This window comes from Manihot esculenta, chromosome 2, assembly GCF_001659605.2.
Source record: "Manihot esculenta cultivar AM560-2 chromosome 2, M.esculenta_v8, whole genome shotgun sequence".
Classification (NCBI taxonomy): domain Eukaryota; kingdom Viridiplantae; phylum Streptophyta; class Magnoliopsida; order Malpighiales; family Euphorbiaceae; genus Manihot; species Manihot esculenta.
The window spans coordinates 4209602-4325152 of record NC_035162.2 but is presented as its reverse complement, the minus strand read 5'-3'; the positions used below and the strand labels follow the sequence as shown (position 1 = coordinate 4325152).

Here is a 115551-nt window from a genome sequence, read left to right as displayed (position 1 = left end):
GCTCTATTTAATCGCTTTAAATCAATATTTTTATAAGGGTTGTTTAATGAAAAATATAAAAAAAAGTATTTTGTGAATTTTTTTATTTCTAATTTATTTTAAAGCTATGATTTAATTTTGTGTTATAATAGTATTTTGTAATATGAGTTTATTATTAATTTGGAGTCAAGCTATTTAATTTTGATTATTTGTGAATAACAAAATTGAAACCGTACAGAAAAACTGATTTTATATATATGTTTTTTAAATAATTTTAGTAATATTATAATTATATTATGTAATTTAAGTAATATATTTTATATTTTATATATTTTTAATATGATCTTATAATTTTTATTATTAAAATTATAATATAGAATAAAAAATTATAAATAAGTAAAGATATAAATAAAATAGTTATTTGAGTGTTATTTTAAATTTAATAAAAGTTTAGTAGATATATTTTTTATTATTTTTATATTTAATAATCTAATTATTTTATAAATTAAAATATTTATATAATTTAAATATTATTTAAATATATATATATATATATATTATTTCAACTATAAATATATTAATTATTTTATAGTTTTTAATTATATTATATGAGTGAATCACATATTAGTAATATAATATATTTTTATATATTAATTATACATGTATTTTTTATTAAAAAATATATAAAATATATATTAATATTGGTATTATTATTTAAATATTAATATATTAATTACTTATTATTTTAAAATAAATATAATAATATTATTAAAATTAAAACTGAATGCATGTAAGCACTCCAGAGTCCAGAGGATGCAATAAACGGTGAAACTTTAATTATTTTAATTTATATTTGGTTGGTTTAGAAAGATAAGACAATTGAAGTGACGTAAAAAATCCAAAATACATATTTATAATATCTTCATGGTAATAAACTACACTGCCAATGATTCAAACAATAAGAACAAAACTATGAATTTATATATATTCAAAATGTGTTCTTATCTTACCACAATCTTAAATTAAATAAATAGGAGGAACACTGGATTCCAATTTTAAGATCCCATTCGGCGTCCCACAAGAAGACAATTTCTCAACTGTTGTCCATTTCCTTCCACCCTCCTTAATTATAGTGTAAGAAGAAGTTCAAGTTCAAAAACTATATGAGAATACCACAAACCCTCGGACTACAGCACCAGGCGAGTAAGCAGAATGCGCAGTCCACGCATCCTAGTAGTGCCTTATCCAGTACAAGGCCATGTGATTCCTCTTATGGAGCTCTCTAAATGCTTAGCCAAGCATGGCCTCAGAATCACATTTGTGAACACAGAATATAATCATCAGCTGATCAAGAATGCCTCAGAGGGCAATAATATAGGGGATGATATTCATGTAGTTTCAGTCTCAGATGGAATCCATTTTTCAGAGGATAAGAATAAGCCTGGGAAGTCATCTGAAGCAATCTTGAGGGTTATGCCTGGCAAAGTAGAGGAGCTCATTGAAGAAATTAATGCATCAGGCAGTGATAAGATCGGCTGTATCCTCGCTGATCAGAGTTTCGGATGGGCCTTGGAAATTGCAGAAAAGAAGGGAATTCGGCGAGCTGCCTTTTGTCCTGCAGCAGCTGCTCAATTGGTCCTGGGATTCAGCATTCCAAAGCTGATAGAAGATGGAATCATAGATGACCATGGTGGGCTGTTCTAGTATTGATAACTTTCTTATAAGTCGAATTTCTCCTTTAATATTTGTCTTTCGAAGTTATTAAGAAGTAATTGAGATTTTATTTCTAATTACAGGGACCCCAACAAAACAGCAGATAATTCAGATTTCACCAACGATGCCAGCCGTTAACACTGCCAACTTTGTGTGGGCCTGCCTTGGCAACAAGGAAGCACAGAAGAATATTTTTGGATTGATGGTTAGGAACAACAAATCAGTAAAGTTGACAGACTGGCTGCTCTGCAACTCAACTTATGACCTTGAGCCTGGAGCTTTTAACTTGGCTCCGCAGTTACTTCCTATAGGCCCACTTTTAGCAAGCAACAGACAGGCAGATTCAGTAGGAAATTTCTGGCCAGAGGACACAACTTGTCTTGCATGGCTTGATCAGCAGCCACCGGAATCTGTCATCTATGTTGCATTTGGAAGTTTGGCCGTTCTTCATCAAACCCAGTTTCAAGAATTGGCTTTAGGATTGGAACTTTGCAACAGACCATTTCTGTGGGTGATAAGGTCAGATATAAGGAAGGGGACAACCGATGCCTTCCTCAAAGAATTTCAAGACAGAGTAGGCACAAGGGGCAAGGTGGTTGATTGGGCACCTCAACAGAAAGTTCTGGCTCATCCATCTGTTGCTTGTTTTGTGAGTCACTGTGGCTGGAACTCTACCATAGAAGGTGTGAGCAATGGGATCCTTTTCTTGTGTTGGCCTTGCTTTGCTGACCAGTTCTTAAACCAGAGCTACATTTGTGATATTTGGAAGATTGGATTAGGATTTGAGAGAGATGAAAATGGGAGGATTATGCGAGGAGAATTCAAGAATAAGGTGGAGCAACTACTGAGTAATGGGGAATTTAAAGCAAGAGCTTTGGAACTCAAGGAAATGGTCATTAACAGTGCCAAAGAAACTGGTAGCTCTTACCAAAATTTCAAGAAATTTGTTGAATGGCTGAAAGAGTAGCTAGTTTCTCCAGCCATCCCTCAGATACATTGCCTTTTTTCCTGTGCTCATATCATTATTCTGCATAAATAAAGAATTGGTATTGAGATTGAGAAAAAGAGCAAAATTTCCACTTTGTTATATTTTTCAATAAGTATCAAAATTTATCATACCAATTAAGAAATTCTAATTGATGTCATCATTATATTTTATACTTTATAATTTCTCTCGTTTTCTCTCGATTTTCTTAGCACTACTCGATTGGGCAAACCCAACCTTTGTTAGATTTATAATATTGGATAAATATGTTATGATTATAAATAATTATAATTTATTTATAAAAATATTTTTGTAGTTGAGATTGGCTTTCAGATACCCTTCAACGTTAAAAGACAGCTTTCTAGGGAGTAGGGGAGCCAAAAGAAATGTCCTATTAATTAATCCTACAATTTTGCAGCTAATGAAATCACATGCAATGGAGGTACTGGTGTCACACTCACACATGCAGGTGGAGGCCAGGAGGTGGCTTCAAATACAAGCCTAAACATGTGTATCAAATCACAAAATCCAATTACATGATTAGTTTAATATGATTAAGTGAAGGAGAGAGAGTGAGAGAGAGGTTGCTGCCAATTGATCAGTTGCATGCAGGGAATGTGCAGAACATGCTGTACATTTGATGCTGCTTCACTGTCTCACCCTTTCTCACATGTACACTCTTCTCTCCTTCCTTTCTTATCCTTCCTCTTCCATTCAGTTTCTTTCTTCAATCCAAACGCCTCTTTCTCTCTCCATGTGCCACCCATGTGATCTCTTTCCCCTCTCTTTCTTCCAATTGAGGCTTTGCTGGCCCATATCATCTTCACATGCACCCTTTGAGGAAGCCACCCCCCCTCAAATCCAACTTGCTCACTTCCCTTTTCTCATCTTCACTTTACCCATTTGCCCTCCAATATTTGGGATTTATCTAAATTGCCCTTTTGGTTTAATTAAAATCTAACTCAATTTCAAATTCGTTAATTTTAATTTAGAAATACAGCTTCAATATCAGTTAATAAAAATTTATAATCAAGCAAATATTTTCTAATGTAAATATATAATTAAAAACAAATAATTTATGTGGTAATAAATATTTATAAATAATTATTTGAGGGGTAGTGGTGAGAAAGAAGAAATTGAAACTCTCAAGTGTGGAGCTTGGCCATGTGCCGTTCCAGATAGGCAGGCTTTTGCTGCCAATAGAGTCCTCTCCTTCAGTCCTTATGGCTCGCAAGTTGTGCCCTCTTCCCGCTTCAAACCTTTCAAGTGAAACGCGAAATCGGTGTCGTTTTCCTTGAGAAATTCCATTAGCAAGCTTCGCTTCATATAAAAATATCTGCATCAGTAGGACCTGATCGGATGATCCCACTAAATCAGGACCCCACTTTTTAATATCATATGGCCCATCAAACGACAACTTTGTATTAAATGATCTGGGCCATTGAATCTATCCATCTTGCAGATTTCTTGGCTCCTCTGTCTGCTTCCTCACCTTCCCACGCTCTTTAGTCTTTGTATATATAAATCACTAAATTATGTAATTTGATTCATTTAATTCACAATAATACACATATATAATTTAATTAATAATAAAATGATATCTCAACATAGGATTTTACATCATTTTTAGCAAAAAAATTTAAAATTTGAACTCTAATAAATCATTTGAAAAAAGTTAATCTGTAGTTGAATAAATGGATGAAATGTACAACTTTGTGTCTCTTTTTCTCTTTGAAAAATTTTGTGCGTAAAAATATTAAACGAGAAAAAGTTTGCTTTACCTATTATTATTGGAATGTGCAAAAAGTTTTTTGACTTTGTTTTTATTTTTATTGAATAATAAATAAAATTGTCTTTTTTTAAAAAAAACTAAGACAAATTATGAAATCATACTATCAATTATTATAACATTTATGACAAAAATGTGAAAAATATTAAAAGATAGTCATTAGTTTAAGTGATTGTTTAATATTTTTCTAAAAATTATAATTTTAATAAACCTAATTTAATTTTAATTATAGATTCAAATTTATATTCAATTTTAATTCAAAATACAATTAAAATTTTAAACTTCATAATTTTAGAAATCACTCCGATCTACATCTTTTAAATCTAAATTATTAGTATTATAATTACATTGAAATTTATGAATTTATTTTAAAAATAATTATTTTTAAAAAGTAATTTTCATAAAAAAATAAGCACCAAATAAAAAGGCCGCAGTGGCAATTTCGAAGTAATAATAGAAACCCAGGGGCAAAATCCAAACCCCTCATTACTTAAACGATGACTCCTTCTTCCTTAGCCTATAACGGACTCCGCATTTCTTCTCTTTCTGAGTGTCTCAAACGCTTACTCATACAATGAGCTTAGTCTCAAAGAATTCCAAGATTTCACTCAAAAAGACACCAAGAAGAAGTCTAAGGAGAACTTCAATCTCTCGGAGAAGAAGACTATATGCACGCCGTCCCTGCAAACCAAAAAGAAGCTGGCGCACCACCACCACCACCACCACCAAGGTCTCAGCCAAGCTGGAGACTCTCAAGAATCTCATCCCTGCCCACAATGGAGAGATTATAAAGGCTGAGCACTTGTTCCAAGAAACTGCTGATTACATTGTCCTCTTGAAGACCCAAGTCTTCGTTTTGCAGAGATTGGTTGAGTTCTATGGATCTACTACTACTGAAGCAGAAACTAATGCTGTATCATAGTATCTTGCTGCTAGTTTTATTAATGAAAGAAAGAGTGCTAGAGCATCTCTTCTGGTCTTTTACATTTTCACCACATGAATTTTGTTTGGTTGAGGAGAAAATGGAGGGAAATGTGGATGAAAGTTTTTTGGAACTTATTATATATCATGCATACATGATTAGGACTGGCATGTGTTTGTGGGTTTTCCCAGATTTGCCTTCACTTTCTCTTGATGTTATTGGCATCCAAAATACATACATATATATATATAACTATGTTCTTTAATTATCTGGTGTGTTATTTTCTATAGTTAGCATTTCTCAATTTGTTGCTGTGACAGAGAAGAATCCCAGTTTCTATGGCATTGGGATTTCAAACTTTACAATTTTGGACTTTGATAACAATGAAATTGTTAATTTAAAGTAAAAGAAAGAGAAAGAAGGCTGGAAGTAGTTTGTTGTATATGATTTGTTTTTGTCCTAAAATGGGTTGAAGAGAAATGAGGTAAGGGCTGGCAGACATAATAGCAGGAAAATTGCAGAATGTATGAGCATGGGAGAGGTAAGCAATTAAGCATGGTGACAGTCACTGCACAAATTCACAGTTTACACTGCAAAGGAGTGGGTGCATTCTGATACATTGGCATAATATCTCAGTGAAATTGACAGCTTTGCCCTTGTCTCTCATGCCATACTGTGATTGTGATGATAGTGACTGCAGGTTACTCTGCTGCCAAAGAAAACCCATGTGCTAAAGCCAAATTTTAAGGGCCTTTTTTTTTGGATTGTTGATTCAGATTTCAGACCTCAGATTGCAAGGCTGCCTCTGTGGATTACTGTAATTAATCATCTCCTAATAATAATAAGGAATAACCACAATTAATGTAATTAGTTCTTTAACCAATTACAACTAACATGTATATATATATAAAGAGACTAGATACATGGAATAAAGCTGCATTTCCAAGCACCATGCCCTAATTAGATCTCCCACTCACCCAAAAGTGATGACCTATAATATCAATAGGAAATTGCTTTGCATTGCACAATGATGAGTGAAAAAAATATATATATTATATGGTCTCAGTTGCATCTATTTCTGCAAACTAAGAAGTAGTGTAAATTTGGCTATAATGATAATATAATGTATCTTTTATTTCTTAAAGTTGAATGCTAATTGATTTCTCCCTTTTCCTTTAATTAATTTAATAGATTAACTTTTCTTTTCCAATAAATAATTAATATTAGCTTTTTGAAATTGTGCATGAAAGCTACCATATACAGTTTAGAGATTTCTAGGAGGGTTGAATATAAGAAAAATCCAAACTTAACCAAAGATTAAATCTGTTTGTTTTAGAGCAGATATTTTCCATATTTTTTGAAATTTGAAATAATAAAAAAATAGATAAATTATTTTTTATACTTGAAAATTTTCATTAATATAATTATATATAAAGTTATTAATATCATTTATTTTTAATTATAATTAAATTGAAACGGACTTTTAGACTTATTTTCCATTTAGTCCAAAATGATTAATCCAAATGGTAGCTATTATATACAATTATGATTTTTTGTATTTCGTCAATATGAGACGAGCAGCTCTAAATTTACGATATTCTCGTCGCAACTGAATCAGATATAATTATTAAATTAGGACCGAACTCTCGAATATTGTGGTTCGTTAATATTTTAGACGGCTTTATCTCATTTCACACGGGTAACCCTTTTCTCGCAGACCCACTAACTCTACATAATTTTTCTGATCCGGACTCTTATATTCCGACCCAATCTAACTCAAATAATTTTGGACGCACTTTCTACTTGATCAAAAATATTAACTCAAGTTATTTAATAAATTCGTATTACTTATTATATACAATTTTGATTTTCTATATTTTACCGATTGAGACGATGATCTAAATATTACATAAATAATAAGAAATAAATAATTTTATTAGAAAATACTTTTACACTTTTTCTTGATATTAAAGAATGTAATGTAACGGTATAAACTTTTAATTACCCTCATTGAATTTCCATTAATTTAAGTTTTTAGGATAAAATGAAAGCAACTTTTCTTTTTAACGTTTCGTATATTCACTCCTTTGATTACTTTAACTTTAGAAAAAAAGAAAAAAAAAAGCATATGAAGATGCAGCTAGTTGAATAAAAGCTGAAATTTCAACTTTGAACATTTCAAATTCATATCTTTTTAAGATATAACGCCCTCTATTATGGTAAACTTTAATAAAAGTTTTATATTTTATTAGTAATTTCTCCCTAAACTATCCATAACTCCCACTTAATTAATTAATATATATGTTATGACAAATGTGATACTTCTGAATATGATCCTCAATCTTCAAAAGTTTTTTTTTTTTTTTCAATGAAAATCTAATGAATAATGTGGTAATTTACCCTTTTTCTTTTATTTTTTTTCAAAGGAAAAGAGAGAGAGATTAAATGGCACATTACAAAGCTAAACTGGCTTTAAAAAGCCAATGATCAAGGAAATGTGCTTTTTTATTTTACGTGTCTCGTTCATTTCTAATCGATCATTAATTGTTTTCTTTTTTAATCATGAGATTACATTAAACAAGTTCTGAATCCAATTCCCAAGGACTGCTAATGTTGTTAGGAACTTCAACTGATTTTGTGTTTGGCATGAAAACTTTTTGTCGCTAAAACAAATCAGTAAAAATTTCACCCGCCGGATCAGCAGATCGTTAAGCACCGCATCGCAAAATATTTTCGTGACGAAATGTTTTTGTAGCTAAAATATTTTTATTGAAAGAAAATAAATTGTCACAAGAAAATTAAAGCAAGGCCGAGGATTCTTTTGTCTCACCCCCAACTGCGTAACTTGTCTGTTCGTCCATATTTTGACTGAAAAGAAATTTGTCCCCTCTTTAGTAGCAGTGGTGAAGCACATATTTGTCATATTTTAATAGAAAGACATCAAAGAATAAAAAAAAGATCATACAGTTAAGGCATGAAGCTTAACATCTGTCTTAGACAGTTTCAGCTTTTGAAGTTTTTAGCAAAATGGGTGCCTGGATTCTGGAAGATTAAGAGAGATTCTGGCTTAGACAATTCCAGCTTTGTTCTGCATTCATTTCAATCTTATAATTAGGTTCATCCTATTGTCTTTCTTCCTTTGCTTATTAAACATGTTTGTTCTTTTTTCCTCTGAATTGACTAGGTTTGGTTTGTACATTAGCTTCTATACATACTTTCTTCATCTCGTTGTCTTTTGTATTTGTTCAACGCTTATTGTCCCTAACAACCATTCTTTTCATTTATAACAAAAGACGCACTCTTGTAGTTTATGAAGAGATGCAAGGCACCTTTCAGCTTAAATGACACAACAAATAATCATTAAAACCTCTAGGAAGGATTCCTTTGTCATTTATAAAAACTAATCATTTTGGTTGCAATTTGGCACATGGATAGTTTATCTATTCTCAGTTTGTTACTACAAATCTAAATGTGGAAATACTTATTCCGTTTCTCTTTCATTTGGACTTCATTTTCATTTACGAATTTCACCAGGTTACAAACCACACAGAGACGAAAAGAGAAATTTAAATTCAAACAAGCCATGAACTATATGCTTAAGCCTTCATCCATCCAATCAAGTCATTGAAATTCTTCCTGGAATAACCTCCTTCTCCAACACTTATCATGGCTCTTTCCTTGAATTCTGCAGCCCTTGCTGTTATATTTTCATCACTCAGAACTTGCTCCACCTTGTTCTTAATTTCTTCCCGTGTGATGATCCCACTTTCATTGCGTTTAAACTTCAATCCCACCTTCCAAACATCAGCAATGTAATTTTGATTAAGGAATTGGTCAGCAAAGTATGGCCAGCATAAGAAAGGGACTCCATTGGCGACACCTTCCATGGTGGAGTTCCAACCACAATGGCTCAAGAAGCAGGCTATAGAAGGATGACTAAGAACCTTCTGCTGAGGTGCCCATCCAACCATCTGCCCACGGGTGGCTACTCTCTCTTGAAATCCTTCTGGGTAGGCGTTTGTATCGCTGGTAATATCTGGCCTCACAACCCACAAGAACGGCCTACGGGAAATTTCAAGTCCGAGTGCTAATTCTTGGAATTGGCTTTTGTCAAAAATAGTGAAGCTGCCAAATGCAACATATATCACTGACTTGAGAGGTTGTTGATCCAGCCATTTCAAACAATTTGAGTCTTCTGGCCAGAAGTATCCAACTGAATCGCCTTCTCTACTGTCTGCCAGAAGTGGTCCTATAGGTAGAATATTTGGCGTCAAAGTAAATGCTCCAGGCTCAAAATCATATGCTGAATTACAAATTATGGAGTCTGCCAGTTTCACAGCCTTGTTGTTTTTAACTGAGACATCAAAAATAATTTTCTGCGTGGTCGAGTCACCAATGCAAGCCCATACCAAATTTGCAGCGTGCACCTCTGGCATTGCTGGAGCCAACTGAATCGTCTGGTTCTTCAGTGGAGTTCCTTAAATGAATTAAAATTTAAAATGAAAACACGATACTTCAAACCTTTAGCAATATTATGCAGAATCCAGATTATTCAGTATTAAATATTAATCTAAACAGCTTCATGGAGGTACTCACCGTTGCTGTCGATGATCCCATCATCAATTAGTTTCGGAATAGTAAATGACAAGGTCAGTAGAGCTGCTGATGCAGGCCAAAAGGCAACCCGGCGGATTTTCATCTTCTCTGCCACTTCAAGAGCCCAACCCATACTCTCATCAGCAATTATACAGGTAATTTTTTCATCTTCTGATGCATTGATCCTGTCAATGAGATCCTCCAGCTTCCCTGGCATTACACTGAAAATTGCTTTAGTTAACTTCCCCAGTTCATTCCTATCTCCCCATGGTTCCATCCCATCTGGAAGTGAAACAAGACTGATTTGATCCCCAAAATAATTCTTCTCTGCCAATGCATTCACAACCCTCTTGTGATTGTACTCTGTGTTCACAAATGTGACTTTGAGTCCATGTCTAACTAAGCATTGTGAGAGTTCCATTAAAGGAATCACATGACCTTGTGCTGGATAAGGTATGGCTAGAATATGTGGTTTGCCCATATCTTTCTTCAGTTTTTTTAAAGGTTTCAGATGCTATATTCCACGGATGAGTTCTTACTGCTTTATATAAGCATAGAAGAGGTGAGTCAGAATCCATGAGCCAATCCTCATGCCATTGTCTTCATGCATCAAATGCTTGTTTGAATCTTGAAGTTGGGAATCTTCCATCCTAGTTTTACTTTTTCTAAATTATGTTCTTGTACTATTGGATTAAATGCGTTTATTTGGTTCATTTATTTGTTTCTTTACTTATTCTGAAGTTTTATCCTGTTGTCTTTTGTGTCCATTCCATGCCTCGTGTCCCTGTCAGTAATACTTGTAGAGGATATCGATCACAACGATACATCGGAGAACTTGCAGATGTCCACCAAGTGAACTTTAGTTGTAAAAACTAGCAAGGACTTTGTCATAAACGTCCTTCTAAAAAATTACATGCATTAAGCTAAGCAAAAAAAGCCAGCAATTCATGATCATCCATTAATATGTATGCATTGAATGACCAGATGATGTTAGGCTGACTAATTGATGCCAAAATGATATTTAGCCCATCAATCCATTGTCCAAGCCCAAATGTTATCAAGTCCAAATTAACTAAGAAAAAAATTATTACAGGGGCAAAAGTGAAAAAAATGAAACTTGAGGGGGTTTTATTGTATAAAGGAAAAGTTTAAGCGGGCAAAAGAAAAAAAAAGGAAGAAAAAGTAAAAGAAGGCAGAATCTAATAAATTCATCCCTTCTTTCGACTAATCAAATCGTAGAACAGAAGGCCCTAATGACGGGTGCACGATAATAATCCTGACTTTTCCCTTTTCAGATATCTCTCTCCCCCCTCCCCTTCGACCCAAAGCGAAGGCCGCTCTCTGGCTTCAACAATCCGAAGGGCTTGCCATTTCCACAAGAAATTCAGATACTGTTTTTAATATTTTTTTCGATCTCCATTTCACCTCCCCCGTCTTCTCCTCTTATCGTCTCGATCGTCGGTTTGCCCCCTCTCCCTGATCTGATGTTATGCTTGTTGTTGATTTATGAAATGGGAATTTATGGGTTACTATTATCCTTGAATTTGATTGATTCGATTATATTTTTCTTGTTAAGTCTATCACGTGTCTGCACTATTTCAGTGGATGATTAATCGCTTTTTTCTTTTAACGTTTTTAGTGCTAATTTTTTGAGGATTAGGCATGTTTAAAGTTCCATAATTGGTGTTCGATTTTCTTTTTTGGATAATGATTTCATTTGGTTTCTGTTATGGATTTACATTTCATATGATGAATGGGTCAACATCCTTATAGGCTTTTGGGGTGTTTGTAGTTACGAACTGGAGCAAATGGTTGTTTGTTTATACATGATAAATGGGTTCAGCTTATTGATTTGTGCTTGTTGAACCTGTTTCATTTTATGATTCAAGAATGTTCCTTTTTACCTTTTAATTAGCGTACATAGATTCAGTTTACTTTATACTTTGAAATTACTTTCCGAACATTGGTGGAATATAGACATGTGTGATTTCGCAGTGCAAGTTATGAGTTATAATTACGTGCAGTATCAGTTTGTTGTATTACAATCCAACTGATTATTCTGGTTCTTCAGCTATGGAAATAGAAACTGTGAACTTAAACTGCTAATGGATTGATGTTGAATGTTTGTTGTGGACGTGAAATATTAGTACTAGATACTTTGTATACGCTCATTTTTTTCCCTCAAGGATAAATCAAGTACTAGGTCACAGTACAGTTGCGTACAAAGATAGTGCAAAATATAGTCATTTACATGTAGCCCACCTAATCAGGTTGCTGATTGTTTTAATGCAAAAGAGTTACCTATAATTTTTTAGGAGTAGATTTTTTTTTTCTTTTCTTGGCTTTTTTGGAACATTACATGCACAGTAAAGAATGAATTACTAAAGCTTATTTTATGAGTCCATACCATATGGATATAACTCTTGATTCATGAAAGAAGTTGAAATACCCGTTTTGATCATTCCAGTTATTGTGAACTGGTGAAAAACTGTTTCTAGTACCTAGATTGTGTATTTTGCATAACTTGATTCTCTAATTTCTTCATGTTGATGAAATGCATAGATTTTAACTGAAATGCTTTTACCAAAGTTGCTTTTGAATCTAAACTGTGTCTCACTTCTTTCACAGGGACATGATAAGATTAGACTGCATTTAGGTGCTTTAATGCTTGCCGCATCACATCTGCTTCCAATTGTTGTTCGCTAGCTGAAAATGTCATGTGATGAGGTGCTGAAGGCTGTTTTTCCTTTGCTGGATGGTGTAGACCTTGCTTCTTGTATGGCAGTTTGCAAACAATGGAGAGATATTGCCCGAGATGATTATTTTTGGAAATGCCTGTGTGCCAAGAGATGGCCTTCAATTTGCAAGCGGCCTAACCCTCCAACTGTGACCTACTACAAGCTTTACCAAACATTTTATAAGCGACAGCATCGCCAAACCCTGCTTCCTCCAAGAATTTCTCTTGATGATTTAGAGTTTTTCATCGATATTTGGGCTGAAGAAAAATTGATCTTCTCAGAAGTAGTTCCAGGCCCTGTTTTACTGACTGGGATCAGAGTCCCACCGCCTGGAATTTGTGACATACTTAGATTTCACCTTGACGGTCCTGATTATAAGATGATTCTACCTGTTGAGCCAACGGTCAAAATTCCTTTGAGCCAGACAGTTAGTGTGTCTGTACTTGCAGGGCGCAAAGATTCCAACAAAGTTGCTCGTGTCATTAATAGGTCTATGTTTGATTATATAGATCGGACAGCCTTTAGAGCTATGGCGTTTGAGTACCTTGATTTCTCCCCAGCTCACCCATTTATTCCTGGTATCCGAGCATGGATATCTTTGCTCTTCATGGATGATGGAAATGAGGGTGTCATTGATGTTTTTGGGATTGAAATGGATTTCCGTGATGCTGCAAATTCCAGGGAGGAGGTTTTGTGGCTATTAGACATGCTTGATTGGAAGTGAAAGTGGGGAACTGTGACAACAAAGCTAAGAAGTGAGGAGCTGAGCTCAATCAGTAGTGTCCATGGAGAATAGTTCAAAGGCCTTCATCATCAATGGCATTCTGGTCGTGTTATATCATTTGGTTGCATGTTTAAAGTTTGTATATATCGCCAATTTAAATGGACATCTTTTTTTTTTTTTGGTTTAAGTTCCCATGACGTCTCCCATTTGGTATGGGATCGTGGCCATTCGCATATGGTTAGGTTGACTTGGTTCAAACACTGTGATGATATGTTTGCGTAATTCAGCGATGATTATTAAAGTACAGTTCATGGTATTTCTAGGTTAATGGCAATATTGAAGGATTTATATCAAATATATGGTTAATTATATTTTGCTTGTGTTGCTTGTAGATATGTGATTTACATATCCAACATCTGCATAAGAGGGTGGTTGATAATTTTTTAAATTGAAGCAGAGCCTAGTATATCCTTTAGAAAAATTGCAGTTCTTTTAGTCAGTTCAGACGAAGGATTATACCTGATATTTAGTTGGATGTCTTGTGCCTTTCTCATTTGCAACATGAAAAATAACATAAACAAAAAAGTTTTTAATAAAAACTTGTATTTTTTAAAACTGTCGATAATCAAACACAGACCGGGTGTCGTAAATCTTGAAAAGGAGATATTAGATACTGGAGTGGATTGGGAAACATCAGCAGTAATACTTGAATGTAGAAGCCATGAGCTGCCAATAGAGAAGTCAGAAGCAGACAGAAATTTTTCTTTCCTTCTGGTGTATCAATAGCAAGATTAACCGAGGGTGAACCCCAGTCTGATCAATGTAAAACAGATTTTTGGAACGGGGAGAGAGAGGAGAGAGAAAGAAGACAAAGAACGGAGAGAGATGAATGGAAAGCGAGAAGGTTGATGAAACTTCACAGGCATGGTATTAAAGACATGTTGATGAAAATTAATTAAAGAAGACAAATAGGAGAGAGAAAGAGAGCAACTGTGAGAAAGTGAGACGGTTGAACGAGCATGTTTTGATGATGATGAGAAATCCAATGCTTCACATTAATCAATGACTACACTTGGATATTTGTTCTTGCATCCAAACTATTTTCTTTTAGTAAATTTCTCGTCAAATAAATAGTATTACAAATACAGTAGTTAAGCTTTGCCTATGAAATATATTACCATCTGATTGGTAGCAGTATTAATTATCATATTTATATTTTTTGTTGTAATGAAACTTTGCTGCCGGTTGCCGCCATGAAATGCAAATGTTGATTTGTAGAAAAAAAAACAATGAGGGCAATAGCAATTCTGCACATCCCAGCGCTATTTGCACAACCATTTTCCTTCTCAGTTTACTGTACAACCAGACGTGAACTTAAAGTTTGGCGCGCATAATTATTTAAATAATATATATACACTAATGAGTATGAAATATGCGTTTTTCAATGCTCATTCTTTTAAGTAGGGAGGCTAAAATTTTAGTGATAAATATACCCTCTTCGTATGCATTTAGTATTAAAATTACAGCAATATCTTTAAACAGTTGTGACCAAAATTGATGTATATTGATGAATGTAGCTTTCTTTGTGAAGCTGGGCTGGCGCATCCTTACTAATGAGACAACATTGTGGGTTAAAGTTTTGCTAAATAAGTATGCAGAGAGCCTGGTGTAACTTGAAAAGTTTTGTCGCCAAAGCTAAATTCTCTATTGTGTGGAGAGATATTGTTAAGCATTTGCCCTTGCTTCTCAAAACTTTATATAAAGCCATTTATGATGGAGTCTTTATGTCTTTTTGGTTGGATGTTTGGCTTGTTGATACACCGTTGGTGAATGTAGCCAATGGAGAGATCCATGCTACAGTTCTTCATTGCTCGATTGCTCAAGTGTGGGCTGGGAACTCATGGAGACACACGTCAACGGATTTATTCTCGATGAAATAGCATATAATTTGGCCCTGCCATCTTCAACTATTCAGATTCATGGATTTGGAGACATATTTGGACGCTGAAAGGGGGTGTTTCATGGTCGTTTGATGACAAATTTAAAAAGGTATCGGAGGGGCTTTACATCGTATAAGGGTTGCTCAGTTTGTGGTGCATTTGAGGAATCCGTGTTGCATATTCTACGGCACAGGTTTGGGCATGTATCTGGAACAATGATGTTGCTTTTTATGCTTTTATTTTCCTGGAAATTGCTGTATAACTGCATAATAACAATATTGCATTTAGCTCACTCAATTACTCTGAATGTCAGTCAACACTGATGGGGCATGTAAGGGGAACCCACTATGGTGGCGGTGGTAATATTCTTCAGGATGTATTTGAGAATGTAGGTTTCGTACTAAAATTTAAAAATAAGGCTCAGTAAAAAAAAAATAAAACTAAAAAACAGAGCTCTTATCCGGCGGGAATGGGAGGTTAAGGTCGTGCAAATATATAGGAAATCTAATATAGTAGCGGATTATCTTGCGAATAGTGCGCATGGTGGAGTTTTTGGTATGAGTCTTATTGATTTGCCTTCATTTAGTATTAAGCTACTCTTGGATGCTAACTGTATGAATATTTTTCATGATCGTATAATAAATTAAAGGGCTCTATCCCTCCTTTTCAAAAAAAAATAAATAAATATCAACAGCCTGTTTTCCCTCTCTCTGTATATATATATCCTTTTAGTCTTCTACCAAGTTTTTCAAGAGACATTACAATTTTTAATTACAAATTACATAGTCATAATATATATAATTTTAATAGTTAATTATATATGTTTTAATTAAAAGCTATATATTAAGAAATATATGGAAAAAATTCATTATCATATTCTTATTATTAACTATATACAATATAATTTTTTATTATTATATTGAAATAAAAAATTTTAAATTGCTTTTAACATTTTAATGTTGTCACGATAATGTTTGTAATGTCAAGTGTAACTAATATTTGAAATTAATTAAAATCATAATTATCAATATTAAATTAGAATAGTTACAATTTTTTTTTAAATTCAAACTAAATCTAAGCCGAAGTTTTGATACAAATCTAATTTTTTTAAAATTAAAAAACCAAAAGTTTAATGATGAGTTCAATTTTTCTGTAAAATCACTAGAAACACACACTGTGAGAAACAACTTAAGAGTAGTTAACTCTAGTTGCTGCCAAACACAATCATGAATGGAAAAAAATAATAATTATATATTTTTACGAAACATATATTAAAATTACAACTAAATCAAAAAAATTTTCTCTAAGCATGAAAATAAAAATTATTTATTTTCTTTTACTCTCAATACTGTTGAGGAGGGAACAGTATATATTAAAAATATCTCTAATTTTTTAACAAGATATATATTAAAAATATCTCTAAATCAAAAAATTTTATCTAAACATCAAAATAAGATTTTTTTTTTGTTTAAATTTTGAGGAAGGAAAAAAGTCAAATTAAATTCCCACTATCTTTGGATAGTGATAATGTGTTGCTTGCAATTTTTCTGTTTGAATTAATTTTTTTAAATAAGAAATATATGAAAAAATTCATTATTATATTGTTATTAATATTATACTATTTTGATTCTAGTATTAATATTATTTTTATTTTTATTTTTATTTTGAGGTTAAAGAATTAAATTGCTTTACTATTTTAATGTTGTCGCAATAGTGTTTGTAATTTTAAGTTTAAAAATTAATATTTGAAATTATATTAAAATCAAAATTCAACAATGCTAAATTGTAACCGTTACAAATTTTTTAAAAATCAAACTAAATCTCAACCGAAATTTTGATACAAATCTAATTTTTAAAAAATTAAAAAACCAAAATTTTTCCATAAAATCACCCGACACACCATGATAAGCAACTTAAGAGTTAACTTTCGTCCCTGCCAAACACAATCATGCATGAAAAAGAAATAAAAAATAATAATTTTTTTAACAAATATACCGAATTTAGAAATTAAATAAATAGATAAATATAATCTAAATAACTAACTGTATTTTTTTAAAATAAAATAACGACTTTGGGCTGCTACAAGCCTTATACTCAATAATTTTTCCGAATGGACTGACTGCCTTCTGCCACCACCCGTATATAATTCCTTCCCATTCTCCCTCTCCATGTAATTCTCGCTATATATATATATATATATTGCCAAACAGATTTTGCTCGTCTCAGTTCGAAATTTGAATTTGTTAATTTGGCTCCGAGGAGAGTTTACATAGAAATAATCAGGAGAATGTATAGTTCTGAAAAAGAAGGGCGTGTTATTCCATGTGGGTTTAGGTTTAGCCCTACAAATATTGAGCTGGTACAGTTTTATTTGAAGAACAAGATATTGGGTTGGGAATTTCCTTTTGATTTAATCCCAATCGTTGATGTTTTTGCTTCCAGCCCTGATAATCTTCCTCTAAGTATGTTGTTTTTCTCATCTTTCTTCTTTCTAATTTAATCGTTTTCGTTACGTTATCAGCAATAATCAATGGCAATAGCATTCATGTTTCTTAAATCTGAATTCTGTTTGTTTAATGGCGACTTTTGAGTTTCCTTAAACAATGTACAGCGTTAAGCTATTCTACTTGAGTAATCAGTTTGTTTTGCTTTGTTGATAGATTTATGATTCTTTCTTTCTCATTAATGCTTATCCATGGAATTACAATCACGCTGAAATTACAATATCCTGATTCGATATCAAATCAATTTGAAATGTTAGTTTATGGTTTTTATCCTTTCTGTGTGCTTGCGATCAATTTCAAATATGATTAGTAATCCAATTTACTTCAAAAATCAAATTCATTCTGGAAATGTAAAACTTTGTGCAGATGAATTCAACTGTGGACAGCCAAATGGATATTGGTACTTCTATTCCAATAGAAGAAAAGGCAAGATTTTAACGGACGATGGTTATTATGCACTCTCTTCACATAGGACCATCATTGACGGGAAGAAACTCATTGGGTTTGTAAGGACATTGGACTTCTACAATGGAAAGCCACCTAGAGGAACCAAATCTCAATGGACTATACATGAGTATAGAGTCAATGCTGATACGATCAAAGTTAATGAAGATGACATCATTATGAAAGAGAAGGTAATTTAAATAACTCCCTGTGGTTTTAGTTCAGAGTTTACTGTTCTTGACCTTCACTTGTAGGTTTGAATTTTTAGATTTAGTGATTCCATAAAATGGTATTACAGGTTTTCCAACAATGTATAGTATGAATTTGACACTTTGGGAATTTGGGTGTGAAAGATCTACTAGATTGTTTGGATAGGTGGTACAGGGGAAAGAAAATATTTGGGTTAACAAGCTTATTGTGACTTATTTTATTTGGATAGTAGAGGAATAATAATAGAGCATGGTAAAATAAACTTCATTTTCCTTTTGTTATTCTACATGTTCAAGAATAATTGAAAATTCATGACGATTTATTAATTTAGACATATAAACTAAACATGATTAAGTTGTTATTTTCCTTACGATTTTTTTTTTTAAAATTTTCAGATCTCGAATTTTGTTGTCTGTAAACTTGTTAAAAAGGGAATTTATAAGCCGGAATCCTCAGAGGAAGAGAATATTTTCAGCGGCAAGGATAGTCTCAGTGATAAGAATCAGCATAATCAGAGTGGCAGAGAAAGTGAAGGGTCTAATTTCTCAATGAAAGATAATAAGCAGAATTCAAAAGGCAATAACAGTCTCAGTGATGAGGATAAGTATAGTCAGAGCAATACCATATTATCACAGGAGAAAGTTGAGAAGTTAAAGTACTCAAGAGATGACAAGGAGAATTCAGAGGATGACCGAGAAAAGAATGATATCATTATATCACAAGCCAATGATGCAGCACCCAAGTCCTAGGGTGCAGGAGATGACGGGGAAAGAAATTGAGATGGAAATTTTTCATTTCTAGAAAGCTCTATAATTAAGTTTCCCACTAGATAGAATTTTGCAAAGTATATGTTCATTAGTATCACTTTACATTTGATTTGTTAGTATAACGACTGAAGGGATTTACCAAATGGACTGCCATATCTTCCATCGTACTAATGTTGCTTATTACAATGATAGTTATGTAGCTCGCTTAGTAATTAGTATTCTATTATAGTCACAATCATTTAGATTCTCTAGGACCCGTAAGCATAACTAAACCTTCTAGGAAAACCAGCAACATCAGGCGAGTGACCTCAGCAAAGAGATACAAACTCTTCCTTAAATCACCCAAAGGCAACAACAGAGGAAGCTTAGACCCTTATCATGATTGCAAGCTCTCCTTTCAAACAATAGAATCAAATTAGCTCTGGTAGGGTGACGAGTAAGGCTCACCGACCATACTTTTACAGCATGAGGAAAGACAGACGCGAGATGAACTGTCTAACTACTCTGAAACTATTGCCTGCCACCGCGTGCATGCTAGGAACTCCCACCTAGTAAAAGAGTCAAGGCCCAAACTCAAAGATGGCCTGAGCCACAGCTCAATCTAAAGAGCCCTCTTATCCATACATGGACTAATCTACCAACTGAAAGTTCAATAAAGAAAAATGAAACCTCCATCCGATCAATGAAGAGGAAAACAAAATCTGGGGCAAATAACAACAAAATGAGCCTTCTTTAGCGGAAACATATAGACGCTCAGTTAGGTCCGAGAGAAGAAGGCGACGCCAATGGAGAGAAAATAATCTCTCTTTATAAACTAGAGAGAGAGAGAGAGTCATAAGCATGTAATATAGACGCGTTAAGTGTAATTAATTCAATAATTATTATGAGAAATATAAATTTTTCATCATTTTATTTTTATTTGAATTTAAAATTTGCAATTTTATATGATCTAAAAATATTTAAGATTCACTAAGTAAAAAAGACAATTTCTTATATTTTATTTACATTTTAATGACAAAAAGCATATACTGACAAGTTTACTATTCTTATTAATTATTGTTATTATTATTTTATAAGAGGGGTTAAGAACATCGACGGACGAAGGGAGCAATGGGCTCTTAGCTTTTCAAAAGTTTTATAAAGGTATTTATATAATTTTTATTAATTCTAAATAAATAAATAAAAAATTATCATTCAGTTCTTAAATATTTAAAAAAATTTTGAAAATTATTTAATTAAAATATTTTTATATTTTATAAAATAAATTTTTTAATTTTTATAAATTTATTAATATATCTTAAATATTTATATCATTTAATTTATATAATTTTAATTATATATATCATTTAATTCTAATACATTTAAATATTTTTACTATTTATTTTTATTAACTAAAAATAAAATAAATTGATTAACGGTTATTGTCACAAATCGATTAAACAATTTGAATTTATAAAATAAATCAACGTTTAATTCAATAATTTTGATAAAAATATAAATTAATAAAATTTTTAAAAATTTAAAAATTTAATAATAATTCTCTTATAAATAAAGTTTCAACATCAATACCATTTTTACGGTAGCTATTCTAATTTATATGTCCATTTTTTTTCTCTATTTTTTATTTAAAAAATTTATGTTTAATTTTTAATATTTATTTAATTTTTTTATTTTCAAAATATTTATAAGGTAAGTTATTCATTAATTATTTAGTTTATTAACTTAATATATAGATTAGATCCCGTAAAAATTAAAATTAATTCTGAATACTTTTTTTTTGAAATGGATTAATTCTGAATACTTGAAATTATAAAGATTATAATAATTAAATATAAATTAATCATTATTAGAAAAAATAAAAAATATTAAATTGATCAAATATACTATTAATCAATTGTCCTCCAAATTTATTGATTGTGTTTTAAAATTTTATAAATTAATAAAATTAGATGATAATAATTTCATCGTTTTATAAAAAATTTATAGTACAACCGATCCTATTACTTGATATAAATGTATATTTAATCTAAAAATAAAAGTTATTTTTATTTACCTTTATTTATGTGATTGAAATTATATATTAAACTATTTAAATTTGAAAAATAAATTTTAAATTTGTAGAAATAATAGTTTTAAGATTAATAATTAGATTGTTTAATGGAGTATTTAAATTTAAAAAAATAAACAAAAATATTAGTTTAATAGTTAATAGCTATATTTAAAATTTAAAAAATTTTAAATATCGATGAAAACATTAAAATCACTGTCGTTGGTAATAGTTTAGACAACTCATTAAAAAATTTTTAAAAACTCATATATTTGATATGAGTAAATTAATTTTATTTATAAAATTTTATGCATATGAAATTTTTTGTTACTCTACTTAAAATTGAATTTTAACTTGAAAATTTTATACATATAGATAAAATATTTATGCATTAAGTGAAATTAGAGTCTTCATTACAAAAAACCTTACTTAAATTTCTATATCTATCGCGGGTTAGGAACAATGAAAACTCAATGTTGAACCAAATGTCTTAGCTAGAGGACTAAGGAAGTTTTATTTGATAAGCTTTAAAAAATAAAATTGAATCTCCTTTCTATCTATCTCATTTGGAATGAATGATTTTGTAAGAAAAGAATTCAAATGAATTCTTATTAAATCATTTATATTTTATTTTTATATATGATGAAAAATTTTTAAATTAAAAAATTTTAAAATTCAAAATAAAAATTTTGTAAGAATAGAATTTAATTGAATTAAATTTTTATAAAATGCTTGATTTCAAAAGGGGTCAAAAGATTTGTTTGGGATTTCATTTTAATACTTGCTATGCTGCCATTTACGTCTCCTGATGAACCCCTTGATTTGATATACGTTAGAAATCAGATAATACAGGTTAGAGCTGGAGCACTTGAAGCATATATGAGGGGCTTAATTTTACATTTATCCCAAAGTAATTCCCAAAAATTGCCCCATGAAAATGGGGTAATTCAGCAAGAGCCCGCTCAACCTGTTCTCCATTATATGGCTGCAACGGATTTGAATGGGATAATGCAACAAGAGTCAGTTGTGCAGCCTGATTTGACTCCTTTGATGTCATTTAATTTGAATGGAACAGTTCAGGAAGAGCTTCATTTGGTCTTTGAAGAGAACTCTATTCTATTACTTCAAGAGAACCGAATATGGATAAGCTGAGCTCAACTGCTGCTTTCAGCATCTCGAAGGATGATGGTTTCCCCCTAGCCCTGCCCATGGTTTTTGTAAGGAAGGAAAAGATACTTATATTACTCTCTTTTTATTTCTTTCAAGGCCTTTAGTTGCAATTTTTGTTGTGTTTTGGGTTTTTCATTAGCACATTGTGTTTTATTGTTGTCGCCTCAGTGGCCTTTTTTGGAGAAACAATTGCATGATGGAAACTGGGAAGAAATCCCAATGTACCCCGTTTATTGCTCACTCCTTCATCTGTGGAGCTTCAGGTTGATTGTCTTTGGGCAATTGCTTTGCAGCTTCTTTTGAAGCTCAAAAGGGATTTAAAAGTTGTGTATAGCCTTAATGATGCTCGATGCCAGGTTAATGCCCGTAGAAATTGGGCTTCTGCCATTACTTCCCAATCCGTTTATATTTTGTAATTGGCTCAATATATTTTTACTACATTCTTTTCTGTCAATGAAATCCAAGTTTCTTGCATCAGTTACCAGCAGCAAGGCTTGCATACTTTCCCATTCGTTTGAAATTGTAAAAAACGTCTCAAATCTTTCCTTGGCACAACATGAGATGACTAGCTTTTTTTGTTTTTCCTCCACCTTATTCTATTCGCCTGCCCTAAAGACTTGGACAGAATTGTATTGTTGCTCTTCTAGTTTTGTTTATAACCTGCAAACTTCTTAATCTCCAATGTACTAGGCATTTTTTTTGGTACATATGTAACTTTTTTCTTGCTGTAGACATTTCAGTTTTATAGAAAAGGCAGGCATATTTTATTTTGAGTAATCAATAAAAAAAAATGTGCGATCATAGTCTCTCCGTTTGGCGACCCACTATCCACGTCCTAATTATTTGCCCAAAGACGAGAAAATATTGATATATTCCGTATTTTTCAGCGAATGTTTAAATGCATGAGCTTGAAACTGAATGCTCGTCATAGTTGTTTCCATTACGTTGGAGAGAGACTTCAGAATTCACTCCCAAAATGTCTTTACATTTTTAAAAACTATATTCTACATATCAAACACAGTTATGAGGTATAAATAAAGCATCCCTAGACCAAGAGCACAATTATTCGTTTAAAAATATTACACAAATATATAATTGACTACATATTACAACTTTATGTTATTCCTCTGCAAATACAGTCTGCTGCCAAGTATAATAGATCCCTGGAAGTGATTCAAGGTGCAATGACAAGTAGAGGCTGCATAGAGAGGACAGAAGGGCTTTAGAATATGAGATAAGGGCGCAAAGATTATGAATAGGAGGAGCGAAGAAAGAAAGGATACCGTGTCCACACTAACTGGTTTCCCATCTTCAACCAGAATCTCAGCTATGGTTCCAGACTGATCAGCCTTATAAAACATGAAATAATCGATCATACAAGAGTCAAAATAACATATATTCATGAATACAAGTCGTTCCAATTCATGTAGTTGAATGCACCATAATTTTTTGAGAGAAATAATAGCATTAACATACCTCAATTTCGTTCATTAGTTTCATGGCCTCAATAATGCAAACCACCTGACCTTTCTGCACTTTGTCCCCTACCTGTAAAGGAAACAAAATATATGAAGGAAATATTGTGACTTCGGCATCTTCATTGGGAATCCAGGCATTGAGTATGGCACCAACTTTTAAATGGAAGACACTGATGTGAGCGCTTACCTTCACAAATGCAGGTTCACCGGGTGCTGGAGACCGATAAAATGTTCCTGCCATAGGACATTTGAGTGGTGGATGAGATGAAGTGCTTGTCTTTGCAGGGGAAGGTAAGGCAGGTGCAGGAGCTGGAGGAAGGGAGCTTGGAGGTGCAAATGCAGGAGCTGCTGGTGTTGGAGATGCAAGTGTGGCATGTTGGCCATGAGGTAGCGTTGCAATGACAGGAGCCGTTGGTGGTGGTTGCTGCAAAGCCTCCTTTTTCCTTATTATGAGCTCACAATCTAATTGCTTCAGTTGGAGCTCTGTGATATCTCTTGAATCTACAAGCCTGGTCATGAATTCATATGAAAATATCGCAAACTAGTCAATGAAATTGATGCATGTGTACGACGAGCAATCTACAATGGCATTGAACAAATAGGTTGTTTGCGCTTACTTGACAAGGTCCGACACTTGTGCCATGAATGTGCTTATTGATGATGCACCTAGAATGCTTTCTGCAGGTTCATCTTTTTTCTCAGATGATGGGATTGGCGCGGAATTTGAAGGCTTCGTGGCAACAACCTTAGTTTTAAAGACTAAAAGAGTCAACCATGCTAATCACAAATTAACTTGAACATATAATCTTTCTTAAACTATTATAAATGGGTAACCCATTACCTCATTTAGCTGTGCCTGCACCTTTGTAACAGGAGATTGCTTCCTGTCAGGCCACTGCAAAAGAGAACCACATCATCCAATAATCAAGACCAATAGTATTCCCTGTCCTGATATTAATGCCTTACAAATTGAACATCAACCATTCGTTGTTAGGCTTTTCAATAATGATCTCAAACATAAGTTCAAATTCCTTTACAAGCTGAAAACAGCTGACTAGATGAAGTTTCAACCCAGAAGAGAATGAAAAGTTGAAGTCAAGGGTAATTCAACTATATATTCTTAGTGGCAGGTCGCCGGTGATAATGCACAAGGACAAAAACTAGGCAGAAACAGGTTCGGACATTAACGATTAACAATTCCATATGCATTGATCCCTGAAGCAAAGTAGCCACTAGAAAGAGATCAACATAAGTTTAGCATCATAAATGTCACAGTAAATAAATCAAATGATGCTTAAAGAGAAGCAGAGTTGAAAAATAAAACAAGCGCATATAAATATAAAACAAAAACAATAAACAACTAAAAATCACACTTTAGAAGAACTAACCTGAAATCCAACAAGCGTGGGAGAATGAGGAGGAAAACAAATAGTGGAGTTGGGACGTAGGTTTTGGGAATTGGATCCAACGCATGCAGCCAAAGAGGTCTTTGGGCATGGTACTGACAAGGAAGTCATTGACATTGTTGATTGATTTGTCATAAAACCAAGATATAAAAAGCAGGAAACGGAAAAGAGAAAACGAAGGAGACAGAGGGAAAGGGCGGAGATTGGTAGGAGAAATGGCGACGATGGGATCGAAGAAAGTTGATAGTGAATCAAGAAACGAAATACAAAAGCCAACGAAGCCAATGGCAAATGGAGATGGGTTTCGACGTTTACAATGAAGGAAACGCAAATTTTTTATTAACAAACCAAATCACAACCAATTCTGCGTTTAGGTTAGAAGAGAGGGAAGAAGAGGAACGTTACATTTCCCACCTCCAACGACTTGTGCGAGCAGTAATTGCGGTGTGGGGCCTACTCTTCAAGGCTGATATTGATTTTGATTGTGAAAATTTGTCTCCCCATCGCCGATGAGTATGTTAATTTTGAAAATTAATCAATAAGCAATTTTCAAGAAATTAACGAGGGCAACTATTTATATAACCAATAATAATCAACTTCTATCATTTCATCCTAAATATCTCCATGGAATAACGTCCAAGATATAGTACAATTTCTCTTCCTCGTAGCTCCACACTTGAAAAGCAGAAATACACGCGATCTTAGCAAGTTTATTTTCTACAAAGTAAATTTAAGAACAAAGTACAGTCACGAGTAATGAAAAACCAAGTAAACATCGAATTTTGAAAAATTAGGAGTACAACTTACAAATTATATAAAGCAAATATATAGTATTCTATTTATTTATTAAAAAAAAAGGTTAACGGGATTCAAAGCATATAATGGATTGGCTCAACCAGAGCCCTTAGGAACACAATGGGGGAGGTGGGGGAGCTAGCAGTTGAATTAATAACAAAAGCCTGAACATCAACGCTGTGCGATGAGGAGAATTTCAGTTGATAAATATCGACAAGAATGGCCATGGTGCTTTGATTGAAAGAACCAAAGTTCTGAACACTGCATTCTTTATTCTTCAACAATACTAGCATTGCTGAGAGAAACCTAACCCCACCAAAAAATGAAATTGCCAGACTTTGGGAGCTACCCCCAAAAGAGATGTTCGTAAATGCAGCGATTCGTTTGAAACCGCAACATATCCGCCCAGTAAATAATGTATCAACGCAGACGCAGTAATAAATCAAAAGGGTGAAAGTCTAGTAGCGATTCAAGTAGGTCCTGCGTCTGAACCAGTTGTAGTCAGGCAACCCCTGAATGGGACCAGTGGCAGCAATTGCAATGTCCTATCAAAAAAGAAAACCACCCATTAACAAGACTATTTCATTCTAGTTTCGTTCTCAAAATTAGGATATTCACCAGCAATAACCCTTGGTTGGTTGACATTACTTCCTACCTTGTCATGAATAAATCTGTTAGCAACACGTTTAATAGTACTTGCATCAACAGCATCAATCCTAGCAAACAATTCGGCAAATGGAATTCTCCGCCCATATGTAAGTAGCTGCAACCATTAAAAAAAAACTGATAATAATTAAATTCAATATTTAGCAGCATTAATTCTCGGTCAAATCCCAGTCTCACACACTCCATACAACTATGATCGCCATCCATAGCTTTGAAATAATGATCCTTCCATGATATAACAAATTGTCACTTGAGATATAAAACGAATGGTCAACCATTTATTTCCAGGGCAATATGTTCAGAAGCCAGCATCATCTCATTTAAATATTTCATATAATCTCTGTTGTGCTAGATTAATCTACTGCAATTTGGTTTCATACAAATTATGCAATCAGTAGATCTAATCATTCACATCGAACTCAATTCTCCCTGACATTTTTATTTCGTGACAGAGAGCTTGATACGGAAGAGGAGTTATACCTGGCGTCCAATATCTTCAGCTACAGGACTGGTTCCATCTATGTGAAGTAGCAGTGATGATTTCAACTGCAATCAGATACAGCAGTAAGTGGATAGTATCCAAGAACAGAAGATAGGCAACAAGAAATTTCATGGTTCCACACTACTTGCCTTACTAATAATATATACATATACTATTATGCATACTCATTTGATATTAATATATAGATTTATTATTATATATACTCAGGCTATTCTTTTAATAGCAGGAGGCAGAGTAATAGTAAGAGGCGTGGAGGTACCATTCATTTCTTTTCTGCGTCTTGCCATACAGGGCTTGATGTATAATATGTAAGTATGTAGATTCTATATTTTTAAAGTCATATAGCAAGTTACATGGGAGAACATGAACATTAATGGCTACCTGATTTCGAGCACGTGTGACATCAGCTTCAGAAACTCGATAACTCAACTTGGTCGTCTCATACATAATTGCCCAGGCTAAATCATCCAAGCAATCTGCCTGCAAGTAGAATATAGAACTTTTTCATCAAGAAGTGCAAGGATTACATTATCAAAGAGAGTCCAAATTATAAAAAAATGAAAAATGACTCAAACACATCCAATATATTTGAGTAGAAAAAGCATCCAACATGAATTAACAACAATATCCAGGAAGCACATATGTATCCAAAACAAGTCTTCATAGCATTATGGCAGGCTATGTGATTCCAATATTCATCCCAATGCTGCTTGGACCAGTCTCGTAGTTCAATCAACTATCCGATAATTATATATTTTCATAATCTTGCTCCATAGTGAAATTATTGTTCCTTGCTAATATCTTTCAACAGCCTAAAGAATAAAAAGAATTTTTTCCCACCAGAGAATCACATGTCTTAAACACTAGACTTGGTCTACCACCACTCTCTTCTTTCCTCTTCATTGCAACATTGAATCTCTAGCATTTTCAATCATAGACTAAAAGATGCTGCACTTTATATTTTTATTATGGAAAGGATAAGTTTGTCAAGAATAACAAAGATATTGAACTGGATGGCGGCCTCACCTTAGCAACTGCATAAACACCAAACAGGCCGGTGTCTTTGTAGTTGGTGTTAAAAGCCATCATGCTTTCTGCTATTTCATTAATGCCAACCCTTTGTGCAAGCTCAGAACTGTTTATGAATTGCAAATTGAATTAATGCACATGCTAAAATGAAGAGTCTTATGAGGGAACTTGCTACTTTTAAGTTCAAAAGGTTTTATGTTTCCAACAAAAAAAGTTATAAATCATTGAAACTGAATCATAAATTTGGGGTCAATTTCACAGTTTCATTTGGCTGGAACAGGCTTGCTTCCCAAATATGCAGATTGGGGCTTACCTGATTAAGAGCTCTCTCTCTCTCACTCTCTCTGTCTGTCTCAAAAGTCCTCTTTTAGTAGAGATGTTAAGATTAGAAGCTAACAGAGCAGTGCTTACCCTATGTGCTTTCCACCTCCAGCACTTTTATTCCATGAACCCAGCATAGCCTGCATAACCATTAGAGCAATAGAATCTGGATCTGTCCAGGATGCTCCTTCAAAAGCAACCGCAAATTGTGCCAAAGGAATATCATCATCAATTATCCTAACCTGACTTCCATAGCAATAATTGAAACAATAGTTTAGAAAAAAGAACCAGAGTCGCATCAAAAGACACTACTAACACTACTATGGGCATTCAAATAAAATTCTCCCACCTCAGATCCAGTAAAAAAGGCTGGTTCTTTTGCAACCAGCTGAGAAGCAGTGGTTGGATCAGCTGATAACTTAGTAAACAACTTCTTTACTTGCTCAACAACTTCCTCATGCTTAACTGCTCCAGAAGCAACAATGACCTAAAATATCCATGATGAGTTTCAAAATTAAATATTTATAACTAACACATTAATCATTGTAGATGGGAAGGAAACACAGACGTTAGCAGTTATACAGAGTCCACCACATAAAAAAGGAAATTATCATCAGGTTTCAGTTTCAGTACCATCCGGGGAGCAGTGTAATGCGTCTGTATATAGCCCTGAAGATGATCTCTGGTAATTGACCTGATATTTTTAGCTGGTCCAAGAATAGTTCTACCCAAAGGAGTGTACTGGAATGCAGTTGCATGCAAATGGTCAAAGATAACTTCCTCTGTCTGCCCCTCAACCTACAAAAATTACATAAGACAAGTTTGATGGCCAGAAAATAGGTAAAGACAAAAAAGGTACAAGTCAATCAGGCAAAAACACAGTATGTTGCGCGTCACATCCTCCTCCCCTAACCCCCACCTCCACCCCACAAAAGAGAGAGGACAAACATCGTATGAGGTTTCCAATTTCTTTCTGAAAGCACACTTCAAATCAACCTGAAACCTTATTTTGTTTTCAGTTCCAACACCCAATATCAAACACCATAAGAACAAACCTTACCGGGGAAAAACTCATTATATTTCTAAATCAATCAACAAATACCAAGTGTAACGAAAACTAACCAAACAAACAATTTCAATCACTACACCAAGAAACTAGCAGTTGCAGAGTAGAAATAATAAAATACTAACATAATTATCCAAGACTCAAGCTACAAAAAGGACAAATAATACCCGCATAATTAGTTAAAAAAAAAACTATCCATTGAAAATTCTGGACCTAGAAAGAACACAATTTTTTATCGCTTTAAACCCAAAGCACACAAATTTCAGCATCAGCAATCAACAATTAACCAGAAAAACCAAAGCACATAAAGGGAAAATAGCTCAATTACCTCTTCCATTTCCCTTAAAATCACATCCCTCTCGCGACTAATACGGTTCTCATCGAATTTCGAGTTCTGCAGTATATCAGCCAAAATATCCAATGCCTTGTTGACATCCTTGTCCATAACTTTGGCATAGTAAGTAGTCTGTTCCCTACTAGTGTAGGCATTCAAATGGCCGCCCATGTTCTCAATCTCCTCCTCAAGGTCCCTCGCAGACCTCCTCTCTGTCCCTTTGAAAATCATGTGCTCTAGAAAATGCGCCGTTCCATTAGTATCGTCAGTCTCGAATCGAGACCCAGCGTCGATCCAGACCCCCACTGTTGCTGTTTTTGAAGCAAGAGTGGATTCCGTCGCGACACGGAGGCCATTGGGGAGCGTAGTGATGCGGGTTTCCGGAGCGGAGAGAATATGGGTATGGGTCGTGAGAGTCGGGTGAGGGGACCCGTATTTGAGGAACCTTGGGTCAGGGTTCTCGAGCTGTTTGAGCTTGGATTTGACTGATTCGGCGAGACGGTCATAGATCATGGCGTTTGGAGGAGGAGGAGAGGGAGGAGTAGATGGCGAGGAAGAGGCGACGGCGGTGGACGAGGATCGGACAGCGGAAAGAGCAGAGGGTGGAGGTCTGTGAGACCGGCGGGCGAGAGCTAGGAGATGCTTCAACGCCATGGTTCAGTTGGACGTAGGTTTTGAGGCTAGGGTTTGATGAAGGGGTGCCTGAAATCGAGAAAAGTAGAATCAGCTCTTAGTAGAAGAACATGAAGATATAGCTATGAGATGAGAGTTAGGGGGAGGAGATTTGACTGCGATGCAGTTAGTGCCCTGTGAGGAGAAACGGCATCGTACAGGGATGATGAGGAATTATTTTCTATCACGGTTCACGATGAAGTGTTTTTTTTTTTTTTTTTGTTAGTTAAAAAGTTTGCTTTAAAATAAAACAGGTCTCAGGTCCCACAACAAAGCCCAAAAAACAATCTAAATGCATCATGGCCAATTGAAGATCCAGTTACAATAATCAGACCCCAGCCTAAGCCCATGAACAATCCTAGCTGATCTATATCAATGGGAGAGAGAGATTGTCACCACCGCTGATATCCAGTCCTCCGTTAACCATAACTGGCATGCGATGAGGACAGGCTAGTCCAAAACAACAATTATAAAGATCCAAAACCATAAAAAGCACAAATGTCTCAAGTGAAAAGCATCTCAAAGGACTTCACAACATGCACATAGGTTAATATTAATGTGGTTGTTTCGCATCTCACTTGCACTTTAAATTTTTTAAATTTCATGAAACATTATCAATTAAATCCCGTGACCCATCATCAATTAACCAAGGTTGGTGATGATTAAGGATAAAATTAATTTTCAGGAGCTAAAGATCTTATGAGAAAAAAAATAATAAACAATACAAATATAATCAAATATGTAATTAAGAATTGAAAAATATATTTATATTTTATAAGTATAAACTCCATAAAAAAAAAGGGAGATTTATAATTTAGTCCATGGATATTACTATTATTAACAAGTCGGTCCCTGTATTTTTAGAAACCTATTAAAACGTTCTTATATTTTCTTTCCGTCAACGAAATAGTTCTTCCATCTATTTTTACCATTAAAAATATAATAAAAGACTAAATTACCCCATTATTTTCCTACTCCTCCTCCATTTTCTTCTTCATCAATTCTTCCTCCTTCCTCCTTCCGCTTCTTCTTCTGCTTCTTCTTCTTTTGCTTCTTTTTTCTTCTTTTTCTTCTTTTTCTTCTTTCTCTTCTTCTTCTTCTCCTTCTTCTCCTCCTTCTTCTTCTTCTTCTTTTTCTTCTTTTTCTTTTTTTTTTCTTCTTTTTCTTCTTTTTCTTCTTCTTTTTCTTCTTTTTTTCTTCTTTTTCTTTATTCCCTTCTTCTTTTTCTCGTTCTTCTTCTTCTTCTTCTTCTTTTTCTCTTTCTTCCTTTGAGGAGGAGGAGGAGGAAAGAAAAGACATGGACTATTTCGTTGACAAAAAGAAACAATAAGGACGTTTTAATATATTTCTAAAAATATATGGAGGGACGATTTCGTTGACAGAAAGAAACAATGAGGAAAGACTATTTTGTTGACGGAAAGAAATGATAAGAACGTTGTAATAGATATGAGAAAAGATAGGGACTATTTTATTGATCGAAAAAAAACGATAAGGACGTTTTAATAGATATGAAAAAAGATAAAAACGTTTTAATAGATTTTTAAAAATGTAAGGACTAACTTGTTAATAATAGCAATATTCAAGGACTAAATAAATAGTTTTATTTGAGGATAAAATTAGATTTTAAAATTTTTCTCTCTCCTCCTTTATTTAATTTTAACGAAAAAGAGAACGAAAGGACTATTTCGTTGACAGAAAGAAAACATAAGGACGTTTTAATAGGTTTCTAAAAATACAGGGACTGACTTGTTAATAATGGCAATACCTAGGGACTAAATTATAAATCTCCTAAAAAAAATTATCACTCAACTTCAACAGATTAAGAAAGTGCACTCAAAAGTAACCTTCATATGCAAGCCGCTTAGGGTTGTCACTTCTTAACTACACGCTCAAGAAATACACACCCTTAGATATACAAGGAACTTCTCAAACCATTAAGCGCGGAATTTGTTAATAAAAAAAGAAAATTTCATATATAATATTTCGAAAAGGAGGAGAAGAAAATCCAAATGAAGAGAGAGAAAAGGCAAATTCAAATCAAGAGAGAGGGAAAAGGCCCTCCCCTATCTGAAAACAACAAAAAATAGTTATACTTTTAGCAACGAAAGAGCCTTTACTCTAGGGGTTAAAAGCAGGAAAAAAAAAAATAGAAAGAAAGTTTCTCACTCAAAAGAATTAGAGAGATTATGAGCAGTAAACAACTAGTTAAAATGGTAAAGTTTTTCAAATGTTCAGAGTCCCAACCGCCTACATCCTAGATTCAATGATGCCTGTGGTCTTTTTGTTCATGGTTCATAGATTATTCCTCCTTGATTTGGAATGTTATGGGTTTTCGGTTATATTGATTCTTTTTTTGTGCTTCAGTATGCTTTTTTATGTTGTTGCAGGAGAAATTTAGCTGTCTTTGCTCTATGACTCTCTCAGCGTTAAGTCTTTCCAATGGCTTAGGAGATATAATCAGATCATGTTTTTAGTTCTTCGGGTCAAATTCATACCAAGTCTTTGAAACTCCAGGATCCCAATGGGCTGTTCTTTTTTAGCACCACTAATGAAAACCTATCATATTTCGACGCACTAATAAACGATTTACTTGATTGGATGCTTGGACGCAAGTGTGTAGCTTGTTAATTGCAGAGAAATCTGCAGGTCAGGTAGTCTTTAGATTGGATGCTTGGAAGGGCAATGAATCTGATACTCTAGAATATTGAAGGAGAAAAGCACCGAAGGAAATATGCAGAACTTGTCGTGCACCATAGCTACTTATCCAAGGGAGAATGGTTTAATCTTATTTTATGGTTTTTCTGGGAAACTGGCAAAACAAAAAAGAAAGTAAATTTTTAATAGTAAACTAATGCGCCACGCCACAAGGGACCGGACCAGCGCCTCAAGGCACGGTTGTGTTCTTCAATTATGATCTAATTACTGTCTTACTGATGTTAGTGATGAAAACATAACCTAATAGAAACAACTTCTTCCATAAAATCAACATTCTGAACGCAACTATTTTGTAGTTCCTTCTCGTAGCAATAAATACGGGACAATGGGATAACAAAACAATTAAATGAAAAATGTCATAAATAAAAAGCAAACAAGAGGATCCATGTTTAACTCACAAACAGACAGTTGAAACCCAAAAAATTTGTATCACGTTGTATCTTGATTATGCAGTAACATGATAACACTCCTCAGTAGGCTAAAACAGAAAGCTAAAACTACCAAAAAAGCTGCTATTCTGGAGCACAGCACCAAATTTGATTGATCAAGGGGCAACCACAATTCGACCAGCCACTTGGTCAAGATCCCGTTGACCGCTTGAAGTTATTCTCCTCCCCCTACCACAACAGCAAAAGTTATGCACATTAGCAAATATGAACACTTATCAAGAGCATCTCACCCAGAAAAATACAATTCCTCGGCAGGTTTGATGGTAAAACCAAGGATGTGGAGAGGTAATTGATATTGAATGAGATTAATACAAGGCAACATTCACCCTCAATAAAAAAATAGATATTTGAGCAAAATCTGAGGCCTTTCAATTTGATGACAAGGTAAAATAAGCCTAAAGGCATCCAGATCTCACCCCTTTGGGTCAAGGTCAACAATGTTCATATTTTGCAATTGCTGAAGGATGTGACGAGCAATAGCACCACTACTCTTGCCGAAATGGGGTGGTCGACTTCCATTTCTCTTGCTACCACCATAAATCCTACGGAAGGCACCCACACCAAGGCCTCCCCTCAAGTAAATCTTCCTAGCCATGGAGGCTGCAAACAATACAAAACATCAAAAATATAACAAAGGTCACAGCAGTTCATCACCAACTTCATAAGCATACGTCCAGAGTAGGTGAATGTGAAGAATGAGATGGCCTACCAGCTCGAACATAGTACCAGTCTGGGTCATAAGGTGCAAGCTCCTTGAGCGTACCAGTCTTCACAATATCAGTCCAGGGTGGCAACTCAATCTGTAATCCAATTAAAAAAAGGAATAGAGATTAAAACATACCATACAGTATCAATAAAGGTCAACAAAACAATTCCATACCTAGTATCACTAGTCATAGCAAGTCCACAGACAATTATACAAATATAGGCAGTTCTCATTTGTCATTAACTCAAAAAAGATGTTATGCCTCCAAGAACAATCCACTAAAGCTACAAATGTCAGAAACATAATATCCTAGAGAATGCTATAGAATCTTCCAAGCCTTCAAGAATTAGAAACAATTATGTTACATTTCCTTAAAGACTGAAGGAACCTCATTGTTTACCATTTACATGAATAACCTTTGTCTCATACCGCCTCATGTGGGGGCAGCTCAGACCCATCTACAATATGATTTTTTTTATAACAAAATTTACCTAAATGATCCCAAGTACAATAAAGTTATTTCCCCAAAAATTTGTGGGATGGGCCCAATTTCTCACAAGGTGAGAAATTTCAAATGTGAAGCCCTCAAAAACATAGTTACAAAATAAAAAAAATGAAGTTCCCACGTTTTGAGACATAGTTAAAGCTCAAGCAACATTTCCACCTCATCGACACAGTTAACTCACAGATACATGATGTCTTCTTCAATCAAACCAGACGCCATTAACTGGCAATCAGCTCCAGTCTCACAGCATAGTTCATGAACTCAAAGGTATCACAGCATAATGCATCCTACTAATGGACAAAATGACTTAGTATCTATCAATCGAATAGCATTTAGTGATCAGCAATCAGCAAAACACAAATAAAAACGCAGTACTCGAAACACAGCAGTTCCAAAATAAGATCTATATCAGTACAAACCCCAAAAACCTATAGATTACTGTTAGATGAACTGAGAGGAACTACAGAAACTGCAATACCTTGCCAGATCGTTTGAGGTGGGCAGCATATGCCTTGACGAATTCGTGGGGAGACACGTCCTTGACAGTTCTAGCGGTCGCCATCTTTCGGTCACAGCAAGAGGCCTCCTAGTTCAAGCAGAAGGCGATAATCGCGAAGCTGTGGTTTAATAGGCTCTGTCGCTCACCAGAGTTTCTGGCTCTGAGTTATCGGTATTTATATAATGCAGCAAGGATTAGGTTAGGGTTTCGACTCGGAGGGTGAGGGTTTTCTTCGAGCCGACCCAGTGACCTTTTCAAGGGTCGGGTGTTTGGAGCCCATCCTTTAAAAAAACTTGGGCTTTCATTAATTGAGCGGAGAAATACCTTGGGTCAAGGTTCAGACAAAAAATTTCTAAGAAAGAAGAAACTTCAAATGAGAAAAATGTTAATGTACATATTAGTAAATTTCAAATTTTTATTTTAGATTTTCATTTCTTAAAGATTTTATAACTTTTAGGCTCCATTTATTCACATAAAAATATTTTTGTATTAACAAAATATTTTGATGCTCAATCGTTTCGCAATGTTAAACATGAAAAGATTAGTAATATTAATAAAATTTTTAAAATTTAGAAAATAACTTTTTTCTAGAGAATAAGTTATTTTTTATTTTTTATCAAAAGATTAATTTTTTAAATGCCAAATAATCATACAAATCTAGCAAATATTTTTTAAAACATTTTTCTTGAAACTATGACTTGGTAGACCATCAATTATGTTTATTACTATTTATAAAAATATATATTACTTAGGGTACATTTGATATGAGGTTATTATAGGGTAAAAAATAATTAATGATGTAACAATTATTGGTATGCAGTAAAAAGATTAATATGAAAACTTAAATAAATAAGCTATATAAATATATACTTTTCTACAAATGATAAATTTATTATTTATTTATAAATAAAATAACTTTAAAAAATATAATCAACATAATTTTTATTATTAATCAGAATTTTTTACATTTTGATATGTGCAAATTAAAAAAAAAAATTATAAATATGTAAAATATAACTTCATATGACATATTATTTGAAATATTAAAGATATAAATAAATAATATCAATAAAAAATAAAAGATTTACATTATAATTTGTTAAGTTTTGTTAATCTAGTCCCCAAAATTAGTATTTACCCTTAAAAAAGGATAAATGTTAAGAAAATTAAAAATTAATTTATATCCTTTTTATTTTGGCAAGGAAAAAGTTTAGGTGTGTGCGCATTTATCTATTTTTGAGGGAAAAAGGGGAAAATATTCAAGCAAGGGAGACTGCTCCAATCCAAACACTGGCAAGCTATACACTAAACTTTTAGGGGCTAAAATTAAAATATTATCTAATGACATAACTGTGAATTTATCCTATTTTAATAAATGTAGACTGATATTTGTCTATAGTAATGCAACACTGGCCAGTGGAAGCTGGAATATGAAATGGAAAACGAAAATGAAGAGATGAATCTCAACTGAGAAATACCCCAGCAGCAGGACTTGCATTATTTCACTGTAAAACAAACCAAAGGTTTGAATCTCAACTAAATTTATTGCTTTATGTACAGAAGATATTGAAAAGAATATTGAATGAGGCAAAGGGGGAAAAAGAATCATGGCAAGGAATGATAAATCGGTTGCTTCTGTTGCTTCACTGTTGGTAAGTAAATGTGCTGAGGTCGTTCCATGATAAACAGCATTTAATCTTCTTATGTTGGGGTATGTGAAACTTTGGCTCCTTCGGAACTGTTGGATGCTTCGTTGACCTTCAGAAAAATCAAGCACAAAACATAAATTTGTTAGGCCGTGTTCATCGAAAACGCTCCGCTAAAAATTTAACAGAGAGAGTTCACTCAGCAAAGGAAAGCTGCATGTGGCACAAGCAGGTTATAAATGAACCAAACTGAAGATTTGTTATTGAAGGGTTCTGCAGCCCGCAGCTTCAATGCAGAGGCTTGTTATTGAAGTGATGGCAACAACAAATAAAAAAAACGTACCATAATGTGAGGTCATAACAAAATGCAAAGAGTTTGACTAAACATGTTATTGAATCATACTGGCAACCAAGAATCTTAAATTTGTTATCAAACAATATGACCTTGCCCTGTAGTACATAGTAACAGTTAAAACAGTTGCTGACTACAATTCATCCTAAGCTACTGAGTGAAACCTTACCTTCTGGGAATGAAGGGTCGGTCAAAATAAGGCATGGGCTGTGCTTTTGGAACAAGCTCCTTCCTCAATCTGCTTATTTCTTCCTCTTGTGCAATCTACCGGAGAAAGAAGACAAGTGTAAACACATCAATAAGGAAACTCCAGTAACTCAAAACCATGCTTTTTAATTTTTTATTTACCTTTTGCTGCCTCTCTCTTTCCATCTTGTATTGTTCAATGAGGCTTAATTTCTCAGCTACCTGATAATACACAATTGTTAGCTTTCAAGGATTGATGCATTTCAACTAGCAAGATTATTCTATTAAACATTCTTTAACACTGACAATTAACACAAAGACAGAGCAAAGCATGTATTGAAATCAGCACAAGCTATTCCTTTGCAAGATTTTAGAATTGTTAAAAGAATTACCTGCTGGTCAAACTCAGCTCTCTCCACTGCCCGAGTATCACTATGGAGCATAAGGTCAATGGGCCTTGTGTTCTCTTTTACTCGAGGTTTGATTAGACACTGAAATGACATAGACCAAGTTCAAGGAAGGTTTTAAGTGCATGTTTACTTGTAACTATGGATGCATAAGATTATAAAAATAAGCCCTTAGCAATTGACAAACTCACCTCTGGTTCATCTGTTGTCCAAGGAAGACCTTGTGCAATAGGAATCCGCTGCTTCTCCTCCTCACTCATAATTTTCTGCAACTTTTTCATGAATTCCTCCTCCTTCTTTATTCCTCTTTGCTACAGTGAGAAGCAATCACCAAAGTTTAAAATATAACTTATCAAAAAGAAACGGCTAACATTCCTGGATGACTTCCCATTATAGAGAAAGAAAAATCTACCTCTGTTCTTAGCTTGAATGGCTTTTGACATGTAATTTTCAGTTGCTTCTTCTTCCATCTGCTTCCCCCCATTGTTTCGCATGACTCAGAGCTCTAAAATGCAAACAACGTAACACAAATTCAACATCTGAAATACCATAGACGCAAACCCTCCAATATTATTTAGATGGGGGAAAAATCTTACATTTCTTCTGCTTGTCCGACCTCCATTTGAAGTCCTGCTATAAATACTGAAATATGGGGAGAGGCCAAGATGAAGTAAGTGCACAGTCAAAATCAAAGTATTCAAACAGACAAATAAATAATGGAATTTAGCAACCATCACTAACCTGCCGTGACTGCTGTCCCATGATGATGAAACAGAAAGCCTTGGATCCAAACCCAGATTCTCAGAAGTCAGAAACAAATCTGATGGGCATAATGAAGAAGGAGAAACCTGTGTTTCGGGCACCTTACATGTCTGAAATTCAGGAATTGAAAATGAAGAATTAATCTGAATCTCAGGCATTTTAGGATTTTGCAATCCAGGCAGTTCCCATAGCATTGCCTTCTTTTTCTCCTCCTTAGTATTCTCCTCTTCGTTCTTGCCAGATCCCTTGGAATCTGGTACCGTCCGTAGCTGCTCAAAAGCCTTAACCAGATGCATCACTATCCCGGATTCAGGTACACTTTTTCTTGCTTGTTCAAGCTGCCTGTCTCTCCTCCTTTTAATTGTAGAAATACCAACTTCACCTGATTGCTCACTCTCACCCAAACTTTGGTTATCCGAACCATACCCACTTTCAGCCTCCTCCATTTGAGCCATAAATCCCTTTTCTATCTCCTTCTCTTCAACTTCACTCTCAGATTTATAATCACTGGCCTTTTCTTTGTCCATTTCGCCTTTCTCCCCTATGCTATCTCGTTTCTTGAAAAACTCCTCCTGTGAAGCTCTTAATGTCTCATAGGCCACACACACACACTTTTTTACATTACCTCCAAATCTCTCTTTGCACTTGCAGCCCACCGTTGAAGTTGAATCGACATTTTCCTTCTTTGAATTCTTCTTTGCCACCACAAACTTCCTTTCCCTGATCTTGTTTCTAGGGGAGTAAGGGACTGCATTATGACTGACGAATAGATTTTTTGACGCTGATTTTTGGGATTTTGCAGATTTGAATATGGGGGAATTTGTGTGTTTTGCACCCGGGCTTGAATAGGAAACGTTGGGATTTGAATTCTCAGAGATTTTGGATATTTCTTGAACCTTTGATTTAAATCCATGAGGATCTTTCAAAGGAGTAACTGATTTTGAATTCTTGTTGCTCAAATCCATGGTTACAAAAACGTTTGAAAACACAAATGAATCAGCAGAGAAAAGAAAATAAGAAGGGGATCTTGCTTGTTTGATGAGAATTTCGGGGCAGAAAGAGAGAGACTGGGAGAGAATTGGGTTTCTTTGATTGATCGATGAAAGAACTGTGAATGAGGAATAGATGAAGAAAAGGAAGCATTGAAGGTTTTGGACGCTCTTTGTAACGGCTAGTTATCCTGGTGGTGGGGTTGTACCATGCGGTGTGTTGAATTATTATTTCGTTTTTGACCGTTAGATTGGCTGATTTGGGGGGTTTAACGGTAGAGATGCTGATGGTTATTGCTGCTTTTTTTTTTTTTTTTTTTTTGTCAAAAGATGCCGATGGTTTTCAATTCGCAACCGTTAAACGAGGATGATGCATAAAACATCCTTTACTTTCTTGTGAAAAATGAGGAGTATGTTTTTCTACATTGGATTTTTATTCCCCAAATTATAATACTCGATTTTTAATTTTAGAAAACTAACTAATTCTATAATATTTAAAATTTTTATTAAAATTACTATCGATAAGATAGTTTTAAATATTGATATAGTTGATATTAAATTGATGATCTAGTTAGAATAAAATTAAGCTGCGATTGGTTAGAACCTACCAAAAAGAAAACATAAGATGGTGGTAGATGCTCCGACACTCAAGTCAGTATTTAGAATAATAGAAAAAATGTGAAGAATTACTTAGAGTTTCAGTAGTATTAGGGATAGCATACATTTGTCTGTATGATTATTCTCCTTTTATACTGTAAGAAAATAAAAATAAACATAGTATTTCTTGTAAATCCGACGATAATGTGATCACCTACTCAATAAGGGGTATCGCCAGTTAATGAGTTAGTAATCCCACGAAATAAACATAGTATTCCTTCATTTACATATGATGGTAAAACTAAATTGCTTGACAGAATGTAAACAATATTGAAATGGATAATTCAGGGTATGACCCTTATGGGCAAAGTGATAAGCGGTTGTCGAAGCCGTCAAAAATAAACCTATTAAACAATCAACAATAAACTTGTAGATAGTGGCAATAGGGTCGAACCACAGGGAATTGACACCAATGATTTTCCTAATAATGACTAGGTCAAGTAAATAACAAGTAATTAAAAGAGGGGGGTTTGATTTGATGAGTTAAAACTAAATAGCAAAAGAAAGCAATAATGTAAAGATGAGTAAATCAATAAGAGAGAAGCTTCTAGTTGAAGTATGGATCTATTCCAGATTGTTTAGAATTGATCATTGATTCTTTAACTCTCCTATTTATTCCAATAAATTAGTTTTGGATGTGGAAGACGCTTCTCACAATCCAAATTCCTCCTTAGTTCTAGTTTGATTAGGAAACGTTCGCTAATCAAACACTAATCAACAAGTTGCCAAGGAACGTCCTTGGGGCATTGTAGCATCGAACAACTGTTGACTGCATTAAGACTTAGAGAAACCCAATTCTATCCTTGCCAACCGCGTGGTCAAGTTTAGATTATGCAATTTGATTAAATGTGTATTTGAACAACCTAAGCAATTACGGACCTAAATCATTCAAACAATATTACTTAAGCAATTTAAAAGCAATGGGCCCTTATTGATTCTAAAAGCAAAGTAATATTTATGGAAAGCTCAAATTGCATAAATATTGAAATTAAATAGAAGTTTAACAATGGAGATTTAAATCTCCCAATTCATCACAAAATCTGAAATTCACCCACTTCAACTAGAAAAGAAGGAGTTTAGCCACTCATGGTGGACTAAATACACAAAAAGATGAAAAGAAAAGAAAAAGGAAGATGCTGGAGAGTTTCTGGCGAGTTGAGTTGCTGATCAGAAGATAAGATTGCTGGCTTGGAGGCTCTCCTTTTATAGTTGCAGAATTTTATTCATCTAGGGTTTCAAAATCCCTTTTTGATTTGATCTTGGACTCCTCTTTTGATGTTGAATTTGATTGTAATTGGAATTCCTTGGGTGAGAGACTCTTTCGTGGCTCTTGGTCTTGTGTTGGAAGTGATTGGATTGGATTTGGACTTCTGAAAAATCGAATTTCTGTTTTCTGTCCATTTTCCCGCTCTGCTGTAAGTTTCTGCTGTCAAAGTGATTTGCCCTGTGATTTGGGCGAGCAGTGGGCAAATCACTGGGCAAATCACTGCCTCTGTGAGTCAGTCCTCTATGTCTCTGCGAGTGATTTGGCCAGTGATCTTCGAGTGTCTGGGGCAAATCACTGGGCAAATCACTGCTGCCTGTTGCCTCCGGGTTTCTGCTTTAGCTTGATCGGGGCAGTGATTGGAGCAGATTCTTGGGCAAATCACTGGGCAAATCATCCTTTTGTGAATTTTCTGCACTTTTTCTTCCATTTTCCAGTTTCTTCCTTTTCTGTAAAAACAAGATAAAAACCATAAATTAAACTGAAAAATGTGTAAATAAGCAATAATAATTATGATAAAAATGTGGCTAAGTTATGCTTGATCAAATACCCCCACACCTAGCTTTTTGCTTGTCCTCAAGCAACAAATAACTTAGCCAATTAAGCTCCCTTTTTCCTTAGAGCCTAAGTACCACTTAATCAGCCCCCCCTAGACTCCTAATCTGAATTATCACAGTATAGAGTACATGCACTAAGGTCATCCTCTTCTTTCCTTGTTTCCTTTCACCTACCATGGTCAAGAGAAAGGTTTTTGGCTCAATCATGCTTATGTTAGTTTTAATGCAACCCCTAGGAGTGACTTGCCCCTTTTCTTCTCTATTTCTTTTTATTTTTGTTTTTATTTTCAGCAGCACTTATTCTTATCCTTGCCTGAAAAAGTCACTAACCTTTTTACGCGATTGTGTACATGGGTGATACACCCCCGGTTACTCAGTTAGTCACTTGTTCAAGTGGCTACTAGCTCTGTTCATAGTCTAGACCATCGAAACTTATTTGCTTGAAAAAGTTACTGACCTTTTTACGCGATTGTGTACATGGGTGATACACCCCCGGTTACTCAGTCAGTTACTTCTCCAAGTGGCTATTAGGCTTAGTTCATAGTCTTAGACCATTGGAACAAGTTTGTGATTTGTGCTTTGTGCTGGTTTGTCATGATAGTTTGGGCAAATCAGCTCATAGGGAGTTACACTAACTTTGTGTTTGCATGTATTTTTATTTTTATTTCCCTTGACCACAACAAATTTAAGGATTCAATTCAAGTAAAGAACTTTCTAAGTGAAGGTAACATACTGTGAATGATTCAATTTAGGCTTAGAGGGGTGGTAGATCAATGGGGTCATGAGATAAGGAAACTCTTTTAACCTTGTTATCTATGTTGAGTAGAGCAAAAGCTAAGACAAAAATTCTGTGTGTGTGTGCAAAAAGTGAAAAAATTCTGGTGTGTGCAAAAAGGGGTAAGAATAATGCAAAAAGAAAAAAGAAACAAAAAGAAATCAAAAAAATGGAAAGATGGTGTGATCAGTGAATAAAGACTCTCTAGTACCCCCACACCTATCCCACATATTGTCCTCAATGTGTGAATAAACATATAGAAAAATGAAGGAGAAAAGGGAAAGATATTTCCTGGCCTGGGGGTGATTTGACCAGTGACTTGGGCAAGTACTGGGCAAATCACTGGGCAAATAGCTATCTGTCACGGTGCTGGGGCAGAAAATGGTGAACCAGCAGCTGCAACATACTTTCCATGTGCTGCATCCTATCTTGAGCCTCCACCGAATGGTCTTGAGGTGCCTTTTATGTCCTCCAAGGTCCACCCAATTGCTTTCTTGTGCTTCCTCAACACATCAAGGAGCTTTTCTTCTTCTTCTTGGTTGAGCTGGTTGGAAATAATTACTGGAAGTGTATTTCCAGCTCCCAAGTAGGCATATTTGAGGTGGCTAAGCAATGGTTTCAGTTCTGGTGCAGTTGATGTCTGTGCTGATTTCTGCTGTTTGCTGTCTGATTTGGGCTGTGATTTGAGCAGATTTTCTGGTGTTCTGGGCAAATCACTGGGCAAATCGCCCACATCCAGCAAGTTACAGTAGTCTGCTGTTTTTTCTGTTTCGATGATGTTGTTGTCCACTTCTTCTCTCCTGCAAAGACCTTCATAAAGTAAATTTTCTTGATCAAAATCAAAAATTTCTTGACTTAAATCATCAATAACATCAAGGCCATAAACAGGAGAAACATCATTGGGGAATTTCATGGCATCATAAACATTAAATTTTATAATTTCCCCTTCAAACTCCATGGTCAATGTGCCATCATGCACATCAATTTTTGTTCTTGCTGTGCTCAAGAATGGTCTCCCAAGTAAGATATCAGAGGTGATGTTGCCCTTATCCTCCTCCATGTCAATCACATAAAAATCAGCTGGGAAGACTAGTTGGTCCACTTGCACCAACACATCTTCAAGCACTCCCTTGGGGTGGACAATGGATCGGTCAGCCAATTGGATCACAATGCTGGTGCCCTTGAGTGTACCTGCATTTAACAAGTTAAAAATAGAAAGGGGCATAACATTAATTGAAGCTCCAAGGTCACACATGGCTTTCTTTATCCCCACATTGCCTATCTTGCATGAAATGGCAAACATTCCTCTATCCTTGCATTTGGTGGGAAGTTTTCTTTGGATGACAGCTGAGACACACTCCCCCACACTTACCTTTTTATGTTCAGCAAGTTTCCTCCTATTGGTGCATAGCTCTTTGAGAAATTTAGCATACCTTGGTATTTGTTTGATAGCATCAAGTAGAGGTATGTTGATTTCTACCTTGCGAAGTGTCTCCAATATCTCTTTTTCCTCTTTCTCCTTTTGGGACCTTGCAAACCTCTTTGGGAAGGGAGGAGGTACCTTGAATTTCTCCATAAGTTGCTGTTTCTGCCTTTGACTGGATTCTGCCTGGTCTGTTGATTTGGGCAAATCACTTCCTGCCTTCTCTGGAGAATTGGTCAAATCACTGCTGGACAGCTTAGTTTGCCCAGCGATCGGGTCAGTTTCTACTAGTGAACTGGGCAAATCACTGCCCTGATCACTTTCTGGCAGAATTTCTTCCATGCCCTGTTTTTGCAATTTTTCAGCCCTATTGTCTTGCAACTCCTTTCCACTCCTTAATGTGATGGCGCTAACATTTTGTCTTGGATTTATCTCAGTTTGGGAAGATAGCTTTCCTTGTGATTCAATTTTGTTCAAGGATGAAGCCATTTGCCCCATTTGTTTCTCAAGATTTTGCACAGTATTTGCCAAATTTTTCACAATCTCTTCAAGAGATGCATTGGAATTCTGAGGTGCAGCTTGAGCTTGATTCCTTTGCTGGTAGCTTGGATATTGATTTCCCCTTGCATAACCGAAATTTGGATGGTCCCTCCAACCTGGATTATATTGCAGATCTCTTTGGTAATCATGGTAGTGGTCTGTCCTAGCATAGCCATAGCTCAGATTGTCTCCCCAACCTGTATTGTATGTGTCAAGGTAGGGATTATGTCTTGGCTGTCCATAGAATCCTTCAAATGCATGTGCTTGTTGAAGTTGTTGAACTTGTCGAGCTTGACTATAATTTCTCACAATAGAGGTTAGTTCAGAAATTTGAGAAGAGAGAAAAGACATACTTACCGTAGCCATGCTTGTAAGGTCTTGGCAATGCGTTCAATTTCAGGATCATAAAGAAGAGCTTCTTTACGATCAGCCCTGATCATAAAAGGAAAATACGTTAGTTTAAATCAATTCCCCGGCAACGGCGCCAATTTTTGATAAGCGGTTGTCGAAGCCGTCAAAAATAAACCTATTAAACAATCAACAATAAACTTGTAGATAGTGGCAATAGGGTCGAACCACAGGGAATTGACACCAATGATTTTCCTAATAATGACTAGGTCAAGTAAATAACAAGTAATTAAAAGAGGGGGGTTTGATTTGATGAGTTAAAACTAAATAGCAAAAGAAAGCAATAATGTAAAGATGAGTAAATCAATAAGAGAGAAGCTTCTAGTTGAAGTATGGATCTATTCCAGATTGTTTAGAATTGATCATTGATTCTTTAACTCTCCTATTTATTCCAATAAATTAGTTTTGGATGTGGAAGACGCTTCTCACAATCCAAATTCCTCCTTAGTTCTAGTTTGATTAGGAAACGTTCGCTAATCAAACACTAATCAACAAGTTGCCAAGGAACGTCCTTGGGGCATTGTAGCATCGAACAACTGTTGACTGCATTAAGACTTAGAGAAACCCAATTCTATCCTTGCCAACCGCGTGGTCAAGTTTAGATTATGCAATTTGATTAAATGTGTATTTGAACAACCTAAGCAATTACGGACCTAAATCATTCAAACAATATTACTTAAGCAATTTAAAAGCAATGGGCCCTTATTGATTCTAAAAGCAAAGTAATATTTATGGAAAGCTCAAATTGCATAAATATTGAAATTAAATAGAAGTTTAACAATGGAGATTTAAATCTCCCAATTCATCACAAAATCTGAAATTCACCCACTTCAACTAGAAAAGAAGGAGTTTAGCCACTCATGGTGGACTAAATACACAAAAAGATGAAAAGAAAAGAAAAAGGAAGATGCTGGAGAGTTTCTGGCGAGTTGAGTTGCTGATCAGAAGATAAGATTGCTGGCTTGGAGGCTCTCCTTTTATAGTTGCAGAATTTTATTCATCTAGGGTTTCAAAATCCCTTTTTGATTTGATCTTGGACTCCTCTTTTGATGTTGAATTTGATTGTAATTGGAATTCCTTGGGTGAGAGACTCTTTCGTGGCTCTTGGTCTTGTGTTGGAAGTGATTGGATTGGATTTGGACTTCTGAAAAATCGAATTTCTGTTTTCTGTCCATTTTCCCGCTCTGCTGTAAGTTTCTGCTGTCAAAGTGATTTGCCCTGTGATTTGGGCGAGCAGTGGGCAAATCACTGGGCAAATCACTGCCTCTGTGAGTCAGTCCTCTATGTCTCTGCGAGTGATTTGGCCAGTGATCTTCGAGTGTCTGGGGCAAATCACTGGGCAAATCACTGCTGCCTGTTGCCTCCGGGTTTCTGCTTTAGCTTGATCGGGGCAGTGATTGGAGCAGATTCTTGGGCAAATCACTGGGCAAATCATCCTTTTGTGAATTTTCTGCACTTTTTCTTCCATTTTCCAGTTTCTTCCTTTTCTGTAAAAACAAGATAAAAACCATAAATTAAACTGAAAAATGTGTAAATAAGCAATAATAATTATGATAAAAATGTGGCTAAATTATGCTTGATCACAAAGCAACAATATACCCCAACTATACCCCTTACCTTTCTAAGTTTGTAGACTTGTCTATATCTCATTGGGTCTTTTTGTTGTCACATGTATGACTCCCACGAATTCTCTATTAGGAGTTGTCTCAGAGGTTATTTTCTTAGACTCAGACTTTTGTCCTTCTTTTTCTTTTCTCGTGAATTTTCAGAGGGTACCATCCTTTATGAGCCTCTTGATCTCGTTCTTTGATTGCCGACATTCTTCCATTGCATGGCCATAATCTTTATGGAAGCGATAATATTTAGTCTTGTCCCGTTTGTTCGCCTTCTTAAGATTAAGCTTGGGTGGCCACCTGATTTCTTTATTATTCTTTCTGATCCACATCAAAATACGAGTTCATGAGTCACTTAGTGGAGTGTAATTCTTATACTTACTGTGTTCGTCCTTTTTTCAAAAGATGGGATAGGTCATGTGATCCCTTAAGGGGTTCGTCTCTCAAATTTTTGACTTAGTTTTTTACTCGCCTTCTTGTCTTCTTTTAGTGCCTAGATCTCATCATCCAATCTGATATACTTATGGACTTTGTCTATCAGCTGTTGGTACGTTAAGGGGTTCGTCTCTTAGATTTTTGACTTAGTTTTTGACTCACCTTCTAGTCTTCTTTTAGTGTCTGGATCTCATCATCCAATCTGATATACTTCTGGACTTTATCTATTAGCTGTTGGTACGTTGCCTCTAGATTTTTTATTAAGAAATCCATGAACTTGACCGTTATGGGTCCCTTTCTTTAACGCCTCACATGCTATCTCATGAATAAACTCTTCCACCTGTATAGCTTCAGCATTGAAACGAGAAATAAAACTACTTAAAAACTTGTCCTCTTCCTGACGGATCTTCTGCAGGTCTGAGAAAAGTTTTTTTGGAGTTATGTACGTGATAAATCTAGATTTAAATATTATAGTAAACTGTATAATATTTCGAGTTAAAATTGGACTTAGGTATTGATACCATTTATGAGCCAAATCAGTGAGTGTCGACAGAAATACTCGACATAACACAAAATTATTTACATCTTGAAGCTGCATAGTCATCCTGAAGATGGCTAGATGGCTCCAGGGATCTGCCATTCCGTCATATTTATCCAAATTGGACAACTTGAACTTAGCGGAAAAAGTTTCCGCCAATATTTTTTTCGAAAGAGGCAATACTCTATCTAAACTAAAATCCTCTTCCTGTTCTTTTTAATATCTTTATATGGCCCATGCTAGCTTCTAATCCACTCCTTTTGGAGTCTCATCCTATTAATCTTCAGATTCGGACTTACCTTTATGTTGCACTTTGGTTACTTCTGTCTAGACCCTTGGGGTGTCTATGGAAACTTCATCTCTTCAATCGGGGTCCATCTTAGGCGCCTCTTCCTGGGCCTTATAATGCTTGAGAGTAGTCTACAATCTTTGGATATATTAGAGTATTTGTTTATTATTCAAATTATTAAAGTCTGCTTCGTTGATCACTAGGAGTATGTTTTCTCGATTGTATAGGACAGAGGAAACGATGACTCACTCATTAGTAGCAACATTTGCAGCGGTTATAGGGTTATTTGCCATTTTGAGAGTGAGAGGAGAGAGAAGGAATAGAAAATCGATTGTAATTTACGTGAATGAAGGGGATTCAATGGATCTTCTGGCAGCGGAACTAAATAATGTAGCTGAGATTAGATTGATGTCATGGGCAGAATGGAACTGAGCTGCGATTGGTTAGAACATGCAAGAGAGGAAATGTAAGGCAGTGGTGGATGCTTATAGCAACCACTCTGACCACTCTGACGTTCAAGTCAGTGTTTAGAAGAATAGAGAAAATGTAAAGGATTATTTAGAGTTTTAGTAGCATTAGGGATAATATATATTTGTTTTTGTGATTATTCTCTTTTTATACTGCAAGAAAATGTAGATAGATATAGCATTTCCTATGAATCCGGTGATGATATGGTCAGCTACTCGATAAGGGATATCAGCAGTTAATGAATTGGTAATCTCGCGATTTCAGATGAAATGAGAGTGTGTTTGACAACGATAACTCTACGCCAATACTCAGTTCATTGGAGAAGGACGAGTCTTGTTGTTAAACCAGATATTAAAGTATTCGGATTTCTCTTTTCTTAGATGAAACATTATTTTCCATTCGTTAATTTCTTACCATGTGATAATCCTGTCTTGTGATGACAGCTTATAACTTACTATGTTATGTAATATTAGATATGTTAATTAAAAATTCTAACAATTATTTTAATATATTTTAGCCATATTAATTTAATTTTTAAGTAAATTTTTACTTACCATTGTTATAATTATCCCAAGCAGTTAATTATTAGTAATATATATGAAAATTTCTGTTTTCTACAATTACTTTGTTTCAAGTTGACTTAATTTTTTTGCTATAAAACTAAAATTTATTTATTTAAACTTCATTTCAAACAATTTAATATACAAAAAAATTGAGTAAATATTATTTTTATTTAAAATGATTTTTTAAAATTAAAAAGAAACAATCCATTCATTTTAAATAAAAAATTGTTAAGAAAATCAATTAAATTAAAATTTTATAAAATTTTTAATTTCAAATAGGTTAATGGTAATTATTAATTAAGGCTACTTCAGAATGTTTAGCCATAAAGGAGTCTCTCAGTTGGTTAAAATCTAAATTTCGGACCAGTATGATTGTCGAATGGGATGCTTTTACGGGTAGTGCAAGATGCATTGCCTCCTAAGCAAGACTTATCTTATTTTGGAATTCTTATTAGTGATGTTATTTCGCTTCTTTCTGATACTTCTAATATATGTCTCTAGTCTATGACATTTTATTAAAAAAAAACAGTTGCATTTGTACTCATAAATATATTATTTGAGCCTATTTGTTTAAATGTTTTTAAGGGAATTGCAGCTTAAAAGACTGGAAACACATTGACATATTAACAAGAGAAAATAATTTTTCTATCTTAAATAAAAAATCATACATATATTTCATAATTAAATAAATCAATCATTATAAACATTTTAATTTAAAAATGTTAATATGTGTTGTTCATTATTATAATATGATGATCTGAAAATAATATATATTTTTTATAATAGTATTTTTTTTTTCCTAAAAGATGAAGTTTATATTTATAAAAGGATACAGGGTCAAACAGATGCAAGGCCTTCTAGCAAAATAAGCACAAAAGAGTCTTAAAGCTCAAGAGACAACAAAGACTTTAAGTCCCAACCTAAGTTTGACCTGAATCTTGACCTGATTATCTCTACCAGAACACACTTTTTCAATTAACTTCACCTTGATAGAAGGAACATTGGGAATGTGGATAAGTTGAGGGAGATTGGTTTGATTGTCTACTCAATTGGTAAGTCACTGGATGCATGGCTCAAGGATATGCCTGCTGTCGCTTAAAAGAGAGGTTGATTTAGTTTGGTCATGTTGCGGGTGAACTGGTTGGAGTTAGGTCAGCAACTTGATTCTTTAGTGTTATCTTAATTGTTTCTTGCTTTCCCAGAATAGTTGGGACAATCGGCATTGCTTTCTTGTCGGAATCTTCCTCTATCCCTGTTATTGATACTCGTTCATAGAATACCTGAATTGGCTTATACTTGATTTTTGTACAATAGTGAATTCCAGAAAAGTGGAAAACCTTGTATTCGCATCTTCTAAAATGTCAAAATGGCATAACATTCATTTTGTCTTAATGTAAAAATGTTTGTCTTTTGCCTGTAATTCAGAACTAAAAGAAGAAAGAATGAATAGCTCATTCTTAAATTTTCAACAGGGTTCTGCGTTTAAACTCAGGAAGATTAAAATTAAAATTATAACTTAAATTTTCACATTCCTTAATCCAATGGCCATACTTCAACTGATCTTATCCATGGAGGATTGTTTGAAAGTGGCTCCATATAATATCTATTATTTGAGAATTCGAAGATACAAATTCAATCGATTCATTGATTCATAACTTTATAGAAGCCAAAAGCATCTTGAGTTGCGAGTTGCGACCTCTAACCAAACGCAGACTACAACCATTTCCACGTGCTGTTATTGCAACTCCAAAAGCCCATTCACTATCATCCACGTGTCCAAAAAAAAGCTTCAACTCGTAAAGTTCCTTGCATCAACAAAATACTTATTTCCTAATCCAAGAATCCTTAAGTGGCAATTCACGTAATTATTACAAGATTCTTAGCCGTTTTGGTAATTCACTTATCGCCACGGAGCCTCCAGGGCCAAATGTTTTTCGTCGGATTACCGAACGGACTCTCGAAATTTCCTATAAATCTAGCCCCGACTCTACCCATTTCGTCGATCCTAAATCTTCTTGCGTTTGGATCAGAAATTCTTCTGATCTATTCATCCGTTTTCGATTCGATCCTCTCTTCTTTTGATTGGCTTTCTCCTCTACCTGTTCTTCCTAAATTTATCTCTCGCCGAGGCTCGGATTCATTATTAGGGTTAGGGTTTTTCGGTCCTCAATAATTTTGCTATTAAAAAGCGGGATTTTGTTCGATCTCTAATTTAGGTTTGTATATTAGCTTTTTTGGGGTCAATTCATCTGGGTCGGTCGAAATTCTTTAATTCTTTAAGTTTTGAAATTTTTTCATTTTTCGAATTTCTGTTCGAATCAATTTGACTGCACGGAATTACATGGTTTTCTGCGTTCGATTCCTCGAAATTGGCGTTCAATTGTAATTAAAATCAGGGATCTAAAATTTTTATTCTGAGAATTCGGTTTATAAATTTGTTCAGCTTCATCCCCTTCTCGTCGATCCTGTGGTATCGTCGATTTCTCGTCGACCATTCTTTAGGTAAGTTTAAGCGCTTCTAGCTGAATTATGTGATAACATTATTATAATTATCACTCAAATAATGAATTTTTAATATAGATTGATTGCCACATCTACAAATGTATGTATTGTGCTGGATACAGGAATTGAAGAGCAAATTGGATACAGATTAATAATAGAAATGAAGATGAACTTAGGGAGCTAGGATGTTGAGTTTATATAGTTCTCATGGAGTGAGCACCATATAGATGTTTAAACATTGTGGCGTGTGTTAGCTTTCTCCTTATTCTTTCATTTTTTTTTCCCATTAATTTTTTAAGTATGTACTGTAGGTAGTGGCATTGTTTTGATTTGGCGTGTGAATGTTACTTGAATATTTGCTAATTCAGCATTTTTAGTCACACTGTTTCATAACTTTGCTTAGAATATGTATGAAAGTGATGACTTGAAAAAGTATGTGTTACAAGGAAGGATCCCAAAGCTGATAGATGCCACGAGTGTTTATGCCAAGTTAGATGCTAATTGTCCTTTTTTGTATTGGCAAGCGTTTGAAGCGTTAACTGAGTGTGTATTATGTTCCCTTTTTATAACTTTTTTTCCCGATTATCCATACCTGTTTTTATTTGAAAATGCATGGTTTTTTATATGGTTTTACACATGATTTTATTTTATCTTTTGGTTGAAAAAGAAAATCCTGTGTTATAAGTTTATCGATCCAAGTGTTTGAGCACTTTGATTGCTGCTTGCATGTCTCTTTGCTATATGCATTGATCCTTTTCTTTTCATTTGTTTTTCACTTCTCTAACTCATAAAAGAAAATTTAGATTAAAAATAATTTTGACTTGCAGGTAAAATAATGATTCACAAACGGCCTTTTGTTGGTGATGATTCTTATGAGGTTGCTTTTAAGTACCCTAGAAACCTGGAACACGTTGATAAGCTAGCTCCTATTGTCTCTTTTAATGATTATCACCAGAAAACTACAATTTCAGGTAAAAAATAGTTGGCATGCTCATTTATGAATTGCTGAGTTTCTTTGGATAAATGAGGCGTTGTTTTGTTATCCTTCAATTTTTTAGCTGTAACATGTAGCCTGTGCTCCTCCATTTTTCTTCAAATGATTTATCTTAGTCTACTTGATCAATTTATATGGAAAACTGCCTTTGGCTTTCTAAGAGTTTATTCAATTGAACGAGATTGAAAGGGAAGGGACTTCAGTAAGCTTTTTGGTGTTTTGTGGTCTTTAGAAGGATTTTGGACTTCAAATTGTGTTCATCTGTGACTGTTTGCTGAATCATTTAATGGATTTTTTCTTGATAATCACAATTAATATGGTTGTGTGAATCTCACACTACGGAAAGTAGATTAGTATTGGGTTTGAACCATGTGATGGTTTAGCTGATAATATTCAATCTTCTATTTTTTTTATAATTAATTTGTTTTTATTATGAAGATGGAGATGTCAATCTTCATAACCTTCAAGACGCTGGGAGCTCTGCAAATGAATCGGTTGCTGTGGATTCAAATGGCACCAACAAGTTAGAAAGTGCTCCTTCTGGCTGTTTTCCCCATTTTTTATGGATCAACAATGGAATTCTTGAAGCAGATAACCTCTCACTTTTCCCAGAATATTTTGATCATGGACACCAGCTAAGGGCTTTACTGCAGCAGCCTGATGAGATGTCCTCATCTCTTGAGTATCCTTTTCGGAAGCCAGTTTCAATTGGACCAGAGCATCAAGCTTTTGTTCCAGAGTGGGAGGGTCCAATTACCTCTTCTAATAACTTACAGCCAGATAAGTCCAATCCCGAAGTTTTATTTGCACGATCATCCAGCCCCAGTATCAGAGTTGATGATGGTTATGAGGAGAGGTTGATGGGTATTTGTGTTATTCCTATGCCTGATTCAGAAGCATCTGTAACCCATTGCTGTTGGGGCACCAAAACTGACTGTAGTTGCCTTGATCAGGGATCTATTGGATGTGTGAAACAGCATGTTGTGGAAGCTAGGCAGAGACTTAGGGAGAACCTTGGGGAGGAGGTATTTGAGGGACTGGGTTTTAATGATATGGGAGAAGATGTAGCAAAAAAATGGACTGAAGAGGAGGAGCAAGTCTTCCATGATTTAATCCTATCAAACCCTGCATCATTGGGCAGGAACTTTTGGGTCCATTTGGCAGCAGCATTCCCTTCCCGAACAAAAAAGGAGCTATGTAATTATTATTTCAATGTATTCATGCTTCGAAGACGAACTGAACAGAACAGGTTTGACCCACTAAACATTGACAGTGATAATGATGAGTGGCAAAGAAGTGAAGATGGAATGGAAGAGGGAGATGAAGATTCTGCAGTGGAATCTCTCGGTGGACATGCTTATTATCAGGAGGATCATGCTGAGGATTGCAATACACACATTGAGGAGGATGATGATGAAATGGTTGCTTCAAAAGAGAGTGCTAATGATGATGATATTCAGAGAGGTGCAACTGATGAGGAGTATGAGGGAGATATAGACGATATTTCAGAAGCACATGTTGGTATTGCCACTGATGATTGTGGTGGCGATACTGGCTTTAAACTTTTAGGGATTTCTAGCAACATGGGGAATGATTTTGATATTGAAGACGGTTCATGTACATCATATGAGTGTCAAAGAGACAATATTGATTCCTGTGGTCCAGTTGATACTGCAAGTGTATATGATGGAAGACACTCCAGTCAAGAGTGATCCAATTGGGGAGCATGCTGTTGATGGCGGCAAGAGGATGCTGGGAATATGGATACTTTCCTTGCAGCTGTTAAATGCTTTGACATTACTATCATATGCCACTGGAACTGATGCAGTCACCTACGCAAATTTGTACATGGGACTTGCTGAGACGAGGATGAACAGGGTGCTGGCTGAACTATGATGTCGGTCACTGAGGAATAGTGTGATTATTATCATAAAAAGTTTGGCTGATCCCAAAGCCACTCAGCAGTCCAGTTGTACAAATAAGAAAGATTCTCAGATTGACAGCTAAGGAGTCTACCTTTTGCTTGCAAGTTCGTGAAACGGAGGCAATGCAAAGTGTAAGGTAGTTTTATAGATGGTTGGATTTTCCGCGAGTGGGCCAAAGGAACTCCTATGGAAATTTGCCAAAGCTGCAGCGTTTCATGACCTGAAATAACTTCTCTTAGTTAGATCAGTTTCCCGAAAGTAAATATCTAATATTTTTCTTGGGGGTTTGCAATGGAATTGCATCTTCAAGGTGTTCACATTTTCCCTTTCACATGTCCCTTTGTTATTTCGATGCGATGTTGTTTTTGTATCCGTTGGTACCCATCGAGTTTGTTGGCCCTTTTATATCCTCTTCATTGGCTTTCATCCTCGTGCTGTATCGATTACATAAAAAGATTACTTGGATGCCAACGGAACAGGTTGGCACTGGCAATATATATTTGCTCATTTTTTTCTTCTTTAGTAGGATGACTTTTTTAACTTATGCTAATTGCTTACTAATTGGCAATCATTTTTTGGTCTTCTAATATGTAATTTTTCTTCTTTGCCTTTAATATGATGGCAATTATATTGGAATTTTTCAGAAAAAAAAGAAAGAAAATTGCTTGATTGAAGAAAATTATTTAAGTATGATGTCTGTTGGATTAAATGATCACTCTTATGTTAGTTAATGTGCTATGCATTGTAAATTATCACTTTTTTTTTTTTTTAATTTTTAACATTTACTATTCATTATTATTATTTCTTTACATGTGTCCACCGTCACCGCCGCGTTTACCCATCGACGCTATTATCGCTGCCCAATTATCAAACAAAGCAAGACTCAAACTTATCATTCCAGTAAATTAAGCATCATTAGTTCAGAGATTATACACAAACTTTTGATCTAAGGAGACGATTTTATATTACAGACAAACAAAATTAATTGATGAATGTTAAGAAAGTAAATAGAGCTCATGATTTTAGAGCATCTTAATTTTAATAGTCTTGCCTTAATAATTTAGAAGGGCAGTAACAAAGACTTTTCCAGATTAGGTGTCAGGACTGGAGTTGTCAAATTGAAGCAATCATTCTAGAAGCCCATGATAGAGTTTGGGTGCATCTCATATCCTATTTATATACATGCATGTATTACATGTTCAATCCATATAGTTCTTTTTCCCTTTTAATTATCTAGAAAAGTTTAGGGATGTGTTCAAGAAAAATTACATGATCTGAAGATTAAAAAAAAAAAAAAAGAAGAAAAGATATCAATATTCTGATTTATGTGTTTTTGGATCTGATTCATGTTGGCCAGCCTGTTAATCAATGTAAGTTAGCAAACACCATTCATTTTTAGATTAACATCTCAGAGAAGCAACAATTTTGAACCTTACTAAATCAAAATACAAAGGGCATCATTATTGAAGAAAATAACACAATTCCATTGCATTAATATTCTAATAATTTATTTTCGTAATCTAAAATGTCAAGTTAAATTCCGATAGTTTTTTTTTTTTCTGAACCTCATTTGAATTTGTTTAATATCACAAAATGCTCTCTTTTTTTTTTTTTCTTTCTTTCTTTGTCTTCTTTAATAAAAGTTAATAACAATTAACATTTTCATGTATGACTTTCCCAGAGTTTTAGATCATTTGTAATGCAATTTCCTTGATAATTTTTCTTTCAATTTTTTACCAAAAAAAATAGTAAATTAAACAAGATGTTTATATTATTGGATCTAACTCGAATTATCAAACTGAGCGCATGAGCTTATTCTAAAAAAAATCAATTTGATTGAATTTTAAATTTAAATAACAAATAAGCATTAGCACTGAGCATGAGACAGTTCCAGAAATGGCTAGTAGCCGCTGGTTTTATAATGCCAGTAATTCTAAAACAAGTAATCAGAGATGGATTGGACAATCCTAGCCACTAGATGATGTAGCGTTGTCTTGCAATTGCTAGCTATAAACAGATGGTGAGTGAAAAAGAGTAGTAACATGGGTTGAAAAATGAAACCTAACCCTCTAACTAATTACTTCTACTGCAAGCAATCATTTTTAACCCAAATTTTATTTTTCTTATAAGCAAAAGTGTGTGTTTTTATTTTTATTTATTTTTGGATGGATATTTGCGGAACTGCTTAATATTAATCACCAGCAAAATTACACATTATTCCCAAACTACCCTCTTCCAGTCCCAATAGAAATGCTTATGCGAGCAAGGCGAGTACTGGTATTGTATATAAGCGAATGAACTTAGCTTCCATGCAAGGATTTCTTCTTTTTTAACTTTCATCTTAGAGAGAGACTCTCTCTCTCTCTCTCTCTCTCTTTGGGCTATTCTTGCTCTGTGGTCACAGTACCAGTTACTATTCCATTGCGATGTCGCGCTTGCATATATTTCAAGCACCCACAACAGTGACAGAGTAATAGAACTTTGTATAGGGTTCTTTTAGTAGATCTTGTTTTTGCCTTCAATACGACAAAACCCACAAGGTTTCTAAGGTTCAAAGCAACCAAGGTTATCGAAATTTGCCTCTGAATTTGCTCTTTTTTTTTTTTTTTTTTTTATTCCAGGTTTTCATTGATTCCTCTGCTTCTTGAATTTTTGTTTTCTTTGCTCCCCTGAAATGTGAGGGAAAATTCTAGCTTTTTTTCCCGGAAAAGTTGATGTTTGTTTGGTCTTCTGATCTGGGTTACCTCGTTTGTTTCATTGGTTAGTGAAATACATAAAATGGAGCAAGATCACGAAAAGAAGCATGTGTGCAAGTTGTGCAACAAGAGTTTCTTGAGTGGGAGAATCTTGGGAGGCCACATGAGGATTCATGTAGCTAGAGATTCAGCTAAAGAAGAGGTTAAGCTTGAAAACAACAATATGGGTATTGAAGGTTATGGCCTAAGAGAAAACCCCAAGAAATCGTGGAAATCGTCAGGCTTGAAACATACTGATGGTGTCTCTGTTCAAGAAAGTTTGGAATGCAGAGTGTGTGGCAAACAATTTGAGTTCCCAAGATCTCTCCATGGTCACATGAGGCATCACTCGGCGGAAGAAAGGAAAGGAATTCGCTGCAAAGAATGTGGAAAGGGGTTCCGGACTCTGAGATCTCTCACTGGTCACATGAGGCTGCACTCTGAGAAGTGTAAAGTCCCAACAGAATCAATTACTGGTTCAAGGCCTAACTTGGTTGTAATGACTTTATCAGATACTGAGCCTGCGAGTCTTGTGCGAAGGAAGAGATCAAATAGAAAAAGGTACAAGGTTACTCCTAATTCTTCTTTTTCTAGCTTGAATGAATCTGTATCTGGTTTTGAAGTTGAGGAAGAAGTGGAAGAGGTGGCTTTGTGTTTGATGATGCTATCTAGGGGTGTATGCAAATGGGGGGAATTCAAGTCAATCGGTGAGCCTTTGGACAATGGTTCTGTGCCGTTTGAGGCTAAATCTTTGTACCACAATAACCGAATTGGCTGGAGAAGTGAGGATGGAGACTATGTTTTGGAGGATAATGAACTTTTCAAGAAGAAAAGGCCAAGAGAGCAGAAGTTAGATCCTTGTGCTTCAGATTCTAAGAATCAGACCTCTGAATGTAGTGATTGTGATTCTGATATCGTGTGTAACGTTGAAAAGAAGATAGCCTTGGAAGTTCCCATTGAGAATTTTTATCAGGTAGCTGAATCCATGGGGCCTAAACTGGAGGATGAATCTCGGTTGCTTTTGTGTGATGCTGAAATAAAGAAGGGAATTCATGATGCAACGGATAGCAGCGCCACTGAATCAGAGTCAAGCCAGGAGTTCACAGCAGAAATTGGATTGGATCTTGCTGGTTTGGAATACGTAAAATGCACTCCAAGCAAGAGAACCACTTTTAAAGCTTGTGATGCTAAAGTGGGGAAGGAGTTTTGCACTGAGATGATATGTTCAACTTCAGATTTTGATCTTGCAGATGATTCTAAGAAAAAGAGCCAATTCCAGTGCAGGATCTGCAACAAGATGTTTCCTACTTATCAGGCACTTGGTGGTCACCAAACATTTCATAGAGCAACAAAAAGCTCTGTTGCTTCAAAGATTGAGCAGCACCAAGAGGATATTGAGACTAACCTTTTGCCGGACAAAACTGACCTTTCAAGCAAGCTTGCCAAGGCTGAATGCGTTAAGGATTCAGGGGAGGAGGAGGAGGAAAATGGAGTTACTATGACAAATTATCAGTCAAAGAAGAGCAAGGAGCATAAATGCCATATCTGCTCTAAAAATTTTGTGTCGGGCCAAGCTTTGGGAGGTCACAAGAGGGCTCATCATGCTAAAGCAAGAGAAGAGCTGAATTTGGCAATGCAACAAGAGGATCGTGAGATGTCTGATGCACCTGAGATTAATGCCCCTGACATGCTTGATACAGAAGCCAATCCAGAATATGGTTTAGAGTCATGGTGGGCTGGAGTTCGCAACTACAAAAACGAGTCACTAGTGGATCTTATAGCTAACTGACGCTAATAATGCAGTATCTGGCTTCTGAATACTGAAGAGTTCCAGTCAAGTCGAGAATATGGTGGATTTCATTACTGGTACGAGGATAATCCACACGGATGTAGAGCTTGTCTTTGCTGCTCATAGCTTAGAACTGACTGCTGCCATTATCTGGTTTATTCTCTTACACTCAACATCCTTTTGTCTCTGATCTGAAAAAACTTCATTGTCTTTGAAATTTTGATACTGAAACAGGATTTTTTTTTGTGTGTGTGTTCCTTGTGCATTTTAGCTTTCTTATAGCTATTGTCAAAAGGAAAAGATTAAACAGAAAGATCAATGTTGATTCTGCATTGAGTTCCCAGTTTTGGCTTCTCATTCTTCTGTACCAAGTGTTTGAACAAAATGCAATTAAAAATACTTCCTTTTTCTGTTCTTCTGTTGAATGTTAATCTCAGTAATTTGGGCTACGTCTTTGTGCAATCTAGAAGATTGGAATTGATTAATATGTGAGATTGGGACTTTGTGAGAGAGAAAGAGAGAAGAGGAGGATGATGATGATTAAGATCTGTATATTATATGTCTATCTGAGCTGTAGGTGGTTGTTTAGTCACCTAACACCCACAAAAATATGACATATTATCTAAAAGTTTGCAATATATCTGTGTAATTTCATGCTCTAATCTGCAATTAAGAAAAGTTTAACATTGTATTCTATATTGTTTATTTCTCTCTCTCTCTCTCTCTCATTTTCCTTTCAATATCTCATGGACACTCTTCTTATGGTGGCCGGTAGATAGGTAAAGGAGTCTTTGCCTTGACCTTAAAGGCAAATATTTCTGCATACTTCATAACAGTTATATTTCAAGGCAAAAAAACTTGAATTGATTAGGCTGCAAAAGATCAAGCTACAAGTAAAAAGCTTGTGTTTGGCCTGTCTAAATATTCTAGAGCAACTAACAGGCAACACAAAGGAAGCTTGAAGAACACCTGATCCTCTAACTAGCATCTGTACCCACTTTTGACTGATGTGACACTTTCCCGTAATCAGAAGGAACATGTTCTCTGAATCATCTTCTTCTTCTCTCTTCTTTTTATATATCTTTTCCCTTTCCATTGACATAGCATTATCATGAATATTAATACCAAACTGAGTTGTTCTCAATAATGCCCAAGCTATCAATCAGGCTTGGAAGGAGCTACATGATTTAGCATGTAAGCTCAACACTGTACATACACAGAGATACAATGAGCGTAAGCTGAGAATTTACTAGCTTGGGTTTAAGTTCACACTGGTTTTTATTCTCTGTGGAAAAAAAAAAATGTTAAACACATGAAAGAGGGAAACTAAGAATGAAAGGAGGCATGTGCATGGCATGAATTTTTTAGCATTATTTTTGGCAGAAAATATTAGTGTTCCTTGTGGTTCACACCTTGCAACCTATTTGTTAAGATTGAAGAACGTGACAGGGTTAAGCTGGAAATGAATTGGCAGACATGTTTAACATAAATTGCTACGAAATTTTTGTTGATCCTTTCACATGACCTCCGCATAGGAAATGCCTAGGTAAGTTTCCAGCTTTTTGCCAGTTATCTTTCTCGTTTAACACTAATTTCGTCAATCCACTTTAACTATTTCTGGGGCTTTAACCTCAAATGGACAGGTTTTTTTTGGTAAATTCCTTAAAATATTTTTCAAATTAGGAACGGGACACTGTTAATGCATAACATTGGATTGATTTTGCTCATTATAAGAAAGAATAATTTTTTTTTATTAATTTGTACTTGTAAATATATTTCTTATACAATCGATTTCAATTGGGTTTGAATTTAAAATATCACAAACTCAATTAAAAGAATACCTTCACTAATATCATAGAAACATTATTTTATATTTAATATTAAATTGAACAAGAAATATTTATTTCAAGATGATATTATTATATATTGTTTACATTGTTTTATAAATCAAACTAATTAATTCCCAGTGGAAATTTATTTATTTTTAATTCATTGCATGCATTAATTATACAAAACAGCTTTCTTTTGTTTCCAAAAAAAAAAAAAAAAAAGACCAAGCTCTATAAAGTTTATGCATTTTAATCCGTAAGATTTATGTACGTAATTGTTTTTTACTACAAAGCAATCTTTTATGAAAAAAATATTACATTGATATAACAAGATGGCATTTCATATAAGAATAAAGATATATGATGTCTTTCATAAAATTAATATAATAAATTATTTTAAATCAATAAGTCTATTTATATTCTAATTATTAAACTTATATATTTAATTCGTGATTATTAATTTCAATGTAATATTTTCTCGTATTACTTTATAAAATTATAATTGTAGAATTATTTTCTCATAAATAAATTTAAAAATCGATATATTTATGCCATAGGAGCTTCCCAACTCTATGACCCTTATTACTCTTATTATTCCCTGAATCGTAACCTCGATTATCGCTGCATTAACTCCATCATGTCTGTACTGAATCATCCAGCATCGCCTCCACCATCGCTCGCAGACCACCTGGAGTGGACTTCTATCCATTCTTGACCTCTTTACCATAATCTAACGCCATCTATTGTGTACTAACTAATGCTTCTGGGTACTATTTGGCTCCCAATTTGCAGAATTGGGCTGCCAGGTAGGCCGTCCGGCAGTACGGGATGGACCTTGCTGGATATGGAGGCGCTGTTGTGAGCGGTTGGCCTTCTTTTACCTTTCTTAACTTTTTTTATTTTTATTTTTTAAATATTGAATAGAAAAGAAATGTTGTATGTTTTCTTTTGAGAACGTAGGAGCAATACTATTTTGTTACCTCATCCCCGGATATTCCGTCATTGTCAGCATCTTCCGGTAATTTCGCCAGAGCTGGACTATTCTAGCATAACGGCGACTATTTGTATGAAGTACTCCGGCCTTACCTCACCTTAATATGAGCATTAAAAGTGTGCACTTTTGGATTGTTTTCTAATAATATTCTCTTCTGGGTAGATTTCAGTTTACAGGTTTAGAAGTTTTACTCTTGAGATAAGAGCTAATGGGAAGAAGGTGATCCATGTAGCTGACTTCAAATTGATTTGTGATCTACAATTAGTTCAATCAAATTGTTTTATTATTATTCCTGTAACTTTGGTATTAAGAGATGCATGTCTCTTTTCCTTATGCACATGGTGAAGTTGAGCACGAGATTGGTGGCTGCATCATTACTTTTGTATCTATTGGCGTTTTCCCCCTTTTATCTGTAGCAGCTATACTATAATTTATTCATCAATTAATGCCTCTTGCGTCTGCAGACTGTCACAACACCACAAGATGGCGCAGAACAGTTGGCAGTTGCACATCCTGGGTCAACTGTGTGGACTAACTTTGCCTTTCAGCTTCAGGGAAATGGCACTGGGAAGAAACGCTGAAACAAAACAAAGGTTGTTCAGTCTGCATATTGTGATTCTGTGAAGTTTAAGAGACTTCTGGCCTTTAGCGCTTCCAAGGTAACTTTAAATCCTCCAGTTCCAAATGTTCATATGTGAATCCCTGGCACTAGGGGTGGCTTCGGTTCTAGTTTCAGCCTTTACGATGGAACCGGATGGGCAGCATATTTTAGTTTGATTTGATTTTAATTTGAATCAAATTATTGAAATAGCTTAAAATGATTTTGTACTCGACCAATTGGTTTCACTCCAAGGTTGATTTTAGTCAATCTGATATTAATGGTTTCAAGCGGATCTATATAGCACAACATGGGAGACAATCCTATGCATGCTGGTGTAATTTTAATTTTTTTACTTCCCCTTTTTTCCTACTTCTTTCTCGCACGTCTTTAATGGTATTGTTTTAAGTTAATTTATAAAATGAAGGATGTACGAACGAGTTACTTGAATGAATCCAATTGACTCTAATTTTTTAATTTCAAACATAATTTTTTTATATTATAGTTTTTACCAATAATATTTTTTTAAAAATAATTATATTTTTATAATATATAAATTATTACATAATATTATTTTCTTTCTCAAATGTGGATTAATAGTAATACAAAATTGTATATTTATTTACATAATGTCAATGATAACATACTAAAACATTATCATGATTGCAACTTCTTGTTTTTCAGTTTGGCTTTAGAGGCTGAATTTTATGAATTCCGTAAGCTGGCCATAAGACTTGTATCACTTTAACTCATCAATGAATTTTTTTTATATCTTGACCCAAAAAAAAAAAAAGTAGAGGCTCTCCTTTTATCTTGTGTTGAGTTGATCTTGCGATCATATATTACTTGAGGCGTGTACCAAATTCTACGTATCATTAATAGTGACTCTCAATTTATTACCCTCTGTAGACGATCTTAAAATTATTTCTTTGACCTGTTTTTGATCTTAATTTGTTTCACATCATTTCTCTTATGGCTTTGGTTCTAACTCGTTTGACATGTATTTGCGATCTTTGCTTAAAGCATGGCCATCGTTTGGGCAAGGTTTTCGGTTCTCAATGTCACATAATCTCTTTCTTTTTTTTATTAAATCATTTTTCATCTAGCTTCATATCTTTGTAGCCTAGGGTTATATTGCTTAAACTTTAGATCTTATTATTTGAGTGTTATTGATTTTTTTTTTTTTTTTGAAATGAGAATTGAGAATTGGGAGGGTAGAACATGAGATCTCTCAAATTTATTCATATACACTTATTATTAGGCTAAATATGTGAATACAAAATTATTGATTTTTATAGTTGTGTAGAATTTTTGACAATGCTAAAATTTTGAAAAATAAACGCATGCTAAAATATTATTTTTAATAACTAAAGTTCAGTTTATTTTAAATATTTTATAAAATAATATCATAAACACTTAAAACACTCGGACAATCTATTAACAAAAAATATTTTTGTAATTAATAAAACATATTTTCGTAATTAAAGAAAAATTAATTAACTTTAAAAAAATCACTTTTATTAATATAAAAGAAAAATAATTATCTAAATTTTAAAAATTGTATTAAAATTATTATATATAATCTATTTTTAGTATTTGTAATAATTTATTATTAAAAAAGTTTATTCAAAATATTTCACATATAAATTATAAATATACGTAAATGTAACATTGTTAAAAATAAAACAGAAAATATTTATTTTTTTTATTTTCTTGATAATATTATGAGGAAAATTTTTTTATATAGAGAGATTTACAATTTAGTTTCTGAGTATTACCATTATTAATAAGTCAATCTCTATATTTTAAGAAACCTATTAAAACATTCTTAACTTTTCTTTCCGTCAATAAAATAGTTTTTCTATCATTTTTTCTGTTAAAAATAGATAAAGAGTGATAGAGAAAATTTTTAAAATCTAATTTTACCCTCAAATAAAACCTCTTATTTAGTTATTGGATATTACTGTTAGTAACAAGTCAGTCCCTACATTTTTAAAGATCTATTAAAATATCATTATCTTTTCTTGTATCTATTAAAAAGTTTTTATCGTTTTTTTCCGTCAATGAAATAGTCCCTACTCCTCCTCCTTCTCCTCCTTAAAAAAGAAGAAGAAGATGATGAAGAAGGATAATAAGAAGAAAAAGAAGAAAAAAACGAAGAAAGAGAAAAAGAAGAAAAATTGAAGAAGAATCAAAAAAGACCTTAAAGAAGAAGAATAAGAAGAAAAATTGAAGAAGAATCAAAGAAAAAGAAAAAGAAGGACAAAAAAGAAGAAGAAGAGGAGGAAGAATCAATAAAGAAGAAAGAGGAGGAGGAGAAGGAGGAAAAGAATTGTGTAATTTGGTTTTTTATTATACTTTTAACGGTAGAAATAGACGAAAAGACTATTTTGTTGACGAAAAGAAAAAATAACAACGTTTTAATAAATTTTTGAAAATGTATAAACTGACTTATTAACAATGGTATATCCAAAAACTAAATTATAAATCTCCCTTTTATATATAAAGTATTTTTAATACTATACTTGCCTCATTTGTTATTGGCTCATTGTCAATGGCGAAAGAAAGTAGATTGATGAAAAAGAAGTCTCTGTCATGCTTAAAAATGTATAATGATTTAATTCCGATAGAATGAGAGAGTTGAGATATAACACAGCAAATAGAAATATTTGAAACTTTATTTTTTATCATTATTAATTTACAAAATCGAACTTCACATCCAAAATTATTTAGACCGTCAATATTATTAAAGTCCCATTTAATTCTGGAAGGCAAATCAACCTTACTGAGTGTGAGCAAATCAACCTAGCATGAGCTAGTGGCACCACCAACGCCGCAACTCAAGTGATGGTGACTATGGCAATATGATAGGTCCAATATTCCAAATATCCTTGGCATATTCATGGATCGTCCTGTCACTGCTGAACTTGTACGAACCTGCTGTATTCATGATTGACATATTGGTCCATCTCTGCCACCAATTACAGATGTTACCCAATATGACATGGATTTTTTATCCAATTATTTAAATAAAAATGAAAACTGAGATGGACAAGTATGCCACATCAAATAAATGTAACTCACCCTTTGGTCTTGATATGCCTCGTCAACTTTCTCTTGGCATTCTACATAGCTGGGGAAATCCTTGCCGACGAGGAAATAATCAGCACGTCCAAATCCTTCATTTCCTTCTAATGATCCCAACAGTTCATTATAGTTGCATGAGCCAAAAACACCGGTTCTAACAAAATCTTTCACTTCTTCAAATCGTGGGTCCGGAACAAACTATATAAGAGATTAGCATGGTTGAAATGTTAAGTATCTTGTTATCTATTTTAGCATTCACTTTATACATTGAAGACTCTTGAATAAGATCATTGTGATAGTATTTTTTCTGTTAGATTAATGACAGATATTTAGTCAAGAAATCATTTCAAGCCAAAAATTAATTGGTTCATTCAGCATACCTTCCCCATAGCTCTTTCTTCCCTCAGCCCTGCTATTTCATGAGCTTTAGCACCAAAGAGGAAAAAATTGTCTTCTCCAACCTCCTGTCGTATTTCAACATTGGCCCCATCTAAGGTTCCAATCAGGATGCAACCATTCATAGCAAACTTCATGTTGCTCGTTCCACTGGCTTCCATCCCAGCAGTACTACAAAAAAAGGAAAATATAGTGCTCACTCTTAACTATCATCACAAAGCTATTTTCAGGCTTAGTTCTAAATATAAGTCAAATGTATCAAGTCGGCAGGAAACGCATATGGAATAAAATTGAATTACCTGATATGCTGTGAAAGCTCACTTGCAGGAATAAGCAATTCAGCAACACTGACGTTGTAATCCGGGACAAACACAACCTAAAGTTTAATAAGGAAAAGCAAATAGAATACTCCTGTTTAGAGATAGAATGAAACTTATTGCAAGTGATTGATTTGAGGTACATCTAAAATTAAAGAGCACAAACCTTTGAATTTTAAGGTTTTACAAACCAAGATTAACTCAGATGAAATAATAACAGAAAAAACTATATATCTTGAGCACAAATATTCATGATTTGCAATCAATATTAAGTTTTAAAGCTATACCTTAAGTAAATCACCTATTTCAGGGTCATGATTAACTGTAGCCCCCACATCCGTGATAAATTTCACAATCCTTTTGGCTTGCACATAAGTGGCAAATGCCTTTCCACCAAATATACAAACTCTAGGAACATACTTAGCTTTCCTTTCAACAGCACTCATTTCTTTCATCTTCTTGTAACGATACACAATTCCAAGAATATTCAGCAGTTGTCGCTTATATTCATGAATACGCTTCACCTGTACACAATAACTTCATCAACTAGTTAGGAAATGCCAATTCAAATGAAGAACAAGGAAGAGAGAGAAAGAAAACTCTCCCCCCATTATTGTGCTAGCCTTTCCATAAAGTCTCATAATTTTACCACTTTCTGAAGTGGGTAAAGAACTCAACATAATTAATTTTGCTTCTCATTTGAAGTTTCTATGTATTTTCATCTGTTTGCTAAAATATATATATAATACTTTACAAACTTGCATTAACAGGAGTACGAAGACTTCAAAAACAATAAATGTACCTGGATATCAAACATTGCATCAGGGCTGACAGAATACCCTGTTTTTTCTTTGAGCAACGACGCAACCTTCATCTTATTGCTTTTCTTTGCTGCCCTCCACTGGGTTTGGAAATCCTCATTATCTGCAAACTACATGTACAAATTGCACAAATTAATCATTGTGTGGGCTACCGATTGAAAGTATTTCAAAAATAAAAGATGTATATATGGTGGATTACCTTTCTTAGTTCAGCCAGCTTTTCAGTATTTAAAACCCATTCTTCAGATCCAGTCCACTCAGTAATAATTTTACTCAAATCTGGATTGCAGAAACGGATCCATCTTCTTGGAGTAACCCCATTTGTTTTATTTTGAAACTTGTTGGGCCACAACTGCCAGCACGGGAGGGGTAAGAGATATAAACATTTGCGCAATAATTTGGAGAGGGAACCCCATAGTTTCAATTAAGTCATTTAGAAACTATTGTCCTGCAAGCAAATAAATCAAGATTACCTTATAAAATGAATTAAACACTTCGTCTTTCACTATTTCACTATGGATCGCAGCAACTCCGTTTACTGCATGACCACCTACAACACAGAGGTTAGCCATGCGGACCATCTTTGGAGGTGGTTCTGCCACCACCTCTTCCTTCTTCCGAGCGCCTGTGCTCTTGGGTCCACCTTTGCTTTCTGTTTCATCTCCACTATCAACTTCATCTTTTTCGTTAATCAGCTTGCCTGCCTCATCAGAATTTTCACTGATAGCTGCAGCGGAGCTTTCCTTGGGTTTAGCAATTAAATTGGCAAAGGTGGAAGGCAAATCTACATTTTCTAATATTCTCATCTCCTTCAGTTTTTTCTCCAAAAGGTCTGAATCTTCCCTCCCATACTCAGAAACAATTGTGTTTATCAGCTGCAAAACCGAATAACAGAAACTAGAATTAAGATGAGCATATCACCACATAAATAAGGTTTCGTTTAAAATATCCAGTATTACCTGTTCATCAATCATTTCTATGATCTCTACATGTCGAGGTAAAAGATTCTGCATAAGATCTAAACTCCATTTCTCCAAAGCTTCAGGTAAAACAGTATGGTTTGTGTATGCCGTAGTTCTGGTACATAATCAACAGAAAATGAGGTCATAACTTACAAGATATAAAATTTGAGAATTGCAAATAGAAAGGTTAGGAGAGTGATGACCAACAAAGGCCAATTGCAAACAACAACGAATGCTAGATAAGGAACTAAGGGTAGATAAGTAAATAAATATTCACTTCCTGTTTTTCCCTTTTTTTTTCCAGATACTATGAAACACCGAAACACGAGCAAACAAAAGCAAAGGAACTGCTGAGATGAGATATTCAGAGGAAATTCACGGGCAAACAACACCAGAAAATTAAAAAGAAGAACAGAAGAAATAAAGAAATCCATAAACAAAATGTGACATGCCATTTGTTTCAAACTCCAAGTGGTAGCTAGCTCATTTCGATTTATAGACAAATACACTGTAATAAATCAAGGACAAAGTGTCAAGTGAAGAGTCCATAATTATATTCCACTGACGTGAGAACCTAAGAGCAAACTCACATCACAACCATCCAGCGCTTCATTATGTTCAAATTTTCCAAGCATAATCATCTTATAGTGCGTAGATTCCAAAACAAACAACATAATTATGATTGTTTTATTGATATAGCAAAACAAAACAAAAATCATGCAGTTAAAACAAAGGGTACCTTTGAGTAATGTTCCAGGCCTCCTTCCAGCTTAAGCCTTTCAGGTCTATCAAAATCCTCATCAGCTCTGGAATGCAGAGAGTGGGATGAGTGTCATTCATCTGCACTGCAACTTTCTCAGGAAAGTCTTCCCATTTTATGTTTGAGCCAGATCTTCTCTCAAAACGCTCAATAATATCTTGGAGAGAAGCTGAACATAAGGTATATTGTTGCTTCAAACGTAGGATCTTGCCCTCCAATGAGTTATCCCCAGGGTAGAGAATGTAGCAAATCTAATTCAAGGAAAGCATTGCAATGATTATCCTATAAATTCATATACTTTTCTCCCAAAAAAGACCAAGCAGATGCAGATACAGAAGCAGAACAAAAAGGAACATTTGATATAAGCTACCACCTTGAAGTGCAGCAACTTAAGTGTGTAAACAGAAGACATTTATATTCATAAGAAATTCAGACCTTTTCAGCATTTGCTAGGGCCTCATATGCCTTTGTCTGCTCCCCAGCATTGAAAGCTGACAAGTCCAGATCTTCTGCTGGAGCTTTAGTTGACCAAAGTCGCAGGTTAATAGTGCTTTTAGTTTTATAACCTGGTATTGGCAAATCATATGCCACAGCCATTATATCTTCTCCTCCAATCCAGTGTTTTTTTCCATCAGAGCCACTAACAACCTTGCCGTAAAATTTTACTGGGTATGAAATGTCATTTCTCACAATTTCCCAGGGATTACCCATCTACAAGGAGAAAACATGATTAACCAGTAGTCATATTTAAAGGAATCATCTGAAGCAAAAGATAATGAGCAGAAAGCAACCTCAAGCCAATCTTCGGCAACCTCCTCTTGACCATCTTTTGTAATTCGCTGTTTAAACAAACCATACTTGTATCTTAATCCATAACCCCATGCAGGGTAATTTAATGTTGCCATGGAGTCCAAAAAGCAGGAGGCAAGTCGCCCAAGACCTCCATTTCCAAGTGCAGCATCAGGCTCCTGTTATCATATGACCATTGAAATTAGCTAGTAAAAACCCCTGTAGAACCCTATAGGCACACACACACACTCTTTATACTGGTCTATAACATATAAAAGTATGAAGGCTTTACAGCAGATATTTAGTTATAGCAAGGAAAACTTGCCAAATCAAAATTATTTTGAACTATGAGCCTCAAGCTGGAGCACTATAGGGTTTATTCTATATCCCATCTACCTGCAAATTTCCTCACAGGCTACGAAGCCTACCATTTGAGCATCAACCCTCCTAAGTAATACATGTTATAGTCGCACATTGTACCAACTTTGCCATGCAAAAGCCAACAACACCCCCCCCCCCGGCCCAAATAGTAATAATCTTAAATTACAGCTAATTTATACTGAAAAAGCTGCTAAAGCAAACTCACATGACGAGCCACACTTTCCAAATCGTGTCCTAGCTTGGTCAAAGCCTCCGCATATGCACCGGTCAGCTCTAAATTACCAATTGCATTCAAAAGTGCTCTACCCTGCAAGAAAATATCATGATAACTAACATAATCCTTTTCAGACAATGAATTATCAGTTGTTGGAACACAAGCAGAGGTCATGACGGACCTGCAAAAATTCCATTGACAGATAGTACGCCTGCTTCAAATTCAATCTATCATAGCACTCATAAGTCGCATTCCAGTTTATGATGAGAGCATCACGAACACTTTGTGCAGTTGCAACGAATGCCTTTGGAAGCTCAAATTTCTCTGGTGAAAATAATGGTGTGAATTCTGCATGGTGTTTGATACTTGAGGCGATAGATGAAGCATCTGTAGACACCAAAATATTCAAGTGAGAATAAAAGATATCTAGATTGCAATACTATTAAGGAAGCGTTAAGGAAAACACTTCCAATCTTTCGTGCTTCCTCACTGTTGCATAACTAGGAGTAAGAATTAGATTTTTTTTTTTTCCTGTTCCTTAATTAGAGGAAGAAATGCCCTCCACCTTGCATAAACACAACCCAGAATAGCTTAACTTTTGCGGTGCTACATTTCCAGCAACCAGTCATACATTATCGAGTCAGTATCAATAAAAAGGATGCGGACACAACAACCTTGTATGATTAGTAGCTTAACACATGAAAAAGCCAGTTAGATCAGCTAGGACTCTTTATTTTCGAAATCAACTGGAGAGCTCTCGCACCGTACAGCAAGTTTGATTGGAAAGAGATGGCTAGTTAAAATCGCCAAATAGCATGAATTTGGACAATCTTGCATGCTAATCCTTTTTCAATTCTAACAAGATAATGTAAGAGGTGGTAGTAAGCATCATTCAACATCTCCTACGCTAGAAGAGAAACGATGGATGCTTAAGTTAGTGCTTTAGCATTTAAAACACCAAAATTTAAAGCACGACAAAAAGACTCAGAAAGGCATGTAGACCGGAAGCTCTCATCCGCACGCACACTTTCATCCACACGTACACTATGTCAAATCTATAACTTTATATTTGTATCAAATTGCACATTTAATATTTTTTATTTTTATTTTTAAATTATATTTTTATATTTAATAATAATATTATTTATATATCTATAATAAATATAATTTATTATTTTTATTATTAAAATTTTTATATAATTTTTTAATTTTTTATTATTAGTGACTTTTTAATTCACTATTATTATTATTAGTTTGTAACTTTTTAATTTCAATAATTTTTTAATATAATAAATTAATCATAATAACATAAAAATTTTAACATATATATTTTATTTTTATTTTTAGTAATAAATAAATTGTAAAAAAATAATAACCAATATTATTAATTTATTAATACTACCATCTCTATCCCTTATGTGAATAATAAGAGATATATGAGAGATTAACAAATGCACAATTAACTCTATATAATTATGTTATATGGTATAAATAAATTATTTTCTATATATTTATAATTTTATTTTTATATAAAATAATAATTAATATTTATGTTAAATATAATTTATAACTTGTATTATCATTATTAATGTATAATTTTTTTATTTCTTATTTTTTGATATAATAAGTATAATTTATTATATTGATTGTTATTACCTTTTGATTTACAACTATTTTTTTAATATAATATATTATTAATATTATAATAAAATTTTTATTGTATTTTTTTAATTTTAATAATAAATATAATATTAACAATATATTTATAAAAAATTAAATAATTATCATATATAAAAATATTTAAATAATAAAATAAATTATTATCACTATATATATATATATATAGTAACGAGTGCTATATTTAGTTTTATTAGTTATGCCGAGTGGCACACTTAATCTGTTTTATTTTTATTTTTAATTTATATTTTTATATTTAATAATAATATTAATTAATATGTCTATAATAAATAAAATTTATTATTTTTATTGTTATAATTTATATATAACTTTTTAATTTTTTATTATTACTATTAATACATGACTTTTTAATTTTTAAAAATTTTTTAATATAATATATTAATCACAATAAAATAAAAATTTTAACATATATATTTTATTTTATTTTTCACTAATAAATAAATTAAAAAAATTATAATCAATATTATTTATTAATTAACTAATGCTAGATGAAGGTGAATAATAGCAAATATATAAGAAATAGTCTTAAGTCAACAATTAATCCCAAATAATTATATCATATGACATAAAATTATTATTTTTTATATATTTTTAATTTTCTTTCTATATAAAATAATAATTAATATATATGTTAAATGCAATTTATTATATTTTAAATATAATTTATTATTTTTATCATAAAAAATGTATGAATTTTTTATATAATATGTACAATTTATTATATTAATTGTTACTATTAATATATGACCTTTTCATTTCTTACCTTTTATATAGTAAGCATAATTTATTATATTGATTGTTATTATTATTTTGATTTTTTACTACTTTTTAATATAATATATTGTTAATATTATAATAAAAATTTTATTGTATTTTATTATTAAATTATTAAATTATTATATTTTTATTTTTATAATAAATATAATATTAAAAATATATTTATAAAAATTGCACAACTACTAATAAAAATATATGTTTATATAATAAAAATAAATCATTATATATATATATATATATATATATATATATATATATATATATATATATATATATAAAAGTGCATAATAAAATATTATATAGAATTTTTTTTATTATTGTTAATTTATTGATTTGATAATTTTTTAAAATTATATTTAATATAATATAATTAATAAATATTATATATTTTTTCACTAATATAAATAATTATATAAAATAAATATATATAATCGATTAAAATTATTATAAAAAATATTAATTGTGATAAAATAAAAAGTAATTAAAAAGTAATTAAAAAATTAATGGAAGTAATTATATAAAATATTATCAAAATAAAATTTTATTAACTTAAATAATTTATAAAAAATAAATAGATATAAATATTTAAAATATAATAAAAATAAAATAATGTTTATAATACTCTATTTTAAGAGTTATAAATTTTGAATAAAAAATTATTAAATTTAAATTATTATAATTTATTATATTAATAATTATAATAATTTTAATTTCTTTACTTTTAAATAAATATAACTTCCATAGATTCATTTTATATAAAATTCACTAGCATAATTTTCTTCACACGACTCTATCACTTTCATTAATTTCACTTGTATTTTGAAAAATTTTTTTATTATTCTCTTTTATTTAATATAAAATACATGACTACACAATTTTTCTAATCAATTTAACTCTCTCTTGAATATATTAAAGGTGAATAAAAATCATTTAAATATTAAAAAATTTTTATTTAAGTGATTTTTCTTATTCACTGTTATCACCGTTATCCATTATTCATGAAACTTAATAAATTTTATTTTTTAAAAAATATAATTCCAGCGACCGCTATTTATTCCTATTAAAACTTAATAAATTTTATTTGTTAAAAAATATAATTTTTTAGTGAAATCTGTATTTAAATATTAATAATATATAATAATGTACTAAAACTTTTAATTTTTTTATACAATTAAATTTATTGATATATTATTTATATTTTAATTAATATTTGAAATCTTTAAATTTCATACTTTAAAATTTGAGCACACTAATTAGATTTTTTATTTTTCTCTACAATTACTTTTTTTATTTTATAATAATAGATTATATATTTAATTAATATTTTTTATATTATTTTGAATAACAAGAAATAAATTAATATACTCTCCCTCAATTAAAACCAAATGTAAATATAAAAAAGAAAATATTTTACTTCTCCTCATAATAGGGATGAATTCATATTATTTTATAAAATAATTTTATATTATTTATTATTATATATAATAATAATATAAAATATTTTAATAACCGCACAATATAATGACTAGTATATATATATAAGGCTGGGTGTAAAATAGACTAGGAAAATGTTGATAGTGACATATTTAAATATGTGCACTTATGCTAAAATTTGTGTATTTATGTTAAGTGGTATATTTAATATATTTTTTTATTTTTAAATTATATTTTTATATTTAATAATATTACTAATTAATATATTTATAATAAATATAATTTATTATTATTATTATATTTATATATAATTTTTAATTTTTTATTATTATTGTTTAAATTTTTAATTTTTTGTAATTTTTTAATATAATATATTAATTTATAATAAAAATTTTAAAATTAAAAATTAATTATATTTTAAAGATAATTAATATACACCTATCTTCCTAACTATAAAACGTCAAAAATGATATATTTAAATTTGTAATATTTTTTTAATTATATTTTTATTATTAATAAATATATATATATATGAATAGACTCTAAAATAAATTGATAAAAAAATTGATAAGTGTAGCTATTAAACTTAGCGATGAGAGATTGAAAAGTAACACAATTAATCCTACAACTACTACTTTCGTATTTATATACCGCCACATTGAAATTTAATAAATTTTACTTTTTAAAAATATAATTTTTTTTATATAATTTAGGGAAAATTACTTTTTAGTCCCTGAGGTATAGCGTAATTAACATATTCGTCCCTCTATTTTTAGAACCCAACGCTTTCGTCCCTGAGGTTTAATTCCGTCAAAATTAGAGGTCCCTCCGTCAAAAATGCCGTTAGTGATAGGAAAAATGACCGAATTACCCTTTCTAGAACTCAATACTTTAGTCTCTGAAATTTAATTTCTACAAATTTATAGGTCCCTCTCTCAAAGAATTGAAGGAAAAAATATATTTTTGTCCCTAAGATATTACATAATTAACATATTTGTCCCTCTATTTTTTTGAATTCAACATTTTAGTCCCTAAAGTTTAATTTCGTCAAAATTCAAGGAAGAAAATCTCAAACTCAATTTCCATAAACAAATAAAAATTTTAATAAATTTAAGATTCAAATTCAGTAAAAATAACAAAAATCAAAATATATAAAATTTAAATTATTAAAAATAAAAAGTTAAAACTCAATATAAATATTTTTTGTGATGCTGTTCGTCATCGATCACTGCTCGCCATTTTAAAAATTCATTAAAATGTCTCTGATATTTTAAAAAATTTACTAGTTAGTCTTTCCGTTAATTTTAGTCGTTAAGTGTTATAAAAAAAATCTAAAATTTCCATGATATGGAGTGACTAATTAGTAAATTTTTTAATAATTTGAGGGACTAATTAATTTTTTTTTCTAAACTATAGGGACTAAATAGTAAAATATTTAGTGATAAAATTAATAGAGGAACTAACTAGTAAACTTTTTAAAATGTTAGGGACATTTTAATATATTTTTCAAAATTGAGAGACTAAGTAGCGAGTTTTTCCATACTATAGGGACTAAATAGTATTTTTTCATTTTATTATTGATAGGGGTATTTTTGGAATTATATTTATTCTCTTTTCTTTGATCAGGTGAAAATCATTGACTTAACAGAAATTTTTTACGAAGGGACCTTGAATTTTGACGGAATTAAACCTCAGAGGCGAAAGTGTTGGGTTCTAAAAATAGAGGGACGAATCTGTTAATTACGCTATACCTCAGGGATTAAAAAGTAATTTTCCCAATAATTTATTATTATGGGTTAATAATATATAATAATAAATATTAAAAATTTTAAATTTTTATTATATTTGAGTTTAATGAAGTATAAATTTATATTTAAATATTATTTTAAGTTTAAAATTTTTATAAAATGTTAAAAATATTATTTTATAAAATAATAACAGTAATAATGAAATAATGATTTAAATAATTTTTAAATTAATTTTTTAATTGATTCAAAATCATTAATTTAAATTATTTAAAAATTTAATATTAACTATTATATATAATTCAAATTTTCCTTATTCGTGGAATCACAAGCTAGCAGACTTTCCCCTACTAAAGTCCAATTAAAAAAAATCCAATAATAGTAATTGAGTTTTATGAAATTCGTTATAATTAAAATCAATTCTTTCAGGTTTTTATAAAATTTAAAATGAATTCTATAAACTTATCTAATAATATTTTATGCATTAAAATGTCCATAATAAATTTTTTCATTATTATTTATTTTATTAGTTAATTAAATAAATAATTAAAAAATTAATGATTTCAAAATAAATAATTAAAAATTATTTTAATAAATAATTATATTTTTTAATTTTTATATTATTTTATAAATATTAAATAAAAATAATAAATACTACTAAACAATCAGCCGTATATTTTAAACTTTTAAAATCTTTTGAATTGATTGAATGAAATAAAAATTTTCTTACACAAGAATATACACTAATATCAACTCTCATACTAATTTTCTATTATAAAAAAAATTGTTCACCATATATATACTTTAATTTATATTTTATTAATTATATAAATTTTATTAAATTTTAATTTTAAATTATATCAAACTAAATAATAAAATTTATTTTAAATAAATTCTATTTAAAATTTAATTAAATTTCAAGTAATTTTAATCATATAATTAAACCAAACAGTATTTAACACAAACAGAATCTAGAGAAGAACATTAAGCAAAACAGCGGATAATATAAACCAAAGAAGACAGCGCACCTTCGCCGGAGATCGGATTTTCGAGTTTCGTCTTCGGCTCGCTAGACACATTCTTAACGGAAAACGACCTCGCAAGAGGCCGGGACCTCAATGTCCGAATCAATAACAGATTCGATCTCCACTTGCCACCGCTTCTGGAACCGAAATCGACGAATCTCGAAACAGAACTACAATGCGAAGTCGCAGAGAAATGTGGAGTCGTCGCCATTCTCCCTCTCTCTCTCTCTCTCTCTCTCTCTCTCTCTCTCTCTCTCTTGCAGACTCAGAGTGAGTGGTGAGCGGTGAGTGATGAGTGTGTTCAGAGTATATAAATAGTGAGTGGTGAAAGACGATCGTACAGATTCAAACGTTCAATCGTAAAAAAAGGAGAAAAACTCCGTGATATTTCACGGGATTTATTTTTAACTATCCAAAATTGAGGAGGTCCCGCGTTGACAGAGTCTGGAATTTGATTATTTTTCGGATCTCACTTTTTTCCATCTCCTAGCTCGTTGTGATGATTTCGCGACTTCAACTTCATTCCTGTAATGAATCCCAACTCTAATCACCGTCCAATGACCCTTATTACTCTTATTATTCCCTTAACCTCGATTATCGCTGCATCAACTCCATCATGTCTGTACTGAATCATCAAGTGTCGCCTCCACCATCGCTCGCAGACCACCTGGAGTGGACTTCTATCCATCCTTGACCTCTTTACCATAATCTAACGCCACCTATTATGTACAAACTAATGCTTCTGGGTACTATTTGGATCCCAATTTGCAGAATTGAGCTGCCAGAGAGGCCGTCCGGCAGTACGGGATGGACCTTGCTGGATATGGAGGCGCTGTTGTGAGCGGTTGGCCTTCTTTTACCTTTAACTTCTTTTATTTTTTATTTTTTTTTTTTAAATATTGAATAGAAAAGAGGGCTTTTTGCAAAATTAGGGGTTGAAGAAAAATTATTTGTGGATTTAGGGTTAGAAAAAAGTTATTTGCGGATTTGGGGTTTGACTGCCAGGTGGCAGCCGAAAAAGGAGCCTGGCGCCTATTTAACAGGCGCCAGAGCCTGGCGCCATTTAAAATGGCGCCAGCAGTTTTTTGTTTTTTTTTAAGAATGGCCTGGCGCCACTTAGAGTGGCGCCAGGCCATTCTTTTTTTTTTCTTTTCTTTTTAAGAATGGCCTGGCGCCACTCTAAGTGGCGCCAGGCCATTCTTTATTTTTTTAATTTATTAAAATATTAAAATATTATAATTATATTAATTAATTAATATAATAGTATATAAATATTTAAAATTATAAAAATTAAAATTATTTTTATTGGACTGCTATTATACAGTCATACATAATTACAAAATAATATTAATGTCCTAATATTTTGGAGAGTTATGAAATATATTATTATATAATTTGATAACCGCCGGACTTTTCTCACTCTAGGGGAAGCTAAACCCGAAAAAGTGAAATAGGTCTAAGGTCTCAGAAACTCACTTCATTTAGTCGGTCCAGCATCTTCGGTCTTGATGCAGACAGACACGGGGCAGATCGGGCTGCTCGCGAGTCTGAGTTCAGCATGAGAAGTCCAGCCCGGTGATGTGACTTGAAGAAGAATAGTAAGCTTAGTCAATTCGCAGCTCTGCCCGCATGCGCGCTATAAGAATTAAATAGCCGTCACGTGAAAAGAGGTTCTGATACTTCCATACTAGCGATCTAAGCTCGGTTGTAATTAGATAATATTAGATATTTTTATAATAATAAATATTTTTTATAATTTTAATATATTAATATTTAATAAATTTTATTATTAATTTTTAAATAAAAAATTAATATTATATTATGATTAAATATATAAAAATAATTCGATGGTAATTAGATATATAAAAATAATTCAATAATGTTTTTTATATTTATTTATTGATAAAATTTTTTATGATTAAATATATAAAAATAATTCGATGGTAATTAGATATATAAAAATAATTCAATAATGTTGTTTATATTTATTGATAAAATTTTTTATTATTTTAATAAATTAATACAGTAATTTTTTATTTAAAAATTAATAATAAAATTTATTAAATATTAATATATTAAAATTATAAAAAATATTTATTATTATAAAAATATCTAATATTATCTAATTACTCTTCTTCTTCAAGTCACATCACCGAGCTGGACTTCTCGTGCTTAACTCAGACTCGCGGACAGCCCGATCTGCCTCGTGTCTGTCTGTATCAAGACCGAAGATGCTGGACCAACTAAATGAAGTGAGTTTCTGAGACCTTAGACCTATTTTACTTTTTCGGGTTTAGCTTCCCCTTGAGTGAGAAAAGTCCGACGGTTATCAAATTATATAATAATATATTTCATAACTCTCCAAAATATTAAGACATTAATATTGTTATGTAATTATGTACGACTGTATAATAGCAGTCCAATAAAAATAAATTTAATTTTTATAATTTTAAATATTTATATATTATTATATTAATTAATTAATATAATTATAATATTTTAACATTTTAATAAATAAAAAATAAATAAATAAAGAATGGCCTGGCGCCACTCTAAGTGGCGCCAGGCCATTCTTAAAAAGAAAAAAAAAATAAAGAATGGCCTGGCGCCACTCTAAGTGGCGCCAGGCCATTCTTAAAAAGAAAAAAAAAAAAAAGGTTGGCGCCATTTTAAATGGCGCCAGGCTCTGGCGCCTATTAAATAGGCGCCAGACTCCTTTTTCGGCTGCCACCTGGCAGTCAAACCCCAAATTCGCAAATAACTTTTTTCTAACCCTAAATCTACAAATAATTTTTCTTCAACCCCTAATTTTGTAAAAAGCCCTAGAAAAGAACTGTTGTATGTTTGCTTATGTGAACGTAGAAGCAATACTATATTGTTACTGCATCCCCGGATATACCATCGTTGTCAGCATCTTCCGGTAATTTCGCCAGAGCTGGACTATTCTAGCATAACGGCGACTTTGTATGAAGTTCTCCGGCCTTACCTCGCCTTAATATGAGCATTAAAAGATGTGCACTTTTGGATTGCTTTCTAATAATATTCTCTTCTGGCTAGATTTCAGTTTACAGGTTTAGAAGTTTTACTCTTGAGATAAGAGCTAATGGGAAGAAGGTGATCCATGTAGCTGACTTCAAATTGATTTGTGATCTACAATTAGTTCAATCAAATTGTTTTATTATTATTTCTGTAACTTTGGTATTATTACAGAAGAAAAGAGAAAGGCTTGTAATAGTTAGAATAGTTCAGTTTCTTTTCTTTTTTACGCTCAGTGAACTGTCAATTCTTTGTATATAAAATCTCTTCTAGCGATGAGAAAACAATTAATTCTTCCTTTCATTCCGATGATTTCTTTTTTGTTATGGTATCAGAGTACTTCTGCTTCCATAACTGTTTTCCGTCTTTTTAGTAATTTTTCTTATCTTTTTTTTTTTCAATGGCGAATCAACCTATTGTTGTCGTGAATCAAGTTAATGACTACTTGCATAATCCATCTAATCTAAACTACCTTCATCCCAATGAGAATCCGTCACTTGTACCCGTGTCCACTATTCTCAATGAGAAGAACTATCATCCTTGGGCTCGTGCCATGAAAATGGCATTATTATCCAAAAACAAATACAATTTTGTTGATGGAACTCTACCAACGCTGCCGATTGCGGATTCGACGTGCGTTGCTTGGCAAAGATGCAACACAACAGTTTCATCTTGGATTACAAAATCCTTATCTCCTTTCATCGTACAGAGTATTATATGAATTGATTCAGCAGCTAAGATCTGGAAAGATCTTCAAGAAAGGTTTTCACCGAGAGACATTTTTAGAATTTCATATCTGCAGGAAGAAATATATGCCTTCAAACAAGGTGATCGTACTGTCACTAAATATTTTACAGAACTCAAGATATTATATGATGAGTTAATGAATTTCAGATGTTTGCACATGCACTGATCCTTGTGCTTGTGGTGCTGTGGCAAAATTTACTACATATTAGAAAAATGACTATGCAATTCGCTTCCTTAAAGGACTGAATGACATATTCACTCATGTTAGATCTAAAATTATGCTTATAGATCCTTTGCCTTCCATAAATAATGTTTTCTCACAAGTTGTACAGCAAGAGAGACAATTGGATCTTAGTGAAAATGTGAAGGTATTTGTTAGTGCAAAGGCATCAAATCTTGAAGGAAACTCTCAAAGAGCAATTAGTTTTAATTAGTCACAGAACAGAAATGCTTTCTATAGAAATCCTTCTAGTAATGCAAAGGTGTGCACCTACTGTGGAAAGTAGAGGCATACTGTGGATACATGCTATAAGAAACATGGATTCCCTCCTGGTTTTAAGTTTAGAAACTTGCCTATCAATCAGATTGCAATGCATGATGCTACTAAAACAGATGAGAGTGTACAATCGTATCAGATGCCGGCAACTGTAAATTCTGGTGGATCATGTATGAAACAGCCCGGCCTAAATTGGCTCAAATAACTTTTGAACCCTACTTTCCACTTGACTCAAAATGGTTAACCTAAGTTATTTAGTAGTTTCGTGCTAGCTATTATATGCAATTCAAAATTGTCGTATTCCGCCAATGTGGGACGCTTTTCCAAGCTAGCAGGTGAGCGTCACACTCTCTCCTGCTAAATTTGCGACGTCCTCGTCGCAACTAAATCAGATACAATTGCTAACCAGGATCGGACCCTTAGGTATTGTGGTTCGCTAGTACCTCGGACGGCTCCACCTTGTCTCACATGGGTAGCCCTTTCCTCGCTGATCCACTAGCTCAGCACAATTTGTCTGACCTAGAGTGGCTCTGATACCAATCGAAACAACCCGGTCCAAACTGGCCAAAATAACTTTTGAACCCTACTTTCCACTTGGCTCAAAATGGTTAACCCAAGTTATTTAGTAGTTTCGTGTTAGCTATTATATGCAATTCAGAATTGCCGTATTCTGCCAATGTGGGACGATTTCCTAAGCTAGCAGGTGAGCGTCACAATGTGCTCTTTTTACTTAAGAGCAAATCCAGCAGTTATTAGCTTTAATTCAACCTTTAGATTTAGCAGTTTCACTCACCACTAACCAAGTTAATACTAGTAATGCTTCAGTCTCAATTCCCACAGGTAATTCAGTGTCACTGTCATGTTTGTTCAAGTCTCATTTTTGCCTCTTAGACACAGGGGCAACAGATCATATTTGTTTTTCTCTATCTCTTTTGTAACAGCCCGGACGTGATCCCCGGCACTGTTACCGTTCACGGCCCAGGGCTATCCCTCGCCTGGCCCTCTCGCCACCTCGGGCTTTCCACTGGCGTCGTGAACAGCTCTTAACATCCATTCACCCTCACGGGTTCCTGGCAGGATTTGTCCCCTTGGGTTCTCGCATCGCATCCTTCCCCAAGTGGATTTGGCCCAAATTTCCCTTTGGAAATTAGGTCGCCTCCCCCACTACTCGAACCCTTGACAACTGGTACTCACTCTGACCAGACTATTCCCTTAAAGTGGGAGGTCAAGGGTTCGAGTAGTGGGGGAGGCGACCTAATTTCCAAAGGGAAATTTGGGCCAAATCCACTTGGGGAAGGATGCGATGCGAGAACCCAAGGGGACAAATCCTGCCAGGAACCCGTGAGGGTGAATGGATGTTAAGAGCTGTTCACGACGCCAGTGGAAAGCCCGAGGTGGCGAGAGGGCCAGGCGAGGGATAGCCCTGGGCCGTGAACGGTAATAGTGCCGGTGAGAGGGCCGGGCTGTTACATCTTTTCTCTTCTTACAAAAGAATTCACCCTATTCATGTCAAGTTACTAAATGGTGAGCAGCTAATGTCAAGTTATTTAATAGTTTCGTACTAGCTATTATATACAATTCGGAATTACCGTATTCCGCCAATGTGGGACGATTTCCCAACCTAGCAGGTGAGCGTCACAATGTGCTCTTTTTACTTAAGAGCAAATCCAGCAGTTATTAGCTTTAATTCAACCTTTAGATTTAGCAGTTTCACACACCACTAACCAAGTTAGTACTAGTAATGCTTCAGTCTCAATTCCCACAGGTAATTCAATGTCACTGTCATGTTTGTTCAAGTCTCATTTTTTGGCTCTTAGACACAGGGGCAACAGATCATATTTGTTTTTCTCTATCTCTTTTCTCTTCTTACAAAAGAATTCACCCTATTCATGTCAAGTTACTAAATGGTGAGCAGCTAATGTTAAGTTATTTAGTAGTTCGTGCTAGCTATTATATACAATTCGGAATTGTCGTATTCCGCCAATGTGGGACGATTTCCCAAGCTAGCAGGTGAGCATCACAATGTGCTCTTTTTACTTAAGAGCAAATCTATCAGTTATTAGCTTTAATTCAACCTTTAGATTTAGCAGTTTCACACACCACTAACCAAGTTAGTACTAGTAATGCTTCAGTCTCAATTCCCACAGGTAATTCAGTGTCATTGTCATGTTTGTTCAAGTCTCATTTTTGGCTCTTAGACATAGGGGCAACAGATCATATTTATTTTTCTCTATCTCTTTTCTCTTCTTACAAAAGAATTCACCCTATTCATGTCAAGTTACTAAATGGTGAGTAACTAATGTCAAGTTATTTAGTAGTTTCGTGCTAGCTATTATATACAATTCGGAATTGCCGTATTCCGCCAATGTGGGACGATTTTCCAAGCTAGCAGGTGAGCATCACAATGTGCTCTTTTTACTTAACAGCAAATCCAGCATTTATTAGCTTTAATTCAACCTCTAGATTTAGCAGTTTCACACACCACTAACCAAGTTAGTACTAGTAATGCTTCAGTCTCAATCCCCACAGGTAATTAAGTGTCACTGTTATGTTTGTTCAAGTCTCATTTTTGGCTCTTAGACACAGGGGCAATAGATCATATTTATTTTTCTCTATCTCTTTTCTCTTCTTACAAAAGAATTCACCCTATTCATGTCAAGTTACTAAATAGTGAGCAGCTAATGTCACATTTTTCAAGCACAATTAGCCTTAATGATGATCTCTACCTCACAAATGTCCTTTATATTCCTTTCTTTACTTTCAATCTAATCTCAGTCACTAAACTTACTGCTACTCTTAATTGCTGCTTAGTCTTTGGCAACAATTATTGTTTTATTCAGGCAATGAAACCTTGATGGATGATTGGTACAACTAAGGTTGAGGAAGGCCTATATGTGCTGCAACAAAAGAGTATTAACCATGTTTCTCAAGCTACCAGCAACATTGGTTCTCACTTCTTTAGTGTTTGGCATTATAGATTTGGTCATCCATCTACTTCTAAACTCAAATTTTTGCATTTCAAATGTTCATCTGTACTTGTGGATCATATATCATATTCTTGTGATATATGTCATTTAGCTAAACAAAAGAGAATACCTTTTCCTGTCAGCCAATCCCAAACCACTAGACCTGTTGACATTGTACATGTGGACATTTGGGGCCTGGTTTCTACAATTTCAATAAATGGAGATAAGCATTTCCTTACTTTGGTGGATGACTACAGTAGATATACATGGATATTTTTGATGCAGAATAAGTTCGAAGCAAGAAAATTATTGCAGAATTTCATTCAAATGGTGGAGGTTCAGTTTAAAACAAGTTTGAAAAAGATAAGAAGTGATAATGGTCCTGAATTTAACATGCCTGAATTCTATCACAGTAACAGAATTATACATCTAACAACATATGTAGAAACCCCTCAACAAAATGCAATAGTGGAAAGAAAGCACCAAACATCCTTAATGTGGCAAGGGCTTTTTTGTTTCAATCCCATCTCCCTAAATCTTTTTGGTCCGATTCTATTCTTCATTCAGCTTTCCTTATCAACAGAGTTCCAACTCCCATCTTACAAGATAATTCACCTTTTGAGACTTTATTTTTGAAACCTCTAGATTACTTGCAACTGAAAGTCTTTGGCTCTTTGTGCTATGCATCTACTCTTGTATCAGGGAGGACCAAATTTGATCCAAGAGCCAAGAAATGTGTGTTTCTTGGTTATAAGGGTGGCACTACAGCTTTTGTTGTGATGGATTTGAAGACCAGACATATATTCTTATCCAAAAATGTTACTTTTCAAGAACATGTATTTCCATACTCAGACTTATGCAGTAATAAGGTTATTATCCACCATGAGCATTCTGATCTTGACTATTCTGATTCTCTTCAATTGCCTAGTTTTGTTGATATTCCTGAGTCTCCTGCTGCCACTGAGTCTTCTTCTACTAATGAGTCTCAATTAGTTCCTGAGCCTCATAGTAAGTCTTCAATTCCTCTCACAAGAGTCTCTCAAAGGATAAAGAAATCACCTACTTATTTACAAGATTATCATTGCAATTTAACATCTTCAAACTTCAATATGTCTCAATCTCCTAGTGTCCTTTATCCTTTATCTTCTGTCATTTTATATGATTCTTTCTCACCATCACACTTGCACTTTATTCTAAGCATTTCTAGTACTAATGAACCAAAAAATTATACAAAAGCTGTTAAATCTGAGGAGTGGAGAAAAGCTATGACTGCTGAGATTTTTGCCTTGCAGCAAAATCAAACATGGTTGTTGGTAGATTTGCCTATAGATAAGAGTCTCATTGGCTGTAAATGGGTGTACAAAATTAAACAAAAGGCAGATGGCAGCATTGAAAGGTATAAGACTAGATTAGTAGATAAAGGCTATACACAAACTGAGGGCATAGACTATTTTGACACTTTTAGTCCAGTAGCTAAAATGACCACAGTAAGGATCTTATTGGCTTTGGCTTCTATTCATCAATGGCATTTACAACAGTTAGATGTCAACAATGCCTTTTTACATGGAGATTTAAATGAAGAGGTTTACATGGTTCTTCCATTTGGATTTAAAGCTAATAGTCTAAATAAAGTCTGCAAGTTACAAAAATCTTTATATGGACTTAAACAGGCTAGCAGGCAGTGGTTTTTCAAATTGTCTCAAGCCCTTACTACCTATGGTTATTGGCAATCCAAAGCTGATTACTCTTTGTTTGTTAAAAGGAATTCAAAATCATTTACAGCCATTCTGGTCTATGTTGATGACTTAATTCTTGCTGGAAATGATTTAGTTGAAATTGACTAAAGACTTGGGCACTCTTAAATTTTACCTGGGACTCGAAGTTGCTAGGACTAAGGCTAGCATATCCCTCTGTCAAAGAAAATATGCACTAGAACTTCTTTCAGAAACTGAATTTCTTGCAAGCAAACCTGCTAAGAGTCCTATGGATCCAGTTTTGAAATTATCAAAAGACAAAGGTGATCCATTGCGAGATACTTCCTCTTATCGAAAAACTTGTTGGCAAACTGATCTATCTAACTACCACCAAACCACATTTATGCTATGCTACCCATCAGTTAAGTCAGTTCATTTCATCCCCAACCACTAATCATCAACAGGCTCTTCGAAGAGTATTGAGATATATTAAAGCTTCTCCTGGACAGGAATTATTCTTTCCTTCTACTTCTACTCTCAAACTTACAGTTTTTAGTGATTCAGATTGGGGAGGATGTGAGGATACTAGAAGATCCATCACTGGTTATAATGTCTTTCTTGGAAAGTCCCTAATTAGCTGGAAATCTAAGAAACAAAGTGTTATTTTGTAACAGCCCGGAAACCGATACCCTGCCGTAACGGCTCCAAACTGTTCGGCGCTAGGATCCAGATCGGCTTAAGGCCGCCAGGACCCGTAGCAAGCCAAACATACCTCCTATCACCTGGTCAAATCCCATACATGGCTAAAACTTTAACATAAAAACTGAAACATATGATGTAAATACCGAGCCTGACCTGTATGCGACATAACTGGAAACATAAAGGAACCCCCTACTAGAGCCCTCATCACAACTCTAGCTGGGTCAACATAACATACATCAAACTGGTATTACATCCAAGAAACTAGAACCTAACATGTGCATGCATCAAACCACAAACATCAGACCTCTACTAGGGTCCTCATCCATAACATAACGTGGTAAACAACACATGCCACAAGATTAGTTCAGACATAACTCAACATCTAGCATAACATACATAATGTATTAAACAGGGACTAACCAAGTCTCAGGGCCAAGCACAGTACTAATCCAATAAACATAACTCTACTATACTTTACATTACATTTCTCTTACAAATTCATATATCAATTTCAATACATGTCCACACTAAAAATACTAATCTAATACTATTACAACCACACGTCACTTTATCTTTACCCTGCTGACTTCTGAGCTCTGACTTAAACCTGCAACACTGGGGTTAGGGGAAAGGGGTGAGCTAAAAAGCCCAGTGAGTAGAAACATAGAAAACAGTTCATTAATTACATGCTTTTATGAAATGCGTCATAACACAGAGAAATCACATAATCTTGTCCGCCTCGGGGCTTATGCAATATTTATTCCCCACGGACCCTGGTTTCTGAGAGTCTGTCTTTTTGCATGCATCTTTCCTCTCAGAGGATGGACATGACATCAAAAATCCCTCTGTCGGTGCCCGGCTCCCCCATAGGAGCTCACAAAGGCCTGAAACATACATGACATGGTGTTTGGTCCACAGAGAGCTCACATGGACTTTCCTACATGTACTTGTCCGGCTCTCAAAGGACTAAGACAAGACTCGTGACAGATATGGGCTATTGAAGTCGCCTCGGTCCACCCTTCCTCCATCAACATCAAATAATGCAATGCGTCATATTCGTGAAACTAGTGCAATCATCCTATTACATATAATCATGATGCATGAACATGCTTTAGGCATTTGATTTTCTTAAAATAAAAGATTAAGTTAGTTCTACTCACCTCTGGCCGACGCTGACTGACTCGGCAACAGCTAGCACTACTGGCCTCCTCGGTCTCTCGGGTCCAATCCTACACAGGTGGACTCGAATGAGGTGCCAAACATACTCTAAACAACTCATAAACATACCCCCAAAAACCCCTCTAAACATCACTAAAACATGCATAGGAAACACCCAAGAAACGGCTGGACAGGGCACTTTCGGCGGCACCTTCGGCGGCCGAAAGTCCCTTCCAGAGACGAAACTCGGGTAAGTTCGGCGGCAGGTTCGGCGGCCGAAACCCCTGGACAGAAACGAAAGTCCCTCCTTCGGGGGCACGTTCGGCAGCCTAAAGACTGCCCCCCATGCAGGTTCGGCGGCCGAAACTCCTTTCGGCGGCCAAACCTGGTCCCCTCTGGACGACAGGTCCGATTCTGCCAAGCCAAAAACCAAACTCAAATATACCCAAATCCTCACATACTCTCTCCCAAACATGCATACTCACTTCCACATGCATAAAGGAGCATAAACTAACATAAACTCCTCAACACAAACATCACATAACATACATTGGGTATAAAACCCACATAAACCTTAAACATGCATTTCTACCCAAACTCAACCATCAAACTCTATAAAACTTATTTAAAACTTCACTAGACATAAGGGAAAGCAAGGATCTACACTAACCTCTTGGAGATCGAGGGTTGGTGTGACCCGAACCTTGGAGATGTGGAGAATCCAAGCTCCAAAAGCTCCAAGCTCCCAAAACTCCTTTTACGCTTTAAATCTTCAAACACAAGGGTAGAAATCATGAAAAACTTGAGAGATGGGTAGAGAAAACACGAAAACGACCAAAGGAAGGCATAAACTCACCTGAGCTCGAGAATGGGGAGGAAACTCACCCATTTCCGATTTGAGGGCCCTTTATAGGTGGCCTGGTCGAAGACCTTCGGCAGCCTAACGTGCCCCCTAAACTCATGCATGTTCGGCGGCCGAACTTGACTTTCGGCGGCCGAACCTTAGCTCGTTCAAACAAGACTTTCGGAGGCCAAAGGCGCTCCCGAAGCCTTCCCATGTTCGGCGGCCGAACTTCACTTTCGGCGGCCGAACCTGGCAAACGCCTCCTTGGTCTTTTCTCTTCAAAACTCAATTCTTTTTCATTTAAAACCATGAAATCATGTGAAAAACATTTTAGAAAACACATTTTACCCCTTCTAGAGAGATCCAACACCCTAGATTCCGCCGGAAGGCAGGAATCCCGATGCCGGATTCTAGCCGGGTATTACATATTTATTGTTCTTCTTCTGAGGCAGAGTATAGGGCACTTGCTGCTACCACCTGTGAACTTCAATGGATTCTTTATTTGTTATAGGATCTACATGTCACTACTCTTTGCCAACCAACAATAAATTATTGTGACAATTAATCCGCTCTTCATATAGCAACTAATCCAACATTCCATGAGTGCACAAAACAAATAGAAATGGATTGTCATGTTGTTAGGGACAAAATTCAACAAGGTATTATCAAGCTTTTGCCCGTCCAATCTTCTGACCAGCTTTGTAACATCCTCTGGGCCCACAACAGTAGATATTGTCCGCTATTGGGTTCGAGGGCCTTGGCCCAGCCTTCCCCTCACGGTTTTGTTTCTGAGGGTTCACGCAAGCGTCCTTCCCCTCAAAACGCGTCTACTGTGGTCTCTTGGGGCTTGCCCTTATAAGGCGTCCCCCCTCCTTACCTCTTTCCGATGTGGGATACTTTTAATCCACCTCATAGGGCTTAATTGTAACATCTTCTAGGCCCACAACAGTAGATATTGTCCGCTATTGGGTTCGAGGGCCTTGGTCCAGCCTTCCCCTCACGGTTTTGTTTCTGAGGGTTCACGCAAGCGTCCAAGCCCTATGAGGTGGATTAAAAGTATCCCACATCGGAAAGAGGTAAGGAGGGGGGACGCCTTATAAGGGCAAGCCCCAAGAGACCACAGTAGACGCGTTTTGAGGGGAAGGACGCTTGCGTGAACCCTCAGAAACAAAACCGTGAAGGGAAGGCTGGGCCAAGGCCCTCGAACCCAATAGCGGACAATATCTACTGTTGTGGGCCCAGAGGATGTTACAATTGGTATCAGAGCCTGGGCCTCATGAGTACGGTGTGCTGAGCGAGGACGCTCAGGCCTTATGGGGGTAGAAGCCCTATGAGGTGGATTAAAAGTATCCCACATCGGAAAGAGGTAAGGAGGGGGGACGCCTTATAAGGGCAAGCCCCAAGAGACCACAGTAGACGCGTTTTGAGGGGAAGGACGCTTGCGTGAACCCTCAGAAACAAAACCGTGAAGGGAAGGCTGGGCCAAGGCCCTCGAACCCAATAGCGGACAATATCTACTGTTGTGGGCCCAGAGGATGTTACAATTGGTATCAGAGCCTGGGCCTCATGAGTACGGTGTGCTGAGCGAGGACGCTCAGGCCTTATGGGGGGTAGAAGCCCTATGAGGTGGATTAAAAGTATCCCACATCGGAAAGAGGTAAGGAGGGGGGACGCCTTATAAGGGCAAGCCCCAAGAGACCACAGTAGACGCGTTTTGAGGGGAAGGACGCTTGCGTGAACCCTCAGAAACAAAACCGTGAGGGGAAGGCTGGGCCAAGGCCCTCGAACCCAATAACGGACAATATCTACTGTTGTGGGCCCAGAGGATGTTACAATTGGTATCAGAGCCTGGGCCTCATGAGTACGGTGTGCTGAGCGAGGACGCTCAGGCCTTATGGGGGGTAGAAGCCCTATGAGGTGGATTAAAAGTATCCCACATTGGAAAGAGGTAAGGAGGGGGGACGCCTTATAAGGGCAAGCCCCAAGAGACCACAGTAGACGCGTTTTGAGGGGAAGGACGCTTGCGTGAACCCTCAGAAACAAAACCGTGAGGGGAAGGCTGGGCCAAGGCCCTCGAACCCAATAGCGGACAATATCTACTGTTGTGGGCCCAGAGGATGTTACAATTAAGCCCTATGAGGTGGATTAAAAGAATCCCACATCGGAAAGAGGTAAGGAGGGGGGACGCCTTATAAGGGCAAGCCCCAAGAGACCACAGTAGACGCGTTTTGAGGGGAAGGACGCTTGCGTGAACCCTCAGAAACAAAACCGTGAGGGGAAGGCTGGGCCAAGGCCCTCGAACCCAATAGCGGACAATATCTACTGTTGTGGGCCCAGAGGATGTTACAATTGGTATCAGAGCCTGGGCCTCATGAGTACGGTGTGCTGAGCGAGGACGCTCAGGCCTTACGGGGGGTAGAAGCCCTATGAGGTGGATTAAAAGTATCCCACATCGGAAAGAGGTAAGGAGGGGGGACGCCTTATAAGGGCAAGCCCCAAGAGACCACAGTAGACGTGTTTTGAAGGGAAGGACGCTTGCGTGAACCCTCAGAAACAAAACCGTGAGGGGAAGGCTGGGCCAAGGCCCTCGAACCCAATAGCGGACAATATCTACTGTTGTGGGCCCAGAGGATGTTACAAGCTTGCTGATCTGCATACTAAAACACTTGGTACAGTTCTTTTCCAGGTCTTGTTATCTAAGCTAAGAGTGATAGACATTCACTCTCCAGCTTGCGGGGGGTGTTACAGAAGAAAAGAGAAAGGGTAGTTAACTTGTAATACTCCAAATGTTTTTATCCTATTGGTTAGAATAGCTCAATTTCTTTTCTTTTCTTTTTTCCCGCTCAGTAAGTGAGCTGTCAACTCTTTGTATATAAAGTCTCTTCTAGCAATGAGAAAACAATGAATTCTTCCCTCCATTTCGCGATTCCTTTTCTGTTAAAGATGCATGTCTCTTTTCCTTATGCACATGGTGAAGTTGAGCACGAGATTGGTGGCTGCATCATTACTTTTGTATCTATTGGCGTTTTCCCCCCTTTTTTTGTAGCAGCTATACTACAATTTATTCATCAATTAATGCCTCTTGCATCTGCAGACTGTCACAACACCACAAGATGGCGCAGAACAGTTGGCAGCTGCACATCCTGGTTCAACTGTGTGTACTAACTTTGCCTTTCAGCTTCAGGGAAATGGCACTGGGAAGAAACGCTGAAACAAAACAAAGGTTGTTCAGTCTGCATATTGTGATTCTGTGAAGTTTAAGAGACTTCTGGCCTTCCTTTAGCGCTTCCAAGGTAACTTTAAATCCTCCAGTTCCAAATGTTCATATGTGAATCCCTGGCACTAGGGGTGGCTTCGGTTCTAGTTTCAGCCTTTACATGGAACCGGATCGCAGGACATTTTAGTTCGATTTGATTTTGATTTGATTTTGATTTGAATCAAATTATTGGAATAGCTTAAAATGATTTTGTACTGGACCAATTGGTTTCACTTCAAGGTTGATTTTAGTCAATCTGATAGTAATGGTTTCAAGCGGATCTATATGGCACAACATGGGAAACCAAGAATCCTATGCATGCTGGTGTAAATTTTAATTTACTTCCCCATTTTTCCTACTTCTTCTCGCACCTCTTTAATATTATTGTTTCAAGTTAATTTACAAAATGAAGGATGCACGAGCGAGTTACTTGAATGAATCCAATTGACTCTAATTTTTTAACCTCAAACATAATTTTTTTATATCATAGTTTTTACTAATAAATATTTTTTTTAAAAAAAATTGTATCTTCATAATATATAAATTATTACATAATATTATTTTTCTTTCTCAAATGTCGATTAATAGTAATACAAAATTTTATATTTATATACATAATGCCAATGATAACATACTAAAATATTATCATGATTGCAATTTCTTGTTTTTCAGTTTGGCTTTAGAGGCTGAATTTTGTGAATTCTGTACGCAGGCCATAGACTTGTGTCACTTTTAACTCATTTATGAATTTTCTTTCATATTTTGACTAAAAAAAAAGTAGAGGCTCACCTTTTATCTTATGTTGAGTTGATCTTGTAACCATATATTACTTGAGGCTTGTACCAAATTCTACATATCATTAATAGTGACCTTCAATTTATTATTCTCTGTTGGCTGATCTTAAAGTTATTTCTTTGACATGCTTTTGATCTTAATTTGTTTTATATCATTTCTCTTATGGCTTTGGTTCTAACTTGTATGACATGTGATGATCTGATATCCAGAAAATAAGGTTTTACAAGGATTCTGTAAAATTGGAAAAAGTTTAAGCCTAGAGGAGAACATTTCTCCTTTTATATGTTTCCTTTTGTCCACTAGTGACGTGTAACAGAATATGTGTGTAACATCCTCTGAGCCCACAACAATAGATATTGTCCGCTATTGGGTTCGAGGGCCTTGGCCCAGTCTTCCCCTCACGGTTTTGTTTCTGAGGGTTCACGCAAGCGTCCTTCCCCTCAAAACGCGTCTACTGTGGTCTCTTGGGGCTTGCCTTTATAAGGCGTCCCCCCTCCTCACCTCTTTCCGATGTGGGATACTTTTAATCCACCTCATAGGGCTTGGACGCTTGCATGAACCCTCAGAAACAAAACCGTGAGGGGAAGGCTGGGCCAAGGCCCTCGAACCCAATAGCGGACAATATCTACTGTTGTGGGCCCAGAGGATGTTACAATTGGTATCAGAGCCTGGGCCTCATGAGTACGGTGTGCTGAGCGAGGACGCTCAGGCCTTATGGGGGGTAGAAGCCTTATGAGGTGGATTAAAAGTATCCCACATCGGAAAGAGGTAAGGAGGGGGGACGCCTTATAAGGGCTTGCCCCAAGAGACCACAGTAGACGCGTTTTGAGGGGAAGGACGCTTGCGTGAACCCTCAGAAACAAAACCGTGAGGGGAAGGCTGGGCCAAGGCCCTCGAACCCAATAGCGGACAATATCTACTGTTGTGGGCCCAGAGGATGTTACAATGTGTCATTGGGCCACCTGTTCCTGTCACGTTGATATGGATATACGAGGAAATCAGATCGTTGTCCCATGCGTAACGGCCCCTGATTCTTCCAGACCCGCGTACGGGTGGTCCCAAGTGAATAATGGGTAGGTCTTCTTCCCGATTCCAGGCCGAACCGGAAGATATGATATGGGCTGAACTTAGAGAGGATTTTATTTATCGGGCCCAAAGGTCTAGGCTGGCTTGATTGAGGAGATTGATAAGAGTCCGATCTCCAGACTGGGTGGACCGGACTTAATGCATGTGATGAGGCTTGAGGGCCTCTAGATGATGGGCTGGTGTCGTGGGTCTGGTCCTAGATCAGGATTAAGAAATCCAGCAGTCATCAACATGTATTTTTGATCTATGCTCGTTTGGAATGTCACAATCTTTTTTTTTTAATTAAATCATTTGTCATCTGACTTCATACCCTTTAGAGCTTATTATTTGGGTGTTGGAAATTAAGCCAACTATTTATTGATCTTATTGCTTTTACAACTATACAATACATGATTATGCATATATAAAAAAAAAAAAAAAAACATACCGATTTTTATATTTGTGCTTAAAATTTTTGACAAATAATATATACTAAAATTTTAAAAAATAAATACATACTAAAATATTATTTTTAATAACTAAAGTTCAGTTTGTTTTAAATATTTTATAAAATAATATTGACAAACACTTCAAACATTCGGACAATCTATTAACAAAAAAATATTTTTATAATTAATAAAAAAATATTTTCATAATTAAAGAAAAACTAACTAATTTTTTAAAAAAATAACTTGTTTAATTGAAAAGAAAAAGTTATCTATATTTTAAAACTAGTATTAAAATTATTACATACAATCTATTTTTAATATTTGTAATAAATTATTATTAAAAATTTTTTATTCAAAATTATAAATATACGTAAATTTAATATTATTAAAATATAAAACGAAAAAAAATTATTTTCTTTTGAACAATATTATTCAAAAAAATCTCTTTTTATACTTTCTCGATTCGTTATCGGCCATAGCCAATCGCGAAAGAAAGTAAGTTAATGGAAAAGAAGCCTTCGTCAAGATCGAAATCAACCTCTTTCTCATGCTCACAAGTGCATAATGGTTTATTTCTAATAAATGGAGAGAGTTGAGATATGATTCAAAAAAAGAATATTTGGAGTTTTATTTTTATTATTATTAGTTTACAAAATCGAACTTCACATGCAAAATTATTTAGACCATCGATATTATTAAAGCCACATTTAAATTCGGAAGGCAAATCAATCTTGCTGAGTGTGAGCAAATCAACCTTGCATGAGCTAGTGGCACCGCCAATGCCGCAACTCTAAGTGATGGTGACTACGACAATATGATAGGTTCAATATTCCAAATATCCTTGGCATATTCATGGATCGTTCTATCGCTGCTGAATTTATACGAACCTGCTGTATTCATGATTGACATGTTGGTCCATCTCTGCAACCAGTTACAAATGTTAGCCAATATGACATGGATTTTTTATCAAATTATTTAAATAAAAATGAAAACTGAGATGGACAAATATGTCATATCAAATAAATGTAACTCACCCTTTGGTCTTGATATGCTTCGTCAACTTTCTCTTGGCATTCTACATAGCTGGGGAAATCCTTGCCAACGAGGAAATAATCAGCACGTCCAAATCCTTCATTTCCTTCTAATGATCCCAACAGTTCATCGTAGTTGCATGAGCCAAAAACACCAGTTCTAACAAAATCTTTCACTTCTTCGAATCGTGGATCCGGAACAAACTATATAAGAGGTTAGCATGATTGAAATGTTAAGCATCTTATTATCTATTTTAGCATTCACTTTATACATTGAAGACTCTTGAATAAGATCATTGTGATAGTGTTTTTTCTGTTAGATTAATGACAGAAATTTAGTCAAGAAATCATTTCAAGCCAAAAATTAATTGGTTCATTCAGCATACCTTCCCCATAGCTCTTTCTGTTCTCAGCCCTGCGATTTCATGAGCTTTAGCACCAAAGAGGAAAAAATTGTCTTCTCCAACCTCCTGTCGTATTTCAACATTGGCCCCATCTAAGGTTCCAATCAGGATGCAACCATTCATAGCAAACTTCATGTTGCTCGTTCCACTGGCTTCCATCCCAGCAGTACTACAAGAAAAGGAAAATATAGTGCTCACTCTTAACTATCATCACAAAGCTATTTTCAGGCTTAGTTCTAAATATAAGTCAAATGTATCAAGTCGGCAGGAAACCCATACGGAATAAAATTGAATTACCTGATATGCTGTGAAAGCTCACTTGCAGGAATAAGCAATTCAGCAACACTGACGTTGTAATCCGGGACAAACACAACCTAAAGTTTAATAAGGAAAAGCAAATAGAACACTCCTGTTTAGACATAGAATGAAACTTATTGCAAGTGATTGATTTGAAGTACATCTAAAATTAAAAAGCACAAACCTTTGAATTTTAAGGTTTTACAAACCAAGATTAACTCAGATGAAATAATAACAGAAAAAACTATATATATTGAGCACAAATATTCATGATTTGCAATCAATATTAAGTGTTAAAGCTATACCTTAAGTAAATCACCTATTTCAGGGTCATGATTAACTGTAGCCCCCACATCCGTAATAAATTTCACAATCCTTTTGGCTTGCACATAAGTGGCAAATGCCTTTCCACCAAATATACAAACTCTAGGAACATACTTAGCTTTCCTTTCAACAGCACTCATTTCTTTCATCTTCTTGTAACGATACACAATTCCAAGAATATTCAGCAGTTGTCGCTTATATTCATGAATACGCTTCACCTGTACACAATAACTTCATCAACTAGTTAGGAAATGCCAATTCAAATGAAGAACAAGAAGAGAAAGAAAGAAAACTCTCCCCCCATTATTGTGCTAGTCTTTCCATAAACTCTTATAAATTTACCACTTTCTGAAGTGGGTAAAGAACTCAACATAATTAATTTTGCGTCTCATTTGAAGTTTCTATGTATTTTCATCTGTTTGCTAAAATATATAATACTTTACAAACTTGCATTAACAGGAGTACGAAGACTTCAAAAACAATAAATGTACCTGGATATCAAACATTGCATCAGGGCTGACAGAATACCCTGTTTTTTCTTTGAGCAATGACGCAACCTTCATCTTATTGCTTTTCTTTGCTGCCCTCCACTGGGTTTGGAAATCCTCATTATCTGCAAACTACATGTACAAATTGCACAACTTTGATTATGACATGCAGTGATATTGTAATCAAACAAATCTAATAAATATTTACATTAATTATCCAACAAATGGTCAGCTACTTTAGGAACCAGACTTTTCCCAAACAAACATATCAGCTTTTACTTTGTAAGCGATATCTAGCGACTGAGAAGATGGGAATTATTTGTTAGCCATTAGTTCTAATCAGAACTTCAAATCTATAGAATGTAGGGACATAAAATTTTCTAAAGAAACTCAGTTTCTCCACTTCAGTGGCCAAAATTGAACTTATGTACTTCCAGGACAGTCTAAGTCAGTACAACATGGCTACTTGAATCATTTTGACACTCCTCCTAATTTTCTAAAGAAACTTAATCCCAAGGAAATTAATCATTGTGTGGGCTACCGATTGAAAGTATTTCAAAAACACATGATGTACATATGGTGGATTACCTTTCTTAGTTCAGCCAGCTTTTCAGTATTTAAAACCCATTCTTCAGATCCAGTCCACTCAGTAATAATTTTACTCAAATCTGGATTGCAGAAACGGATCCATCTTCTTGGAGTAACCCCATTTGTTTTATTTTGAAACTTGTTGGGCCACAACTGCCAGCACGGGAGCATAGGGGTAAGAGATATAAACATTTGCACCATAATTTGGAGAGGGACCTTAACCCCTTAGTTTCAATTAAGTCATTTAGAAAGCATTGTCCTGCAAGCAAATAAATCAAGATTACCTTATAAAATGAATTAAACACTTCATCCCTCACTATTTCACTATGTATCTCAGCAACTCCATTTACTGCATGACCACCTACAACACAGAGGTTAGCCATGCGGACCATCTTTGGAGGTGGTTCTGCCACCACCTCTTCCTTCTTCCGAGCGCCTGTGCTCTTGGCTTCACCTTTGCTTTCTGTTTCATCTCCACTATCAACTTCAGCTTTTTCGTTAATCAGCTTGCCTGCCTCATCAGAATTTTCATTGATAGCTGCAGCGGAGCTTTCCTTGGGTTTAGCAATTAAATTGGCAAAGGTGGACGGCAAATCTACATTTTCTAATATTCTCATCTCCTTCAGTTTTTTCTCCAAAAGGTCTGAATCTTCCCTCCCATTCTCAGTAACAATAGTGCTTATCAGCTGCAAAACCGAATAACAGAAACTAGAATTAAGATGAGCACATCACCACATAAATAAGGTTTCGTTTAAAATATCCAGTATTACCTCTTCATCAATCATTTCTATGATCTCTACATGTCGAGGTAACAGTTTCTGCATAAGATCTAAACTCCATTTCTCCAAAGCTTCAGGTAAAACAGTATGGTTTGTGTATGCCGTAGTTCTGGTACATAATCAACAGAAAATGAGGTCATAACTTACAAGATATAAAATTTGAGAATTGCAAATAAAATGGTTAGGAGAGTGAAGACCAACAAAGGCCAATTGCAAACAACGAATGCTAGATAAGGAACTAAGGGTAGATAAATAAATAAATATTCACTTCCTGTTTTTCCCTTTTTTTTTCAGATACTATGAAACACCAAAACATGAGCAAACAAAAGCAAAGGAACTGCTGAGATGAGATATTCAGAGGAAATTCACTGGCAAACAACACCAGAAAATTAAAAAGAACAACAGAAGAAATAAAGAAATCCATAAACAAAATGTGCTATGCCATTTGTTTCAAACTCCAAGTGGTAGCTAGCTCATTTCGATTTATAGACAAATACACTGTAATAAATCAAGGACAAGTGGTAAGTGAAGAGTCCATAATTATATTCCACTGACGTGAGAACTTAACAGCAAACTCACATCACAACCATCCAGCTCTTCATTATGTTCAAATTTTCCAAACATAATCATCTTATAGTGCTTAGATTCCAAAACAAACAACATAATTATGATTGTTTTATTGATATAGCAAAACAAAACAAAACGCATGCAGTTAAAACAAAGGGTACCTTTGAGTAATGTTCCAGGCCTCCTTCCAGCTTAAGCCTTTCAGGTCTATCAAAATCCTCATCAGCTCTGGAATGCAGAGAGTGGGATGAGTGTCATTCATCTGCACTGCAACTTTCTCAGGAAAGTCTTCCCATTTTATGTTTGAGCCGGATCTTCTCTCAAAACGCGCAGTAATATCTTGGAGAGAAGCTGAACATAAGGTATATTGTTGCTTCAAACGTAGGCTCTTGCCCTCCAATGAGTTATCCCCAGGATAGAGAATGTAGCAAATCTAATTCAAGGGAAAGCATTGCAATGATTATCCTATAAATTCATATGCTTTTCTCCCAAAAAAGACCAAGCAGATGCAGATACAGAAGCAGAACAAAAAGGACCATTTGATAAAAGCTACTACCTTGAAGTGCAGCAACATAAGTGTGTAAACAGAAGACATTTATATTCATAAGAAATTCAGACCTTTTCAGCATTTGCTAGGGCCTCATATGCCTTTGTGTGCTCCCCAGCATTGAAAGCAGACAAGTCCAGATCTTCTGCTGGAGCTTTAGTTGACCAAAGTCGCAGGTTGATAGTGCTTTTAGTTTTATAACCTGGTATTGGCAAATCATATGCCACAGCCATTATATCTTCTCCTCCAATCCAGTGTTTTTTTCCATCAGATCCACTAACAACCTTGCCGTAAAATTTTACAGGGTATGAAATGTCATTTCTCACAATTTCCCAGGGATTACCCATCTACAAGGAGAAAACATGATTAACCAGTAGGCATATTTAAAGGAATCATCTGAAGCAAAAGATAATGAGCAGAAAGCAACCTCAAGCCAATCTTCAGCAACCTCCTCTTGACCATCTTTTGTAATTCGCTGTTTAAACAAACCATACTTGTATCTTAATCCATAACCCCATGCAGGGTAATTTAATGTTGCCATGGAGTCCAAAAAGCAGGAGGCAAGTCGCCCAAGACCTCCATTTCCAAGTGCAGCATCGGGCTCCTGTTATCATTTGACCATTGAAATTAGCTAGTAAAAACCCCTGTAGAACCCTATAGGCACACACACACACACTCTTTACTTAAAGAGAATCCTTTTTGCCCTGTAACGACTGGTCTATAACATATCAAAGTGAAGGCTTTAAAGCAGATATTTAGTTATAGCAAGGAAAACTTGCCAAATCAAAATTATTTTGAGCTATGAGCCTCAAACTGGATCTCTATAGGGTTTATTCTATATCCCACCTACCTGCAAATTTCCTCACAGGCTACGAAGCCTACCATTTGAGCATCAACTATCCTAAGCAACACATGTTATATTAGCAAATTGTACTAACTTTGCCATGCAAAAGCCAACAACCACCCACGCCCCCCCCCCCCCCCCAAAAAAAAAAAAAAGTAATGATCATAAATTACAGCTAATTTATACTGAAGAAAGCTGCTGAAGAAAACTCACATGACGAGCCACACTTTCCAAATCGTGTCCTAGCTTGGTCAAAGCCTCCGCATATGCACCGGTCAGCTCTAAATTACCAATTGCATTCAAAAGTGCTCTACCCTGCAAGAGAATATCAGGATAACTAACATAATCCTTTTCAGACAATGAATTATCAGTTGTTGGAACACAAGCAGAGGTCATGACAAACCTGCAAAAATTCCATTGACAGATAGTACGCCTGCTTCAAATTCAATCTATCATAGCACTCATAAGTCGCATTCCAGTTTATGATGAGAGCATCACGAACACTTTGTGCAGTTGCAACGAATGCCTTTGGAAGCTCAAATTTCTCTGGTGAAAATAATGGAGTGAATTCTGCATGGTATTTGATACTTGAGGCGATAGATGAAGCATCTGTAGACACCAAAATATTCAGGTGAGAATAAAAGATACCTATATTGCAATACTATTAAGGAAGCGTTAAGGAAAACACTTCCAATCTTTCGTGTTTCCTCACTGTTGCATAACTAGGAGTAAGAATTGGATTTTTTTCCTGTTCCTTAATTAGAGGAAGAAAAGCCCTCCACCTTGCATAAACACAACCCAGAATAGCTTAACTTTTGCGGTGCTACATTTCCAGCAACCAGTCATACATTATCGAGTCAGCATCAATAAAAAGGATGCGGACACAACAACCATTTATGATTAGGAGCTTAACATATGAAAAAGCCAGTTAGATCAGCTAGGACTCTATTTTCGAAATCAAACTGGAGAGCTCTCGCACCGCACAGCAAGTTTGATTGGAAAGAGATCGCTAGTTAAAGTCGTCTAATAGCATGAATTTTGACAATCTTGCATACTAATCCAACAGATGGTGGGTCCCGATCCTTTTTCAATACTAACAAGATAATGTAAGAGGTGGTCCTATCAACCGCCAGTAAGCATCATTTTCGCAACATCTCCTACACTAGAAGAGAAATGATGGATTCTTAAGTTATTGCTTCAGCATTTAAACACCAAAATTTAAAGCACAACAAAAAGACTCGGAAAGACATTTAGACCGGAAGCTGTCATCCGCGCACTTTCATCCACGCGTACACGATCTCAAATCCATCATTAACCTTCCAAGCCACAACACACTAACACAAACAGAATCTAGCGAAGAACATAAGCAAAACAGCGGATAATATAAACCAAAGAAGACAGCGCACCTTCGCCGGAGATCGGATTTTCGAGTTTCGTCTTCGGCTCGCTAGACACATTCTTAACGGAAAACGACCTCGCAAGAGGGCGGGACCTCAATGTCCGAATCAATAACAGATTCGATCTCCACTTGCCACCGCTTCTGGAACCCAAATCGACGAATCTCGAAACAGAACTACAATGCGAAGTCGCAGAGAAATGTGAAGTCGTCGCCATTCTTCCCCTCTCTCTCTCTCTCTCTCTCTCTCTCTCTCTCTCAGACTCAGTGTGAGTGGTGAGCGGTGAGTGATGAGTGTGTTCAGAGTATATAAATAGTGAGTCGTGAAAGACGATCGTACAGATTCAAACGTTCAATCGTAAAAAAAGGAGAAAAAACTCCGTGATATTTCACGGGATTTATTTTTAACTATCCAAAATTGAGGAGGTCTCACGTTGACAGAGTCTGGAATTTGATTATTTTTCGGATCTCACTTTTTGCCATCTCTTAGCTCGTTGTGAAGATTTCGCGACTTCAACTTCATGCCTGTAATTAATCCCAACTCTAATCCACCGCCCAATGACCCTTATTACTCTTATTATTCCCTGAATCGCAACCTCGATTATCGCTGCATCAACTCCATCATGTCTGTACTGAATCATCAAGTGTCGCCTCCACCATCGCTCGCAGACCACCTGGAGTGGATTTCTCTCCATCCTTGACCGCTTTACAATAATCTAACGCCACCTATTATGTATAAACTAATGCTTCTGGGTACTATTTGGATCTCAATGTGCAGAATTGAGCTGCCAGGGAGGCCGTCCGGCAGTACGGGATGGACCTTGCTGGATATGGAGGCGCTGTTGTGAGCGGTTGGCCTTCTTTTACCTTTCTTAACTTTTTTTATTTTTATTTTTTAAATATTGAATAGAAAAGAAATGTTGTATGTTTGCTTATGTGAACGTAGAAGCAATACTATATTGTTACTGCATCCCCAGATATTCCGTCGTTGTCAGCATCTTCCGGTAATTTCGCCAGAGCTGGCCTATTCTAGCATAACGGCGACTATTTGTATGAAGTACTCCGGCTTTACCTTGCCTTACTATGAACATTAAAAGATGTGCACTTTTGGATTGCTTTCTAATAATATTCTCTTCTGGCAAGATTTCAGTTTACAGGTTTAGAAGTTCTACTCTTAAGATAAAAGCTAATGGGAAGAAGGTGATCCATGTAGCTGACTTCAAATTGATTTGTGATCTACAATTAGTTCAATCAAATTGTTTTATTGTTATTCCTGTAACTTTGGTATTAAGGGATGCATGTCTCTTTTCCTTATGCACATGGTGAAGTTGAGCACGAGATTGGTGGCTGCATCATTACTTTTGTATCTATTGGCGTTTTCCCCCTTTTTCTGAAGCAGCTATACTATAAATTATTCATCTTTAATTAATGCCTCTTGTTTCTGTAGACTGTCACAACACCACAAGATGGCGCAGAACAGTTGGCAGTTGCACATCCTGGGTCAATTGTGTGGACTAAGGGTGGCTTCGGTTCTAGTTTCAGCCTTTACATGGAACCGGATGGCAGGATGTTGATCCTCTTTGGGCTCAGTTTGATTTTGATTTGAATCAAATTGTTGAATAGCTTGAAATCACATTGTACTGGACCGATTGGGTTTCACTTCAGGTTGATTTTAGTCAATCCCAGGCCAAGAATCTTATGCATGCTGGTGTAAACTTTAATTTTTTCACTTCCCCCTTTTCCTTCTTTTTCTCACAACTCTTGAATGGTATTGTTTCAAGTCAATTTATAAAACGAAGGAAAGCGAGTTACTTGAATAAATCCAATTGGCTCTAATTTTTTAACCTCAAACATAATTTTTTGTTATATTATAGTTTTTACTAATAAATATTTTTTAAAAAAAATTATATCTTTATAATATATAAATTATTACATAATATTATTTTCTTTCTCAAATGTCAATTAATAGTAATACAAAATTATATATTTATATACATAATGTCAATGATAACATACTAAAATATTATCATGATTGCAACTTTTTGTTTTTCAGTTTGGCTTTAGAGGCTGAATTTTGTGAATTCTGTAAGCAGGCCATAGACTTGTATCACTTTAACTCATCTACGAATTTTCTTTTATATTTTGACCAAAAAAAAAAAAATAAAGAAGTAAAGGCTCTCCTTTTATCTTGTGTTGAGTTGACCTTGTGACCATATATTTTTTGAAACGTGCACCAAATTCTACTAATAGGGACCCTCACTTTCTGCTGATTGATTTATTTCTTTGACCTGCTTTTGTTCTTAATTTGTTTCACATCATTTCTCTTATGGCTTTGATTCTAACTCGTATGACATCATGTATTTATGATCTCTACTTAAAGCATGGCCATCGATTGGGCAAGGTTCTTAGTTCTCAATGTCACATAGTCTCTTTTTTTTTTTCTTATTAAATCATTTATCTGGCTTCATACTCTTGTAGCCTAGGATTGTATTTCTTAGACTTTAGACCTTATTATTTGGGTGTTAAAAATTAAGCCAATTATTTATTGATTTTATTGCGTTTACAACTATACAATACATGATCATGCATATAAAAACAACAAAATTATTGATTTTTAAATTTGTGTCTAGAATTTTTTACAAACAATATATGCTAAAATTCTGAAAAATAAATACATGCTAAAATATTATTTTTAATAACTAAAGTTCAGTTTGTTTTAAATATTTTATAAAATAATATTGATAAACACTTAAAACACTCGCACAATCTATTAACAAAAAATATTTTTGTAATTAATAAAAAATATTTTCATAATTAAAGAAAAACTAACTAATTTTTAAAAAAATCACTTTTTTAATTTAAAAGAAAATTTTATTATCTAGATTTTAAAATTTGTATTAAAATTATTATATATAATCTATTTTTTAGTATTTGTAATAATTTATTATTAAAAAAATTTTATTCAAAATATTCCACATATAAATTATAAATAAAATACAAGAAAAAAATTTATTTTTTTTTTATTTTCTTGAACAATATTATCTGAGAAAATTTTCTTTTAATATATAAAGTATTTTTAATATCATACTTGCCCCTATTCATTACCGGCCCATTGCTAATTGCAAGAGGAAGTAGATTAATGGAAAAGAAGCCTCTGTTAAGATCGAAACTGTTAGAGTGTGAACATAATCTATATATCATTATAGGAGATTACTGTAACATCTCAAAAATAAAATAAAATAAATAAATAAATAAAAAAGAAGTCTCGTTTCATCCATCCTCATTTTTCTTCCCTAAAATTCTTCTTTTCAAATCTACTCCATTTTCTTCCAATTTTTCACTCAATTTGCTAGCCATCTCATCCAAATCCTTTCCCTGGTTAAATATTCAAGGTAAGAGGAAGAATCAATGAGGAAATTCAAGGTGGAGGAAGATGAAATAGTAACTAAATATTGAAAATTTTAAAGGTATGTTAGGGGTTTGATATAGAAATGTTTCTTATAATTTTTTTTTATGTGAAAATTTATGCATGATATTGCATTAATATGATTTTTTGCTTATTTTTTTTCATAAAGAAAGAAGTGGAAAGGAAGAGTGAAAGTTCCAAAGGGAAAGGAAAGAAAGAGTAGAGAACTAAAGTTTGTAGAATATTTTGGAAGGTTTGTGCTCAATTTTATTTGAATAAATTTAAGAATATGTTATTATGTTCTATATGAATATTTTACTATCCTAGTAGGAATAAACCAAGTGAATAATAGTTTAATTATATTGTATAGTCAAAGTTTGAGAAATAATAGATTTAATAGATAGAAAATTTTTAAAATTAATATATCATTTAACCAAAATTTAAGTTATAGATCTAATGACATGCCTCTATGATAGGCGGTTGTCGAAGCCGTCAAAAATAAACCTATTATCAATCAACAAATAAATTTGTAGATAGTGGCAATAGGGTCGAACCACAGGGAATTGACACTAAAGATCTTCCTAATAATAACCAAGATAAGTAAATAACAAATAATTAAAAGAGGAGGGTTTGAGTTGATGAATTAAAACTAAATAGCAAAAGAAAGCAATAATTTAAAGATGAGTAAATCAATAAGAGAAAGGCTTCTAGTTGAAGTATGGATCTTATTTCAGATTGTTTAGAATTGATCATTGATTCTTTAATACTCCTATTTATCTCAATAAATTAGTTTAGGATGTGGAAGACGCTTCTCACAATCCAAATTCCTCCTTAGTTCTAGTTTGATTAGGAAACGTTCGCTAATCAAACACTAATCAACAAGTTGCCAAGGAACGTCCTTGGGGCATTGTAGCATCGAACAACTGTTGACTGCATTAAGACTTAGAGAAACCCAATTCTATCCTTGCCAACCGCGTGGTCAAGTTTAGATTATGCAATTTGATTAAATGTGTATTTGAACAACCTAAGCAATTACGGACCTGAATCATTCAAACAATATTACTTTAAGCAATTTAAAAGCAATGGGCCCTTATTGATTCTAAAAGCAAAATAATAATTATGGAAAGCTCAAATTGCATAAATATTGAGAATAAATAGAAGTTTAACAATGGAGATTTAAATCTCCCAATTCATAATAAAATCTGAAATTCACCAACTTCAACTAGAAAGAAAAGAGTTTAGCCACTCATGGTGGACTAAATACACAAAAAGATGAAAATAAAATAAAAAGGGAAGATGCTGGAGAGTTTCTGGCGAGTTCAATTCCTCAGCAGAAGATCGCCTTTGCTGGTTTGGAGGTTGCCCTTTTATAGTTGAAGAAATCTCTCCTTCTAGGGTTTTGAAATCCCTTTTTAATTTGGCTTGTGATTCCTCTTTTGATGTTGAATTTAATTGCAACTGGAATTCCTTAAGTGAGAGACTCTTTCGTGGCTCTTGGAATTGATTTGGTAGTGATTGAGTTGGATTTGGACTTCTGAAAACTTGAAATTCGGTTTCCTGAACAATTTCCCGCTCTGCTGTATTTTCTGCTGTCGAAGTGATTTGCCCGGCGATTTGACCAGTTTCTTCAATGGATTGGGCAAATCACAGACCTGATCACGTTTCTGCCAGTCAGTTCTCTCTGTCTTCTGCGAGTGATTTGGCCAGTGTCCTCGAGTGTCCTGGGCAAATCACTGCCCATATCACTTCTGCCTGTTGCCTCCAGGTTTCTGCTTCAGCTTGAACTGGGCAGATCACTGGGCAAATCACTGACCCAATCACTTTTCTGTCAATTTTCTGCACTTTTTCTCCAATTTTCCAATTCTTTCCTTTTCTGTAAAAACAAGATAGAAACCATAAATTAAACTAAAAAATGTGTAAATAAACAATAAAAAAGATAATAAAAATATGGCTAAATTATGCTTGATCAAATACCCCCACACCTAGCTTTTTGCTTGTCCTCAAGCAACAAATAACTTAGCCAATCAAGCCCCCTTTTTCCTTAGAGCCTAAATACCACTTAATCAGCTCCCCCTAGACTCCTAATCTGAATTATCACAGTATAGAGTACATGCACTAAGGTCATCCTCTCCTTTCCTTGTTTCCTTTCACCTACCATGGTCAAGAGAAAGGTTTTTGAATCAATCATGCTTATTCCTTTATGTTAGTTTTAATGCAACCCCTATGAGTGACCTGCCACCTTCTCTCTTTCTCCTTTTTATTTAATTTATATTTTTATTTTCAGCAGCACTTATTCTTATCCTTGCCTGAAAAAGTCACTAACCTTTTTACGCGATTGTGTACATGGGCGATACACCCCCGGTTACTCAGTTAGTCACTTGTTCAAGTGGCTACTAGCTCTGTTCATAGTCTAGACCATCGAAACTTATTCGCTTGAAAAGTTACTGACCTTTTTACGCGATTGTGTACATGGGTGATACACCCCCGGTTACTCAGTCAGTTACTTCTCCAAGTGGCTATTAGGCTCAGTTCATAGTCTTAGACCATTGGAACAAGTTTGTGATTTGTGCTTTGTGCTGGTTTTTCATGATAATTTGGGCAAATCAGCTCATAGGGAGTTACACTAGCTTTGTGTTTGCATGTATTTGTATTTTTATTTCCCTTGACCTTAGCTCATTTAAGGATTCAATTCAAGAGAAAAACTCCCTAAGTGAAGGTAACATATTGTGAATGATTCAATTTAGGCTTAAAGGGGTGGCAAATCAATGGGGTCATGAGATAAGGAAACTCTTTTAACCTTGTTATCTATGTTGAGTAGAGCAAAAGTTAAGACAAAATTCTGTGTGTGTGTGCAAAAAGTGTGAAAAAAAAAATTCTGGTGTGTGCAAAAAGGGGTAAGAATAATGCAAAAAGAAACAAAAAGAAACAATAAGAAACAAAAATAGGAAAAAAAATCAAAAGATGGTGTGATCAGTGAATAAATACTCTCCAGTACCCCCACACCTATCCCACATATTGTCCTCAATGTGTGAATAAACATATAGAAAAATGAAGGAGAAAAGGGAAAGGGACTCCCTGGCCTGTGAGTGATTTGACCAGTGACTTGGGCAAGTACTGGGCAAATCACTGGGCAAATCGCTGTCTGTCACGGTGCTGGGGCAGAAAATGGTCCACCAGCAGGTCCAACAAGTGCTCCATCCTTTGCATTCGATCTTCAATCCTTCTGAGACGAGCCTCTACTGTCTGGTTGGGGGCTTCGTCTTCAGGTGGCTGAGGAGCATCTTGCTGTGGAGCTGCTGGAGATGGTTCATTTGCTGGTTCCTGCCCTATTGCCTGTGTTGTCCCATCTGCTGGGTCTGCTGTGGAGGCTGGCTGCTGGGTGGTGTCCCGCGCTTGGTCATCACTGTCGGAGGGGATGGGTCTCGGCAGCCCTAGTTTCTTCCACATGAACGGTCCGCCGGTGGCCTTCATTTTGATTCTTACCATTGTGGTCTTGAGTTTGCCGGTGGGTGAGTGGTGGGTCGGAGAAGAGAAATCTTGAAGAAGAAGAGATAAAAAAACAGTAGATAGCGTAAAAAGTAAAAAAAAAAAAAAATAAAAGAAAAGACTACTTAAAGTGATTTGGGTATGTGAACTGCCCTGATCATTTAATGCTGGCCCTCTGGATTTTTGACACGGTGATTTGACCAATGATTTGGGTAAGCAGTGGGCAAATCACTTGGCCAGATCACTCCTCCTTTGCAGTTGCTGGGCTGGTACTGTTCACGCCCTTTGCTGATGATGTGCTTGGTTTTGCGATGGGACCGGTGATCTGGTTACTTTATCTGGGCAACTGGGCAAATCACTGCCCTGATCACTTGTGATTATGGTACATTCAGTCGATTTGCCCGGCGATTTGGGCAAGCAGTGGGCAAATCACTACATCTGGGCTGCCTCCCAGTAGCGCCCTGTTTTCTGTCTTGGGCTGGACTTCAGTGTCTTGCTCAGCAGTCTTGGGAAGGGGGATCCAAGGGAACCTCCTCCACAACATGGACAGTAAAACCTTCATAGAATCTCTTCAAACGATGCCCATTAGCCTTGAAAACCTTGCTTGTTTGTGGACTCCGTATGTCAATAGCTTCATGTGCTGCATCCTGTCTCTGATTCTGGTGAGATGAGCCTCCACCGAATGGTCTTGAGGTGCCTTTTATGTCCTCCAAGGTCCACCCAATTGCTTTTTTGTGCTTCTTTAACACATCAAGGAGCTTTTCCTCTTCTTCTTGGCTGAGATGGTTGGAAATAATTACTGGAAGTGAATTTCCAGCTCCCAAGTAGGCATATTTGAGGTGGCTTGGCAATGGTTTCAGTTCTGGTGCATTTTCTGTCTGCTGGTTTTCTGTCTGCTTACTGTCTGATTTGAGCTGTGATTTGAGCAGATTTTCTGGTGTTCTGGGCAAATCACTGGGCAAATCACCCACATCCAGCAAGTTACAGTAGTCTGCTATTTTGTCTGCTTCAGAGATGTTGCTGTCCACTTCTTCTCTCCTGCAAAGACCTTCATAAAGTAAGTTTTCTTGATCAAAATTAAAAACTTCTTGACTTAAATTATCAATAACATCAAGGCCATAAACATGAGAAACATCATTGGGGAATTTCATGGCATCATAAACATTAAATTTGATAACTTCCCCTTCAAACTCCATAGTCAATGTGCCATCATGCACATCAATTTTTGTTCTTGCTGTGCTCAAGAATGGTCTCCCAAGTAGGATATCAGAGGTGATTTTGCCCTTGTCTTCCTCCATGTCAATAACATAAAAATCTGCTGGAAAGACTAATTGGTCCACTTGTACCAACACATCTTCTAGCACTCCCTTGGGGTAGACAACAGATTGATCAGCCAATTGGATCATAATGCTGGTGCCCTTGAGTGTACCTGCATTTAACAAGTTAAAAATAGAAAGAGGCATGACATTTATTGAAGCTCCAAGGTCACACATGGCCTTCTTTATCCCCACATTGCCTATCTTGCATGAAATGGCAAACATTCCTCTATCCTTGCATTTGGTGGGAAGTTTCCTTTGAATGACAGCTGAGACACACTCCCCCACACTTACCTTTTTATGTTCAGCAAGTTTCCTCCTATTGGTGCATAGCTCTTTGAGAAATTTAGCATACCTTGGTATTTGTTTGATAGAATCAAGTAGAGGTATGTTGATTTCTACCTTGCGAAGTGTCTCCAATATCTCTTTTTCCTCTTTCTCCTTTTGGGACCTTGCAAACCTCTTTGGGAAGGGAGGAGGTACCTTGAATTTCTCCATAGATTGTTGTTTCTGCCTTTGACTGGACTCTGTCTGGTCTGTTGATTTGGGCAGATCACTTTCTGCCTTCTCTGGTGATTTGGGAAAATCACTGCTGGACAGCTCAATTTGCCCAGTGATCGGGTCAGTTTCTACTAGTGAACTGGGCAAATCACTGCCCTGATCACTTTCTGGCAGAATTTCTTCCATGCCCTGTTTTTGCAATTTTTCAGCCCTATTGTCTTGCAACTCCTTTTCACTCCTTAATGTGATGGTGCTAACATTTTGTCTTGGATTTATCTCAGTTTGGGAAGGTAGCTTTCCTTGTGATTCAATTTTGTTCAAGGATGAAGCCATTTGCCCCATTTGTTTCTCAAGATTCTGCACAGTATTTGCCAAATTTCTCACAATCTCTTCAAGAGATGCATTGGAATTCTGAGGTGCAGCTTGAGCTTGATTCCTTTGCTGGTAGCTTGGATATTGATTTCCCCTTGCATAATCGAAATTTGGATGGTCCCTCCAACCTGGATTATATTGCAGATCTCTTTGGTAGTCATGGTAGTGGTCTGTCCTAGCATAGCCATAGCTCAGATTGTCTCCCCAACCTGTATTGTATGTGTCAAGGTAGGGATTATGTCTTGGCTGTCCATAGAATCCTTCAAATGCATGTGCTTGTTGAAGTTGTTGAACTTGTCGAGCTTGACTATAATTTCTCACAATAGAGGTTAGTTCAGAAATTTGAGAAGAGAGAAAAGACATACTTACCGTAGCCATGCTTGTAAGGTCTTGGCAGTGCGTTCAATTTCAGGATCGTAAAGAAGAGCTTCTTTACGATCAGCCCTGGTCATAAAAGGAAAATACGTTAGTTTAAATCAATTCCCCGGCAGCGGCGCCAATTTTTGATAGGCGGTTGTCGAAGCCGTCAAAAATAAACCTATTATCAATCAACAAATAAATTTGTAGATAGTGGCAATAGGGTCGAACCACAGGGAATTGACACTAAAGATCTTCCTAATAATAACCAAGATAAGTAAATAACAAATAATTAAAAGAGGGGGGTTTGAGTTGATGAATTAAAACTAAATAGCAAAAGAAAGCAATAATTTAAAGATGAGTAAATCAATAAGAGAAAGGCTTCTAGTTGAAGTATGGATCTTATTTCAGATTGTTTAGAATTGATCATTGATTCTTTAATACTCCTATTTATCTCAATAAATTAGTTTAGGATGTGGAAGACGCTTCTCACAATCCAAATTCCTCCTTAGTTCTAGTTTGATTAGGAAACGTTCGCTAATCAAACACTAATCAACAAGTTGCCAAGGAACGTCCTTGGGGCATTGTAGCATCGAACAACTGTTGACTGCATTAAGACTTAGAGAAACCCAATTCTATCCTTGCCAACCGCGTGGTCAAGTTTAGATTATGCAATTTGATTAAATGTGTATTTGAACAACCTAAGCAATTACGGACCTGAATCATTCAAACAATATTACTTTAAGCAATTTAAAAGCAATGGGCCCTTATTGATTCTAAAAGCAAAGTAATAATTATGGAAAGCTCAAATTGCATAAATATTGAGAATAAATAGAAGTTTAACAATGGAGATTTAAATCTCCCAATTCATAACAAAATCTGAAATTCACCAACTTCAACTAGAAAGAAAAGAGTTTAGCCACTCATGGTGGACTAAATACACAAAAAGATGAAAAGAAAATAAAAAGGGAAGATGCTGGAGAGTTTCTGGCGAGTTCAATTCCTCAGCAGAAGATCGCCTTTGCTGGTTTGGAGGTTGCCCTTTTATAGTTGAAGAAATCTCTCCTTCTAGGGTTTTGAAATCCCTTTTTAATTTGGCTTGTGATTCCTCTTTTGATGTTGAATTTAATTGCAACTGGAATTCCTTAAGTGAGAGACTCTTTCGTGGCTCTTGGAATTGATTTGGTAGTGATTGAGTTGGATTTGGCTTCTGAAAACTTGAAATTCGGTTTCCTGAACAATTTCCCGCTCTGCTGTATTTTCTGCTGTCGAAGTGATTTGCCCGGCGATTTGACCAGTTTCTTCAATGGATTGGGCAAATCACAGACCTGATCACGTTTCTGCCAGTCAGTTCTCTCTGTCTTCTGCGAGTGATTTGGCCAATGTCCTCGAGTGTCCTGGGCAAATCACTGCCCATATCACTTCTGCCTGTTGCCTCCAGGTTTCTGCTTCAGCTTGAACTGGGCAGATCACTGGGCAAATCACTGACCCAATCACTTTTCTGTCAATTTTCTGCACTTTTTCTCCAATTTTCCAATTCTTTCCTTTTCTGTAAAAACAAGATAGAAACCATAAATTAAACTAAAAAATATGTAAATAAACAATAAAAAAGATAATAAAAATATGGCTAAATTATGCTTGATCACTCTATTTTCTTGATAGAAATATAATTTGGTTAGATATAGTGACAATAAAGAAATTTAATAGACTAAAAGAAAAAAAAAAAAAAGAAGAAAAGAGAGATATTAGATTAGATAATAAATAAAAAAAAGAAATTAAAGGAATAAAAAAAGTGAGATATAGTGTAAATATGATGTTGAAAAATAATAAGAATAATATAAGATAAAAATAGAAATTCAAAAAAAAAAGAAAAAGAAAAATGAAATAGGTATATTGTGATAAATAGAAAAAAAAAAGAATATTAGATTAGAAAAAATAATAATAATAAAAAGCATAATAGTTAATTAATTAAGGATTAAATTATGAAATTGTAATTTATGTAGTTAAATTAAATTAATAGATTTACATGATATGACAATGTTTAAAAGCACAGTTGTAATATGATAAAGTATTATAGTTTGAATAATTGACAGTTATACTGTATTGATAGTTTTTGTCCTCCTGTTTAAATGTATAAATTATTTAAAGTCTGACTCTAATAAGTTTGGTAGGAATGTGAGTTAGTTTAAGGGTGTGACATGCCATATACAGATCTTGCAGTACTGCACTACAGTTACACTGATTTTCGGGTTACAATGAGGTACCCTACAGTTATAGAATCGGTTTTTGAGCCCTATAGTTATTTGGCACTTTGTGCCCTACAGATATAGCTCTCTTATCTGACTTAACAGTCCCATTTAAATTTATAGGGACCAAAGAAATATATATAAAAAAAATAATAATAAAAGTATTAAGAGAAAATGAAATTTTTTACATGATGAAGAAAAAGAGAAAAAAAGGGATTAGGAAATTAAAATATGTATATTTGGGAAACAGTAATATGATTTAGATTTATTTGAAATTATTTGCTATATAGTTTATTGTCATTTGTTTGATTTACTGTTGTTAAATGAATTTTTGATTTAAATGTTCTATTTATAAAAACAAAAAAAGTTGAGCACAACTAAGCAATTTGCTTAGCCCGTAGGAATTTGTTTTTCCTCGCGCAGGTTGTAGATCCAAGGAACAGTAGAGCAAGGTCTGCTTCAACCTAGTCAGAGTTACATCATTAACTATCCTGGGGTATATTTTGTAAATTTTTATCTGAATTTGATTTTAGAAATATGGCATGTACATAAAGTTTTAGAGATGAAGTTGTATATGGTTGGTATTAGATATATTTAAATATTTTAAGTTTGATGTAAATATGGATGATTAATATAAGTTTTTGTATTGAGATTAATTAGATGTTATGAAGTGTTTGATCTGAGTTGAATTTGTGTTGATGTTAAAAGAAGTATGGGGTTAAGGTTGAAGTATATAGAAGTGTGATATTACTTTTCACAGGTGGAATTAAGTCCATATTTTATGGAAAACTCTGCCGGATTTTCAGAAAAAAAAAAAAATTCATGATTTACATGATATAACATAAAGGAAAAATAAGAGAATTGTTACAGAATGTAATGTCTCCGGCTCAGTTAATTAATTAACCGGGTAGGGGGTGTTACAATTACATAATTATAGACTGATTCATTGATAGAAGATTATTAGAGGTTACCTTAATAAGATCTTATAATCTATATATATACACACTTATTTCAATAGAAAAATATACTGAAATTATCCAATTATTCATTATTTTGTTACATGGTATCAGAGCCATTCTCGTAGAAATTTAATTTTTTCTCTCTCGTTAAGTTTTAAATTTTTGAAAACTTAGGACTCCTGTTCTTTTGTCTGACCCGTCTAGAGTAATATTTGTCTCTCATTGTCCACCTAAGGAGGACGTCGAAGTTGCCTTGCAGCCCCCTTGTCAGATTTGTGGTTCGTTTGCCGTTTGAGTATTGGGTGAAGGCGTTTTTTTTACTGTTCACTGGGTTAAGTTTTGTTATCTTTCTTTAATTCGTTTGAAGGTATAGGAATATAAAGTTTTGGTTGAAATAGTTTTTGACAATAAGACCCATATTATTAAAATTATTTCAACGTCTTCAGTAGCAATTGAGACAGGTAAAACGTGTCTTATTTCCTCTTCATATAAATGGATCATTGATTCTGGTGCCACGGATCACATGATAGATAATCCTCATATTTTTACTAGCTTTCGATCTCATAAAACACCTTCTCCTGTTATTATAGCTGATGGGTCAACCTATAAGGTTGAGGGTTCTGAGACTGTTAAACATACTCCTTCTATTACTCTATCCTCCGTGCTAAGTTTACCTAATCTTACCTTTAATTTAATCTCTATGAGTAAACTTACCAAAGACCTAAATTGTTGTGTTTCTTTTTTTTCCTGATCATTATCTCATTCAGGATCTTATTACAAAGCATATTATTAGTAAAGGACATGTATCTGGGGGTCTCTATATTTTGGATGCATGGGTACCTCAGTCTGTTGCTTGCTCCAGTGTCGTGTCTCCGTTTGAAGCACATTTTCAGTTGGGACACCCTTCTTTACCGGTTTTGAAGAAGTTATGCCCTCAATTTTATGAGGTATCTTTACTGGAATGTGAGTCATGTCATTTTGCAAAATATCATCGAACCTCTTTAAGTCCTAGAGTCAATAAACGAGCTGAGTCTACTTTTGAATTAGTTCATTCATATGTTTTGGGCCCATGTCTGATTTGATCTAAGACTGGATTCAGATATTTTATTACTTTTGTAGA

At 34.7% G+C, this 115551-nt stretch overlaps 13 protein-coding genes and 1 long non-coding RNA gene across 16 annotated transcripts; 7 read left to right on the top strand and 7 right to left on the bottom strand.

Moving 5' to 3' along the window:
- The first annotated feature begins 914 nt into the window (after positions 1-914).
- Positions 915-2846, top strand: LOC110609856 (UDP-glycosyltransferase 83A1). The gene is made up of 2 exons (XM_021749681.2): positions 915-1669; positions 1776-2846. The coding sequence occupies exons 1-2, from the start codon at positions 1192-1194 to the stop codon at positions 2657-2659; spliced, it is 1362 nt and encodes a 453-aa protein (XP_021605373.2). The 5' UTR covers positions 915-1191; the 3' UTR covers positions 2660-2846.
- A 2129-nt stretch (positions 2847-4975) lies between these two features.
- On the top strand, positions 4976-5656 carry LOC110610041. Its single transcript, XM_021749908.2, has one exon. It carries the CDS (start codon positions 5041-5043, stop codon positions 5386-5388), a length of 348 nt encoding a protein of 115 aa, XP_021605600.1. The 5' UTR covers positions 4976-5040; the 3' UTR covers positions 5389-5656.
- A 3108-nt stretch (positions 5657-8764) lies between these two features.
- LOC110607286 (UDP-glycosyltransferase 83A1) lies at positions 8765-10491 on the bottom strand. Its single transcript, XM_021746378.2, has 2 exons — positions 9985-10491; positions 8765-9865 (listed from the first exon to the last, which is right to left on the bottom strand). Exons 1-2 carry the CDS (start codon positions 10463-10465, stop codon positions 8985-8987), a joined length of 1362 nt encoding a protein of 453 aa, XP_021602070.1. The 5' UTR covers positions 10466-10491; the 3' UTR covers positions 8765-8984.
- Positions 10492-11183: 692 nt separating this feature from the next.
- On the top strand, positions 11184-13824 carry LOC110609787 (F-box protein At5g39250). Of its 2 annotated transcripts, none has more exons than XM_021749589.2 (2): positions 11184-11445; positions 12613-13824. In XM_021749589.2, the coding sequence occupies exon 2, from the start codon at positions 12697-12699 to the stop codon at positions 13444-13446; it is 750 nt and encodes a 249-aa protein (XP_021605281.2). In that variant the 5' UTR covers positions 11184-11445; positions 12613-12696; the 3' UTR covers positions 13447-13824. The 2 variants fall into 2 exon arrangements, with proteins under 2 accessions (XP_021605281.2, XP_043810375.1); XM_043954440.1 differs by having other exon boundaries at positions 11200-11372; positions 12611-13824.
- A 3778-nt stretch (positions 13825-17602) lies between these two features.
- On the top strand, positions 17603-19483 carry LOC110603278 (NAC domain-containing protein 53). The gene is made up of 3 exons (XM_021740979.2): positions 17603-17848; positions 18257-18525; positions 18940-19483. Exons 1-3 carry the CDS (start codon positions 17674-17676, stop codon positions 19291-19293), a joined length of 798 nt encoding a protein of 265 aa, XP_021596671.2. The 5' UTR covers positions 17603-17673; the 3' UTR covers positions 19294-19483.
- A 3953-nt stretch (positions 19484-23436) lies between these two features.
- LOC110608585 (biotin carboxyl carrier protein of acetyl-CoA carboxylase 2, chloroplastic) lies at positions 23437-25986 on the bottom strand. The gene is made up of 7 exons (XM_021747852.2): positions 25395-25986; positions 24848-24901; positions 24624-24751; positions 24194-24515; positions 24005-24076; positions 23812-23877; positions 23437-23726 (listed from the first exon to the last, which is right to left on the bottom strand). Exons 1-7 carry the CDS (start codon positions 25545-25547, stop codon positions 23703-23705), a joined length of 819 nt encoding a protein of 272 aa, XP_021603544.1. The 5' UTR covers positions 25548-25986; the 3' UTR covers positions 23437-23702.
- A 180-nt stretch (positions 25987-26166) lies between these two features.
- On the bottom strand, positions 26167-30976 carry LOC110603433 (probable mitochondrial-processing peptidase subunit beta, mitochondrial). The gene is made up of 9 exons (XM_043954000.1): positions 30120-30976; positions 29359-29523; positions 29075-29212; positions 28816-28967; positions 28402-28510; positions 27757-27855; positions 27354-27419; positions 26863-26970; positions 26167-26752 (listed from the first exon to the last, which is right to left on the bottom strand). Exons 1-9 carry the CDS (start codon positions 30777-30779, stop codon positions 26666-26668), a joined length of 1584 nt encoding a protein of 527 aa, XP_043809935.1. The 5' UTR covers positions 30780-30976; the 3' UTR covers positions 26167-26665.
- Positions 30977-33843: 2867 nt separating this feature from the next.
- LOC110605656 (40S ribosomal protein S19-3) lies at positions 33844-35840 on the bottom strand. Its single transcript, XM_021744300.2, has 4 exons — positions 35651-35840; positions 34671-34761; positions 34378-34561; positions 33844-34129 (listed from the first exon to the last, which is right to left on the bottom strand). The coding sequence occupies exons 1-4, from the start codon at positions 35732-35734 to the stop codon at positions 34057-34059; spliced, it is 432 nt and encodes a 143-aa protein (XP_021599992.1). The 5' UTR covers positions 35735-35840; the 3' UTR covers positions 33844-34056.
- A 1353-nt stretch (positions 35841-37193) lies between these two features.
- Positions 37194-40182, bottom strand: LOC110608704. The gene is made up of 8 exons (XM_021747982.2): positions 39004-40182; positions 38859-38904; positions 38675-38767; positions 38454-38573; positions 38248-38346; positions 38018-38077; positions 37839-37933; positions 37194-37429 (listed from the first exon to the last, which is right to left on the bottom strand). Exons 1-8 carry the CDS (start codon positions 39987-39989, stop codon positions 37315-37317), a joined length of 1614 nt encoding a protein of 537 aa, XP_021603674.2. The 5' UTR covers positions 39990-40182; the 3' UTR covers positions 37194-37314.
- Positions 40183-51462: 11280 nt separating this feature from the next.
- Positions 51463-55486, top strand: LOC110608757. 2 transcript variants are annotated; one of them, XM_021748046.2, is made up of 3 exons: positions 51463-52045; positions 52873-53016; positions 53478-55486. In XM_021748046.2, the coding sequence occupies exons 2-3, from the start codon at positions 52881-52883 to the stop codon at positions 54749-54751; spliced, it is 1410 nt and encodes a 469-aa protein (XP_021603738.2). In that variant the 5' UTR covers positions 51463-52045; positions 52873-52880; the 3' UTR covers positions 54752-55486. The 2 variants fall into 2 exon arrangements, with proteins under 2 accessions (XP_021603738.2, XP_021603739.2); XM_021748047.2 differs by having other exon boundaries at positions 51463-53016.
- Positions 55487-56764: 1278 nt separating this feature from the next.
- On the top strand, positions 56765-59898 carry LOC110608712 (zinc finger protein 197). Its single transcript, XM_021747991.2, has 2 exons — positions 56765-57529; positions 57730-59898. The coding sequence occupies exon 2, from the start codon at positions 57743-57745 to the stop codon at positions 59486-59488; it is 1746 nt and encodes a 581-aa protein (XP_021603683.1). The 5' UTR covers positions 56765-57529; positions 57730-57742; the 3' UTR covers positions 59489-59898.
- A 5830-nt stretch (positions 59899-65728) lies between these two features.
- On the bottom strand, positions 65729-77541 carry LOC110603418 (alpha-1,4 glucan phosphorylase L isozyme, chloroplastic/amyloplastic). The gene is made up of 15 exons (XM_043953998.1): positions 77319-77541; positions 70818-71023; positions 70628-70729; positions 70044-70220; positions 69688-69963; positions 69232-69503; positions 68490-68607; positions 68004-68405; positions 67730-67882; positions 67512-67640; positions 66997-67233; positions 66692-66768; positions 66377-66563; positions 65994-66194; positions 65729-65880 (listed from the first exon to the last, which is right to left on the bottom strand). The coding sequence occupies exons 1-15, from the start codon at positions 77524-77526 to the stop codon at positions 65764-65766; spliced, it is 2862 nt and encodes a 953-aa protein (XP_043809933.1). The 5' UTR covers positions 77527-77541; the 3' UTR covers positions 65729-65763.
- Positions 77542-95136: 17595 nt separating this feature from the next.
- Positions 95137-102021, bottom strand: LOC122723111 (alpha-1,4 glucan phosphorylase L isozyme, chloroplastic/amyloplastic-like). Its single transcript, XM_043953999.1, has 15 exons — positions 101799-102021; positions 100796-101001; positions 100606-100707; positions 99976-100152; positions 99620-99895; positions 99163-99434; positions 98426-98543; positions 97940-98341; positions 97656-97808; positions 97071-97199; positions 96561-96797; positions 96256-96332; positions 95941-96127; positions 95558-95758; positions 95137-95444 (listed from the first exon to the last, which is right to left on the bottom strand). The coding sequence occupies exons 1-15, from the start codon at positions 102004-102006 to the stop codon at positions 95328-95330; spliced, it is 2862 nt and encodes a 953-aa protein (XP_043809934.1). The 5' UTR covers positions 102007-102021; the 3' UTR covers positions 95137-95327.
- A 154-nt stretch (positions 102022-102175) lies between these two features.
- LOC110608689 lies at positions 102176-103517 on the top strand. Its single transcript, XR_006349969.1, has 2 exons — positions 102176-102988; positions 103236-103517. It is a non-coding gene; the product is annotated as an uncharacterized LOC110608689 (long non-coding RNA).
- Positions 103518-115551: the final 12034 nt, after the last annotated feature.

Excerpts from the sequence above, each read along its gene's own strand:
- LOC110609856 (XM_021749681.2), top strand. The coding sequence starts at position 1,192 with ATGCGCAGTCCACGCATCCTAGTAGTGCCTTATCCAGTACAAGGCCAT. Across the intron at positions 1,670-1,775 it reads TGGAATCATAGATGACCATG|GGACCCCAACAAAACAGCAG; the intron begins GTGGGCTGTTCT and ends TTCTAATTACAG.
- LOC110610041 (XM_021749908.2), top strand. The coding sequence starts at position 5,041 with ATGAGCTTAGTCTCAAAGAATTCCAAGATTTCACTCAAAAAGACACCA.
- LOC110607286 (XM_021746378.2), bottom strand. The coding sequence starts at position 10,465 with ATGGGCAAACCACATATTCTAGCCATACCTTATCCAGCACAAGGTCAT. Across the intron at positions 9,866-9,984 it reads TGGGATCATCGACAGCAACG|GAACTCCACTGAAGAACCAG; the intron begins GTGAGTACCTCC and ends AATTCATTTAAG.
- LOC110609787 (XM_021749589.2), top strand. The coding sequence starts at position 12,697 with ATGTCATGTGATGAGGTGCTGAAGGCTGTTTTTCCTTTGCTGGATGGT.
- LOC110603278 (XM_021740979.2), top strand. The coding sequence starts at position 17,674 with ATGTATAGTTCTGAAAAAGAAGGGCGTGTTATTCCATGTGGGTTTAGG. Across the intron at positions 17,849-18,256 it reads CCCTGATAATCTTCCTCTAA|ATGAATTCAACTGTGGACAG; the intron begins GTATGTTGTTTT and ends AACTTTGTGCAG. Across the intron at positions 18,526-18,939 it reads ACATCATTATGAAAGAGAAG|ATCTCGAATTTTGTTGTCTG; the intron begins GTAATTTAAATA and ends TAAAATTTTCAG.
- LOC110608585 (XM_021747852.2), bottom strand. The coding sequence starts at position 25,547 with ATGACAAATCAATCAACAATGTCAATGACTTCCTTGTCAGTACCATGC. Across the intron at positions 24,077-24,193 it reads GTGAACCTGCATTTGTGAAG|GTAGGGGACAAAGTGCAGAA; the intron begins GTAAGCGCTCAC and ends TTTCCTTTACAG. Across the intron at positions 23,727-23,811 it reads AACCAGTTAGTGTGGACACG|CCTCTACTTGTCATTGCACC; the intron begins GTATCCTTTCTT and ends CTCTCTATGCAG.
- LOC110603433 (XM_043954000.1), bottom strand. The coding sequence starts at position 30,779 with ATGGCGTTGAAGCATCTCCTAGCTCTCGCCCGCCGGTCTCACAGACCT. Across the intron at positions 29,524-30,119 it reads TTTTAAGGGAAATGGAAGAG|GTTGAGGGGCAGACAGAGGA; the intron begins GTAATTGAGCTA and ends TAATTTTTGTAG. Across the intron at positions 28,511-28,815 it reads GGAGGTGGAAAGCACATAGG|TTCTGAGCTTGCACAAAGGG; the intron begins GTAAGCACTGCT and ends ATTCATAAACAG.
- LOC110605656 (XM_021744300.2), bottom strand. The coding sequence starts at position 35,734 with ATGGCGACCGCTAGAACTGTCAAGGACGTGTCTCCCCACGAATTCGTC. Across the intron at positions 34,562-34,670 it reads CTGGTACTATGTTCGAGCTG|CCTCCATGGCTAGGAAGATT; the intron begins GTAGGCCATCTC and ends TATTGTTTGCAG. Across the intron at positions 34,130-34,377 it reads GTTGACCTTGACCCAAAGGG|GGGGAGGAGAATAACTTCAA; the intron begins GTGAGATCTGGA and ends CTGTTGTGGTAG.
- LOC110608704 (XM_021747982.2), bottom strand. The coding sequence starts at position 39,989 with ATGGATTTGAGCAACAAGAATTCAAAATCAGTTACTCCTTTGAAAGAT. Across the intron at positions 38,768-38,858 it reads GTCGGACAAGCAGAAGAAAT|AGCTCTGAGTCATGCGAAAC; the intron begins GTAAGATTTTTC and ends TTTGCATTTTAG. Across the intron at positions 38,347-38,453 it reads GGACAACAGATGAACCAGAG|TGTCTAATCAAACCTCGAGT; the intron begins GTGAGTTTGTCA and ends ATGTCATTTCAG.
- LOC110608757 (XM_021748046.2), top strand. The coding sequence starts at position 52,881 with ATGATTCACAAACGGCCTTTTGTTGGTGATGATTCTTATGAGGTTGCT. Across the intron at positions 53,017-53,477 it reads CCAGAAAACTACAATTTCAG|ATGGAGATGTCAATCTTCAT; the intron begins GTAAAAAATAGT and ends TTTATTATGAAG.
- LOC110608712 (XM_021747991.2), top strand. The coding sequence starts at position 57,743 with ATGGAGCAAGATCACGAAAAGAAGCATGTGTGCAAGTTGTGCAACAAG.
- LOC110603418 (XM_043953998.1), bottom strand. The coding sequence starts at position 77,526 with ATGGCGACGACTCCACATTTCTCTGCGACTTCGCATTGTAGTTCTGTT. Across the intron at positions 69,504-69,687 it reads CCCTAGCAAATGCTGAAAAG|ATTTGCTACATTCTCTACCC; the intron begins GTCTGAATTTCT and ends TCCTTGAATTAG. Across the intron at positions 66,769-66,996 it reads AAATAGGTGATTTACTTAAG|GTTGTGTTTGTCCCGGATTA; the intron begins GTATAGCTTTAA and ends ATTAAACTTTAG.
- LOC122723111 (XM_043953999.1), bottom strand. The coding sequence starts at position 102,006 with ATGGCGACGACTTCACATTTCTCTGCGACTTCGCATTGTAGTTCTGTT. Across the intron at positions 101,002-101,798 it reads AAATCCGATCTCCGGCGAAG|ATGCTTCATCTATCGCCTCA; the intron begins GTGCGCTGTCTT and ends TGGTGTCTACAG. Across the intron at positions 99,896-99,975 it reads TTGCTGAAGATTGGCTTGAG|ATGGGTAATCCCTGGGAAAT; the intron begins GTTGCTTTCTGC and ends TTCTCCTTGTAG.